Source organism: Lonchura striata, unplaced genomic scaffold, assembly GCF_046129695.1.
Source record: "Lonchura striata isolate bLonStr1 unplaced genomic scaffold, bLonStr1.mat Scaffold_186, whole genome shotgun sequence".
Taxonomy (NCBI): Eukaryota; Metazoa; Chordata; class Aves; order Passeriformes; family Estrildidae; genus Lonchura; species Lonchura striata.
The window spans coordinates 33669-176140 of NW_027461119.1; the positions used below are offsets into that span (position 1 = coordinate 33669).

Below are 142472 nucleotides of genomic sequence, written 5' to 3' on the forward strand. Positions count from 1 at the left end.
AGATCTGTTCATCCTTCATTCTCTTCTTACAGTCTCTTTTAAAGTGCCCTTTCTGTTTACAGTAAAAGCACTCAGGGCTGCTTACCTGTTTGTTTATGCCTTTCTTCTGAGAGGGGTTAGGTTTTCCCTGGGGCTGTTGTGTTTGTGCCAGCTTTCCGGGATTTTGTATCTGCTCCTGTTTTTGCACTTCCCTTATTGGGCCACCAGTATCCTTGCCTGTGCTTTTTATTTTTCATCATTCCTTCTTATGTAAACCTTCTGTGTCTCCCTTAACAATTCTTGGAGGCTTTTCTCTTGACAAGTTTCTATTTTTTCTAGCTTTTTCCATATGTCCTCCCATGATTTAGCAACAAATTGTGTTTTAAACAGAATAGCCCCTGACAGGTGAATTAGGGTCGGTATCCGAATACATTTGGAGGCTCTTTCTCGGCCTCTCCAGCCATTTGGTGGGTATTTCATCCCTCCCCTGGCATTCCCCCAATGCTTTACTAATGTTCTGTCCCTTTGGTACCGTCCCCCAAATTCCCTGTATTACCATGTTCCTTAGCCCTATCATTTTAGACTGATCCTTCTCTGCCTGGGTGTTCTATGATGGACTCTGTTCAGGCTTTCTCTCGTGCCACTCCCTCCTTGGGGATTCCTGTGTTCTCAATCATTTATTGCAGCCTGCCGTATCATGTCCTGTTCCTCGGCGTTGAATAACGACCTTAGAATGGTGCAGATGTCATCATATGAATAGATGATGTTCCCCAAAAATTCATCCAGCCTCTCTGCCACCCCTAGAGGATTATCCATTAATTTCTGCATTTCCTTGCTGAAAGCTCTTACATCTCCCATATTGATCGGCACATTTACGTACCCAATGACTCCGGGAGCAGTTGGTACTTCCCTTAGAGGGTAAAGACTGGGTCTGTCCCCTTCCTCCTCACTATCATCATGGTTTTCTCTCCGTGTCTTGCACCGTGTTCTGCTAGCTGGAGGATAAGCAGTTTTCCCAGGGGGAGGTGTGTGCCCGGGATCGTCTGCCTGTTGTGGTGCAGGTGGGGCTGGGAGGGACCTGATGGGTCCGGCAGCAGCGGAGCCGAGGGCTGTGTGTTACACGGCGGTGCCTGTGCCTGTGCAGGCTGAGGCGGGTGCCCCGCTGGTGCAGGCACAGGGGCCTGAGCCTGGGGAGGAGAATTCAGGTACAGGGGTGGAAGATTGTCCAAGGGCTCTGTCTTGGTTTGGAAAGGCAGGAGTCTGTGAAGGAAGGCAAAAGCCTCTTGTGAAATGGAAAAGGTAAACTCCCTCTCTCCGAATTACCACAATTTCAAAAAAAGCTCTTAGGTAAAGATATGGGAATGGGAATAGCAGTTCCTTATTAGGAGAAAAACTAAATAAAAATAATAACAATAAAAATGTAATTAGTACAAACAAAACTAGTGATAGAGTAGGAAACCTAACACCCTGAGGAGTTAGGGTGTTGGCAGTAGTCTAGATAAATGGTGGCTGTTTTTCCTGGAGTGGCAGATGAAATGCTGCTGGATTGGCGATCTCTAGAAGGGTGGAGTTTTCTTTGGAGGTCTGGTAGTAGTTGGGCTTGGTCTTCCTCTGGGAATCCAGCAGAGAAATGAGCTGCTTTTCTGGGAATCCAGCTAATAGCTGCTCAGTGTCCCAAAAAGTGCTGATTTTATGCAGGTAGGAATGATTGGCTCCTCCCTCTGGGTGGAGTATCTCACCATGGGATGATGTAACTTTAGCGGTCATGCAGTGAGTCATTCAATGGTCCATGAACCGAAGATATCTCCCCAGAGGGAGACTTTGTTCTTGGAAGAGATAAGAAAACTGCCCAACCTCCGACAGACGGCAGATAGAATACCTGCTTATCTTACAAGCCAGGACAATTATTTCGGAAAGTTATTCTCATAGTGTAATCTTGTCTCTGAAACTGCAGGGAAAAAAAATTTCCAACAATATCTTTAGTGCTAGAGAGTCAAGGCATTCCTTGGTTCTGGCAAAGATGTGCAACAGAAATCATTTCATTCACACATAGGCTGGCTGTGCAGAGAAAATTATCCCATGACATGTGAGTTTTACTAGATTTTCCTAAATTTATACAGTCTGAACCAATCTAAATCCATTGGTTTAATGTTCATTGCTTCCAAGTTGTGTAGTTTTTAGTATTTGGTTTCCTACTGGACCCAGATTTCTTTGCCTCTGATGTTAATTAGGTTCGAACTCCTGGATTTCCTTCTCAGCCTTTTGCAGACCAGGTGCCTCTAACTCTGCCGGGGGCAGTGTCTGGGTTAGGTGCTGGTTGCTGTTTGCTGCTGGGGTTGATGTTTTGTGGGTATCTTTTGGGGTATTCCCAGTGGGTTGAGATGTTAAACTCATCTCCACTGAGTGGTGTAACAGCCCTTAACAAAACCTTTAAAATTTCTTTCCCCAAGGCAAAGGCAAACCAAGCCTGAGTAGAGAAATAATTTTTTTTTTTAATGAAACTTGCTACATTTTCCACCAACCCAGCTAATGCAGTGTGAGTGTAACTGAGTGGAATTGTCCCGGTGTCTCCCCAGCAGCTGTGGCAGTGCAGGCCCAGCGAGCACTGAAGCTGCAGCAGTGGCAGCAAGGGCTGGCCCCGGTGGCTGGAGCTGCCCAGGGAGGGTGGCCAGGCCGAGGATTTCAGCAGAGGAGGTGTGGGCAGGCCCAGGGCCTTGCCCCGCTGTGGAGCCCTGGCTGCTGCTGCGCTGCCTTCAGTGCAGGCTCAGGGGGGCCTCCCATCCTCCTGCTGCAGGCGGGAAGTGCAAATCTCCGGGGCTGCAGAGACCTGGAGCCCAGGCTGAGGGGTCCACCCGTGTTCAGCTGTGCTGGCGGCTGTTTCTGGCCTCGGGGCCCCTTGGCATGGGCCACGCCACTTGGCCACCAGTGGTGCTGCTTTGCACTCCTTAGGCAGAGCCCATGTCCTGCTTGGATGTTGGTGTTATAAATGAAAATTTGTCCATCCAAATAAAAATGAAAAATGAAAATTTTATTTAGAGTCAAATTCTCTCTGAGCCAGCCACAAGGAGAAGGACAGTGCTGAGCCTGGGGTCGGCACTGGGTGTGTGATAGGAAGGACGCCATTTGGCAGAGGTTCCCCTACCCTAGGCACACACACACCCTCCTGGACCCTGCAGTTCTTACAGGAAATTTTCTGCCCAAGGCTGGGATTTCAGCCATCTGCCTTTTCTTTCTATTCAAAGTCCCACATATTCATAAAGTTCTTTTCTCTGAGTCAAGGTTGAACAATCCAAGTCCAGGTGTGGATGATCCTCGATCCTCTGATGGAGTTATGGAGCCGTGGCTTTCAGATGTATCAGCCCGGAGGAGTTCAGCAATCCCAATCTAGGGTTGTTACCAGGATGATCAGTGCCCAGGCATTCCAGTATCGCCCTTCTGAGCAGCCCATCTCCCCATCTTCAGGCGAGCCACATGTGTTAAATTGTAAATGAGGCTTTGTCCAAGAAAGCTGGTATTGGTGTAACCAATATGTGGGGGGGGCAGTTCTCAGTGCTGGCGTGTGTGCTTTGCAATAACAAAATATTATACGTGTCAAATCATATTTCCCTTAACCAAATACAACAATATTACATTGGTGCAAATTATAACAAACATACATATCATTGGGAGCAGCAAAGTGCCAGCTCTGTGCCAGCCCAGCTTGCTGGGGAAGAGATTGCACCAGAGACAGGATTCTGGCCACAGACTGCTTTAAATGTGCATCCCTTATCTCCACCCTGCACTAGGTGGAGAATTCCCAGGGTAAGGAATTCCCAAGATCAGTTCCATGGGAGATTGAATTGAATATCTGCCCTGGGTCTGGCTCTTCTTCTTGCCCAAGCCAATGGCAAAAGCCGTACCCATGGCATCCTGGTTTGTATCCCCAGCTTCCAAAGGTGTTTCCTTAGTTCCCTATTCATTCTTTCTACCCAACCTGAGCTGTGGGGGTGCCAGGGGTTATGGAGGTCCCATTGTATTCCTAAAGCTGAAATAACCCCCTGAAGGATTTTTCCTGTAAAATGAGTTCTACTGTCTGATTCTATTTCTTCCACAATCCCTTTTATTGGAATTATTTCTTTTAGAAATACCTTAATAAGTGATCCAGTGGTTGCTGAAGAAGTCAGAATTGCTTTTGCCCCCTTTTAGCTGACATGGTCTTACCAGAAGCTATTGAAGCCTTCCTGCTCAGGGCATTTCAGTGCCAGGCTCTTACAAGCACACACAGCTCTGTGGGTTTGTCCTGCGCTTTGTCTAATTCCCCTTCCTTCCTGTGAAAAACACCATTCACTTTTGTTAAAATTTTAGAACTTTATTAGTAAGAAAATAGTCATAAAAATTAGGACAATAAGAGACAATAAATGTAAACAATTATGGAGTCTGGTTGCCTGGCACTCCACCAAATAGCACACCTTGCTTATAAAGGACTACCCCTTAAAAGCAATAGCCTATTGCATATTCATATATCTCATACATGATTCAAACATTCCTTTCAAACCAGGGTGTTTCTGCTTAATTTTAGATTCCCCCCCATATTGTAAATCAGCCTTCTTGGTTCCTGGAAGTCTGAGCTTTTCTGGAAAGGAGGCAATGATTCTTTTCTGGGGTTCCAATTGTCTGTTGCTGTGATCTCTATCCAGCATCAATAATGCAAAGAATTTCTTTATTATCTTTTCCATTCCTTGAGCTAGTTACAAAAAGTATCTTATGTCACATAGTTTCTATTTTAATCTCATGCTATAGGCTAAAAACTGTATGTAGCACACTACTTAAAAGAGATTAATACAGCACTACTTAAAAGAGATTACTAGAGCATAACTTTCCAACATACCACATATAGGATTCATTTTAATATTTGCAATGAGCCAATCATATAATATGCATTTTTCATTCTTCCCTCCCTTGGAATAGGGTGTTGCTTCTAGACAACACTTGTGCTGGTTGCTTCAAAGTACTTTGAAGAGGCTCCATATCTAATTTTCCCCATTTCCCTGAGGCTGCCCACACTTGTGGGTTCACTTCAGCATAGGCCTTGCCAGACATATGACACAAAGGTACAACAGAAGTAGCCTCTGTGTCAGCTTTTATAATGTTAATTTGCATTCCCAGTTTAGTGATCAAATCCCTTCCCTGTAAACTATAGTCACAATTAGGAGCAAGTAAAAATTCATGCATTTCAAACCCTTTCCCACATATGCTAGAAGTGGTTGAATAAAGCCACTCCTCTTTCCTACTTCTCCCCTGAATACTCAAAGACATTTTTAGCAGTTGTCCCGCTTAGGTGTAAGATTCAGAGTGGATGGAGAGGCCCCTGTGTCCATCAGGAGAGGCCTCCTCTGGATGCAGACCCAGCCTGAATGTTCTCCAGGGCTCCAGTGTGGTGGGACCCCGGTGGGATGGGAGCTTAGAGAGCCCTGACAATCCATGTCCATGCAGGGGTGGACTTGCTCCTGCTGAGGGTGCTGCTGTCTGTGCTTGCAGTGTCCTTGTGGGCTGCAGCTGGAGCCCTGACTCCTTCCCAGGGGCTGTTTGGGTGGGCTCTGCCCTGGCCAGGAGGGCAATGCCTCTGCCAGGTGCTTGTGGCCGACCCCGTCATCCCCTGGGTGCTGGGGCCCCCTTGGGCCCTGGGGTTGATCCCTCAGGGGCTGTGGGAACTCTGCCGTGGCCTTTGCCTTCAGCTTGGCCTTTTGCTCATCCCTTCTTGCCTTCAGCTGCTGTGCCCTTGTGCCCAAGTGCTGCAGGGCTTCTTCTGCCACTCCTGCAGCCCCGGTCACTGCCTGTGGGTGCTCATCCTCTGAGAGCTGCTGAGCTTGCTGCCAAACCTTTCCTCTCTGCAGGGACCCAAACCAAATCCTGAACAGCAAATCCTGATCCTTCATGTGCACTCTGCATTTCCCAGCTGTTCCTTTGTGTTCCCCGTTGTGCTCAGGGTCCCTGCCCAGCCCGTGTGGCAGAGCCGGTGCCTGTCCTGCCGCAGTGTCCAAAGGCGGCCCCCCCGGCGGGCAGGGCCGGCAGCTCCCCGGGGCCGGGCAGCGGCCGGGGCGTCCCGCAGCCTCCTGGGGGCCGGGGGCCACTGCCGGCCCTGCCCGGGGCTGGTGGGGTCAGGCAGCGCCCGGCGCTGAGCCCCGGCTGCCCCACAGCCCCGGCCCGGCCCCGCAGCTCCCCACAGGCCCCAGCCCGTGCTCCCGGTGCCGCACCTCTGCGCCCGGTGCTGCCGCTGCCACCGCAGAGAAACCCCTGCCATCCTGACCTCCTGCTTTTCCTCTCCTGGAAACCGGGGATGGAAAGGATCTGGATCAGCTGGCAAATGTGAGGATAAGACCCTGTTGAAAAACATTTCAGTCCTCTGTATTTTTCTCTTTTTCCTCTTTGCCATCATCCTTTTTCTTACCACATAGATTCCTCCTGCTGCTTCTTACCTGAACCATATTGCTGCACACTCCTCTTCACCTGATCCCTTCCCAGCACACCAACCCCATCCATCCCCTGTTGTCCAAATCCCTTCTCCCCTTCCCTTATTGCCCCCCTGGGTGTCCATGTCCTTAATTACCTCTGGGGAAATATGCAAACTACCTCAACATTCTCCCAGGGGACCCTTCAGAGACATTTTGGGATCATCATCCCTTTGGCCAGGACACTCCCTGGCTTTCCCTTTTCTCCCCTCCATGGATGCCCTGCCATGTTCACTCCCCAAAGATCCCAGGGCACTCACTGATGAGATTTTCAGTGCTCTCTCCCTGCTGACTCTTCACAGACCCCCTGATGTGTCACTCGTCTGTCTCCTGGTCACTCCCGGGTCCCCAATCAATCTCTGGTGCCGCCCGCCAGCCAAGGGAGCCGATCACCCAAAGTGGGTGAGGCACCTTCAGCTGCACTCCCTGCCCGCCGCCCCAGAGGGTGGAAGAAATTCGGGATGAGCCCCAGGGTGTGCGGGAAAATTGACATCACCAGACGATTCTGTCCACAAACCAGAGAGAGGAGTCCTGTAAAATAATTTCATTACTAATAAAAGGGAGAGGCCATGGGACATTCCCCATCGGCTCTCTCTAAGTATTAGAGGACAGAGCCTCCTTTTCATCCTAATTTTCCCGGCTGCATCTCCCTTTCCCTTTCTGTGTTGGCTGAAGTACTTGAGAGGTACAGACATCCCAATCCGCCTACTATATACCCCCATTAATATGCACCCCACTATTGTACAGCAGATGATATTCATGGATCTGTTAAGGTTTTGTTGTTCTTCTGGAAGTTCATGAATTGAGCAGGACCTTAGCTGAGCAGCAGTGTCTGTCATCAATTAATAAAATTTTCTGAAACTGATGGCTTCTCCTGTCACTTCCTTATGTACAGGTCCCTGGCCCTATCTCCGAGCAGATTCACAGCATCTGTTTGTAAAGACACTTTCCTGTGGTTCCTTCCATGGGGTCCCCCGTTTGTGGGACATCCCCCCTGGAGCAGGGTGTCCCCTCTGTGCTGCAGCCCCAGGGCTCGGGCAGAGCTCAGCCAATCAGAGCCCGCGGCGCTGATGACTCACCAGTTGCCAGGCAGACTCGCAGCTCCCCGCGTTCCCACCTGGACCCACCTGCGCCCCCCCTCGGCCCCATGGCCCCGCGAGGGGAATTTGGGGAGGTGGGAGTGGGGCAGCGCCAAGGCCGGGCCCCCCCGCGCTGTCCTGGCGGGAGCGGCTGCAGTGGGGACCGAGTGCGGGCGGGAGCGGCCGAGAGCCCAGCGCTGCCCCAGCCCGACCTGCCCCAGCTCCATCCCTGCCCCTGCGCTGGGATGCTGTGGGGCTGGGGGGAAGAGGGAGCCGGCAGTGGGTGCTGGGCCTGGGGGCAGGAGGAGAAGGGAAGGAGAAGCAGGCTTGAGGAACAAAATGGTCAAACGATGTAGGTGGCAGGAGAGGGTGGGATTGTGCAAGAGAAGGAAGAATAGTAAGAGGAGGAGGAGTGTGAGGAAGAGTAGAGACACAGGAGGAAGAGGAGGAGGAGCAGAAAGAGGAAGGACCACAAGGTTCCACCCCTCCCTGTGTCTGCAGCCTCACCCCAGCCCCAGGAGTGCTGCTCCCCCCACATGCAGCAGGTGACTGTGGAGGGGGATCCGCGATTTTCACGGGGTGAATCTTGGTGTTTATGAGCTTTCTTGGGCTAAATGTTGGTGCTTTGGTTTTATGTGGCAGCTGAATCTTTATGTTTTGGAGAAGGAGGTTTTTGCATAGTTGTGACGTTTGGGGAGTTTTTGATCTGTGTCTTGAAGTTTGTGGGATTTTTGGGCTGAATCTTGGTGTTTTGGAGGTTCTTACAGACACAAGATTCCCAATGACTTCCTGAGATGAACTTGGGCAAGGAGGAACCTCCAGTCCAAGGTGCTCTCCTCTTGTTTTTTCCCCAAACCAGGATTTGTCATTGCCAGGGCTTGGCTGGATGGAGGAGGAGGAAAAGCCCCGGAGATGCTGCAGGAGGAGGAGCTGCAAACCCAGCCCAGGGAGCTGCAGGGAGGAAAGAGCCCCCCTGAGCCAGGAAGGTGGGCGGAGATCCAGGCGGAGCTCGGAGCTGGTGGAGAAGCCTCATGGCAGGGAGAAGCCCCACAAGTGCTTGGAATGTGGGAAGGGTTTCAGGTGGAACTACCAAATGATCCAGCACCAGAGGATCCACACTGGGGAGAAGCCCTACGAGTGTGGGGAGTGTGGGAAGAGGTTTCGGACCAGCTCCCATCTCCTCAGACATGAGAAGAGTCACACAGAGGAGAGGCCCTTCCTCTGCCCCGACTGCGGGAAGGGCTTCAAGCACAACTCCCACCTCATCAGGCACCAGCGCATCCACACCGGGGAGAGGCCCTACGAGTGTGGGAAGTGTGGGAAGGGCTTCAAAGACAGGTCTGGCCTGATCCAGCACCAGGTGATCCACGCTGCGCAACGGCCCTATGAGTGCTTGGAATGTGGGAAGAGCTTTGGTTTGAGCTCACACCTGAGAATACACCAGCGCATCCACACTGGGGAACGGCCCTACGAGTGTCCCCAGTGTGGGAAGAGGTTTCGGACCAGCTCCAGTGTCCTCCTACATGAACGGATTCACACAGAGGAGAGGCCTTTCCGCTGCCCCGACTGCGGGAAGGGCTTCAAGCACAACTCCGACCTCACCGTGCACCGGCGCATCCACACCGGGGAGAGGCCCTACGAGTGTGGGAAGTGTGGGAAGGGCTTTGTACAGAGCTCAGCCTTGACCAAACACCAACGAAGGCACCACTAAGGGAAGCCCTGTGAGTGCCCCAAGTGAGGGAAGAGCTTGGAGTGAGGGAAGAGAGTGAGGGAAGAACTTGGTGCGCTGCTACAGCTCCATCCCCCATGGGAGGATCCGGGCTGGATGATCCCCAGTGACCCCTGTTGGGCAGAGCCCTGGTGCCCCCGTATGGGGAATAAAACAGAGAGAAAAGCAATGGAGCTGATAAAGGGGCCCGATATCTGAGGCCTGACTGAGCAGAAACTGTGGGAGACACAGACACAGTTTCAGTCTCCCTGGGCAAGAAGAGGGGACAGTGGGAGGTGGCAGGGGTGTGACAGAGGGGATGAGGGGGTGACAAAGGGACAGAGGACACAGCAGAGCCCTCCAGGGAGGGGACAAAGGGGACCCTGGGAGGGCACTGGGGCCACCGTAGGAGACCACAAATGCCTCCAGGTCCCTGACACCTCCCCTGTCCCCTCCCCAGGTGTCCCCTTACCAGCTGGTGTCACTGGTGAATCTGGTGGCCACCCTGGGTGAGGTGGCAGCCACCGTGACCAGGTTACAGAGGGACAAGCAGCAGCTCATGTCCCCAGAGTCCCTGCACGTGAACCTGAGGAACTTTACCTGGAGTCTCGGTGAGACCCTGGAGCAGGGCGGTGTCACCTCCCTGGGCCACCGTGGTGTCTCCTCTCTGGGCCAGGCCCTGGCCGTGCTTGGGGCCACCCCAGGGGCCACCTGGGCCGATGTGAGAGCTGCGGGCTGGGCCTGGCAGGAGTTGGTGGTCAGGCTCGAGGACAGCCGGGCCCTGCTGGCCTGGGATGCCACCGAGCTCCGCGACGCCCGCTGGGACGCGGCCATCGCTGCCATCCGGGCCGGGGACCTGCAGAACGTGGCCACCCGCAGGAGGACAGCTGGGAGCAGCCTGGTGGCCACAGCCCAGCAGCTGAAGGTGGCCCTGGGCAGGGAAAAGAGGGCCTTGGCAGGGCCACCCACAAGGCCCAGGTGGCTGCGGCCACCAACGAGGCCATGGGAGAGGCCATGGTGGCCAGCAGCCAAGCTATGGTGGCCACCAGAAGGGGACATTGGGCACAGGTGGCCCTGGGGCCGCTGGAGCGCTTGGTGGAAGAGTGTGAAGGAGGCAGGTGGTTCCCCGAGGAGCTGCAGCGCCGGCTCGGGGACATCGAGGCCATCCTGGAGGGGACAAAGAAGGCGTCCCCCGATGTCCCTGAGGCCTTGGTGGCTGAAGTGGCCGAGTTTGAGCAGCTGTGGGATGCCAGTGCCTGCCTGGGCAAGGATCACCTGCTGGGGACACTTGGGGACATCCACGACCTCCTCTTGAGTCCCTGTGGTGGCTCCAGTGGCCCCGGTGGCCCCAGCAGGCGTGCCCTGGCCCAGCGGTGCCAAAAAGCCGTGGAGGATCTCCCCAGGCTGCTGCAGCGATGGCACCGCTCTGATGCCATCAGGGACAGTGACATCCTGGTGGACAGCGCTGGCGTCACCAGTCCCCTCCTCGCGCGGGATTTGAGACCAATTCGGAGAATTTTCTGGGAATTTTCATGGGCATTGTCCCACATGCTGATGGGAGTTTCTGGGATGACGTTACCAGCCGCACCTGGGGCCATTGTGAGAGCACTCAGAAGGCTTTTGCATTCCCCTGCTGCCTTTTGCATTTTTCTGCTTTTTCTATTGGGTTTGGCACTTCTCTATTGCCTTTTGCAGGTTCCTATTGACTCCCAGCATTTTGCTGAGGTGCTCATACTGATATTGATTATTGATAATTCCTTGCAGCTGCTCGTTGGCACAATAAAATCTCAGAGTTTGCATGGACAAGTCCAAGGCAGTGTGAGCTTTCTGCCAGGATTTGGGAATCCTTTACGAATCCAATTCTCACATCCCTGGGCCCCCCCGGTCCCGGCGCTGTTCCCGGGGGTCCCGCAGCTCTGGGGGGTCAAAGGGGAGGGGGCGGAACCCCCGTGATGGGTGGGGGGCACAAAGGGGGGTCCGGGCCCGGTGCTCGGGGGGGTCGGGGGCACTGAAGGGGTGCGGGTGCGGTTTTTGGGGGGTCCCGGTGCTCGGTGAGGGGGGTCAGTGCTCAGCAGCGGGGGCTGTCCAAGGACCCCCCCGGCCCCCCAAATCCCAGCGGGGTGTGAAAAACAAAGTTCACTAAGGGATTACTAAACAAAGTTTAATCAGGGATAAAAAAGGGTTTTGGGGCTGGCCAAAGAACTCCCCCTCAACTTAACCCTTCGTTCTCCGGATCCGGTTCCACTGCAGGGCCACGAACACACTCCTGAGTTTTGACATTATTCAAACACTCCCGGGAGGTTTGGGTGTCCCAGGAACTCGTGTTTGGGTCTCACCTCTGACTTGTCTGCAGGACATTCTGTAGATTAAGTCAATGTTTTTGATTTCTTCTCATGGTTCCACCCTGTTGTTTCAGGCCCCCTGATAAATTCATAAATTCTTCTGAGCTTTGTGTCACTGGTATCACCTGGTGAGGCTGGTCCACAGATGTGGGAAACAACTGAATTGTTTTACACCTGAGTCAGTCACACAAAAGCATTTTAACATTGCATAGTCTCTATTTCAATGTTTATTATTGATCTGTTTAATATTTATCTATTTTTAATATATTAAGGCATATGATACAATATCTGTTTATTACTCTAGCAGTAAATTTGTTATACGCTGCACACATAAACAGATCGATTTTATTGTACCAGCGAGCAGCTGCAAGGAATTATCAGTAATCAATATCAATATCAAGTACCACAGCAAAATCCTCGTGCTCAATAACAACGTGCAGAAGGCAATACAGAATTTCAAAAGCTGATTATTCTATTGTCATTTATAACCCGGCTCTGCTGCAAGGCACCGAGGGGCTCATTCAGCCCCTGGCCCACCGCCACCCCCATCAGTGTCCCCAGAGCGTCCTCAGAATGTCCCCAAGTGTCCCCAGTGACGTCACCCCAGGAATTCCCATCAGCATTTGGGACAATTGCAATGAAAATTCCCCGAATTCGTCTCAAATCCAGTGTGGTTTGGGGAGGGGGGAGAAGTGACAGCAGCGATGTCCCTGATGATGTCACCGTCCCCGACGACGTCACAGCGGTGACATCGCTGTCCCTGCAGCAGCCTCGGGATGTCCTCTGTGAAAAATGCATATTTTATGGTTGGCTTTTGCAAGTATTATATTGAATAGGGTTTGTATTATGTTACATTGATTAGTAGTGCTGTATTAACATTTTAATGGCAGGGTAAATGCAGATTTGTGGTTAAAACGGAGCTTTTGTGGTTAAAATAGAAACTCTGTGCGTGGGAAGAAAGGAATGAGGTACTTGCACCGGGACGGCAGCCGCAGGACACCGAAATCTTCCAGAGAAAAAGAATTTACAGCTTATTGTAAATGCAGGCGAGCCAGGGGGAAGAAATGACGATGCCTGACTCCAGCTCAGAAGGATGAATGGTTTCTTTATTAGAACTATACTAATATACATTAATATACTGTTTAAAGGAGACACTAAAACTACTAACCTGCTTTTTCTATTAATATATTGTTTAAAGGAGATACTAAAACTACAAACTGCTTTTTCTAACTCCCAAATCTAACTCCTCACAACTCGTGACCCTCTCTGAGATTCCAGCCCCAGGTGGGTTGGATTGGCCCCAGGCTCAAACGATCCTCACCAGAACCCAACCCAGCAACAATTTGGGTAACAAATCGTTAAACAATTCTCCAAACACGTTCCACATACTAAAACAAGGAGCAGAAACAGAAATTGATTTCTCTTTCGTTTCCCTCTGTGCTCCTCTGTGGAAAATGCTGGGAGGCAGAGCAATGTGCTGCCACAAGGGCTCCCTGATTAAAGGAAATTCACTCTCCGTGCCCCGCTCAGCCCTGCGGGCGCCGCGGGATTGAGAAGAGGCTGCCACTGCTCCGGGCTCTGTGGCTGGACAGGATTGATGCATCATGCATGAGATCGATGAATATGCAACAGGCTGCTGCTTTTAGGTTATTCCTTGTTCAAGGCGTGGTTTTGGCAGCTCAGTGCCCGAACCATCCGGACGTCCGTAATCCCTCGCTTTTTATTGTCTTGTCACTGTCCTGACCTCATTGTCCACATTGTTATTGCTCTGATTTAATTGCTGGTTTTTTACTAACTGTTTTATTACTAATAAACCTTTACAATTTTAAAAACCAACTGACTGGTGTTTTCCACAGTGCCCAAAAACATCCAGATGTCCAAAATTCTTCACTTTTTATTGTCTTGTCATCGTCCTGACCCTCATTGTCCAGATTCTTATTGCTCCGATTTCATAGCTATTTTTATAACTATTTTGTTACTAATTAACTTTTTGAATTTGTAAATTTTTAAATTTCAAAAACCAGCGAGTGGTGCTTTTCACAGTGCCCAAGAACTCCTGGATGTCCAAAATTCATTTTTTATAATCTTGTGGTGTTCTCATCCTCATTGTCCACATTTTTATTACTCTGATTTTATTTACTTTTTTTTTTTACTCACTATTTTATTACTAATAAACTTTTAAAATTTAAAAAACAACTGATTGTTATTTTCCACAGTGCCCAAAAACTCCTGGATGTCTGAAATTCTTAATTTTTTATTGTCTCATGGTGCCTGACCCTCGCTATCTACATTTTATTACTCTGATTTTATTTTTAAATTTTATTTTATTTTATTTATTATTATTTTATTTTTATTTTTATATGTCTTAATAATTGTTTTATTACTAAGAAACTTTTAAAATTTCAGAAACAACTGGTCAGTGTTTTCACAGTGCCCAAAAGCTCCTGGATGTCCAAAATTCTTCATTTTTTATCATCTCGTGGTGCTTTGACCCTCATTGTCCAAATTTTTATTACTCCTATTTATTGCTATTTTTATAACTATTCTATTACTAATTAACTTGTTTGAATCAGTAATTTTTAAAATATTTTAAAGAACCAGAACTGGCATTTTTCACGGTGCCCAAAAACATCCGGGCATCCAAAATGATTTTCTTTTTATCACCTTGTGGTGGCCTAAATGTCATTGTCCAGATTTTGATAACTCTGATTTTATTTTGCATTTTAATTTTATTATTTTTATTATTTTAATTTTTTATTTTATATTTTTAATAACTATTTTATTATTAATAAACTTTTAACATTTCAAGAACAACTGATCGGTGTTTTCACAGTGCCCAAGAACTCCTGGGTGTCCAAAATTCTTCATTTTTTATCATCTTGTGGTGTCCTGACCCTCATTGTCCACGTTTTTATTGCTCCGATTTTATCACTATTATAATTATTATTTCATTACTAATTAACTTGTTTAGTTATTTATTACTAACTAACTTGTGTAATAATTAGTTTATTATTAATTAACTTGTGTAATTAGTGATTAGTTTGTGATTTTACAGACCCGCGATCAGCACTTTCAGAGCTCGCCGCGAGCAGGAAACGTTACACGGGAACGAGCTTTGGATCGATTCCTGTGTGATACTGATCAATAATCAATAATCAGTAACTAATGCTGGATCGATTCCTGTGGCATTGCTCAATAATCAATAATTAATAACTAATACTGGAACTATTAATTTGTGATATTGATTAATTAATAATAAATAATTGACATTGGATTGATTCCTTTGTAGCATTGATTAATAATAAATAATAATGAAGAGTGGATAAAAGTTTCTGTAATATCGAGTGATTAATAATAATTACTAATATCTAATAACATAGATTGATTCCTTTGTGATATTGATTAATAATTTATAATTTATATTGGATTATTTTATTTTTAACATTGATTAACATTATTGGATTTGTTACTTTGTAATATTAATAATAATAATATTGGATCGATTTCCTTGTAATATTGATTAATAATAAATAACTAATAACATAGGATTAATTTATGTGTAATATTGATTCTTAATAATCAGTAATTAATAATTAATATTGGATAGACTTATCTGTAATATTGATTAATTAATCCTTAATAATTAATAATAGATCAACTTATTTTTAGTGTTGATTAATTAATAATCAATAGTTGATATTGGGTCTATTTCTTTGCAATGCTGGTAATAATAAAGAATTAGTAATTACTACTGAATTTATTTCTCTGCAATATTGATTAATTAATAATCAATAGTTGATATCGGACAAATTTATTTGTAATGGTTAATAATTAATAATTATCAATAATCAATAATCAATAAATAATATTGGATTGATTTCTTTGTAATATTGTGAAAAATGCCGATTGAATGATGCACTGCTATTGATTATTGATAACTCCCTGCTATTGATTATTGATAACACCCTGCTATTGATTATTGATAACTCACTGCTATTGATTATTGATAATCTGCTATTGATTATTGATAACTCACTGCTATTATTGATAATCTGCTATTATTGATAACTCCCTGCTATTGATAATTGATAACTCCCTGCTATTGATCACTGATAACTCCCTGCTATTGATTATTGATAATCTGCTATTGATTATTGACAACTCACTGCTATTGATTATGGATAATCTGCTATTGATTTTTTATAACTCACTGCTATTGATTATTGATAATCTGCTATTGATTATTGATAACTCACTATTGATTATTGATAACTCCCTACTATTGATCATTGCTAACTCTCTGCTATTGATTAGGATGTGTGGAGATGAAGGAACAATGGGAAAGGAAATCTCCTTTTTTTTCCTTTTTCCCCCCATTTTTTTATCCTTTTTTTGCCCCTCTCCCGTGACAAAAGCGAAGATTTGATGAAAAATCGATAAAATGGGAAACGGAACTTTTTAAAAATTGCTTTTTAAAAAAAATCCAGTGAACAATTGGAGCTGGGTAATTGGTTCTCTAATGACTTTAAATTCGTGCTTTGGGTTTTTTAATCAATGCTTTAAAAAAGAACCTTAAAATCCAAACTGGAACAAACTCCCCAAGTGTCACCAACCCCACTGGTGTCCCCAATGTCCCCAAATGTTCCCAAATGTCTCCAAACCTCCCCAGATGTCCCCAGATGTCCCCAAACCTCCCCAGATGCCCCCAAATGTCCACCAGGCCCATCCCCACCTTGTCCTCCACGCTGGGCATGGTGGCACCTGTGGGGACATTGGGGACACGTCACCGACACCCCTGGGTGGCACCGGCACCCCTGGGTGGCACCGAGCCCATCCTGGTGGCACCGGCCACCCCCCGCTGTCCCCAGCTCTGCTCCTGATGTCCCTTAGGAGATCCCAGTCCTGTCCCCAGTGTCCCAAACCCCATCCCCGGTGTCCCCAACCCCGTCCCAGCTGTCCCCAGCCGTATCCCAACTGTCCCCAACCCCATTCCTGATGTCCCCAACCCTGTCCCCAGTGTCCCCAGGCATCTCTGCTGTCCCAAGACCCTCCAAACCCTATTCCCGATGTCCCCAGCTGTCCCCAACCCCACTCTTGATGTCCCCAACTCCGTCCTGGTGTCCCCAACTCTATCCTCAATGTCCCAAACCCCGTCCCAGGTGTCCCCAGCTCCAGTCCTGGTGTCCCCAGACCATCCACACCCCATCCCTGATGTCCCCAGGTGTCCCCAACCCCATCCCTGATGTTCTCAAGTGTCCCAAACTCCGTTCCTGATGTCCCCAGCTGTGGCCAAACCCTGGCCCTGATGTCCCCGGGTTTCCCAAACTCCATCCCTGATGTCCCAAGGTGTCCTCAAACCCCATCCCTGATGTCCCCATGTGTCCCTCACCCGCCACCACCACAGTGACCCGGTGTGGCACGTCCCAGCCGGGCCCCAGGGTGGTCACCAAGGTGTCTCTCTCGGTGTCCCCCTCAGTGTCCCCCAAGCGTGGCCTGGGGTGTCCGTGGGCGCGGTGCTCCCAGCGGATCTCCACGTCCAGCAGGAAGAAGCCGACGGCGTCGCAGTGCAGCTCGGCCAGGAGCCCCGGGGACAGCCGGGATGGCAGCAGGGACAGCCGGGGAGGGGCTGGGACACGGGACAGTGAGCTGGGGATACTGGGAGGGACTGGGAGGGACTGGGACATACTGGGAGGGACTGGGACATACTGGGAGCCCCGGCCCCGCCCATTCCCGGCACTGACCAATCACGTGCAGCCGCAGCACCTGCTGCACCTGCCCGCGGGGCGCGCTCACGGAGCAGACGAAGGCGCCGTTGTCTGACACCGAGAGCGGCGGCAGCTGCAGCGACACCTCCCTGGCGCCCCCCGGCGGCTGGGAGGACCGAGGAAACGTTCAGCCTCAATGGTGCCCCCTAGCAGCTGGGAGGACCGTGGCCGTTCTGTGCCCAAAAACCCCCAGAACCCCCCCAAAAAAAAACACCGAAAATGCTCCCAAAACCCACAAAAATCACCCGCTAAAACCTCCCAGAAACACACAAAAAAAGCCCCCAGAAATCACCCACAAAACTCCCCAAAAAAAACCCAAAAAATGCCCCCAAAACCCCCAAAAATCACCCACCGAACCCCCCCCGGACCTCCCAAAAAACCCCAAAAAATGCTCCCAAAACCTTCCAAAAAAACAATGCCCACAGCGCCCCCTAGCGGCCAGGAGGATCGAGGCTGTCACGTGCCACTGGGGCCCCCTGGTGGCCGGGAGGACTAAAACCACCCACTGCCAGTGGCACCCCCTAGCGGCTGGGAGGGGCAAAGCAATTCCATGCCTGCAGCGCCCCCTGGTGGCCGGGAGGACCAAGGCTGTCCATTGGCGCCTCCCAGTGGCCAGGAGGACTGAGGCCACCCACTCCCACCAGCGCCCCCTGGCGGCCAGGAGGACCCGACACCCCCTGCTCGGTGGCGCCCCCCGCTGTCCCCGCAGGGCTCCGCAGCCCCTCCCCTCCCCTCACCTGCGCGGTGCCGGGGGGGCTCCCCTGGCCCCCCAGGAACAGCAGCACCCCCGGCGCGGCCTCGGTGCGGCGGGCGGCGGCCGAGTCGAAGGCCAGCAGGCGCCGCGTGGCGCCATGGCGGTGCCGCAGCCACTGCAGCGTGAAGGGCTCGGCCAGGGGCGCGAAGGCGCAGTGCAGCCGCCCCGGCGCCCCCAGCAGTGCCCGCGTCTGCGGCGTCCGCGTGGACACTAACAGGGACACTGAGGAGTGGGACAGGGCGTCAGGGGTGTGGGGACATCGGGGACAACAGGGGGACATTTGGGATGTGGGGACATCAGGGATGTGGGGGGACACTGGGGACATCAGGGACAATGGGGATGTGGGGGGACATCAAGGATGTGGGAACATCAGGGACATCAGGGATGTGGGGACAATGGAGAGAAACTGGGGGCATGGGGACAGTGCAGGGGCATAGGAGACATTGGGGGACATGGGGACAATATGGGGACATTGGAGACATTGAGATATTTGGGCCAATGGGGAGGGGACACTGGGGACATCAGAGACATCAGGGATAATGGGTGGACACTGAGGACATGGGGACAATGCAGGAGCATAAGGGACAATAGGGGGACATCAGGGATGTGGGGACATTTGGGGGGACATCAGGGATAACGGGTGGACATTGGGGACATCAGAGACATCGGGGACATTGGGAACATCGGGACAGTAGGGGGACACTGGGGACAATGGGGACAATGGGGATGTGGGGTGTCCTGGCTTGTAAGATAAGCATGTATTCTATTTGCCATCTGTTGGAGGTTGGGCAGTTTTCTTATCTCTTCCAAGAACAATGTCTCCCTCTGGGGAGATATCTTCTGTTCATGGACCATTCAATGACTCACTGCATGACCAGTAAAGTTACATCATCCCATTGTGAGATGCTCCACCCAGAGGGAGGAGCCAAGCATTCCTACCTGCATAAAATCAGCATTTTTGAGACACTGGCAGCCACTTTGCTGGATTCCCAGAGAAGCAGCTTCTTCTCTGCTGGATTCCCAGAGGAAGACCAGGCCCAACTACTACCAGACCTTCAGAGAAAACTCCACCCTTCTAGAGATCACCACTTCAGCAGCATTTCATCAGCCACTCCAGGAGGAGCAGCCACCATTTAACTGGACTATTACCAACACCCTGACTCCTCAGGGTGTCAGGTTTCTGACTCCATCACTAGTTTTGTTTGTACTAACTGCATTTTTTTAAATTTCGGTTTTTTCCTAGTAAAGAACTGTTATTCCCATTCCCATATCTTTGCTTGACAGCCTTTTAATTTTGAAATTGTGGTAATTCGGAGGGAGGGGGGTTTACATTTTCCATTTCACAGGAGGGTCTTGCCTTCCTACACAGACTCCTGTCTTTTCAAACCAAGACATTGCATCAGCCCGTTCAGGGAAAATGGCTAAAGATGTCTCTAGAACTTCACTGCTGCTTTTGTAACTCTGGGTATACCACCTGAAGTAAAGGCAATGGCCCAGCTTATACTTCCTGCTGAGTTGCTACCTTTTTTGCCTTTGGGGAACTATGCACAAAACAGGTATTCCTCATTCCTCAAAAGGCCAATCTGTCACTGAACATGGCTCCCTCAAGCGTCTCCTGGTACAATAGAAAGGGGGGGGCAGAGAGGACAACCCTTCTGAGAGACTGCAGAAAGCCTTTTACGTGTTCAACTTCTTGAAATGATCTTTGATGGACCCCAACCCCTGATTGTTTGACATTTTAATTGTAATTCACAATTGCAACAAAAGGAAAAATCCCTTGCCTTAGTGAAGGATCCAGGATCTGGTAAGATACTGGGGCTTTATCCTTAGGTCACCTGATGTCACCTGGTGTCACCACTGAGTCAGGAACAAGAGTCAGGCGACACATAAAATCTAACTCTCTCCAGGAGACTAATACTAATTTTATTAGGAACCCATTTCTTTTTATACACTGCTCCAACACCGGTAGACCTGACTGGTCCTTTAATCAACACACCTCACATGATTGGCTAATTAAGGAAACACCCTTTAGTAAACATAAGAAAACAACTGTTCAAAACACCAGCTGCAAGATTGCTTTAATTCTTTCTCTCAGCCTTCTCAAAACTCCCCAGAACAATTCCTAGGAAAGTTTACCTGTCTTTCTCTCTGACCAGGCTGGGGTAGAGGTTTTGCTTGCATGTCCACAGAGAATGGTTCCAAGTGGATTCCAGCAAACAATGTGAAGGCGTTTTGAGATTCTTTGACTGCATCACTTGAAGATTCACCTTGAACATCAACATTGGAGGAGAACCCTTGTGAACAGGACCTCGCCACCACATCAGCACCTGTTTAACCTCTAACAGACTTATGCCCTTGGGGAAATGGTTATGATTACCCAGTGGTATCAGGGCTTACAGGGCTAGATCAGCTTCTGGGGGATTGGAGACTTGGTGGATGGATAAGAAATTTAGTTAAAATAGGCTTATATGTATTAGGACTATATTTTGTATTGTTATGCTTATTCCTTGTATTTTATATTGTGTGAAAAAATTAATAGACAAATCACTTAAGAATATATTTTTGTTTGAACAGATAGGGGGAGGTATGGGGAATAAAACAGAGAGTACAGTGGAATTGATAAAGGGGCCTGATATCTTCTTCTTCTTCTGCCTGATTGAGCAGAAACCATGGCAGAGACAGACACAGATAAAGTCTCCCTGGGCAAGAAGTGACCAACAAACATATTGGGAGACATAGTGATAAAATAATGTTACCAGGTGATGTGATGTCACAAAGAAGTGTAACTAATGGGAAATTGTTACCAAAAACAGAGCCCTATATAAGCACCATACAAGTGAAACTCTATATAAACACCTGATACACTCAATAAAATTGGCTTCTGATCCCAACTCAGATGCCCCCGACTCTCCATCATTGATAACCCCTGGTCTGGGTGATCCCTGTTGGGTGGGGGGAAGGTGTTGGAGAGATTTCTTTCCCTTCTCCTGCTGTGATTCGGATGGTAATAAATTCCCTCCCTGTGCCCGGGCTGGGACTGTTTTGCCAGTGCTGGTGCTCGGGGCGGGATCTCTCCCGATCCTTTTCCTACTCCCGCCTTCCCTCAGCCAATCAGAGACAGCGCGGCTGATGACTCACCAGTTGCTGGGCAGACCCGCAGCGACCCGCGGTCCCGGCCGGACCCCGCCCGCCACGGCCCAAATCCTCCCAAATCCTCCCCGAATCCTCCCAAATCCTCCCAAATCCTCCCCGAATCCTCCCAAATCCTCCCAAATCCTCCCAAATCCTCCCCGAATCCTCCCAAATCCTCCCCAATCCTCCCAAATCCTCCCCAAATCCTCCCAAATCCTCCCCGAATCCTCCCAAATCCTCCCAAATCCTCCCCGAATCCTCCCCAAATCCTCCCCAAATCCTCCCGAATCCTCCCGAATCCTCCCAAATCCTCCCGAATCCTCCCGAATCCTCCCCGAATCCTCCCAAATCCTCCCCAAATCCTCCCCAAATCCTCCCAAACCCTCCCAAATCCTCCCAAATCCTCCCCAAATCCTCCCCAAATCCTCCCCAAATCCTCCCAAACCCTCCCCAAATCCTCCCCGAATCCTCCCGAATCCTCCCCGAATCCTCCCAAATCCTCCCAAATCCTCCCAAATCCTCCCCGAATTCTCCCGAATCCTCCCTGCCCCATCTCAGGGGGTCCTGTGCAAGGCCACGGGGAGCGGCTGCGGCCGCCGCTGGCTCAGGAGCTCTGTGGGCAGGAAAGGGGGTGACACTGGGACTGGGGGTGCTCGCAGGGCTTCCCTTAATGGTGCCTCCTTCGGTGTTGGGTCAAGCGAGAGCTTCTGGAGAATCTCTCCCCACACACAGGACACTCACCGGGCCTCTCCCCGGTGTGGATGTGCCTGTGGGTGACGAGGCTGGAGCTGTGCTTGAAGCCCTTCCCGCACTCAGGGCAGCAGAAGGGCCTCTCCTGTGTGTGAATCCACTGATGCACTGAAGCATGGACAGACGGCTCCTCAACTAATTAAAGCTGGAAAGAAGGGTATTTTATTGCAGTGCTGGACACATGTGGAATCATTTCCAAGTACATGTGCAAGGAGTTGCAGACTCCTGCTTTCTATTTATACAGAAAAGGTTTTACATATCCAAGCTGTTTCTAAGGACACATAATACATAATCATTACCTGCCCGCTTCGTATTATAATCAGCTGAATATCCATTACGGCTGTGCAATCGTGTTTCCTTAACTGGGTCTTTGGGATTTTGAAATAAGGGAGTGGGTGTAAGGGAGGAAGAAAGCTGTCTTCCTCAAGGTAAACTCTTCACCCATGGCCAGTTTGCAGGACTTTTTGATCTGCTGGTCACGGTAGCCTCTCCTAACTGCTGATTATTCTTAAGGCAAGATATTTCTATGGTCTCTGCTCCTTCACAATTCCTACATCTATCCCTGTCACTCCTAGCTTTACTTTTCTAATATATTTGCTACTCTTTAACTAAGGCATGTGATTTTTGCTAGCAACTTAGCTTCTTAACTAATTTTAAAATCTTAACTAAAATATGTAATCTTCTACTATCTCAGTTATATTCCCAGCTGTCCCCTTGACTCATCCACAGTTTTCAATTATCCTAAATACTTTTCCAGCTGACCCCTTGGCTCATTATGACGAGATTGGAGCTTCTCAGAAACCACTTCCTACACTTGGGACACTCATAGGGCCTCTCCCTGGTGTGAATCTTGTGGTGCTGATGAACTTGGAGATCCACCCAAAGCCCTTCCCACACTCCCCACACTTGTAGGGCTGATTGATTCCCCATCTGGATCACCTGGTGCCAGATCAGGTCTGATCTCCGGAGCTCCAGCTGAAGCCCTTCTCACATTCCAAGTGCTTGTGGAGCTTCTGCCCACCATGAGTCATCTCCACCATCTCTGAGTGCCAAATGGATCTCTGGCTGCCTTCTAGGCACAGAGGGGCTCTTACCTCCTCACAACTCCCAGGGCTGGGTTTGCAGCCCCTCCTTGTGTGGGATCTCCAGGGCTTTTCCTCCCCATTGGGTTCCCATGCTGTGGAGCTGCTCAAAACAGCCTCAAAACAGAGGTTCTGAGCAGCGATTTGTCCTCCCAGGTCTCTGTCTGCAGCTCAGTGCCTGGGGTAAGGAAAGAAAAGAAGAGGAAGGGATGTGGAAGGAAGAAGGATAGAATGAGAAGAGAAAGGAGGGTGGACAAGGAGAGGATGGGATTTGCCTCCATGCCAGAGGGAAGGGGAAGGAGATCCCACCAATTCATCCCTGGCAGGACAGCGTTGGCAGCAGTGCTGTCCTGCAGCCAGGGGCAATGTTGGGCTGATAGGTGGAGCAGAGGAGAGGGGGAAAGGGGCAGTGACTTCCTCCTCACCTGCCTCAGTGTTCCATGCTATCTTCCTTTTCCTCACAGCCTCCACCAGCTCCACCTGCACAAAGGTTGGGATGGACAAATCCTGGCTTGGGAAAAACAAAGGGTGAGCACCTTGGTCCTGCTGCCCAAGTCCAGCTCAAGAAGTCACCACCCTGTTCACAGTTGGATGGGCCCAGACTCTGCTCATCTCCAGAGTCTCCCACTCCTCCAGGCTGCTGGGATCCCCCAGCTCCAGGATTGGCCATTGCTGCTCTCCCCACTCCGATGCCAATTGGAACCCCAAAACCAATGTCCCCCCCAAACTGTTACCACTGCCCCAGCCGGTACAGAGATCGCTACAGGAACCCTTCACAAGTCTCCAAAGGGGCATCTGCGTCTCACCTTTGAGGCAATGCAAGATCCAAATATCCCTTTCCCTGCAAAAAAAAACCTCCCAGAGGTCCCCCAATGAATTTGGGGTGAGCTCCCCCTCCCCACTTACCTGCAGGATCTGGGGGAGTAAATGCTGCCATGACCAGGGGAGCTGCAGACTCAGCAGAAGGGCAGACAAACCATGTGGATCTGCTGCGGTTCCTCCTCATCCTCCTCCTGTTCCTGTTCCTTCTTTTCCCTAACCTCCTCCTCATCTCTCTCTCCTCTTCCTATTGCTCCTCTCATTGACCACCCCAGATCCCCCTTTCCTACCCACCTCTCCCCCATGGCTGCAGCACCAGCGTTTGGGTAGAGGGAACCTCCCATGAGCCCCCCAGGTATGGGCAGGGGGCTTGGGGACCCACCCAGTGCAGATCCATTCCCCCCTCCCAGAGCCTCACGGAAATCACTCCAGGGATCAAGAGATGGGGACACTAAGGGATCCCCATGGAACCACCCATTTTTGACCCCATCCCCACCCTTCCCTCCCCACTCCCATTGTTCCCCCAACCCAAAGACCCCTCCCAACTCAATCTGAGGGTCCCATTCCTCTCCTGGTCAGAATCCTCTTTTCCCCTGCTCTCCCACCCCTTCCCCATTGTGCCTCCAGCTCTACCTCTCACCCCGGGCTTGGATTTGGGGATCCAGGCCCCTCCTGTTCAGTTTGAGGATCACATCCCCCCTTTCCCTCAATTCAGGCAGCTCCTGGCAGCTTTTTCCTGGGAGGAATCCCTGAGTTTTGGGACTTTTAGGATGTAGCTTAGGAGGAGGACAGCTCTGTTGGGCTTTCCCCTCCCTGTTGTGGCCCCTCAGCTGTCCCAAACACCCTGGGGGTGTTGGGATTTCCCTCCTAGGGACAAGGACGTTCATCCCCTTCCAGGAGCCCAATGCCCAGCTGGGGCTCCAGGTCAGGGGTCCTTGAGCAGCTGCCCCAGAACCTCCACCAGGGTCTCCCAGCGCAGCCGGAGCTGCTCGGCCTGGGCTCCCCAAAGGCCTCAGCAAGGTCCAAGTCCTGCCCAGGAACCCTCAACTCCCTCAAACCCAGCATCCCCCTCATCCCCTGCAAGTTCCTCCCATGGCACCAGCCATGGCCATGTCCCCACTTGTCACTGGCCATGTCCCACCATGTCCTCACCCATGGCTGTCTCCCCACCATGTTTCCATCCCTGTCACTGTCCCCCATGTCTCCATCCATGCCTGTGTCTCCCCATGTCCCTAGGGATGGCCCTGTCCCCCTCCATGTCCATTCGTGCCCATGTCACTCTCCATGTCTAATGCTTTTTCTCTTTTTGAGCCTGGTCTTATAAGCTCTCAGAGATAAGCATTATACCCTTGATAGCTCAGCTACCTCAGGTGGCATAAAACAAGCAGGATGGCTCATGTGACAGTGTTGGGAATAAAAAGTTTTAATAAAAGGCAAAAATAAAAAAGCTTTTTACAGAGAAAAGCCAAGTCAGGGCAAGAGGTTCTTGCTCTTGCTAAAACACTTCACAAAAGCAATTAACTTCTTTTGTTCTCTTCTTTTCTAGGGAATTGCTTAGGTGGGACTTTTTGGCTCCTGTCCAATTAGCTACCCTTAGGTTTGAGGTGAAGTCCCCAAGGTCCTATGAGGTGTCTTTCAACCAAATTGAGGAGAGAAACACCTGGCCTTTTGTCCTTTTTAAGGGAACAAAAGGTTAACTTGTCTACTCTGTCAACAGAGGGCACATTCTTACACGTGTCCCACCATGTCTGTGTCCTACCATGACCACATCCACTAACTTAGTTCAATGTCTATTTTTACTTCAATATTGGATATTTTAAAGGGATAAAGAGAAATGAAAACAAAATCAAGGCCAAAAGAAAAAGACTTCCATGTCCATGCTGGCTGAGGATCCACGTGCTTGGGTGGAGGGAAGAACCTTTTTGGTGGAGTTTCTAACCCACTGTCTCCAAAATCTTGGTCTTTTCCCCAGTTTTTCCACCATCTGGCTGCAGAAGACACCCTTGGGCAATAGGAAATCAAAATCGTGGAATCCCTGAAGTTGGAAAAGACCTTGTCCTGGTTCAGAGCAAATTTGGGAGAGAACCTCCAAAGGGATTCCTCTGGAAAGCAGATTCAATTGGCTCCTCCCCCAGCCAGTTTGGGAAAAGTATCTCCTTGGAGAACAGTGGAAAAAACTGTTTTTTAAAGAATAAAACCTAAACAATATTAAACAATAAAACCTCTTGCTGCTCTAAAAGAGAGACAAACTCAGGAAGTCCCTCCGTGGGTTGTAGCTCAGCTCACTCAGTCTCTTATCAGTCCCTCCGGTGCTGGAAATGCCACAGTCCAGGCCTGGCCCGCTGGGCCACAGGTGTGAGCTGCCGGTGCTCTTCTGGGTGTTCAGGCCAGAGCAGGTTTAAACAGGTCCAAAGAAAAGGGAAAAACAGCCACAGTCCAGGGAACTTCTCTGCCACAGCTAGCTAAAACTAATTAACAGTAAAGGAGAGATCTGTACCTCTGTCTGTCCATCTGCAGACAACCCGGCCCAGGAGCAGGAATGTGGAGGAGTGAGTGCAGTTTCTGAAAACAAACTCTGCCCTTCTCTCCCTCCTTTGCTCTCGGAACAAGTCTTAAAGGTGCAAAAATTATAACTCACTATAAACAGAACAGACAACTGGAGATACAAGCATCATATAGTCAACCTAGGACATACCTCCAAGACCATTCAGTATTCCTTGATGCCACCAGAAGATAGGATTGAATGCAAAAGATTTTATGGAGTTGGAAGTCATTAAATCTGCTCTCCCCAAGGAATTCCCATTGTTGGTCTGTGCCCCAGTGGATGTTCCTGCCACTGGGTTTATCTAGGTGCCCACAGGGAACGAGGAAGATGTGGAGCCTCCCAGCCAAGAGTCTTCCCAACACAGATGACCAGGCCCATAGATCACCAAGACTGCCCAATGAAGGTCACTGAGGATCATCTAATGTGGATCCTCCCATAGGGAATGAGCTGGGAGGAGCATAAGAAGCTCTTCCCACCCTTGGGGAACTCACAGGGCTTCCCCCCTTAGTGGCGCCTCCTTTGGTGTTTGATCAAGGCTGATCTCTGTGAGAAGCTCTTCCCACACTTCCCACACTCGTAGGGCCTCTCCCCGGTGTGGATGCGCCGGTGCACAGTGAGATTGGAGTTGTGCTTGAAGCCCTTCCCGCAGTCGGGGCAGCGGTAGGGCCTCTCCTCGGTGTGACTCCGCTGATGTACGAGGAGACTGGAGCTGATCTGAAACCTCTTCCCACACTGGGAACACTCGTAGGGCTTCTCCCCGCTGTGGATGCGCTGGTGCTTTCTCAGGTCTGAGTGCCACCCATAGCTCTTCCCACATTCCAAGCAGGTGTAGGGCCGTTCCCCAGTGTGGATCACCTGGTGCCGAATCAGGGCTGAGCTTTCTCTGAAACTCTTCCCACATTCCCCACACTTGTAGGGCTTTTCCCCAGTATGGATCTTTTTGTGTTCCGTAAGCTGGGAGTTGAGGCTGAAACTCATCCCACACACCCCACACTCGTAGGGCTTTTCTCCAGTGTGGATCCTCTCGTGTCTCCTCAGGCCAGAGCTCTGCCTGAAGCTCTTCCCACATTCCCCACACTCATAGGGTTTTTCCCCAGTGTGGATCCTCTGGTGTTGCATCAGGTAGCCCTTCTGGCTGAAGCTCATCCCACATTTCCCACACTCAAAGGGCTTTTCCCCAGTGTGGATTACCGAGTGCTGCATCAGGCTGCTCCTCTGGCTGAAGCTCTTCCCACATTCCCCACACTCAAAGGGCTTTTCCCCAGTGTGGATCCTCTGATGTTGGATCAGAATGGAGTTCTGGCTGAAGCTCCTCCCACACTCCCCACACTCAAAGGGCCTCTCCCCAGTGTGGATCCTCTGGTGCTCGATCAGGTGGGAGCTCCGGCTGAAACCCTTCCCACATTCCAAGCACTTGTGGGGCTTCTCCCTGCCACGAGGCTTCTCCACCAGCTCTGAGCTCTGGCTGGATCTCTGCCCACCTTCCTGGCTCAGGGGGGCTCTTTCCTCCCTGCAGCTCCCTGGGCTGGGTTTGCTGCCACTCCTTGTGCGGGATCTCCAGGGCTTTTCCTCCTCCTCCATTTCCTCCATTTTCATTCCTCCCCGGGAATGAAAAATCCTGGTCTGGGGGAAAAAAAAAAGAACAGAGCATCTTGGACTGGGAGTTCCTCCTGTCCCCACTTCATCTCACAAAGTCATTGGGCATCATGTGTCTATAAGAAGCTCCAAAACACCAAGGTTCAGCATAAAAATCCTCCAAACTTTAAGACACAGATGAAAACCTCCCCAAACATCAAGATTCAGCAAAAAATTCCTCCAAAACAAAAAGATTCAGCCCCTAAAAAAAAATAAATCACCAACATTTAACCCAATAAAGCTGAGGAATGCCATGATTCACCCCTGTGAAAATCGTGGAACCCCTCAACAGTCACCTGCTGCATGTGGGGTGGCAATGCTCCTGGGGCTGAGGGGAGGCTATAGATGCAAAGAGGAATGGAACCTCGTGGTGGTCCTTGTTTCTGCTCCTCCTCCTCCTGTGTCCCTATTCTTCCTCACACTCCTCTTCCTCCTCCTATTCCTCCTTCTCCTGCACAATCCCACCCTTTCCTGCCACTTGCATCCTTTGACCATTTTGTTCCTCAAGCCTGCTTCTCCTTCCCTTCTCCTCCTGCCCCCAGGCCCAGCACCCACTGCCGGCTGCCTCTTCCCCCCAGCCCCACCGCATCCCAGCGCAGGGGCAGGGATGGAGCTGGGGCAGGTCGGGCTGGGGCAGCGCTGGGCTCTCGGCCGCTCCCGCCCGCACTCGGTCCCCACTGCAGCCGCTCCCGCCAGGACAGCGCGGGGGGGCCCGGCCTTGGCGCTGCCCCACTCCCACCTCCCCAAATTCCCCTCGCGGGGCCATGGGGCCGAGGGGGGGCGCAGGTGGGTCCAGGTGGGGAACGCGGGGAGCTGCGAGTCTGCCTGGCAACTGGTGAGTCATCAGCGCCGCGGGCTCTGATTGGCTGAGCTCTGCCCGAGCCCTGGGGCTGCATCACAGAGGGGACACCCTGCTCCAGGGGGGATGTCCCACAAACGGGGGACCCCATGGACGGAACCACAGGAAAGTGTCTTTACAAACAAATGCTCTGAATCTGCTCAGAGATAGGGCCAGGGACCTGTTCATAAGGAAGTGACAGCAGACACAATCTGTCTCAGAAAATGTTATTAACTGATGACACAGACTGCTCCTCAGCCAAGGTCCTGCTCAGAAGTTCCAGAAGAAAAACAAAGACTTAACAGAGCCATGAATATCATTTGCTATATAAAAACAGGGAGCATATTATGGGAGTATGTAGTAGGTGGATTGGGAATTCTGTACCTCTCAAGTACTTCAGTCAATGCGGAAAGGGAGAGGAAGATGTGGCCAGGAGAATTAGGATGAAAAGGAGGCTGTGTCCTCCAACACTGTCCGGGGTGGCGGGCAGGGAGTGCAGCTGAAGGTGCCTCACCCACTTTGGGTGATCGGATCCCTTGGCTGGCGGCAGCACCGGGGATTGACTGGGGACCCGGGAGTGACCAGGAGACAGACGAGTGACACATCAGGGGGGTCTGTGAAGAGTCAGCAGGGAGAGAGCACTGAAAATCTCATCAGTGAGTGCCCTGGGATCCTCGGGGAGTGAACATGGCAGGGCACCCATGGAGGGGAGAAAAGGGAAAGGCAGGGAGGGGGCCTGGCCAAAGGGATGATGATCCCAAAATGTCTCTGAAGGGTCCCTTGGGAGAATGTTGAGGTAGTTTGCACATTCCCCCAGAGGTAATTAAGGACATGGACACCCAGGGAGGAAATAAGGGAAATTGAGAAGGCATTTGGAAAACAAGGGAATGGAGGGTGTTGGTGTGCTGGGAAGGGATCAGGTGAAGGGGAGTGTGCAGCAATATCATTACAGCAAGAGGCAGCAGGAGGAATCTATGTGGTAATAAAAAGGATGACGGAAAAGAGGAGAAGGAGAAAAATACTCAGGATTGGGATGATTTTCAGCAGGGTCTTATTCTCGAAATTTGCCAGCTGATCCAGATCCTTCCATTCCCGGTTTCCCAGACAGGAAAAGCAGGAGGTCAGGATGCCAGGGGTTTCTCTGCGGTGGCAGCGGCAGCACCGGGCGCAGAGGTGCGGCACCGGGAGCACGGGCTGGGGCCTGTGGGGAGCTGCGGGGCCGGGCCGGGGCTGTGGGGCAGCCGGGGCTCAGCGCCGGGCGCTGCCTGACCCCACCAGCCCCGGGCAGGGCCGGCAGTGGCCCCCGGCCCCCAGGAGGCTGCGGGACGCCCCGGCCGCTGCCCGGCCCCGGGGAGCTGCCGGCCCTGCCCGCCGGGGGGGCCGCCTTTGGACACTGCGGCAGGACAGGCACCGGCTCTGCCACACGGGCTGGGCAGGGACCCTGAGCACAGGGGGGAACACAAAGGAACAGCTGGGAAATGCAGAGTGCACATGAAGGATCAGGATTTGCTGTTCAGGATTTGGTTTGGGTCCCTGCAGAAAGGAAAGGTTTGGCAGCAAGCTCAGCAGCTCTCAGAGGATGAGCACCCACAGGCAGTGACCGGGGCTGCAGGAGTGGCACAAGAAGGCCCTGCAGCACTTGGGCACAAAGGCACAGCAGCTGAAGGCAAGAAGGGATGAGCAAAAGGCCAAGCTGAAGGCAAAGGCCACGGCAGAGTTCCCACAGCCCCTGAGGGATCAACCCCAGGGCCCAAGGGGGCCCCAGCACCCAGGGCATGACGGGGTCGGCCACAAGCACCTGGCAGAGGCATTGCCCTCCTGGCCAGGGCAGAGCCCACCCAAACAGCCCCTGGGAAGGAGTCAGGGCTCCAGCTGCAGCCCACAAGGACACTGCAAGCACAGACAGCAGCACCCTCAGCAGGAGCAAGTCCACCCCTGCATGGACATGGATTGGCAGGGCTCTCTGAGCTCCCATCCCACCAGGGACCCACCACACTGGAGCCCTGGAGAACATTCAGGCTGGGTCTGCATCCAGAGGAGGCCTCTCCTGATGGACACAGGGGCCTCTCCATCCACTCTGAATCTTACACCTAAACGGGACAACTGCTAAAAATGTCTTTGAGTATTCAGGGGAGAAGTAGGAAAGAGGAGTGGCTTTATTCAACCACTTCTAGCATATGTGGGAAAGGGTTTGAAATGCAAGAATTTTTACTTGCTCCTAATTGTGACTATAGTTTACAGGGAAAGGATTTGATCGCTAAACTGGGAATGCAAATTAACATTATAAAAGCTGACACAGAGGCTACTTCTGTTGTACCTTTGTGTCATATGTCTGGCAAGGCCTATGCTGAAGTGAACCCACAAGTGTGGGCAGCCTCAGGGAAATGGGGAAAATTAGATATGGAGCCTCTTCAAAGTACTTTGAAGCAACCAGCACAAGTGTTGTCTAGAAGCAACACCCTATTCCAAGGGAGGGAAGAATGAAAAATGCATATTATATGATTGGCTCATTGCAAATATTAAAATGAATCCTATATGTGTTATGTTGGAAAGTTATGCTCTAGTAATCTCTTTTAAGTAGTGCTGTATTAATCTCTTTTAAGTAGTGTGCTACATACAGTTTTTAGCCTATAGCATGAGATTAAAATAGAAACTATGTGACATAAGATACTTTTTGTAACTAGCTCAAGGAATGGAAAAGATAATAAAGAAATTCTTTGCATTATTGATGCTGGATAGAGATCACAGCAACAGACAATTGGAACCCCAGAAAAGAATCATTGCCTCCTTTCCAGAAAAGCTCAGACTTCCAGGAACCAAGAAGGCTGATGTACAACATGGGGGGGAATCTAAAATTAAGCAGAAACACCCTGGTTTGAAAGAAATGTTTGAATCATGTATGAGATATATGAATATGCAATAGGCCATTGCTTTTAAGGGGTAATCCTTCATAAGCAAGGTGTGCTATTTGGTGAAGTGCCAGGCAACCAGACTCCATAATTGTTTACATTTATTGTCTCTTATTGTCCTAATTTTTATGACTATTTTCTTACTAATAAAGTTCTAAAATTTTAACAAAAGTGAATGGTGTTTTTCACAGGAAGGAAGGGGAATTAGACATAGTGCAGGACAAACCCACAGAGCTGTGTGTGCTTGTAAGAGCCTGGCACTGAAATGTCCTGAGCAGGAAGGCTTCAATAGCTTCTGGTAACACCATGTCAGCTAAAAGGGGGCAAAATCAATTCTGACTTCTTCAGCAACCACTGGATCACTTATTAAGGTATTTCTAAAAGAAATAATTCCAATAAAATGGATGGTGGAAGCAATAGAATCAGACAGTAGAACTCATTTTACAGGAAAAATCCTTCAGGGGGTTATTTCAGCTTTAGAAATACAGTGGGACCTCCAGAATCCCTGGCACCCCCACAGCTCAGGCTGGGTAGAAAGAATGAATAGGGAACTAAGGAAACACCTTTGGAAGCTGGGGATAAAAACCAGGATGCCATGGGTACGGCTTTTGCCATTGGCTTGGACAAGAAGAAGAGCCAGACCCAGGGCAGATATTCAATTCAATCTCCCATGGAATTGATCTTGGGAATTCCTTACCCTGGGAATTCTCCACCTAGTGCAGGGTGGAGATAAGGGATGCACATTTAAAGCAGTCTGTGGCCAGAATCCTGTCTCTGGTGCAATCTCTCCCCCAGGAAGCTGGGCTGGCACAGAGCCTGCCTTGGCACTTTGCTGTTGCCAACATCCAAGCAGGACATGGGCTCTGCCTAAGGAGTGCAAAGCAGCACCACTGGTGGCCAAGTGGCGTGGCCCATGCCAAGGGGCCTCGAGGCCAGAAACAGCTGCCAGCACAGCTGAACACGGGGGGACCCCTCAGCCTGGGCTCCAGGTCTCTGCAGCCCCGGAGATTTGCACTTCCCGCCTGCAGCAGGAGGATGGGAGGCCCCCCTGAGCCTGCACTGAAGGCAGCGCAGCAGCAGCCAGGGCTCCACAGCGGGGCAAGGCCCTGGGCCTGCCCACACCTCCTCTGCTGAAATCCTCGGCCTGGCCACCCTCCCTGGGCAGCTCCAGCCACCGGGGCCAGCCCTTGCTGCCACTGCTGCAGCTTCAGTGCTCGCTGGGCCTGCACTGCCACAGCTACTGGGGACACACCGGGACAATTCCACTCTGGCTCTCACTCACACTCACATACTGCCCTGCCTGCCACTGCATCCATGGAAAATAGACCAGCTCACAGACTTGAACATTGTTAACCTTTGATTTCTCTACTCAGGCTTGCTTTGCCTTGGCCTTAGGAAAAGAAATGTTAAAGGTTTTCTTAAGGGATGTTACACCACTCAGTGGAGATGAGTTTAACATCTCAACACACTGGGAATGGCCCAAAAGATACCCACAAAGATAACGACCAGCAGCAAAACATCAACCCCAGCAGCAAACAGCAACCAACACCTACCCCAGACACTGCCCCCGGCAGGGCTGCAGACACCTGGTCTGCAAAAGGCTGAGAAGGAAATCCAGCACTTCCCACCTCATTAACAGCACAAGCAAAGAAATCCGGGTCCAAGAGGAAACCAAATACTAAAAACTGCACAAGTTGAAACTACAGAACATTAAACCAGTGGATTTAGATTGCTTCAGACTACACAAGTTTGGGAAAAATCGAGTAAAACCCACATGTAATGGAACTATTTTCTTGGCACACCCGGGTTATGTGAGAATGGAATGATTTTTGTTGCACATCCTGGCCAGAATCAAGGAATGCCTTGACTCTAACACTAAAAAGATTAGTGAAGTTTTTCTTTTTCCTGAAGTTTCAGTGCAAAGTTTAGAGCATTAGAGTATTTTTTTATTACTCATACTTCTATATAGCTGGTTAGGTTTGGGTAAAGGATGTGAGAATGAGTTTTCCTTCCGAGGGGAATTAGAAAAAACTGAATTATCTTGGGATTTTTTCTCTATGTTTTTGCGTAGCTGTAAAAGATAGAAAAATTTTGATCTGGGTTTTTCGAAGTTCACCTTTAGGATGCATCACTAGAAGAGATTTAAAGGTGAACCCTTAATGTTTAAACAGGTAGCCTGGACAGGAGCTTTAGAAATGCAAATTAACACTGCTGGGGCAAAGTGGGGACAATGTACCTGGCTCCCCAGCACACCAGGGGTTAAAGGAATGCTGCTTCTCCTCTTCTGTGCTGCAGCAACTCTCATCTTTTTACCATGCTCCACACCTTGGCAGTGCAGTTCATCCAGTAGCTGAGCCAGGGGATGCAGGTGGCAGCCAGACCTCCTGATCCACAAACGGCTAGAAAAAGGACAGGGAATGAGGGCACCGAGAATAATCCCAAAACCAAAGAGGACCCGGGAAGGACAAAACAGAGTCAAGGAGTGAATCTGCCTGGAGATAGGGCCGGGCACCTGTAGATAAGGGGAGAAACCATCAGTTCCAATAAATGTTACAAATTGACCCAGACAGCTGCTCAAAGTCCCGCTACATTCCCGAACTTCGAGGAGAAGAACAAAGACTTAACAGAGCCATGAATATCGGCTGTTATACAAAAGGAGGGTGCACATTAACGAGGACAGGCAGCAGGCGCCTCGGGAAGTCGGAACCTTCCAAGGAACTCAGCCGGTGGGCAAAGGCAGAGGGAGATGCGGCCGGGAAAATGAGGATAAAAAGGAGGCTGCGGGCTACAGCCACGGCAGAGAGCGCACGGCAAATGCCCCACGGCCTCTGCCCCTGCTCGGCAATAAAGTCACTTTGACAGGACTCCTCGCTCTCCGCCGGGCACACGAACCTCCGGCGACGGGAATTTCCCCGCCCGCTCCCGGCCGCGGGGCAGCCCCTCTGTCCTACCCACAGCAGCCGGGCCGAGCCAGCGCTGCTCCGGCAGCGGCTCCTGCCCGGCCCCGGCGGGAAGGAGACCGCGGGCAGCCGCTCCCGCAGCGCCCTCAGCCCGGGGCCGGCACGGGCCGGACACGGCACCGGCGAGCCGCCGGAGCCCCCTGCCGCCCCCTCCGCCCGCAGCCAGCCCCGAGCCCCCGCAGAGCCCAGCGCGGCTCCCACCTGCGCCGGGGCCGCCTCCGAGCTCCGCCGCCGCCTCCTCACCGCGCTCCGGCCGCTGCCGCCGCTGCCGGGCCCGCACAGCCGCTCGGCCAATGGCGGCGCTGCGCGGCCACGGCCGCCCTCAGCCCGCCGCCGGGGCCGCGCCGCGCCCCGCTCCCACCAATCAGCGCGCCGCAACCGCGACTGACGGCACCGGCGGCCAATGGCAGCGAGCTCGGGGCGGGCTCTGCGCACGGCCCCGCCTCGCCCCGCGCTCTCGGCGCCCCCGGGCTGCGTGAGGGGAAAGCCGGAGATGAGGAACAGCCCCGGCACGGGCCCAGCCCGAGCCGGGATTGAGCTGCCCGCACAAACAAACTTCTCCGCGCCTCCCGCCACGGCTTTCCCGGCCCTGCGCCTCCCGTGCCTCCGCCTCTGCGGGAAGCCCAGGAGCCTCACTTCTCCTGCCCCTCGTTATGCATCAGAGCTTCGCTTTGATTTCCCCCGAAAAGGGAAACCTGCCCGAAGCCCTGTGGGTGGGTGGGGCAGGGGAGAGATTTCTGGCAGAAAACTCCAAAGACTGGGAGCAGGAGCAGGAGAAGTCAGTGCAGAGCCTTAAATGCAGCTTTCCCCACGCCTCCCTGCTCCCAGCTGCACCTCCTCCCCCGGCAGGGCAGGAGACAGGGAATGGGGCCATGCTCAGCTCATCCCCCGGGGCTTCTCCCTCTGCTCAGGGACAGGAGTCGTTCCCTGCTGCACCCTGCGCTCTCTCCCGGCCGAGACTTCTCCAGGAACTTCTCGGAGCGGAGTCCATCCCCTGGGCACAGCCCCCTCCGAGTGCTGCAGCGTGGGTCACTGTGCCACGGGCTCAGTCCTGCCAGGACAGGCTGCTCCAGCGGGGCCCCTCTGCCCGCGGGCTCACAGCCTCCTCTCAGGCATCGCCGAGCTCCAGCCCGGCTCCTCCAGGGGCTGCAGGGGATCTCTGCATCCCCATGGACCTGCAGGGGATCTCTGCATCCCCAGGGACCTGCAGGGGGATCTCTGCATCCCCATGGACCTGCAGGGGATCTCTGCCTCCCCATGGATCTGCAGGGGATCTCTGCCTCCCCATGGACCTGCAGGGGGATCTCTGCAGCCCCATTGTAATATATGTTATGGCACAATTCGTGATTTTGTAAAATATACATCAAGTCAGTTGTGCTTGTAGAAAAAGATTCTTAAAGTTTTAAATGACCAGTGGCTGCAGCCGGGGCTGGAGAAACCACAGTTGGCAGAGAAAGAAAGACCTAATTTACAAATGAAAAACGGTGTCTCTGTGCAGAGATGGGCCCTTTCCGGGAACAATCCAGGAGACACCCAACCTATAACCCCTGGTCTGCCAGAGAGCCTGGAAACCAGGCACACGGGCATCCCGCCCTTGCAGCTGCTGAGGAGGCTGCTGGGCTGTGCTTCAGCAGAGGAGATGGAATGTGGCTTAACACTCTGCCCTTCTCTAAAAACGGAGAATGGGTCAGGAGGTTTGGGCTCTGAGCACACAGCAGCCTGGCCCAGGCACAGGCCGTGGTGGGACAGGGGCACAGGAGCCTTCTGTGACTGACCGTGGCTCTCTGGTTTCTCTCTGCAGGCTGCCAGCTCCTCATGCCATGGAAACGGCCCCACTCGGCCTGCCAGTCTGGGAGGGCTGGAGGGCTGTGGGTACTCATTTGCTGTCAAAAATAAATTGTGTTTTTTTGTCATTGTCATTGTCATCATCAGAACATTTCTTTCATCCTTTTCCAAGTTTTTGGCCCCTCCAGGGTAATATTTTTGTGTCCTTCCTCAGACAGTTGATGGCATTTGGATGGTGGGGGTAAGCAATGTGAAAAGTTCAACAACAGCTCCAGTTGCCAACTGCAGCAGCCCCTTCAGGAGCCCTGAGCTACCAGCGAGGTCCACGTGTGCCTTGCAAAAGGGAGTGGTTTGCAGCGATGGGGTTGGTGCCCTGCTGCAAAAGCTGGGAGCAGATCAGAAGTGGCAAAATGCCATTTTGGCTCAACCCCCACCCAGGTTCTTTATCTTTTCCCTCTGCTCGGTGATAGGCAGACAGGGCTGGATCCAGCGAGGTTCAAGTTCTGGGTTCTCCCTGGCATCAAAGGGATCAACTAAACTCTTGTATGCAGTGACTGCAATAGGGCTACTGAAGGAAAAAAGGGAATGTCATGAGATGGGGAATCCTTCTTGTCTCCTCTGTCTCCCCAGGAGCCCCTTGGAAAGGGAAATACCCACTGGGTTTATCTGACTCCTTCCCAGCCAGCCCTTCCCTCGCTCCCGGGTCTCATTTGCTCCGCAGGATTCACCAGCTCGCTCAGCTCAGAGGAGCTCTCAGAGGAGAAAACGCTGCCTGGCGTGGGGCTGCCTGATCCCTGTCTCACCTTGATTCCATTTGCCCCCTCCCTGCCCCATCCAAGAGACCGAAGGATCCCCCACAGCCCCACGGTCCTGCAGCAGATCCCGGCACGTTCCCTGCTCCGCTCCTTGGTGCCCTGGGAGGCTCCAGAGCCCTCCCTGTGTGCGGGACAGCGGCTGCAGCACCGCTGCGCCCGCGGGCGAGCAGCGCCCAGGAGCAGCTGCGCCAGCTCCGAGCCTGAAGGGAATCCTCAGCGCACACAAATGACAGCTGGCACTTCAGGGGCTGGCAGGAGAAGCTCAACCCATCTGCTCGCTGCCCTTCCCAGCCATGGCCACGCTGGTGCAATTGGAAGAGTCGCCCCTGCCCAGGAAGCTCTCAGGTCAAAGAGAGGAGCAAAAGCCACGGGTTTCAGAGGTGTTAGCTGCCACTGCCTCTGGTTTTCCTTCCAATTCCTAAGGGGTTTTGACTGGTTTTACCATTTCAACACTTTCTGTGTAGAATGCTTATTTTATGATTGGCTTTTCACAAATGTTACCATGAATATTATATGTGTAATGTTAGAAAGTTATGCTGTATTCATTCTCTTAAGTAGTGTGTTAAATAGAGTTTTAGGTAACAACATAATATTAAAATAGAAACTCTGCGATGTAGGATTTTTTTACTTGCCCAAGCAAGAGATGAGATAATCAATAAACTCTTCACACAGGGATGGCGGTGACTTGGGGCACATAAAGAGTTACAACCTCCTTATCAGAAAAGACAAACATTCTTCCATCTTGTCTCCATCTTTATGGAAGCACCAGGATTAAGGGAAAGAAGTTGACAAAATCCAGAAAAGTTCCTAATTTGCAAGTAATTTATGCATCATGTATGAGATACATGAATATGCAATAGGCTATTGCTTTTAAGGTTATTCCTTTGTTCACAAGGCATGCTTGTCCTGGCTTAAGTGTCTGAGAGCATCTGGACATCTATAATTTTTTGCTTTTTATTGTCTTGTAATTGTCCTAACTCTAAATTTGATTACTCTAATTGTGTTACTATTTTTATAACCATTTTATTATTATTAAACGTTTAAAAATTTAAAAACCAAGTGATTAGCGTTTTTCACAACGTTCCAGGCTCCCGGGGACCCCCTTATCGGTCTGTCCGACCCCGCAGGCTGCAGAGGGTCCCCCCGCTCCGGTGCTGCCCTTCTCCGCTCCCCAGCCCCGCCCCGCCGGTACCGGGCGATCCCCGGTGGCTCCGGGCTGACGATGCAGCGCCTGCCCCGGGCAGCCCAACCCCACCGCGGGAGGGTCCCACGCATCCCCGGCCCAGCGCCGGGGCTCTGCCGGCAGCCAGCACCGGGACCCCAAAATTCTGCTGTCCCGGGGCCACCGAGCGGGCACCCGGCCCTTGGCCCTGTTATAGATACATATTATAATATTGGCTTTTTGCAAATATTCCATTGGATTTTATATGTGTGGTGTTACAATAACTTTGTTATATAGTTTTTATTTCTCTTGTTCATTGATTACGCTCAGACATAGTAGTGCCATAGCTGATAGAAGCATGCTTGTGTTAAAATTCCTGCTTGGATGGGATAACATCCAGTGAGCACAGGATGAGGACACCTGTACAGATCTGCCAACCATCAGCACTCACCGTCTGAAGGCAGTGTGGGCCGGGGCCAAAACTGAAGATGATGATAAAAAAGGACCAAAACCACAACCAAGGAATACACATGCCCTAAAAAGGTGGAACCGAGGAGGAGCCATGCTGAACAGTTCTTGGAATATGTAAACTAGCTTGGGAAAAAGTTTACTATGCATAAGGGACTATGAATATGCAACAGGCTGGTGTAAGGGAAAAGGTATTCAAGGGGTATCTCCGGAGATAACCGTGTGCTCTTGGCTCAGTGCCGAGATGCACCCGGCCCTAACAACCTTTGCTCTATGGCCCTTGTCTCCTCTTGCCCTGTATTAAACTTTTTAAATGTTCCCAGGGCAGTGAAGGTGTTTTTCCCAGTCCCGAGCAGAGAGCTCTGCCCGGCGGCTCCCGGGAAAGGCGGCGGCGCTCGGCAGCGGCCCCGGCCCGCCCGGCCCGCGGGAATTCCCCGCAGCGGGACAAAATCCTGTCCCGAAGGAGCGCTCGGAACGCCGCCTGCGGCTCCTCCGCGCCCCGCAGGTGCCGCAGCTGCCCCGCTGCGGCAGGCGCGGCTCTGGAGCAGGGAGGCTCTGCGGGACCCCCGGGCTGTGCCCCTCCCGGGCCGTGCCCCGGGGCTGATGCTCGGCCCGGGCTCTCTCGCTGTCCCGGCTCCCGCAGGCTCCCGGCGGGAGCGGCACCGCCCGCCCGGCGCCGCAGGGCCGAGCCCTGCCCAGCAAAGGCTCCGTGTCCACGGCCGGGCCCTGCCGGGGCTGCGGCTGCTGCCCGGCCCGGCACAACCCGCAGCGCCCGGCGCGGCTCCCTCCAGCCGGGCACTGCGGCTCCAACCAGGCGGAATATTCAGCGCACGGAATCTCTGTCAGCGCTGCTCACATTGCAAAACCAGCTGCTGCCGAGGCAATCCCAGCTCCCACTGAAGCCTTCCACCCAAAATGCTGCCTTCAGCTCGGACACACCGGTAAGAAACCCAAGAGCAAACTGAAAGCTGATTAGAGAATCTTGCACAATCACACCCAAGAACATTTTGTTATAAAATCACAAATATTAACAGAAGCTGAGAAAGTCAACAATGTTAGAAAACAAGCTTCCAACAATGGGACTCGAAGAGCTAAGAGCATGTGTTTGAATGGAATAAGCCCTCTCTGACATGTGAGCAATGCCATGGAATTTCTCAAACCAGGGAAATAGGGAGGCCTGGCAGCAGCAGCTTCACACACAGCAATGACAGAGAACAGGGCAGGGCAAGAGGCTGACAAAACTCTAACCGCTACTTGCAATGAAGTACCTTTGTTTCCAGTTCTAATCTAGCCACTATTAATATAGAGTCCAAACGACTAAAAATACTAGTAATAATAATAACAACTGTACCATTAATAGCAAAAAATTGAGAGAATAGAAATAATAAGAATTAATAGTGGTAATAAAAACCCTACCATACTTATACCAGGTTTGCATGGCCAGGTTTTGGTAAGGCAGGGGATCTAGGAGCAGCTTCTGTGAGAGCAGCTGTTCCTCCATGTCCCACAGAGTCAATTCCAGCTGGCTCCAGGACAGACTGGCTGCTGGACAAGGCTGGCCCAGTTAGAAATGGTGGTAACACCTTTGAAATAAGAGATTTAAGGAAATGGGTGATCCTGGAATTGTGGCTGTGAGCAGGGAGGAACAGGGTGAGGACCTGTGAGGGGAACAGCTCTGCACACCCCCAGGGCAGGGCAGGGCAGGAGGGGCAGGAGCTGCTCCAGCTGCTGGAGCTGATTGCCCTGAGATTCCCTGGTCAGTCCCTGGGGAGGCAGCTGGGCCCTGCAGCCCATGGAGGGCACGGAGGGCAGAGATGCACCTGCAGCGCCTGGAGGAGCCCGTGCTGGAACAGGGGGATGCCTGAGCGGAGGCTGTGACCCCATGAGAAACCTGTGCTGGAGCAGGGACCTGGCAGGGACCTGCAAACCCCTGGAGAGGAGCCCACGCTGGAGCAGGGCCCTGCCAGGACTTGTGAGCCCATGGAGGAGCGAGCCACGCTGCAGCAGCTTGTGGAGAACTGCTGTCCGTGGGATGAACTCACCGTGGAGAAGTTCATGGAGAAGTGTCTCCAGGAGGGACCCCTGGCACAGCAGGGGAATGACTCCTCTCCCCGAGCAGCAGGAGAAACAACCGGGGATGAACTGACCAGAGCCCCCATTCCCTGTCTCCCTGCACCCACTGCGGGGGGAGGTAGAGATGGGAAGGAGGGAGGAAAGGGCAGAAGGTGTTTTTAAAGCTTTGTTTTACTTCTCACTATCCTGCCCTGATCCAGATAGCAAAAATTCCATTAATATCTCCAATTTTGAAAATGGTTTGCCCATGATGGCATTTGCTGAGTGATCTGTCGCAGTCCTTAGCTCAACCCATGAAGCCTTCATTCTGTTTTCTCCCTCCTGTCCATCTCTGGAGGGGAGTGAGAGAGCAGCTTTGGTGGGTGCCTGACATCCAGCCAGGGTGAACAGACAACACTTCCTTTCCTTCATTCATTCTTTCTTTCCAGAGGTCACTGTGAAGGGGTTGAGTGGGGCTTTGACAGAGGGAGTGAAGGTGGTGGGGAGTGGTGGGGACAGAAGCCACAGGGACGAGGGACAGGCATCAGAGGGGCCTGGGCAGCTGGCAGGGGGCACGGCCTGTTCCCTGGCCCAGCAGCAGGGGACAGGGGGCACGGCCTGTCCCCCTGGCCCAGCAGCAGGGGACAGGGGGCACGGCCTGTCCCCCTGGCCCAGCAGCAGCCCCGTGCCCTGCCCAAGGCGCTCCCAGCAGGGGCTGGGCCCCAGAGGCAGGGGGAGACCCCAGTCCCAGGGCAGCGTTTCTGACCCGTCCCCTGTCCAGCCCAGCCTGCCCCATGTGTGCAGTGACCGCTGGCACGGGCTGCCCTGGACACTGTGACCTGCTGGGGACACTGAGAGCTGCCTCGCTGTGACACTGCCCTTGGGATTGCACAGGCACCAAACAAACCGCAGCCAGCACCGCCCCTTGTCATGTCCCAGGCACCGGAGAGCATCAGAGCCAGCCCCGCTCCTGGTGATGTCCCAGGCACCAGGGCACATCCCAGCCCCACTCCTGGTGATGTCCCAGGCACCAGAGCACATCCCAGCCCCGCTCCTGGTGATGTCCCAGGCACCAGAGCACATCCCAGCCCCGCTCCTGATGATGTCCCAGGCACCAGGGCACATCCCAGCCCTGTTCCTGGTGATAGATTTCAGGGGCACAAAAACAGTTGCAGACTTCCCATACTTTAGGGATCCATTAAGCACAGGAAAACGGCAAAGATTCATTTGTCACGTATGCATGGGAAAGGCAGAAAGGTCAGAACGAGGAAGACTTATTTTGCTTCTTCATTTTGGAGACCCCTCCCCAAAATGGACCCCCAACTCATTTCAGGGAACAGAACTACACATGCTTAATTGCCTTTTTGCCAATTAGCACATGAAGCGGAGCAGAGGAAGTGACAGGGATATGAATATGCATTCATATTTGTGTATTCAAGACTTCTGCAAATAAAAAAGCTTTGTAATACCTGTGATTTTTGCAGTGTGCATTAGGGAATTATCCCATGTACTGCCCGGCTGTCTCAATAAACATACACTTTCTAACTTTAAACCCTTAGAGAGTTTTTGTCCATCTCAGTTGGATATAGATATTAAATTGATACTCATATTTCAGTAAATCATTGTCTTAAAGATGTCCTAGTATGTGTATTAACATGTCTTTTCTTAATATTCTAATTAATTATTCTTGCATTGTTTCAAGATAAACTGGTATGATTCAAAGAATATCCACTGAGGTACACATAGAACATCGATTTATCATAAGCAAATTGCAGTTGCAAAGTTTTTTCACTGAAATTCTGCCACTTGTCATCATTTTAAAAGTCAGCTATTAAAGTCAACAACAAAATTTCTAACTTTGAACAAAGGGAAAAAAGTATATGGTTTGCACTAGAAAAAATAGAAATACAGAAAATGTCTCCTAACCAAGTTCCTTGCCCTGATCAAAACATCTCCCAATCAAGTTCTTCACCCTGAACCTGGCTGGTAAAGAAAAATATTATCAGTAAACGTGGATGAAATTTTGCATAAGTTAATAGTATTCAAAATCCATGTTCTAATCCTATTATTATTTCTTAGACAACGAAAAAAGGGGAAAGGGGTTGGATTGAGGGTACACCCTCCTCCCCTCTGAGTCTGTTCTCATGTTTTACAATAAATCCTACAACAGTACAATACAGCTGCCTAAAATATGGACACTGGAAACCACAGACAGCATTACAAATGATCACCTGCCTCATGGACAGTTCATATAAGGACTTGATTTGTTTACAAATTATTTCTCATGTTTACAAACAGTTTTTCTGTTTACAGATTGTTTTCTGGGAGTTCAGTTTTTCCCCAAGGGATCAAGTGCTTAAAGGTTGTTTTTTAAAATTGGGTTTTTCTCTAAGGGTTAAATGGGCTCAGGGTTAAATAGCTTTCTGCTTTTAGAGATAAGTTCAATTTTTAACCAAGAAGCATTATGCCTGTGGCCTGAGTTCTCCCCTAACAGTTTCTGGAGGGGAATGCTGCAGCTCCAGTGCAAATTAGATGCACGCTGTCCTCTGTCAGCATGTTGGCAAAGGGCCCTTGCAGATGGGTGACAGAGAACAATACACAGAATTTTATAAAGAAAAGAAGGGTGAGGTGTTACCATGATTGACAGGGGTCTTGACCAATCAAATATCTCCCAAAACTGCAGGCACCTCACGGGCCAGAACCTGAAGGGGCATGGAGCTCAAACCAATGAGAGCTTCCAGGCCTGGTCTTTCAAATGCCCTGTGTAAGGGGGGGCTTGGGAAATAAAATCTCTCTGTTGCCCCATGAACTCGGGAGGAGCAGTCTTTGTCTCCTGTGCCCTCGCTGCCCCACGAGACCAAAGAGATGTTCACCAGGGCCCTCCCTGTTTGTGGCTGTCCATTGCCCAGCTGAGCAGGCAGCCAGTTGTGTTTGCAGGGAGCTGCCACAGGCAGACACACAGCAGCTGGAGATTTGAATAGCAGGGCTTGGGCCAATTCTTCTTCTTTCAGAGTGCAAGAAAGACACAAAAGCACAAGGAAACATGACAGTGTTTTGGTGGAGTCTCTTTGTCCTGTGAAGTTCAGTAGCTGTTGGTGTTTCTGTGCTGCTGCTAATCCCTTCCATGAAAAAATCATCCCAGGAAGGAGCAACAACATCTGACACTCACCAAGTGTTGCCACCAGTTGCTCCAGGTGCTGCTCCCAACAGCCCCTGTAGGACGGAGCACAGCCCCCAGTGCACACCAGCTTTGGCTGCCCTCTGGCAGAGAAGCCCTTTTGGGGCACAGATTTCTGGGCAGGAGACGGGCACCGCTGCTGCCAGGGCTCGGGGGAACTCTGCTTGGGCGGGGACTGTGCCTCACCTGCTGCTGTCAGCGCTGCCCGGGCCCCAGGGCTCAGAGCAGCATTCCTGCCCTGGCCCACACGTTCCCGGTCTGTGTCCCACGGCCGTGCTCAGGATGGCCACCATGTGGGACGTGTCCCGAGGAGGCTGTGCCAGCTTCTGTGGAGGCCCCGTGCCCTTCCCGCCGCGGCTGCGTCGGCAGCTGCGGGGGCTCCTGCTGCTCTGAGCCCGCAGAGCAGGGCAGCGTTTGCTGATGGGCTGAGCCCTTCCTAAAGATCCTGTTGGGCTGTCTGACACACCTGGGGCAAGGCATTCCTTCCACCCTGGGCCACTCTGGGGGGCTGGGGGTGGCCCCAGGGCAGGTGGCAGTGCGTGCAAGGGCCCTTGGTGACACGGTGCAGCATGGTCACCGTGGAATGGAACGGGGCAGGGATTCCAAGGGCCCTTGGTGACACGGTGCAGCATGGTCACCGTGGAATGGAACGGGGCAGGGATTCCAAGGGCCCTTGGTGACACGCTCTGGCAGAGGTGTTGGCAGTTACAAGTTACAGTTACACTCCACAGTGCTCGGTGCACACGACGAGAGAGGACGCGAGAGAGCGGTGCTGTGAGGAGCCCTCGCACAGCTACTTGTTCCTTGCTGACCCAGAGCTTTCCCAAGGTATTATTCCTGCAGGTGAGCTCGTGGCCAGACCAGAGCACTTGGTGACCCCTGGCCTTCCCGAGGCATCTCTTCTGCAGCTGCCCTCGAGGGCAGACCGTGGCATTTGCTTTTCACTGCCCTTGACAGGAGTCTCCTGTCCTTGTGGCTGGAGCCCCCAGGACCAGAGTGCAGGACTTGCTGTCCTGTAGCCTTGCCAAGACTTCACTCTTGCAGGTGCCCTCAAGGCACGACTGCAGCACTTGCTGACTCGGACCTTTTCCTTTTCACCTTCTGCAAGCAGCCATGAATCCAGGCAGTGTCGTAGAGCACAGACCTGCGAGCGTGCCCAAGCTGGCCTGGGGGAAGGAGGAGAAAGAAGGCCCTGGAGCTGCCCCAGCACAGCAGCCTGAAGAAGTGAAGCAGTTCCAGCCACGGCAGAAGGGTGAGTGGAAGAGCTGGGCCACAGGGCTGGTACCTGCAGCCAGCTTGGCCCCATGCCATGCCATGCCATGCCATGCCATGCCATGCCATGCCATGCCATGCCATGCCATTTCCTGGGGCCATGCCCATGGACAGGTTGGAATAGGGGCCGGGCAGACACCCCACAGCCGTGCTCCGTGCCCTGGGCTGTCGCGGGGCTGTCCCTGCCTGGGCAGCGCAGGGCTGGGCTGTGTTCTCCGGCCTCTCCCGCAGCCCCTCAGCTCAGGCTGCGCTCGCTCTTTGCCAGGTGCAGCCGTGCAGCGCACACGAGAGCAGGAACGCACCCGTGGCCGCTTCCGCAGAACAGCGCAGGTACCTGCAGCCATCCCCACCTGGGCTGGGCCTGCTGGCACTGCTCAGCCCAGCACTGTGCTCGGAGCACTCCATGCAGCATCCCGGGCTTCTTGCCCTTCTGCTGCAGATGGTTTGCAAATTCATGAAGAGGATTCGGGAGGAAGAGAGCAGCGCCATGGGCACCGTGCTCAGAGTGTACTCTCCCATCTTCAAAACCAAGACCAGCGCTGCCCTGCTGGATATGCTTGTGGAGGAGGGTCCTTCCAGCCCAAAGCAAGTAAGCAGCCTGTGGCCTGGCTTTTCTTCTCCCAGCAATTGCTTGGCCTCCCAAGCCACACCTGCTGCTCCCTGGGAGCCTTTGAGGCCATGGCAGTGTGGTGGCAAGGGAAGTACTTCTCTGGGGCAGCTGGGCACATTCCTTCCTCCAGCAGCTTTCCAAGTCTCCCCTTCCTTCTCCAGGTGCCCGCCATGGTGAGGTTCATCCACCAGTGGCTCGTGGCCAATGAGTTTCCTGAGTACAATCTGTACAGGCCCCTTCTGGATCTGACAGAGGCACAGCCCTCTGACGTGGTGATGGCTCTCCTGCGTGTGGCCCCATTGTGTGACAGGTACGGGGCCCACCTGCCCAGAGGGCTCAGGGCTCAGCAGCCCTTCCCCCTGCACAGCCTGTGCCAGGTGTCTGACACAGAGAATTCCAGGGCCCTCTGGCTGCTCCCTTTGCCAACCCTGGCCCCTGTCAGACCCCCAGCGTGCTGTCATGCTTTCCCCCTGCCCCTCAGGGGCCAGTCCCCACAGGGCTGGGCTGCCTGCGTGCTGCCAGTGAGGGGCAGTGGGCAGAGGCAGGGCTGGCAGAGCACCTCAGCTCCCCGCTGCCGCCCAGGCCACGCTGCTGTGTCCCAGACTCCTCTGAGACAGAGTTCTGACCCCGCAGAGCTGCTCTGGCAATGTGGAAGAGCATCATGTGCTCACTCAGGACTGCAGAGCCGGCCATGCTCGTGCTCCTCGATGTGCTGGGGAGCTGGCCAGAGCACAGCACGTGCACCTCCGATGGGGACCACACGGCTGTCCTTGCCCTGGCTGTGAGTTTCTGCCTTTGCTGGCCCCAAGGTCACCTTTCCAGCAGCTCTCCATCCTCCCTCCCCCACGGCGTCTCCCTGCCTCAGGCGCTGGGCTGAAACCTGGCCTCGGGGCAGCTCCAGGGCCACCAGGCCCGGTGCTCCCCCTGCGTCTCTCCGGGCATCTCCCTCCCGTGCTCGGGCCCTGCCACACGGACACCTCGGCACTGAGCGCTGTCTCGGGCTGCTCTGTCCTTTGCAGGCAACCGTGGTGATGTGGAAGATCCTCCAGCTGCCCTGTGTGCCACATATAGTCACCGTGTATTTCCCTGGCCTCTTTGTGCATCTGCTCTTCCAAGTGCTCTTCAGCACTCTGGATGTGCCAGAGGAGGTCCATACCTTCTGGAAGGGATGCCAGCAGCAACATGGCCTTGCCACCAGCCCCAGCAGGTGCTCCATGCCAGTCCTCCTATCCCTACCACGTGCCCAGGGCAGGGCCCAGTGCTCCCAGCGTGACCTGGGCTTTGCTCTGTGCACAGCTTTGCAGAGCAGACCCTCAAGGCCCTGCTCTGCCAACTTCACTATGAGGATGTGGTGGTGGCCATGGAAGACAAGCGTGGCTGGGACACACTGCTCTATGCTGACACCCACCACTGTGCTGTGGGCGTGCTGGCCAGGTGAGACCCCCTGCTCCCCAGCTGTCCCCAGCATGTGTGCCCTGTGCCCGAGGTGCCCCACACAGTCCCCGTGGCCGTGGGCCAGAAGGCCTTGTCACCAAGGGACGGCCAAGGAGGCTGCAAAAGGCTGGGAGAGGAGCGTGCCCAAGAGCAGCAACCTCCCAGAGGGCTCAGCTGCCCCTTGCAGGGTGGTGGAGAAAGGCCAGAGCTCTGTGAGGCAGTCCTGGGAGAGGTTTGCCCTTGCTGGCTCAGGGCTTTGACTCGTGTTTCCTCCTGCCAGAGAAATGCACCGCGCATCCGAAGCCGCGTGTTCCGGGATTGCGTTCCACCTGCTCGGGCTGCTCAGCAAGGACACGCCGTGCCGGGATTTGGCCACCCTGGCGTTCCTTGTGGAGGTGAGCCTGAAGGCCGGTGCTGCCTCGCTGAGCTGCCTCCCGGCTCTCTGCCCTCTCTTGGCCGCAGTGCCTGGGACGGAGCCCGCGCCCTGTGCTGCTGCCTGGGCCCGGCCCTGGGCAGTTCTGGGCTCCCGCCGGCCGCTCCCCCGTCACCGGCCTGTGCCTTTCAGATCCTGGAGCACCTGAACGTGAGTGAGTGCCGGGACAGCGTCCTGCAGTTCCTGTCCAAGCACCTGCAGGGCGAGTGCAGGGGGAGGCGTCGCTTGGCACTCCGAGGCCTCGTGGCGCTCGGCACCACCAGTGTCTCGGTGAGAAGAGCGCAGGGGCTGGAGCCGTGCTGCCAGCGTGGGGCTGGGGAAGGCAGTCCCTGGGGCTTGGCTGGCCTTGGGGCACTGGGGCAGCTGCTGTCAGCTCTCCTGCCTCCTGCTGCAGCTGCCCCAGGGCTTTGGCACAGGCCTTTGGCCCCTGGGCCCTGTGCCAGCAGGATGGTTTCACACACTTGTGTTCCACAAGTAGATGGCCATAAGGATGTGGAGCATGCATGAGAGGCTCATGGAACTCCTGAAGGAAGATGACAGCACCATGCTCAGGATGACCACGGTTCTCCTCAGGGGTTTGTTCCTGTGCAATGGTGCCCCAGTAACCAGCGCCCTCGCCCTGCAGCTGGCTGAGGCGCTCCTGCCACTCTTTGACAACGTAAGGCTCTGCGCCTCCAGACACGGCCAGCGGGTGCTGCCCCCACACTTTGTGCCCTGTGCACTCACAGGCTGTGCCCAGGTGGGCCTGAAGCAGCTGACGCTGAGGCCTTTCTTCCTCCCATCCATACAGGAGGACAGCGAGGTGCAGTTGTGCTCCATGTTTATCTTCAAGGAGATGCTGGATGTTTTTCCAGAAGAGGAAAAAAAGGTCCTCAAGGCACACGTGTGCCAGAGCCTGGTGCCACTCTTCTTCCACTGCCACGATGAGGACCAGAGAGTGGCAGAGGTGAGGACTCGGCAGCTGCCGCTGGCCCCTGGCAGGGGCTGGGCTGGCCCTGCCCTGGCGCCTCGCAGGCTGCAGCTCCTGCTGGCCTTGGCACAGGGACGGGGTCCTGCGCCCTGGGCTGTGGGGCCATCTCCGCGTCTCTGCTGCTCTCCAGGCTTCTCAGGAAACGCTGCTCTGTGTGGCCGAGTTCCTGAAGAGGAGGGATCTTGTACAGCTGGTGCAGAACCAGAAGCTGTGGCAGTTCCCTGAGTGCCTGGTAAGGAGGGCCGGGAAGCCGCAGCCCCAGCCTGGAGCAGCCCCTGAGCGCGGTGCTCGGTGTGCGGGCTGGCAGCTGTGCCCCTGCCTGCTGCTGCAGCCCGAGGCCGTGCGGGCTCTGCTCCAGGCTCCTGCGGCCCCAGCCGGGTGCCCATGGAGCCCCAGCCCGGGGGGCTGCGGGGCCAACCCTTCCCTCCTGTCGCTCTCTCCAGCTGGCAGAGGACAGCAGCAGCATGGCCGAGCACCTGCGCCGGGCCCTGCCCTACCTGCAGAGCCCACAGGAGCCCCTGCGAGAGGCGGCCGTCAGGTTCATGGGTGAGCCACGAGCCGGGCCAGGAGGGCGTGTGGGCACAGGGCTGGCGGCGCCGCTGGCAGGGAGCTGTGCCCTGGGCCTGACAGGCTCTGTGTTCCCAGGGACGGCCGGGCGGCACCTGAGGGGGAGGAAGGAAGAGCTCCAGCTCCTCTCTGAGGGTGAGTGAGGGCAGCGGGCTGCCAGCGGGGGCTGCCGGGGGAGCTGCGAGCCCTGCCCCGGCTGTGGAGGGCTCTGCTCCCTGTGCGGACCAGGGCTGGCGTGGGCAGAGCACACAGAGCTTTCAGGGCACCTGGGGGATTCGTGGCCAGCAGCTTCGGGCTGATCCGGCTGGTCCCTGCTCCCTGCTGGCCATGGCCAGAGCCGGCTGGGATGGCCCTGGCACAGAGTCCCCTCGGGTCCCCTCAGATGTGGGAACTGACCATGGCTCTGTTCCTCTCTCTTTCAGCCCTTGAAGGCACAGCCAATGACATCAGTGACACCGTCGGAAGCCTGGCAGTTCAAACATCGTACATTCTCCAGGAAGCAGAGAGAGCTCCATATTCTACCTTTGACAACCTGCGTGATCGGCTCTGCAGGGCATGGGGGAGACGGCCTCGTCTGTCGGGGCTCGGCTGGCTGCGCTGCTGGAGCTCTGCAGAGAGCTGATTCCAGAGGCTCTGTCTGCAGGGCCACCCAAGCCAGCAGGACTGTTTTATTTCTTTAACATTGTTCTTTTCTTCTTTTGTTTTTCTTTAGCATGTTAATATAGGATGTGTTATAATAGACAGACTCCCAGGATCTTTCTTTTGCTGCCCAGGCTCTGCAGGGCCTAGGGGAAGAGGGAGAAAAGGGTTCCTGGGCTCAGCAAGCTGCCCAGGCTTGCAGGGTTGCAGGGAAAATGGCCAGAAGCCCCTTGGCCTTTGGTGGTTCTGCTGAAGCCTTTGTGCTGCCCACAGAGCAGATGGGCAGGGGCTGGAGCTGTGGGGATCTCTGTGAGAGCGGTGCCTGGAGATGGCCACAAGCCCTGTCCCAGGCAGGAAGCACCATCCGTGTCCTCCTGCCCGCGTGTTCCTGGCTGGATTGCTGAGGGCTCCCAGGTGCCTCTTGGTGGGGCTCCTCTGGAGCTCCTGTGGGGCTGCGGCGCTGCTGCCGGGCAGGTTGGCCGGGCTGGGGAGACCCTGAGGGGATGGGGCCACGAAGGGATGAGGGGCTGTGGAAGCCCTGACAGGACAAGGCAGTTGGAAGGCACGGGGAGCACGTGTGAGGGAGTGGGTAACGTTTGCTCAGGGAGGAATGTGGGTTGGAGCCAAAGAGACCACTCACCCCGATGTTCGTGTGGCAAACAGAGCACGTTTATTCTCAAGCCCTTCTTTCTAAAGGGCCTTTGAAAACCCAGTCTGGATGATTTCACTGCTCTGATCTCTGTGCCCCTTCAGATTCTGGCCTGGGCAATGCCTGCAGCCTTGGGAGAGATGTGATGGGCCCGGCCCCTGTCAGTCAAAGCAGGGCTGGTACATTCACCCCGTACAAGCCAGCCTGCACGGTGACACGGCAACAGAGTGCGAGGCACAGCTCCGGGAGCTCCCCGGGAACCTCAGCTCTGGGACCACTGTCTGCCCCAAGCTTCAGGGGCTGCAGTGGGAGCCTGGCTGGGCTCTGCCCTGGGGCCATCCTGCAGGGACAGCTGCAAACAGGGAGCATTCCCTGCCACAAAGAGCCAAGGCAGGGCTGCAGGGCAGCTGCTCCAGCCCCGACTGCACTGCTGAGTGCTGTGCTCTGGGGCTGGGGCTCCCCGCACAGGAGACTGCACTGGTGTGCCAGAGGAGACAGAGAAGCTGCAGCTTCAGCCTAACTGAGGTGGGTGCATGGGTTGGGAAGAGTGGGGAGGCTCAAGGGGATTCACAGAGCTCATCCTGCTGCAAGGATGAGGAAAAGGGAGCGGGAACTCAGCAGTGAGGAGAGCTGGGGGCTGGAGAGCAGCTCTGAATGACACTAAAATCCCACCGGACCTCTGAGACATTGCTGCTCCTCAGCCAGTGACAGGATGAGTCCCTAAGCCTGGGGCTTGGCCTTCCTCATGGCGAGGGGCACCAAGGAAGGGAACAGTGTGATGGAGACTGAAATAGGCTGGGAAGTCACTGGGGAAAAAGAAGGAGCAACTGGGAAGTAAAAGGCAGGTGGGGGAGAGAACAGTTCAGAGAAGGGCTGAGGTACTGCTTGAGCAAGCTGCCAAAAGTCATTTGGGGTCATCCCAGATTGATTTCATTTCAGAAGTTATTGAACAAGTTTATTTTTTGGGTGGCTGCATGTTTTCTTGAGCTGTATTGCTAAAATGCTCAAGCCAGTCTGTGCTGCAGGTCACCCCATTTCTCCTTTGGCTGATTGCAGCCCCGTGCTGAGCTCCAGCAGGGCCCTGGCAGAGCCCAGAGCAGCCTCAGCAGCCACAGAGCCCGGCTGCAAGGAGAGAAACCAGAAAGCCCCGTCAGCTGAAGGCTCCTGTCCCCTTGTCCCAGCCGCCCGCGGTGCCCAGGCCATGCTGGCCGTGCCAGAGCTGTGCCCAGAGCTGCCCATCACTGCTGCCTTTGGGAGCAGAGCAGGAGGGCAGGACATGTGCCCAGCCTGCAGCCAGCCACGGCACCTCCAGCCCTCAGCAGCTGCCCAGAGCAGGACGCTCCTGTGCTCGCTGCCATCTCCCCAGAGCTCTGATCCCACCATCCCCAGCAGACAGGACCCACCTCACGCCATCCCCCGCTGGAAGAAAAGCTGCTCCCAAACGATGCCCTCAGCCTTCTCCAAGGACACGGCCCATCCACGCCACAGCTGCTCCCAAGCACGTCCTGATCCAGACTAGGCCCCACCTGGAACACTTCCTCTAGAAAAACAAATATCAAATTATGGAAAATAGGTTACAGACAAAAAGGGGAACAAGAAAAAAGGTCAAAGATCTTACCTCTGTCAGGGCCTTAAGGAAGGCCCAACCCCTGCATGCCAGGGAAAAACCCACCATGGGTGAGGGAATCCCAGGCTTTCTCCCTTCCCCTGCACGGCCCCCATGGTGATCCCAAAGCAAACAAGGGCAGTAGAGCAGCCCAAGCCCTCCTTTGCCTGCAAAGGAAATCAGCCCCTGCACAGGGTCTGGAGTCCCATCTCTGCTCCCACCATGGGGGTTTGTTTGTGTCGGGCTGGCTGCCCCAGCCCAGCCCCAGCCCGGGGCACGGTGGGTGCTGGGGGCTGTTGGCAGGGCCAGGAGCCCACTCCCATTTCGTACCCACCCCAGCCCATGCCCCCAGCCCTGCCAAAAGCAGCCTGGCAGCCGACTGAAGGATCAGCTGCATCTGCCCCAGCAAAGGGGGAACCTTTGGTTCCCAGCCAGGCTGTGCAATGCCCAAATCTGGGAGCATCCCCCTGCGTGTGGACTCATCTGCAAACTCCCTGTGGAACCTGGCTTTGGAGAAGGTGTCAGAATCAAAGTCCACCATCTCCAGCCTGCCAGAAACCAGGTGGAGCAAGAGGTTGTCATCCTTGACATCATCTTCACTGTCCCCAGCAGGAGCAGCCCCACCTGGTACAGCTTCTCCAGGGGCTTTTTCTCCTTCCCTGGGCCAGACCAGGCTGTCATGGCTCTGCCCAGGGCCACAGCCATCCATGAACCATGGCAGGCAAAACCAGGGGGATGGTGGGCCCCAGTGCTTGCCATACCAGGTCTCCAGCTCAGCTCCAGCCCAAGAGCTGCGTGTTCCCTTCTGCTGACTCCTGCTCAGAGCTACAGGCAGAACAAAACCTGTCTGGTTGGCTTTGCCACTGAGTGCCAAGAGATGTGTGGAGCTGTTACCTGCCAGGCTCCTGGATCCAACTGTGCACATGGATCTCTCCCACCTTCTAGGGCAGAGGAACACCCTGCACCCAAGGATCACGGAAAAGCTCTTCTAAGGATGGCCTGTCCAAGGGCTGCATGGACAAACACCTCTTAATGACATCCTGGCACTCTGGGGAGAGAAACCAGCAATCACCAGTCATTTGGAGAAATTGCCCCCCAACTCCCAGGCCATGCTGGGTGTGCCCAGAGCTGGGCCTAAACTTCCCCATGGATTCTCTCTTTGGAGGAGAGCAGGAGAGCAGGACATGTGCCACCTCCTCAGCAGCTGCCAGAGCAGGACGCCCATGAGCTGCTGCTGTCTCCCAGCCCTGGCTTTGCCCCTCTGCCCAGAGATGAGGATCCACCTTGAGAGAGCCATCCTGGGAACAAGATCTGCCCCCAGATATCTCCTGGCCCCTCCTGAACGGGAGCTTCCCCATGACCAGGTGGTGCAGCAGAAGGTCCAGGGAGCAGATCGTCACTGCTTCGCCGTGGTAGCGTTGCTGGTGGATCCACTCTGGTGGGCTGTAGGACAGGGTTCCTGTGGAACACAGACACAGTTCATCAGGGGGATGCTGCAGCCTCCAGCACCTGGCGGAGCAGCCCCCGCGCCTCCTCCTCCGGCAGGAACCCCCGCTCCGCCAGGAAACCCGACAGGTCCTGGCACCGCTCCGGATGCTCCAGCACCAGCACAAAGCTGTCGGGGAGCTGAAGCCACTCCAGGAGCTGAATGACACCAGCACAGCCAGAGGAGACCTTGTCCAGCAGCGCGATCTCCAGGGCTGCGCTGGTGCCGTGGGGCTGCGGGAGGAGCACGATGCCGTCAGTGGGGCTGATGCCGTGCCGGGGGTCGGGAACCCCTCGGCCAGCCCGGGATGCTCTGCGCCCTGCGCTGGCCCCACGCCCGCTCTCCCTCCAGGCATCCTGGCAGCTCCCACCCTGCCGGGCCCCGGCTCAGCCCCGCCCGGCACGGCCCGGCTTCTGCCGCTGGCCCGGCTCATCACCAGCTCGCCCCGGCGCCGGACGCGGTTCCCTGGCACCCTTTTGATGGCCACCTGCGAGCCGAGGGCAGCAGCGGGCTGAGCTCGCCGCCTGCCCCGCACAGCCCCATCCTTCTCCTCCTTCTCCTTCTCTCCCTCCTCCTCCTCCTTCCCCTCCTCCGTGCCCGCCGCCGGCCCCGCCGCTCCCCGGGCGCCGTCCGAGAGCCGCGTGGCCGCGCAGCCGCCGCCGCAGCCGCCGCTGCCCAGCAGCGAACCCGCCGGGGCCGCTCCTGCCGGGCCTCCTGCGCCTTCCCTGCGGGCGGGACGCGGCTGTCAGCGCTCGGCCCGGGCCAGGAGCGGCCCCGAGCGCCGCCCGAGCGCCCCGGGCCGGCCATGCCCCGGCGTTCTCCCCCGGCATCTCAGATTCGCCATGAAATGGGAACCCTGAGCTTGTGGAAGTGCCTGAAAGATGCCCTGTTCCTCTGCAGGGACACTCGGGCTGAGACAGGAGCCGGAGCCCTCTCTGGGGAAGCCTCCTCCGAGCTGGAATTTGTGCCGTGCTGGGAGAGGAGGAGGGGAGAAGGCTGGCGCTGTGTGGCAGGAGCAGGAGGTTTGGGCCGCAGGACATTCCGTCTGCACCGCTGCCCCGCAATGGGGAGGAACGCTGTGGGGAAGACTGGGGGACACTGGAGCGGGATATGGATGGAACTGGGGGGACTGGGAGGGCCTGGGAATGAACTCAGGTGTATTGGGAGGGACTGGGCTGTACTGGGAGGGACTGGAGGGGCACTGGGGCTGTACTGGGCTGTGCTGGGGATGAACTGGGCTGTACTGGGAGGGACTGGAGGGGTTGAATGGCTGTTCCCGCCCGCACTGGCTCCCATTGGCCGAGGCTCCTGCCTATCACGATTCCAACCAATCAGCGTCAGGGATCATTGCTTTGGGGGCGGGGCCTGGGCTGTGCGCCATCTTGTCATCTGCCTACAACTCCCGTCATGCTCTGCGGCCCCATAGAGCCCCATTAAAGCCGGGACTACAACGCCCGTCATGCCCCGCGCTCCACAGAACCCCGGTACCGCCCCCATCTGTCCCATCAGTGTCCCCCTGACCCTCCGGGACCCCCAAGTGCTCCTCAGCGCCCATTAGGGACCCCAAAATTTTACTGGCAAAGTACAAAAGAACAAGAAACTTTGGAAAAGCGTTTAATACAAATCCAATCCAACTTAAATCACTTGTCATAGTAGTAACTTCATTCCCTCAGCCCATTTAGCCTGGAAAGCCCTAAACACTGAAGTTGTTCAGGTACCCAAAACTGTTCCATATAAAGAGCATTAGAAGAAGAGGAAAGAGAGAGAGAGAGACAGGAAGAGAGAAGCTCCACAGAAAGACACACATGTGGCTCCCAGCTCCTGGGGTTCCAGTGTGGGTGAGACACAAACCCCAGGAGAAGGCAGAGTCCATACCAGGGGCTGACCTTGTGCTCCTTGGTTTTAAGCCCCTGGGCCTTCGTGGGCCTCCCCCCAGCTGGGACTTCTGATATCTCAGGTGTTCAGAGCTGGGTGAGCGCTGTCCCATCTGTGTGACTGATTGACAGCTCAGCCCAAGGTGTCTGGAGACATTGATCTCATCCAGCCTCTGACAGCGACCACGGTGACACTGCGGAACCTCATGGAGCATCATGGAGCCATGGGTCAGTTGGGACAAGGCAGGTCCAAGGACACCGTGGTGACTCTGGGGAACCTCATGGGACCATGGGTCAGTTGTGACACTGTCGGGACCTCGTGGAATCAGAGGGGACCATTGGGAAGCTCCCATGGATCCAAGGGCCCAGGGTGACACTGTGGAGCCCAGAGTGTCACGAGGAGCCATTGTGACAGTGTGTCCCCATGGAACCAAGGGAACATGGGACAGGCTGATGCCTTAAGTTTTAGCTTCCATATTTTCCCGATTCTGTGCTGTATCAGTCTGTAACTCTGAACTTCATGTAGAGTGTCAGCAAGTTCTCTTACAGTGAAGTCAGACAAAACAATCCTTTTCCTGCCTGAGATCCAAGGACACCACTGCAGCTTCAGGCCCAAAAAGTGAAAACAACAGCGAATTGAGGAGATCAGACTGGGAGGGTGGGGCTGCATAACCTGAAGGTATAATTGGACAATTAACCCCAATATGGAAATGAACCAAACCTTACAGAAGTGTGTAAACACGTGACCTGGCGTCCATCCTGGATGTACCCTCAGCCAGGCCCTTGTACTGCCCAGGTGAATCCTTTGAAGGCCTTTTTAATAAATCCCCACTTTACTCCTGTAACACTGTCCAGCCTCTGCTCTAGGTGGCCTCTCAAGGCATCAAGGCCTGGCTGGCTGGGCCACCTGGGGGCCACCTGACAGGTCCAGCTGACCTTGGCATGTCCAGGGCTGCTGCTCATCTGCCCCTGGAGCACTGGGGCTTGGTGCTCTCCTTCCTGTGGAAAGAACTGTCCTTCGCCTCCAGGTGGCGATGGCCAAAATCTGGATTCCTCTTCTTAGTTTGCTTCTATGCAAAGATTGTTCCCAGATGAAATCTGCCAGGACAGACAGACCTGGCTGGCTTGGCCACCCAGGGGCCACCTCTCATCTTCCTGTGAAACACTGGGACCCTGTGCTTTTCTTTCTTATGGGAAAAAAGCACCTTTCACATCCAGGCACCCATGGCCAAAGTTGGGAATCCGCCTCCAGGATTCCCTATATCCATGGATTTCTCCCAGGTGAAAGCTTCCAGGAGAGAAAAGTCTGGCTGGCCTTGGTCTCCAAAGAGATGATTTTTATCTGCCTTTGAAACACTGGGGCTTTGTGCTTTCCTTTCTGATGAAAAGAACTCTTCTTCCTGCCCAGGTGCCCATGGCCAGAACTGAGATTCCACCTTCAAAATTCTGAATATCCAAGGATTTCCCCCAGATGAAAGGTGCCAGGAGAGACAGGTCTGGCTCTCTTGGCCTATGGTGACCACCTCTCATCTCCTTCCAAAACACCTGGGTTCCACGCTTTTCTTTCCTATGGGAAAAACCATCCATCTTGACCAGATGCCCATGGCCAAAGTTTGGAATCCTCCTCCAGAATTCCCTAGGTCCAAGGAATTTTCAGTGACAAAGCTGCCAGGACAAACAGGTCTGGCTGGCCCGGCCTCCCAGGAGCCTTCTCTCTCTGCTTCTGCCCCTGCAACACGGGGGCTCTGGGCTTTCCTTCCTATGGAAAAGAACCATCCTTCTTAACAATGCAGAAATGGCCGAAATTGGGGTTCCACCTCCCAAATTCCCTATATGCAAGGGTTGCTTTCAGAGAAAAGAATACCACAACAGAGAGGTCTGGCTGCCCTTGGCCTCTGATGGTCACCTTTCATCTGCCCCTGAAACACCGGTGTTCCATCCTTGCCTTCCTATGGAAAAGAACCGTCCTTCTCCTCCAGGCAGCCAAGTCTGAAACTGGCATTCCACCTCTAAAATTCCCTATATCCAAGGACAAAATCTGCCAGCACCATCTGATCTGGCTACCCTTGGCCTCTGGTGGCTGTGGCTCATCTGCCCCTGCAGCACTGGGGCTGGGTTGTTCCCTTCCTGTGGAGACCATGGTGGCACGGTGAGGACCTGGTGGAACCATGGAGTCCATTGTGACACTTTGGGGCCATGGTGACACTGCGGGGCTCCATGGAACTCAGAGACCACCATGACTCTGTGGGGCCTTGTGGAACCATGGAGACCATTCCGACCCTTCAGGGCCTGGTGTCACCAAGGGGGATTGTGACACCTCAGGGCCTCCTGGAAACAAGGGACCATTGGGACACTGTGGGGCTCCATGGAATGAGGGGAACAGGGAACAGGTCTGGCTGGCTTGGCCTCCCAGGGACCACCTGACAGGTCTGGCTGATCTTGGAATGTCAAGGGCTGCTTCTCATCTGCCCATGAACCACTGGGGCTTCCTGCTTTCCTTGCTGTGGAAAAGAACTGTCCCTCTTTTTCGACACCCATGGACAAAATTGGTACTTCCCCTAAAAAATTTCCTGTATGCAAGGGTATCTGCCAGAAAAAAACCTGCCAGCTCTGGCTGGCCTTGGCCTCTGATGGTCGCATCTCAGTTGCCTCAGAAGCACTGGGGCTCTGTGCCTTCCTTCCTGCAGAAAAGAACTGTCCCTCTTGTCCCGGGGCCATGGCAGGAACTGGAATTTGGCTGCCAAAATTCCATCTATCCTAGGATTGCTCCCAGACAAAAGCTGCCAGGACAGACAGTTCTGCCTGACCTTGGCCTCTGGTGATATTAGCAGAAGGTTTTCCTTTGCAAACACCTTGGAGAGGGCCCAGAGATCTCCCGAGCTGGGTTTTGCAGGCCTCAAGAACATAACCCATGTATGGAGGCTGATGTGCCTGGGCTCAGCTGTGAAGAGACTGAGGACAGATCAGGAGTGGCCTGGCAGGGCTTGAAAGGTGGATTCGGAAATGGTGGAGCTTTTCTCCATAGTGGGAATCAGGCAGGGAAAGAAATTATGCCACAAATGCAGCTGGGGAAGTCCAGACTGGACACAGGAGGAGAAAGGAATTTCCCTCCCAGGGCAGGGCTGTGGTGCAGCACGTCCCCAGCAGGAGCCTGGAGCAGCCCAAGGTTTTGTGTGGCCAGGCAGGGGCAGCAGGAGGCAGAGCTGCCAGCAAAGGAAGGGCCAGCCGGGGCAGCCGGGGGTGACGACAGCCTGCAGGGACAGAGGCGCAGGGCAGGGACACCGTGGGACAGCCTGGGCTGCAGAGGGCTCAGGGATGTGCAGCAGCTGCAAGGCCCTGACAGAGCCAACCTGTGCAGCCCTTTGGCCATGGCTGCTGGCCCTGGGCCTGAGGCCACCAGGGGACAAGTGACCCTTGCAGCCCTGGGGCCTCAGTGCCTCCTTGTCCCTGCTCAGCAGCCTGGCAGGGGCCGCCCCATGGTCCTGCCCTTGGCACTGCACATACCCACGTGCCAGTGCCCATCCCGGGAAGAGCCCTGAGCAATGAGGGAGGGACAGGATCTGCCTTGCCAGGGGCTGGGGCTCAGGCCTGGGCCCTTTGCATTCCTGAAACACATCCAGGTTTGCTCAGCACCAGAGACACCTTCCCCTTGCTTGTCCCCAGCTCTCATCACTGCCTCCAGTGTTCTGCTCTGACTGGAACCTGGGGACACTTTCTCAGTGTCCCTAACAGTGATCTCTTCAAAGTACAAGAAACTTCAATGTTTCAATATAACTGAGATCCTGAGAGGTTTGTGACATCTCTGAGGGGGATGTGACATCACAGAGCTGGCTGTGATGTCCCAGAGTAGGGTGTGAGGCCATCGAGCAGACTCTGCCATCATCGAGGGTGGCTCTGTGGCATCAGAGAGTGTTGTAACATCATAGAGCAGGCTGTGACATCACAGAAGAGACTGTGACTTCACACAGTGACTTTGTGACATCATAGTCTTCTGTGATATCAGAGCACTGCTGTATGGCATCACAGGGTGACATCATAGAGTTGGCTCTGTGACATCACAGGGGCTGTGTGACATCACAGGGGCTGTGTGAGGTCACTGGGGAGGTCACTCTGCCCCATTCCCCTCCCAGTTCCCCCAGAGAAGTCCAACGCTGCTCGTGCACAGCGGGGTCCCCTGTCCCCCCGAGTCCCCCCGCCCCCGGTGCCGCAGCCTCCCCCAGAGGATGTTCCACGAGATCGACCCCAGAGCCTGACACGGGGATGGGGGCTGGAGCCATGGGGGGTGGGACAGGGGGACAGGGACCCCCCAGCAGCGTCCCCGTGTCCCCCAGGGCCAGAGCCTGGGCCAGGGCTCCTTCACCCTGTGACCAACGAGGGCTTGAGAGCGCTGAAAAAATCCCCAGCAAAAACCAGATTTAATATTAAAGTGACAGCAGCACAAAGTTCCTTGGCAAGAGTCACTCTGCTCCTGACTGGACACTTCAGGCACAGCAAGGAAACAAAGCAACAACGAAACCAAACAAAATCCAGGCAATCAAACCAGAAATGAATCGAGAACTGTCACTGTGTGTGTGTGTGTGTGTGTGTGACAAAAGGGCAGTGAGGGCAAGGATAAAAGGAATATGGCCTAAAAGCTTAACAGAGTTCAAACTTAACAGGACTTACACCTTAACCTTAAATGATAGCTTCACAGTCACAATTTAGCAAAAGAAAAGAGCTTAACAGTATTTAACCTAACTTATAACCTACAACGTAGCAATTTAACAGAGGAATAACATTTAAAAATATTTAACTCAGCTTATAACTTATATAAAACATAACAACTTAGCAAAAGGACAACTCTTAGAAGCATTTCACTTAGACCTTGTGATTTAACCTCACCTACAGGCCTGACTGGCTCAGCTATCCAAGGCACTCAGAGCATTTCTGCCACATTTGCCCAGCACAGGCACTCCTGTGTGCACAGAGACACAGAGAGTCAGTGCAAGGCACCTGTGAGAAATTCCCCTGAGCAAAGGGAAATGCTCCATGAGGATGCTTTGGCATCTCCCCAGCAGGGAAGGGTTGAGCCTGGAGGAGTGGGGGGATCGCCCAGGCTCCCTTGTTGTTGGGGATCCCCAGTGCAGCAAACGGGAGAGTTCCCGGCTCGGAGAGGCCCCACTCAGAGGGAGTCGCTGGCCCAGGAGAGCTCCAAGGGCTCCTTTTGGAGCGCTGTTTGTAGGGCCCCAAGAGAGGGGCTGCAGTCCCAGCCATGTTTCATCCTGGCCGCACTTGGCATCAGCAGCTTTCTTTGGTAGGCTGAGAACAGGGATGTTGTGCCACCGAGGGAACACAAACAGTTCCCAGGGCTGCTCCTAAAGCAGCCAGGAGCTGTCTGGGCAGCAGCAGTGCCTGGAGCAGAGCGTGTTTGTGCTGAGCTCCAGAGGAGCTGAGCCCAGGGGCTGCTGGCCAAGGCCGAGGCCAGCGAGCATTTCTCAGCTGGCAGGGTGGCCTGAGAAGGGGAGGGGGGAATGCACCAGCACAGGAACCGTGGAACCAAGGGACCATTGTGACACTGTGGGGCACCATGGAGCCAAGGGACCATTGTGACACTGTGGGGCCTGTGAGACCAAGGGACAATTATGACACTGTGGGGCACCATGGAACCAAGGGGCCATTGTGACACTCTAGGGAATGTCGGGATCATTGTGACACTGAGAGGCCCCATCAAACCAAGGGTCCATTGTGACACCACTGGGCCTCATGGAACTGTGGAGATTATTATGACACTTTGGGGTATCATGGAACCAAGGGGCCATTGTGACATGGTGAGACCCCAGGGAGCCAAAGGTCCATTGTGACACTGGAAGGCCTCATGGAGACACCATTAAGAGACTTCACAGCCTCATGGAACCAAGGGGCCGTTGTGACACTGTGGAGCACCATGGAACCAAGGAGACCATTGTGACACTGAGGCAACTCATGGGATCATGGAGACCATTGGGACACTATGAGGCCCCATGGAATAAGCAAAGCATTGTGACACTGTGATGCCTCATGGCACCAGTGAGACCATTGTGACCCTGGGGGTCCCCACAGAACCAAGAGGACCATTGTGACACTGTGGGGCCTCGTGAAACCAAGAGGCCTTTGTGGCACTGCAGGGCTGCAGGGAACCAAAGGTCCATTGTGACACTGCAGGACCTCGTGTCATCAGTGTTCCATTGTGACCCTGTGGAGCCAAAGGAGACCATTGTGACACTGCAAACCCCCAGGGTCCACAGGTCCATTGTGACATTGTGGGCCTCATGGAACAGAGGAGTCCCGTGACATTGTGGGGCCTCAAGGAACCATGGAGACCATTGTGACACTTGAGGGTCCCATGGAACCAAGGGAACACGGAACAGATCTAGCTGGTTTGGCCTCCAGGGGCTGCCTAAAAGGTGATCTTGGCATTTTGAAGGTCTCTTCTCATCTGCTATTGAAGCACTGGGGCTCGGGGCTTTCCTTCCAATGGAGAAGAACTGCCCTTCTCCTCCAGGCATCCATGGCCAGAATTCAGATTTCATCTCTATTTTCTTATATCCAGGGATTGTTACTATGGGAATATTGCCAGGAAAAAACAGGCTGGCAGTCATTTCATAAGGGTCACTGCTTACCTGTCCACGAAAGACTGGGGAAGGCTCCATGCTTTCCCTCCTATGGGGAAGAACTGTCCTGCTTCTCCAGGTGCCCATGGGCAAAATTTGGATTCTGTCTCCAAAATTCCCTATATCCAAAGGCTGCCCCCAGACAAAATCTGCTATTGCTGCCAAGTCTGGCTGGCCTTAGCCTAATGAGGCTCTCACCTGACTTCCTATGCACTGGGGCTCTATGCTTTCCTTCCTATGGAAAAGAACTGTCCCTCTCCTGCAGGTGGTCATGGCCAGAATTGGAATTTCACCTCCAAGTGCAGATTGTGACAGACTGGAGGAGATTGTTGGCTGGAAAAATTTCATGTGTGAGGAGGAAGGGACAGGTCCAGCCTTGCCCTGCCCTGGAACCCCAGCCCTGCCCTGCCCTGGAACCCCAATCCTCCCAGAGCCTCTATCCCAGCCCAGCAGTGTCTGCCAGTCCCTGGCACAGCACAGGCAATGCTGCACAGCCACCTCTGGAGCCCCAGCCCAGCTCCTGAGTGACCAAATGACCCCAAGTCCCACCTGGGGGAAGGCCCAGGAACACCAAGCGGTATTTAAGGCTGACCACAAGGCAAGCACATGTCTTCACCCTACCTCCTTTTGGAATTTCCATCTGAACATTGCTGGAATCCAGGAGTTGGTAGCTGTGTGTGTGCTTCTCTGTATCTTTTTTGTCTTTCTCTGTCTATCTTGTTCTATTTCAGTCCTCTTGCAGATGTTGATTAACTTAGAATTGAACAGGCTTAGAGATTGTGAAGTTGAAAGAGCCAAGTTAATGCATTGAAAACTATCTTTTGTACACTGAATATAATTTTAAAACTTTTGCCAAAGTTTCTCTGATTTCCTAAAGTTGCCAGTAAAGGCTGCTTTGGTGTTTGTTTTGAGCTCCTGAGAAAATCTTGATAGTATTGCTCCAGTGCATCCAACTCAGAGGACACAAATTATTGTCACTCCATTTAAATGTCTCCTTGAGAGAGTTTTTTAGTGGATGGGGGTCAGGGCTTGTGTGTCCTGCTTGGCACAGCCCAGGCAGGGCTTTCACAGCCCCATCCCACACTCCATTTCCCAGCTGGAGCTGCTGGTGCCTCTGAGTTCTGCTGCCCCAGCCCCAGGGATGCTCTCCTTGTCTGCCCATTCCCCCAGGGTCTCTGGGCAGGGATGGCCTCAGTGGGGGCTGCTGACATCCTCAGCAACTTGGAGGCTGCTGCTGAATTTTCCTGCTCCAGAGGCTTCTTCAGCCTTCAGCTCTTCAGTTCAGGAATTCAGTGCCCCAGGGCTCATTAACATTCAGAACACCTTAACAAGACAAGCCTCTGGGAATAATTTGATTTAAGTTTTCAAATCCTTTGTGGTTGGTTAGGCGGATTCCATTAGTGTAGTTGAAATAAATGACTTTTATTTACACAGGGAGTGAGAAACCATTTTTTAGGTCCCATTTTGATTTTTTAGTTAATACATTGTTATATGCAATCTCTAGCTGACACTGAATCCAAGTACCTCCTCATGCAGTTTGAATAGATACGAAAATCAAGACACTTTATGGCTGACAATCCATAAGACTGTCCATACCCCCACCCCACCATTTCCCCCATCCCAGCCCTGGCACTCAGAGCAGCCTTGTGCAAATCTGAGCTCCCTCCAGCCCAGGCTGCACCTGCAGGTTTCAGCTCCTGGGCTCCAACTCCCACCTGCTTTCTTTGGAGAAGGAGTTGCCCCAGACACAGAGGGATGTTCATTTCTTGCCAGCCAACAAAGCCAAGGGAAGGCACAACTCCATCCAATGCAAAAGTCATTCCTCTGCTGGCTATTAAATCCACTGTGCACAGCAGACAGTCTCAGAAAAATGGAAAACACCTTCTGTGCCCAGCACAGATCCCAAGATCCCCCCAAACCCTCCCTGCCCCGATTCTGCCCAGATTTGCTCTTTGCACACAGGAGTCACAGGCTGAAGTCAGGAGCTCCCTCCATGGCCAGAGGGAGGAAAAGAGGGAAAGTGGATGAAGAGCTCTCCTGTGCAGAGCTAAGGTCCAAGTGCAGCCCCTGCAGTGGGAACCACAACTCATCAGGTTTGTGTCCTTTGGGCTCAGGGATGGTGACACTCAGAGGCACAGAAAGGTTTCTTGCCAACAAACAGGAGTTGAACATTGGAACAGTTTAATAACCATCACAGCTCTTCCCTCAGCTCTCTGTGATATCCCAGCTGCATCTGACATGTCCCCCACACCAAAGTGATTTCTGTAGATAAACAGTTTTATACAAAGACATAAGAAAAGGCAATTATGTGATAGATAGAAATCTAAGTAAGTGGTTGACTAATGTGAAATTTATTTCAACTTCAGAAAGATTGGGCAACTCCCTAAATCTCAAATCATGAAACCAGTCAGTTGAGAGGCTCTTGAATGACCAGAGAGCACCTAGAGGAGGAAATTTGGGAGCAAAAGGAAGAACATAGATCCAGCTGGTCAAGTGAAGAGATGTTGTTAGACATGGCAATTTCAACAGGAGAGCTGGAAACCCCTGAAGGAAGAGGGAGATGATGTAATAAACAGAATATTAGGGACACAAGAAGATGGAAGATCAGTATTTCTTGTCCTTTTCTCATCAGTACCCTCCCAGGAAATCCATGTTCCTGGAGAGAAAACTTTTGTGTTTCTTAAATGACACAGATAATAAAACTGTCCTTCTATAAAGTGAAATGTACGAGTAATAACACCTGTGCTCCTTTCCAGGCAGACATCAGCTGTGTGCCCATGAACAGGCAGTGACACTTGTGCCCAGCTGCTGCGCTCTCGCCCCGGTTCCCTTTTCCTCCTCCCCGGCTAGCTCTCAGTCTGGGGCGAGAGTGGGCGATGGAGGCACCCTCCGCCGCTCCCAGCTGGGGTTTGGAGAGTGCCTTTGTGGGTTCCGGGCAGCGCTAGCACGCCTCGCGGTGGTAAATGAAGAGCGGATCTTGCTGGGGGCTAAGTCCGAGTTTATTGTAGCCCAACGGGGCCAAATATCCTAGAACGATGCCAGCCAACAGGAACAAGCACAAGGTGCTTGCACTGGCTTATAAACTGTAAGGGAGGGGTATCCAACGACCAATGGGGATAGGGATAGGGGGTGGCTCCGGGATGGGGGGATATGGTGGGGTCCAATGGGGGAAGGATATGGGGGGAGTCCCAGGTCCTCGCCCAATCACCCGGTGCCTTGAGTAGAAGCTTCTGGATGGATGGGAAGGGGCACCGAGTGATAGACAAGGCACCCGGTGGGGGGGGGGGTAAAATGCCTCTTTCAGGGTGATGGATAGATACTGGGAAGGCGGGAAGGGAGGACAAGGCGGGAAAACTGGGGATAAACCAAGTTGCACACGGAAGGAATAAACCAATACATAATACAGGGATAATAAAACATACAAATAATGCAACTCCACATCTCCTCCTTTTTTTGTTTAAAAAGAAAGGGGAAATGGGCAAAAACGCAACTCCACACCCTGAGGTGCCGAGTTGGGATTGGATCTCTCAGAGAGGAGCTGAGGGAGAGCAGAGCACCTTGCAAGCTGCAGGTCCCTGCCAGCCCCGCAGGGCTCCTGTGCCATCAACATCTGCTCTGCTCCAGTCTGGAACAGGGCCCAGCACGGTGCCGGGACCATCAGAGAGCTGAGGTGTGTGCTGGAATTCCATGCTCTACCCATGGCACAGCATCCCTGCATTTCCCTGCTCCAGCCTTGGTCTCCAGCACAGCCATGGAGGCTCTTTGGGCTCCTGAGTGTTCCTGCAGCCCCAAGGGCAGCTGAGCTCTGCCTTGGGCACAGGCAGCCCTGGCCAGCGCAGGCCATGCTCAGCAATTCCTTGTCTGTGCCCGGCCTTGCTGCCAGCCCCGGCAGCGGCTGCGTGGCCCCTCTGTGGCCCTGTGCTGGCCCAGCCATGGTGCCACAGCCCCTGTGCAGCCCAGCCCAGGACAGGAGCATTGCGGCTGGGAACGGCCCCTGTGCCGTGGGGCCCTGGGCAGCCTTGGGGCTCTGTGCCCCATGGCCTCCCTGCTGGGCAGCCTCTGCCAGCTCCTGCAGAGCCCGTGGCACCTGTGGGGCTGCACAGACAGCCCTGCCCGGGCTCTGCCGGCCTCTGGGCCAGCAGAGAGGCGGCCAGGGCTGGCCATGGCCGGGAACAGGCCCTGAGCCCCGCAGGAGGATGGAGCTGGGCCACAGCCAAACTCAGCCCAGGGCAGAGCTGGGCTCAGCAGCCAGGGCTGCCCAGGGCTGGCACAGACAGAGGCTGGCGCTGACAAATGTCCTGGGCCCCTCCCTGCTCTGTCCGTGCCCCAAGGGCACAGAGCAGCCTCCTCTCTCGGGCTCTTGCCTGTTTTCAATGCCTGCCCAGGCGCTGCCCTGCCCCACAAGGCCTGGGCTGAGTCCTGCCCCTGCCCGCTCAGCCAGGCTGAGATGGACACTGATGGTTTCTGTGCCAGGCTCTCCCAGCCCAGCCCAGCTCCCTGCCAGCTCTGCCAGCTGCCCTGAGCTCTGGGCAGCACCAAGGGCCTCTCCCCAGCACAGCCCAGCCGGCTCTGGCCCCACAGCTCTGCTCAGGCCAGGCTGCTCTGGGCACTGCCCCACGGCCTCAGCCCCTGCCAAGGGCACAGCAGCAGCTGCAGCTCAGCCAGGACTCAGCCCCACCATGGGGGAAGGGGCTTGGCCAAGGCCAAAGGAGCTCCCTGGCTGCCCTGCTCCCCTCTGCCTGAGGTGCTGAGAGCTCTGCAGCCCCTCCTGCCATCCCATCTGCCCAGGCCAGCACAAGAGCCCCGGCCCTGGGGCCCTCCAGAGCTGCTCCAGCTCCAGGCCCAGGGCCCATCCCAGAGCTGGGGCAGCCACAAAGCTGTGCCCATTTCTGCTCATTGCTGCTCTGATGTGGATGCATCCCCAGCCACTTGGAGGTTGCTGATGAATTTTACTGCTCCAGTGGCCTCTTCTTTCTTGAGCTCTTCAGTTCAGGAATTCAGTGAGAAAAGCCCATAAACATTTGTTCAAAATGCACACACACAGAAAAAAAGCTGCTGGGAATATATTAAGTTGTCAATACTTCTGTGGTTAATGAAAGAGATTTCAGAAGTGTATTCAAAGCGAATATACTGTATTGAAAACATTGCAGAGAGAACAGTTTTGTCCTGTTTTCTTTTCCTGTTTTTCCTGTTTATGGAATGATATCAGCAATGTCCAATTGATATTGAACCCCAGCATCTTCTAATGCAGTCTGAACAGATAGGAACATCAAGACACTTCATGGCTGACAATCAATCAGACTTTGTCCACACCAATTCCCCACCACTTCCCTCATACTACCCCTGGCACTCAAGAGTCTTTTCTTCTCAGAAAGGGTGAGTGGGCACTGGAATGGGCAGGCCAGGGGAGAAGTGGCAGAGTCACTGTCCCTCTCCAGTGGCACTCAGTGGCATGGTCTGGGTGACAAGGCGGTATTAGGGCATTGGCTGGACTTGATGATCCCAAAGGTCTTTTCCAGCCTTTTTGATTCTGTCATTCTGTGATGATTGGGACACTCTGGGGCCATTGTGACCCTGCAGGGCCTCGTGGAACTAAGAGGACCATGGTGACACTGTGCAGCCCCATAGAACCAGGGCTCCATTGGGTGCTCTGGGGCCCAATGGAACCAGGGAGTCCCCGTGACACTGGGTCCTGGTGGAACCACAGAGGCCATGGTGACACTGCAGGGCCTCGTGTGACCGAGGGGTTTCACCACTGTGACACTGCCAAACCAAGGAGAGCATTGGGAGAATCCAGGGCCCAGGGGAACCAAGGGGCCCTTCTGACACTGCGGGGCCTCATGGAACCAAGGGGACATTGTGACACTGCAGGACCTTGTGTAACCAAGGGGTCACTGTGACACTCTGGGGCCTCAGGGAATCTGGAAGGCCCTTGTGACACTGTGTGGGCTCATGAAAACAAGGAGTCCATTGTGACACTGAGGGGACTTGTGGAAACACAGAGAGCATTGTGACAGTGTGGGACCTCATGTGACCATGGGACCTTTGTGACACCCTGGGGCCCCATGGGACCAAGGGGCCACTGGGAAACTGCGGCACCAATGAGAACATTGTGACACTGTGAACCCCATGGAACCAAGGAGTCCATTGTCACATTTTGGGGCCCATGGAACCAAGGACATTTTTGCTGATGACACCAAGCTGGATGTGAGTGTTGATCTGCTGGAGGGTGGGAGGGCTCTGCACAGGGCCCTGGACAGGCTGGATCCAGGGCCCAAACCCAACAAGGTCAGGTTTAACAAGTCCAAGTGCCGGGTCCTGCACTTTGGCCACAACAACCCCTGCAGTGCTACAGGCTGGGGAGAGAAGGGCTGGACAGAAGCCAGGCAGAAAGGGACCTGCAGGGACTGATGGACAGCAGGCTGGACATGAGCCAGCAGTGAGGCCAGGTGGCCAAGAAGGCCAATGGCTCCTGGCCTCGGTCAGGAATGGTGTGGCCAGCAGGACCAGAGCTGCTGTGCCAGCACTGATCTGCCCCAGCTCTGCACACAGACATTGCTGCTGCAGCTCCAGAGAAAGCAACAAAAGGGCATCTCTGCAGAAAACTCTGCTTGAGATCCTTTAGTTTCTTGAAAGCTACTGAAAGCGCAGCCCCTCATTGACAGAGTCTGTGGCCACAGGGAAGGTGGAGAGAAACAAAATGAGAAATGGCACAAACCATGACATTTCTTTGTGAACAATATTTAAAAAACAAAACAATGAAAAATAATGTGCAAAATGAAACCAACAAGAAGTATCTAAGATTACTTTTATTACAAGTGATTTGCAGAAATTTGCTAGCAGTTTAATGTTTCTGAAAGCATCCAGTCATCAGTCTCCTCACTGCAGCCTTGATCTCCTGGTTCCTCAGGCTGTACATGAGGGGGTTCAGTGCTGGAGGCACCACCGAGTACAGAGCTGACAGGGCCAGATCCAGGCATGGGGAGGACATGGAGGGGGGCTTCAGGTAGGCAAACATTACAGTGCTGACAAACAGGGAGACCACAGCCAGGTGAGGGAGGCAGGTAGAAAAGGCTTTGTGCTGTCCCTGCTCAGAGGGGATCCTCAGCACAGCCCTGAAGATCTGCACATAGGAGGAAACAATGAACACAAAACAACCAAATGCCAAACACACACTAACAGCAATGAGCCCAAGTTCCCTGAGATGATATTTGGAGCAGGAGAGCTTGAGGATCTGTGGGATTTCACAGAAGAACTGGCCCAGGGCATTGCCATGGCACAGGGGCAGGGAAAATGTATTGGCTGTGTGCAGCAGAGCATTGAGAAAGGCACTGGCCCAGGCAGCTGCTGCCATGTGGGCACAAGCTCTGCTGCCCAGGAGGGTCCCGTAGTGCAGGGGTTTGCAGATGGACACGTAGCGGTCATAGCACATGATGGTCAGGAGGGAATACTCTGTTCCAAGGAAGAAGATAATCAGAAAAACCTGTGCAGCACATCCTGAGTAGGAGATGTTTCTGGTGTCCCAGAGGGAATTGTGCATGGCTTTGGGGACAGTGGTGCAGATGGAGCCCAGGTCGCTGAGGGCCAGGTTGAGCAGGAAGAAGAACATGGGTGTGTGCAGGTGGTGGCCGCAGGCTACGGCGCTGATGATGAGGCCGTTGCCCAGGAGGGCAGCCAGGGAGATGCCCAGGAAGAGGCAGAAGTGCAGGAGCTGCAGCTGCCGCGTGTCTGCCAGTGCCAGCAGGAGGAAGTGGCTGCTGGAGCTGCTGTTGGACATTTGCTGTGGCTGCACATGGGCACCTGTTCATGGAGAAAGGACAGGGACAAGTCAGGAGAGGCTGCTTGGAGCCAAACCTGGGCCATTCGCTGCAGGCTGTCCTGCTGGGACTCACCCATCCTTGTTCCTGCTCTGGGAAACCTTCACCCAGGTCCCTGCCTGAGCTCCAGTTGTGCTGGCTGAGTGTGCCAGGAGCAGCCAGGGCTGTGCATGGGGCCTCTCAAGGAGCCATCCCTGCCCTGCTGCCCTGGGTTTGTGGCCATGTGGCAGAGGGACAAGGCTGGATATTCAGGATTTGTCAGGGGAATCACTCCTGATGCAGAAAGGCTTGGTACCATCTGCACTTACACTTCTAAGAGAAATTGATGGCAGGGGTTGGATTTAGGATTTGATTTCCTACCCACTCACCATTCCTGTCTCTTTGAGGTCAGAAATCCCCAGCATTCCTGCTGCACTCAGAGTTTGCCACTGAGAGATGTGAGAGGCAAAGGATTCCCTGTGCCTGAGGGAAGCTGAGGGGCTGGATGGGTTTGTTCCCCCAGCACTGCTCTGTTCAGCCCCCTCTGCTTCCCTGAGCATCTCCCTGGGCCTGGACATCCCCTCCTGAGAGGTGCCTTGTCCCTGGCAGCGCTCACTGAGCCCATCCCACCTTGTGTGCCCTCGGTCCGGCCCTACAGAAACCTGCCTGTGTGCAGGGCCCTGGCTGGGGCAGGCTCTGTGTGCAGCTGGGCAAGGGCAGCTCAGGAGAGCCCTGCTGGGCCCTGCAGAGGTGATGCTGCTGCTGCCCAGGGCTGAGGAGTGGCTGAAGGCCCTTTGGGAGGCTCCCAGCAGAGACACTGACCAGCCAAAGTCACAGTTCTGGAGTCTCTGTAAATGTTCAAACATGACTTTGATGATCCTGTGTGTCCATTTCAACTCAGAATGTTCTGTGACTCTGAGATTACAATTCCTGTTCTGCTTCTTTCATCCCTCTGTTGTCTATAATCAAAAGAGAAACAAAAGAATCCTTGCAACAGAGTTAGAACAGTAAAGTTTATTGGAAGCTTCCAGGTGTCCCAGTGGGAATGGGTCACACCCAGCCCCTGGTTTCAGCAATTTGTTAAGGTTTGATTATTTAGGATATTTAACAGGAACATTGAATGGGAGATTCAATACCCAGTTACACACCCCTGGCTCAACCCACTGGAATAAGTCCAGGGCCTTCTTTTTCCCAGTTTTTCTTATCACTGCTCACATTCAAAACCCAAAATACTCACCTTGTGGGTTCTTTCTCTGATAAAAATATTATATAGCACTTTAAAAATGTATTTAGACAGGTTATTGTTCTAAAATCTAAGAGAAGGTAAGGAAAGGTACTAGAGTTAATTAAGGATCGTAAAGACATTAAATATATAATAGTAGTTAAATAGAGTTATTTAAGAGTTTAATAGAGTAAGATAAGGATTATAATTTTATAACTAAGTAACAGTAATTTACAGAACTATGAATATATGAAAAATATATGAAAAGCAAAAACGTTTTTGTCATCACCTCAACTTTCCCATCCTTTTCCAAGCAGGAAATTGAAAACACTCTCAGGACAGCTCCTGACCTTTACAGCAATCCCAGGCTTACCTTCTTTGGGAAGTGTCCTCCGGAGCTGTGCCCAGGCTGGTCTGGAGCTGGGAGCAGCCCTGCCCCAGCCAGCCCCTCTCAGCAGCAGCACCTGCCCTGCTCAGGGTGGCTCCTTCCCCCCACAGCTCCTGGCCAGCGCTGGGAGCAGCTCCAGGGCCGGCTGAGAGCTGTCCCTGGCAGGCAGCAGAGTCCCTGGCCCAGCACAGCGCCCTGGGCTGCAGGACCCTGCTCTGCAGGACAGCCCTGGGCACCCCTGGCTGCTCTGCACAGGAGATGAGCAGAGAATGCACTCACGGGGTCTGTGGGCATTGGGATGTTCCAGCTTTAGGAGATCTCTCCAGGAGCTGCAGCTGCATTGTCCTGCAGCCAGAGGTTCCTGTGCCAAGGGCTGGCAGTGATTCTGCCCCAGGCACTTCTCAGCCCCTTCCCAGCCCTGACTGATTGAAGCTCTCTGTGCCTCTGTGCTGTGCCCGGGCTGGCTGCAGGCAGTGCCCCAGCCCTGCTGGGCTGGCAGAAGAGCTGCTCAGCAAGAGAAATGTGCTTTTGAAGCTCTCCTTGGTTACCAGGATCACCCTCTGTGCCAGGAGCCCAGCCCAGCTCAGCAGCACAGACACAGCACAAGGACTTTAATGACCCTCTGGGGCTTTGTGCTCAGGCTCTGAACATCAGGCCCTGAGAGGGAGCTGCAGAAACCTCTCCAGAACTCCAAGTCAGAATCCAACTCCAAAGTTTCTTGGACGTTTAATGGGTCCCACTGAGGGACACGACTGAGAAAGTGTCCCCAGGCCCCAGGCAGAGCAGAGAACTGGAGGCACTGATGGCAGGAGGGGACAAAGAGAAGCCAAGTCTTGGTGCCCTGGGGCACAGCAGGGTCTGTGCCACCAAGGGCTGTGAGGAGACACCTTGTCCTGAGGCCCTGGGGCCTCCTGGCACAGCCCCAGCCAGGCTGGGCACTGTCAGCCCCTGCTCCTGCCCTCAGCATCCCCCCCTAGCCCACATCCCAGTGGCCTCAAGGATCTACTGGAAGGAGTCCCTGGGGAGCCTTGGTCAGGAATAGCCCTGGGGGCTCCTTCATGCTCCCAGGGACTGCAGGTTTTTCAAAGGACTTTGGCTTTTGCTTTTGCCTTGGAGTCTCTGAGAGCCTTGTGCAATCATGGCCTCCAATTATCTGCTTTAATTAGTCCCTGGAGAGGCTTTGTCAGTAACAACACTCAGTGGGGCCCATTAATGCTTCAAGGTACTTTAGTTATTTTAAGGCACTTGGTGTTTCCCTTTTTATACAGACTCTGTGAGAGGTTTGTGCAATCATGGCCCCAATTATCTGCTTTAATGAGTCCCTTGAGAGCTTTGTACTGACACTTAGTGGGGCTCATGAATACTTTGAGGTTCTTAACTTTTGCAAGGTACTTTGGATTTTCCTTTCCACATTGAGAATTCTTTGTGCCATTTTCAGTCTCTGAGAGGTTTTTGTGCCATCCTGGCCTCCAGTTCTCTCCTCCAAGTACTCCATGAAGAGCCTGTGGTATAGATGGACCTTTGTGGTTCCCATTAATGCTTTAGACTCCAACCACTTTGGGGTTTTCCTCTGACTTTGACTCCGGGAAAGGTTTGTGCAATCTCCTCTCAGGCCCTGAGGTTCCAGGTCTCAGCTCCAAATGCAGCACAGGACCCATTACGATCAAGCAAGTCCTGAAAAGCCATGGCTTTACCTTGATTTCCTTCTACTCTAATACAATTCATCAGGAAGTTTTCTGTAGTGGTTTTGGCTTGCCAATTTGAGATTTCTCAGCCAATGCATCAATTAGTGTGGTGAGTTCAGTTTTGGCTAATTACCAGTGCACTCACTAGAATATACTTACTCATTTACTGCTGTGAGATAGGAGTAGGAGAAAAGCAAATGCGCTGAAAACTTTAAAAGGGTATAAAGAAAAGTTTTTTAACAGTAACTAAAAGAAAGAGTAGTAAGAATCATATAAAAACTTTCACAAAACTTCCTCACTCCATACAACATTTTCTTTCTTATTGACAATATATGGACACAACACCTAAAATTTTCCATCAGTTTACCACCTCTAAAATAGTCTTTCTTCACTTCACTTAGGGAGAGGAGTATCTCTTTCTTGCTATGGGGACTCCTCCATAAGAAAACAGTTCTCTTGGAGCTCTCAATTTCCACGAATAGCAGCCACTTGGAAAAATGAAATTGTGAAATCCCTGCCATTTTTTCACAGCTCTTCCCACAACTGTGATTATGGGCCATGTCAACTTATGGGGTATTAGCTTAAAGATGAGCTGTTTAAGACCAAATATTTTCTTCTTCTATTTCTGAAATCATCTTCATCTCTGGGAACAGAGGTCTCCTTCTCTTCCTGAGGACACAGGGTTTCATCACTCTGCTGCATTTCATTGTTCAAACTTCTCATGAGATCACAGCTACTGCAAAATTTGCTCAATTTAGCATGGAGGATTTGCTGAACAAGTTATCTCCCCATACTTTTGAATGCCTTAGAGGGAAAAAGAGAGTCTGATGTATCAATGACATCCTTCTCCACAGCTTTACCAGAGGATTTCAGCCCCAAGATCAAGGCATCTCCTCATCTCTCCCACCTGGGACTCAACTTTCTCTTCCCTGCCCTCGGTGTGTTCGTGTTGCTCCTCTGTGTGCCTGCCCTGTGTCCTTTTCTCTCACTGGAGGTAGGATGGGCAGCACTGGCAGAGTCAATATCTGCCCTAGGCCTACAGATGGTTCCGTGAGCCTGGCCGGGCTCATTGGCCAATTCTAATTTTGGCCGTGGTTCCTGGACATGAAGACCAGTTCTTTTCCATAGCAAAGAAGGAACAGAGCGCCATTGTTTTAGGGGCAGACAAGAGGTGACCACCAGATGCAAAGACCAGCCAGTGATGCCAGATTCTTTTTGAAGAGATACCCTTACAGATAGGAAAATTTTTAGGGGGGGTACCAATTTTGGCAATGGACATCTGAAATAACAGACTTTTTTTCCATACAGAGGAGTGTTCCAGAAGCTGATGAAAGGCAGCCCTTGACATCCCAAGATCAGCCAGACCTGTCAGGTGGCCCCTGGGAGGCCAAGCCAGACAGACCTGTTCCATGTTCCCTCGCTTCCATGGGGCCCCACAGTGTCCCAATAGTCCCTTGCTTCCAGGAGGCCCTGAGGTATCACAATGCCCCCTTGGTGACACCAGGCCCTGAAGGGTCAGAATGGTCTCCATGGTTCCATCAGGCCCCACAGAGTCATAATGGTCTCTGGTCCATGAAGCCCCACGGTGTCACCATGGCCCCTTGGTTCCATGGGCTCCAGTGGTGCCACAATGATCCCCTTGGTTCCATGAGGTGCCCACAGTGTCACAGTGATCTCCATGGGAAGGAAAGAACCGAGCCCCAGTGTGGCAGAGGCAGCCACCAGAGGCCAAGGCCAGCCAGGCTTGATGGTACTGGCAGATTTTGGCTGGGACCAACCCTTGGATATAGGGAATTTTAGAAGTGGAATCCCAGTTTCAGATATGGACATCTGGAGAAGTACAGGTTTTTCCATAGGAAGGAAAGCACAAGGCCCCTGTGTTTCAATGGCAGAAGAAGAAAGAGGTGGCTCCTGGGAGGCTGAGACAGCCAGACCTGTTCTTCCTGGCAGTTTTTGTCATGGAGGAATCCTTGCATACACAGAATTTGGGAGGAGGAATCTCAATTTTGACCATGGACACCTTGAGAAGAAGGACAAATCTTTTCATTGGAAGGAAAGCACCAAGCCCCAGGGTTTCAAAAGCTGATGAGAGGCAGCTCCCAAGAGGCCAAGGGCAGGCAGCCAGACCTGTCTGTCCTGGCAGCTTTCACTTGGGAGCAATCCTTGGATGTACAGAGTTTTGGAGGAGGAATCCCGATTTTGGCCGTAGGGCCAATGGAGGAGAAGGAGAGTTCTCTCCCATAGGAAGGAAAGCCCAGAGCTCCAGTGCCTCAGGGCAGGTGAGAAGCATCCCTGGACATGCCAAGGTGGTCAGGTGGTCCCCAGGAGGCCCAGCCAGCCAGACCTGGTCCGTGTTCCCTTGGTTTGGTGGTGATGCCTTGAGAGGCTGCCTAGAACAGAGCTAGGCAGTGTTAAAGGAATAAAGCAGGTATTTATTAAAAGGCCTTCAAGGGATGCACCCTGGGCAGTACAAGAGCCTGGCCCTGGCTCCATCCTAGATGGAGCCCAGGTCATGAGTTTTCACTGGGGCAAACAGGGGGATTTGGTCTGGCAGGATGTGTAAAACAATCTCCTGTAATATCTACTTGTTCTTACACAGAGCACTTGGCTGCAGGGACACAGTCCCATCGCTCCTGCCCAGGTTTCAGGATTCAAACACTGCTGTCCTTCCCAGGAGCTGTTCCTTCAGCTGCCTAGGGAGGAGGGCCTTTTGGCCTCTGGACCCACACTCTGCCCCCATTATTAGCACTGCTGGATCCAAACCATTTATCTCCACCAACAGCAGTGATTTGAAGTGGATCTCCTTTTTTTCCAATTGTTCTAAACACTGACAATATCAATAATTGTGCTACTTTGTCATGGGTTTGAATAATCCAATCTTGTTCACTATTTAACCGAATTACTTCAATTTCTCCTTGGGAATCTGCATCAGTTCCTCCTCCCATGACAGGAGCACTTTGCAAGGCGAAGCTCCAGTGAGCAGTTACCAAACCAAAGTGTCCTGGAGGAATCTGGATTCCTGTTCCTGCATTGTTAACTGTCATCTGCTTCTGATTTATCCTGACTAATTCCAGTGCATGAAGGTCCAGCCCTGCAGCCTCTGGGCTGGGCCTGCCAGGGCCATCACACCCAGAACAATTTCCCAGGCAGTCCCAGTCTCACTGCCCAGGGCTGTATTTGCACACTGGGAGCAGCCGTGCACAGTCAGGGGGTTTCCATTTCCCCAGGGGCCATTGTTAAGGGCATGGAGCACATCTGGGAGATGGGTTCTCCATGGGGACAGGTTCTCAGGTCTCATTCTTTAACTGCTCTTTGAACAACCCCTTCTCCACCTCCTCCGCCTCGTCCTCCTCCTCCTCCTTCTCCTTCTCCTCCTCCTCCTCTTCCTCCTCCTCCTACTGGTCTTCCTTATCCTCCTCGTCCTCATCCTCATCCTCATCCTCATCCTCGTCCTCCTCGTCCTCCTCCTCTTCCTCCTCCTCCTCCTCGTCCTCATCCTCCTTGTCCTCCTTGTCATCCTAATCCTCCCCCTCCTCCTCCTCCTCCTTGTCCTGCTCATCCTTATCCTCCTCCTCCTCATCGTCCTCCTCCTCATCCTCATTTTCCTCCTTCTCCTCCTCCTCATCTTCCTCCTCCTCCTCCTGGTCCTCCCCATCTTGCTCGTCCTCATCCTCCTTGTCCTTCTCATCCTGGTCCTCCTCCTTTTTTTATTCTCCTCCTTGTCCTCCTCCTCCTCCTGTTCATCTTCCTTCTCCTCATCCTCCTTTGTCCTCCTCATCTGCATCCTTTTTCTCATCCTCATCCTCCTCCTCCTCGTCCTCCTTGTCCTCCTCTTCCTCCTCCTTCTCCTCCTCCTCCTCGTTCTCCTACTCCTCATCATTCTCCTCATCATCCTCCTTGTTCTCGTTCTCTCTTCTTCCTCCTATTCCTCCTCCTCATCTTCCACCTCCTCTTGATCCTCCTCCGCCTCCTCCTCCACTTCCTTGTCCGCCTCATCCTTGTCCTCCTCCTCCTCTGAATGTGGTTCTCAGTATTCAATTAGTCTAGGATTCCAGGAACCTGGAACTCTGGGGTTCCATGGCTCTGTGACCCCATGGATGAATTCAGAACTGTCTCCAAGGCCACGAGGGAACGTTGGTGCCAGCGGGAGGGGCTGCAGTGCAGGGGCAACAACAGCTGAGAGGCGACTGCAGCTGCTGCTGCTGCTGCTGCTGCTGCTGCTGCTGCTGCTTGTGGGGGTGCTGTTGGCAGGGGCAGGGCCCTGGTGTGGCTGAGCATTGCCATCTCAGCCTGTGAGCTCCTGGGAGCTCAGGACAGGGCCAGGACTGACCCAGGTTGGCACTGCACTTGAGGACGGACACAGAGAATGGAAAGTGCCCATGGAGTGGTTCCGAGCAGCTCTGTGGGAAGGATGAGGGAGGGAGGATTAATCCCCTGCCAAGGCTGCCAAGGGAAGGCTTTGGGAGGGAAAGCAAGCCTGGACCTGACACTAAGTCCTTCAAGGGCCCAGTTGCCCATGCTGAGCAGGATTTAATCAGGCTTTGTCTCAAGGCAGTGGCAGGGTCAGAAGTGGTGGGAGCAGCTGGAAAGCAGGGCCGTGTATTCCCTCCCCCCAGCCCATTTGGGAACATCTGGGAAAGGTCTCCATTGTCTGCCTGCAGCCAGCTTGGGGGGCCCTTCCTCTCCTCCTCCTGCTTGGGGGACTGGGCTTGGTTTCTTCTGCCATCTGCAATGCTGAGCTTCTCTCTCCTCAAACCCAGATGCTCAGGATTGTGTCCCTGTGTCTTGCACCTTCCTCCTCTTCCTCCTCACCACGTGCTCATGGAGCCTCTTTGGGCAGCTGGACTGGAACTGGCAGCAGCAGGTGAGCCCTGAGGAGCACCTCTGGCCTCCAGCCTTTCTGCAGGGCTGGCCAGAGCCTTCCTGCCAGGGGTGAGCCTCTTTCCTGTCTCCTCCCGAGGCAATATAGTCTGGATCTTGGCTCTGTCCTCCTTTCTTTCTCTTTCAGGGAAGGATCAGCCATGGCTGAAGGAATCTCCCGTAGGTACCTGGTGTTGATGGCCATTGTCAGAATCAACCAGCCCTCTGGAAAGAATGGGATTTCTCCTGAGGATGACAAAGGAATTGTCCAGAGGATGAAGGAGCAGGAGGTAATCTTTTGGCAGCACCAGCTGCACTTGGAGGAGGAAATTGCAGACCTGGAAGCCAGTCAGGAGTGTCTGTCATGGCCTCTGTGGGAACTGGAGGAAAGATCAAATGGCACACATGGACGGTGGTTTGCTTGGCTGTCCCTGCCACATTCATGATCTGGAGGCAGCGTAGGAATGGAGCCAGAGGGGAGCACAGAGAATAAAAGACTGACCTGGGGCTTCTGGGGAAAGCCTGGAAAGGATTGGCCTTCCTGACAAAGCCCTTGTGCTGCTCAGGGCCATTTGCATCTCCATGGGCAGAACTGGAGGATATCTTCCAGCATTTGTGGATAGATTTGTTGAATTACCTCTGTGCAAACAAAGGGGAACTGAAGAGGATTCTTTCAAAGTGTGACTCCTCCCTATTCCATCAGCAATAGTCTCACAGGATTTATGGGTCAGGAACATGTACAACACATGGCAGGGAAGCTGGGCAAGCAGTGAGTGCTGTACCACCACGGCCACAACGGTGCAAGAGCCAGAGCCAAACAGGCTGAGGCAGCCAGGCCAATCCCATCTTTCCAGGGCTCTGGGCTGAACACACAGCTTCAATAACGTCAGGTGCTTCCCCACAGAGCCTTTTGCAGAGCTCTGGGTTAGGACTGACAGCTTTCCTCTTTATTTCATATCAGAAAGGGAAACTTTTCTCTGTTTTGCCCATCTAATCTATGCAGATGTGATGGGAGGCCATTTCTCTGTTTGTGTAGGTGTTGAACCTGAGAAAGACAGTCTGTAGTGTCAGCTGGATACCTGAGGGCTGTCACATAAGCAGTAAGGGTGAGCTGTCAATTTAAATCATGATAAGGAATGTAGTATATTCCAGTCCTTCTTAACATTAAAATTCAGTGCCACCTGTGGCTCCAGTGGGATGTGGATCAGGCATGTGTCTTTACCAAAAATGTAATGGTTATTATAATACTTTTCAATTGGGATTGGTCCAAAAGCAGGAGGGTCTTGGTGCGAAATTAGTATCCAGCCTAATCATTACAACTAATTATGAATTTTATTGAATAAATGCACATGCACAAATGTGCCAGCAGCTAGTCTCTGTGATGAGTAGGTTTGAGGCATTTTTTCATTTAGTCTGTAGTGTGAACTTCAGTGCCTGCAGACTTACATATTTAATTTCTCTCTTGGTCACCACTTGATGATTATCATCACTAGAATTAAATTCCTAGTGTAGTGAGGAGGTGGGAAATAGATAAGAAAGTCTGTTGGGTTTGCATGGCCAGGTTTTGGTAGGTGAAGTAATGGTTTCTGTAAGAAGCTGTTGGAAGCTCCCCCATGCCCACAGAGCAAATGCCAGCCGGCTCCAGGAGAGGCCCACTGGCCTGGGCCGGGCCTGTCAGGGATGTGCTGATGCCTCTGTTACTGCTGTGAATATGTAAACTCACTGAAGAAGGGAAAAGCAAGTGCAGCAAAGGAATTGTGTCCAGAAAGGAGCGAGGATGTGTGAGAGGAGCAGCCCTGCAGACAGCCAGGTCCCTGCAGGAGGGGCAGGAGGTGCTCCAGGCACGGGGATGCTGAGATTGCCCTGCAGCCCTGGGGCAGCCCTGGGGAGGCAGCTGAGCCCTGAGCACAGGGAGGGCACGGGGATGCTGAGATTGCCCTGCAGCCCTGCAGGAGCACATGCCCCAGCAGGAGGATGCCTGAGAGGAGGCTGTGAGCCCGTGGGAGGCCTGTGCTGGAACAGATTGCTGGCAGGGACCTGCAGACCTGTGGAGAGAGGAGCCCACCCCAGAGGAGGTTTCCTGGTTGGATGTGTGATCCTGGGAGGACCCGAGCTGGAGCAGGCTGTCCTTGAAGGACTGCGCTCTGTGGAAGAGTGATCCCCGTTGGAACAGTTTGGGAAGAACTTGTCAGGAAAATTAATCCACAAACACCAGAGGTTTATGTCATTGTCACAGGCCCCCAGCTGGGTAATAATTAGTATTGACCCCAGGATTCACAGAAGGCTGATCAACCTCTTCATTATATTATATATCATTATTAAGAAACCCATTGCTTTTTTATACAGTTATAATACACCTGGACCTAATTGGTCCACCAATCCAAACACCACCACCATTGGCTAATTAAAAAAACACCCTTTGGTAAACAAATCTCCATAACCCATTCCACATGTTCACAACAGCAGGTGCAGCAAGTGAAGATAAGAATTGTTTCTCATTCTTTTTTCTGATCTTCTCACAGCCTGCCCCCAGGACAATGCCTGGGAAAGTTGTTTCTCTCTGTGGCCAGAGAGCTGCCTGCCACAGGTTTATGTCCTAAACAGAGACAGAGGATCCTTTTATTTTATTCAAATAAAGGGAGAGGCCATGGGGCATTCCCTTGAGGTCTTTCCAATTTTTGGAGGATGCAGCCTCCTTTTTACCCTAATTTCCCTTCTGTCGTCCCACACTGGATGAGGCACTTAAGCGGTACAGACTTCCTGATATTCCTGATACCAAAGATTCCCCTCTAATGTATGACCCTCACTTTTAGATTTTAATTTTCATGGAATCTATGTTTTTTCCCCATCATTTCTTTCATCTTTCAATATCCATGGCCTGGGCATCTCTAGGGGCCCGGGTTGACCAACGGCTCTGCCTTTGCTCACTGCCCCTCTCCAGCCGCAGCCAGGCAGCCCAGCCCTGTGGGGACAGGCCCCTGTGGGGCAGCAAGGGAGAATGGCAGCAGGCTTGGGGCTGACGTGCCAGGGCTGGCAGAGGGAGCAGCCAGAGGGCCCTGGGACTCTCTGTGGGTCAGACACCTGGCACAGGCTGTGCAGGGCGATGGGTTGGGGTGAGCCCTGAGCCCTCTGGGCAGGTGGGCCCCGTACCTGTCACAGGATGGGGCCACACGCAGGAGTGTCATTACTGCGTCATTTGGCTGCGCTTCTGTGAGATACAGCAGGGCGTTGTCCAGCCTGTGCTCTGCAGAATCATTGGCCATGAGCCACTGGTGGATGTACCTGACCATGGCAGGCACCTGGAGAAGGGACAGGGAGACTTGGAAAGCTGCCAGAGGGAGCAGTGTTCCCAGGGTCCCCAGAGAAGTGCTTCCCTTCCCACCACAATGTGATGGCCTCAAAGGCTCACAGGGCCCAGCACTGTGGCTTGGGAAGCCATGTGACTCATGGGGGAATTGAAGCCTGGCCACAGCTGCCTACTTGCTCTGCTCTGGAAACACCCCTCTGCACAAGCAAATCCAGCAGGGTGGCACTGGTCTCATGTCCCAGGAGCTCTGAGTAGGCTCTGAGCCCAGGGCCCATGGCGCTGCTCTCTTCCTGCCGAATTCTCTTGATGAATTTGCAAATGAGCTGTAGGAGAAGGGCAAGAAGCCACGGAGTGCTGCAGGCGTGCTGCTGGGCTGAGCGGTGCCAGCAGGCCCAGCCCAGGTGGGGATGGCTGCAGGTACCTGCGCTGTTCTGCGGAAGCGGCCACGGGTGCGTTCCTGCTCTTGTGTGCACTGCACGGCTGCACCTGGCAAAGAGCGAGCACAGCCCGAGCTGAGGGGCTGCGGGAGAGGCCGGAGAACACAGCCCAGCCCTGCGCTGCCCAGGCAGGACAGCCCCGCAACGGCCCAGGGCATGGAGCACGGCTGTGGGGTGTCTGCCCGGCCCCTATTCCATCCTGTCCATGGGCACGGCCCCAGGGGATGGGATGGGATGGGATGGGATGGGATGGGATGGGATGGGATGGGATGGGATGGGATGGGATGGGATGGGGTGGGGTGGGATGGGGCCATGCTGGCTGAAGGCACCAGCCCTGCGGCCTGGCTCTGCCACTCACCCTCCTGTGCTGGATGGAACAGCACCACCTCTTCAGTCTCTTGTGGCTGAGGCAGCTCCAGGGCTGCCTTCTTCCTCCTCCATCCAGGTCAGCTTGGGCACTCTCAGGGCTCCCTGCCCCATGTCACTGACCGGATTTCTGGCTACCCTCAGGAGAGATAACTTGGAAAACTCTGGGGTATCAAGTTCCATGCTCTGCCCTCGAGGGCACCTGCAGAATTGAAGCCTCAGAAGGCCACAGGTCAACGAGTCCTGTGGTCTGGCCTCGAGGTCAGCTGCAGGAACAATGTCTCAGAAAAGCTCCGCGTAGGGCAGGAACGAGCGCGCTGTGCGGGGGCTCCTCAGAGCACCGCTCTGTCCCGTCCTGTCCCTTTGCCTGCTCCGAGCACTGTGGCATGCTCTTGCCACTTCCAGCTCCTATGTCAGCACGTGTCACAAAGGGCCCTTGGACACCCAGCTCCATTCCATGCTGCACCATGTCAGCAAGGGCCCTTGGAAACCCAGCTCCATTCCATGCCGCATGTGTCACAAAGGGCCCTTGGAAACACTGCCACCTGCCCTGGGGCCACACCCTGCCCACCCAAAGTGGTCCAGGTTGGAAGGAATCCCTGGTCTCAAGTGTCTGAGACAGCCCAACAGGATCTTTAGGAACGGCTCAGACCATCAGCAAATGCTGCCCTGCTCTGCGGGCTCAGGGCAGCAGAAGGAGCCCCCAGGGCTGCCGACGCAGCCACGCTGGGAAGGGCACAGGGCCTTCCACAGAAGCTGGCACAGACTCCTCAGGACACGTCCTGGCTCGTGGCCATCCCAAACCCGCGAGTGTGACACGGACAAGGAACTGTGGGCCAGGGCAAGAATGCTGCTCTGAGCCCTGGGGCCCGGGGAGCGCTGGCACCAGCAGGTGAGGCAGTCCCTGCCCAAGCAGACCTGCCACCCCCCGAGCCCTGGCAGGGCTGGTGCCGTCTCCTGCCCCAGAGACCTGTGCCCCCGGGGGCTTCTGTGCCAGAGGGAGCCAAAGCCCAGGGGCACTGGGGGCTGTGCTCCTGCCTGCAGGGGCTGTTGGCAGGAACACCTGGAGCAACTGCTGGCAACAATGAGTAGATGGCAAAATGGTTACCCCTGCCCCGGTGTAGAGATCTAAGTGGCCAATAGAGTACAGCTCTCCCCTCTTGTTCCCTGCAGCAGAATCAGGACCATGAACAGAAACAGTCACAGATATTCTTTCTGCACCCCATTAGCAAAGCTGTGCCAAACCACAGATGCTGCCTTCAAATGGACCCAAATTCCAACCTAGACCTCTCACCTCCCAGACAACTCCTTCCCCAACACACCTCCAACACCAACACCCTGCAAACACCGCACAGAAGCCCTCAACATCCCGCCAGGACCCCCAGCTGTCCCTGTCCCTGTCCCTGTCCCTGTCCCTGTCCCTGTCCCTGTCCTTGTCCCTGTCCCTTTCCCACCTTCCCACAGATGCCCTGGTTCCCTGCACGTGCCGTGGGATGGCACTCAGGAGGATCTGCTCCAAGGCCTTCCCCGGCAGCAGGCTCAGGCTGCCAGGCCTATGGATCCTGGATCATCCTTCCCACCGAGCCTTCCATTGGCATGGCTCTTCCATTGGCACATCTGCGCTCAGCTGGGACTACTCCGCTCACCCAGGGCTCCTGGTAAAGGATGGAGAGCAGCCTGGCAAGCTCTTTCTCCAGCTCCCTCTGTGCTCTTGGGGAAGGTAGAACCTTCCACAGGAAAGCAACTGCTACCACAAGGAGTGGGTGGCATCAGGCAGCTCTGGCGAAGCCCCTCAGGAATGCTGTATCCTGAGGGAACACTGTTGGCCTTGACCTGTTGGCACCTGCAAAAGCTTCAAATCAGCTGCCTCAGCTCCCAGGGCCTCTCTTGGCCAGAATCCTGACGTGGATGCAGGACGGCTGCCAGGCACTGCTGGGACCCAGCGGGACAGGACCGGCTGTCTCGTGTCCACACAGCAGCCCTGACACAGCCAGGGCCATCCCGAGAGCAGACAGACGCTCACGGGCCAGCAGAGAGGAGCAAGGAGCCCTGGGCTCCTCTCAGGGTACCTCAGCTGGGCTCGCTCCACAACACGCCCCCATTGGAAGGCCTGCTGATGCCCAGCTGCCAGAAATGCCTCCCTTGTGCTCTCCAAGATGCACAGGGAGAGCCAGTGAGCAGGACACTTGGGAGGCAAACCTTCCAAGCCTTTGCTAAGGCCAGGCACACACCAAGATCAGCCAAGACTCTCCACCACTCTGCCTGGCCCACCCAGCCCAGCTCTGTGCTGGCCCTGGGCCACAGCAGCTCCCAGCAAGCAGGAGGCAAATGCATCTTGCCAAGAGTTCAAACACAGCAGACAGGGAAGATGTGAAAAGTGTGTGCGTAAAGGGCTGTTAATTCACAGGTCCCACAGAGAGCTTTGGGGCTCACAGATGGACAGAGATGGTTCTGCTCACCCCTCTGTCCAAAGGGGGGGAACACACGCTGCTGCAGGTGCTTTGGTTGGTTCCTGCAGGTCCAGGTGAATGCCAAACCAGCTCTTCACAGGCTTCTCCCTTGCCCTGCCCCTCTGCCAAGTGCAGCGGGCCTCAAGGACTGAAAGGAGCACAGAGAGCCAAAGGGGGACACTCGCACCTGCCTCACTGGGAGCTCCCTGGGAAGCACTTTCCTTGAGAAGCAAGCCCCTGTTCTCCAAAGGCATTTCCCCAAATGTGCAGCTTTTCTGGCCAACACCAACACACCCTTAAAAAATGCTGGCAAGGCTGAAGGCCTTCATGTCCTTTCAGGACAGGCACTCCAGCTGTAGCTCCTATTCCCCCAAGTGTGTTTCCAGGTGGAGGTTCAGAGGTACAGCCCCAGGCCCTCTACAAACACAAGCTGCCCACTGCCTCTTCACCTGCCTCAACTCCAGCCTGTGGTCACGGCAGCAAAACTAGGCTGTTCCTGGCCAGAGCCCAGAGCCCTGCTCCCGCAGGATGCTCTTGTCAGCACCTTCCAGGACTCTCCGCTGTGCACGCAGCGCTTTTCATGCCCACTCCCAACCGGCTGTGGAAGGCAGAGCACAACCTGGCTGGCTCTGCCACCAGCACACCCCAAACACAGGCAGAGGAAGAAGCAGCAGGGGCTGTTTTGTGGCCATGCCCAAGAGAGACTGGAAGGTGCCCTCCCTCTGCTCTCACTTGGTTGGCTTTCTGACTGGCTCTGAGCCTGGGGCTCCTGGAGCCGGCTGGCATTTGCTCTGTGCACATGGGGGAGCTTCCAACAGCGTCTAACAGAAACCATTACTTCATCTACCAAAACCTGGCCATGCAAACCCAACAGACTTTCTTATCTATTTCCCACCTCCTCACTACACTAGGAATTTAATTCTAGTGATGATAATCATCAAGTGGTGACCAAGAGAGAAATTAAATATGTAAGTCTGCAGACACTGAAGTTCACACTACAGACTAAATGAAAAAATGCCTCAAACCTACTCATCACAGAGACTAACTGCTGGCACATTTGTACATGTGCATTTATTCAATAAAACTCATTAATTAGTTGCAATGATTAGGCTGAATACTAATTTCGCACCAAGACCCTCCTGCTTTTGGACCCAATCCCAATTGAAAAGTATTATAATAACCATTACATTTTTGGTAAAGACACATGCCTGATCTACATCCCACTGGAGCCACAGGTGGCACTGAATTTTAATGTTAAGGATTGGAACATACTACATTCCTGATCATGATTTAAATTGACAGCTCACACTTACTGCTTATGTGTCAGCCCTCAGATATCCATCTGACACTACAGACTGTCTTTCTCAGGTACAACACCTACACAAACAGAGAGATGGCCTCCCATCACATCTGCATAGGTAAGATGGGCAAAATGAGAGAAAAATTTCCCTTTCTAGTATGAAATAAAGAGGAAAGCTGTCAGTCCTAACCCAGAGCTCTGCAGAAGGCTCTGTGGGGAGCGCACCTGACGTTATTGAAGCTGTGTGTTCAGCCCAGAGCCCTGGAAAGATGGGGTTGGCCTGGGTGCCTCAGCCTGTTTGGCGCTGGCTCTTGCACCGTTCTGGCCCTGCTGGTACAGCACTCACTGCTTGCCCAGCTTCCCTGCCATGTGTTGTACATGTTCCTGACCCATAAATCCTGTGAGACTATTGCTGATGGAATAGGGAGGAGTCACACTTTGAAAGAACCCTCTCCAGTTCCCCTTTGTTTGAACAGATGTACAACCTCGGCCATGCCTGGGAAGTGTTTCCTCACAGCCCGCAGTGCACCTTCCAATCCCTGGAAGTCTGAAGGGAGCACTAGGAATTCCAACATCCACTAATGCAGACAAGGAGTGAAATCCTTTCTTACCTGAAATGGGTAGGAAAATACATTGATACCGTGAAGAAAGTAGCATTCCTTCCCAAAATGCTATGGGTTTGAGATTCAATGTTCAGTTTAGAAAGGTTTTGTCCCCATCACTGAAGTCCAGACATCATCACTAAACACGCTGAGGCCCTTTTCTCAGCTTCTCTGCTCCACCCTTCTTGCCAGCACTGGATGGCAGTGTCAGACTCCACTTGACACAAACTCCTCTGTGTGCTCCCCTCCTGCTGAAGGAAAGCTCCTGCCAAACTGTTCCTTCCCTGCTTTCCAGCCACAATGTCCACAGCCTCCTTCTGAAACATCCTCCCCTAAATGTCTGTCCCTTCAGAGGAGCACACACCCCTGGCTGTGCTTTGCACACAGGGTCTCTGTTTCTGTGGTGTTTGCATTTCAGCCTGTAAGGGGAGCACAGGGTGCAAGGAGAATGCCAGAGGCTAAAGATAACAGGAAGTCATCTGGTTGCAAACAAACAATTCTGAAAAGTTTATTCCTTTGCTTAAATCTATCTTATTAATGGAAGCCTAGTATTTATAACAATGAATACAGAGAGTATTTCTAATATCAATACAGAAACTATTTCTAACAATCAATACAGAGTATAACAGCCAATACAGAGATGATAGCAATCAAAAGAGAGTATTTCTAACAATCAGTACAGAGTATTTCTAACAATATAGGGTATATCTAACAATCAATACAGAGAGTATTTCTAACAATCAATAGAAAGAGTATTTCTAACAATCAATACAAAGATTATAGCAATCAATACAGAATATTTAACAATCAATATACAGAAATAAGGATATTCTTAACCTAAGGAACTTAAAGAATTTCAAGCAGCAAGATTTTCTTACAGGAATAAAGTAATTTAAGAGGAAATTCAACAAATCTATCCACAAATGCTGGAAGATATCCTCCAGTTCTGCCCATGGAGATGCAAATGGCCCTGAGCAGTACAAGGGCTTTGTCAGGAAGGCCACTCCTTTCCAGGCTTTCCCCAGGAGCCCCAGGTCAATATCTTCTTCTCTGTGCTCCCCTCTGGCTCCATTCCTACGCTGCCTCCAGATCATGAATGTGGCAGGGACAGCCAAGCAAACCACCGTCCATGTGTGCCATTTGATCTTTCTTCCAGTTCCCACAGAGGCCATGCCAGACACTCCTGTCTGGCTTCCAAGTCTGCAGTTTCCTCCTCCAAGTGCAGCTGGTGCTTCTGAGGGATCACTTCCCGCTCCTTCATCCTCTGGACAATTCCTTTGTCATCCTCAGGAGAAATCCCATTCTTTCCAGAGGGCTGGTTGATTCTGACAATGGCCATCAGCACCAGGTACCTATGGAAGATTCCTTCAGGCATGGCTGATCCTTCCCTGAAAGAGAAAGAAAGGAGGACAGAGCCAAGATCCAGACTATATTGCCTCGGGAGGAGACAGGAAAGAGGCTCACCCCTGGCAGGAAGGCTCTGGCCAGCCCTGCAGAAAGGCTGGAGGCCAGAGGTGCTCCTCAGGGCTCGCCTGCTGCTGCCAGTTCCAGTCCAGCTGCCCAAAGAGGCTCCATGAGCACGTGGTGAGGAGGAAGAGGAGGAAGGTGTGAGACACAGGGACACAAATCTGAGCAGCCAGGTTTGAGGAGAGAGAAGCTCAGCATTGCAGATAGCAGAAGAAACCAAGCCCAGTCCCCCAAGCAGGAAGAGGAGAGGAAGGGCCCCCCAAGCTGGCTGCAGGCAGACAATGGAGACCTTTCCCAGATGTTCCCAAACGGGCTGGGGGGAGGGAATACACGGCCCTGCTTTCCAGCTGCTCCCACCACTTCTGACCCTTCCACTGTCATGAGTGAAAGCCCAATGAAATCCTGCTCAGCGTGGGCAACTGGGCCCTTGAAGGGCTTCGTGCAGGTCAAGGCTTCCTTTCCCTCCCAAAGCCTTTCCCTTGGCAGACTTGGGAAGGGGATTAATCCTCCCTCCTTCCTCCTTCCCACAGACCTGCACAGAACCACTCCATGGGCACTTTCTGTTCCCTGTGTCCATCCTCAAGTGCAGTGCCAACCTGGGTCAGTCCTGGCCCTGTCCTGAGCTCCCAGGAGCTCACAGGCTGAGATGGCAACGCTCAGCCACACCAGGGCCCTGCCCCAGCCAGCAGCACCCCCACAAGCAGCAGCAGCAGCAGCAGCAGCAGCAGCAGCAGCAGCAGCTGCAGTCACCTCTCAGCTGTTGGTGCCCCTGCACTGCAGCCACTCCTGCTGGCACCAACATTCCCTTGTGGCCTTGGAGACAGTTCTCAATCCATCCATGGGGTCACAGAGCCATGGAATCCCAGAGTTCCAGGTTCCTGGAATCCTAGAGTCATTGAATCCTGAGAACCACACTCAGAGGAGGAGGAGGAGGAGGAAGAGGAGGATGAGACAAGGAGGACGAAGAGGAGGTGGAAGATGAGGAGGAGGAATAGGAGGAGGAAGAGAGAGAACGAGGACAAGGAGGATGATTATGATGAGGAGAAGAATGAGGAGGAGGAGGAGAAGAAGGAAGAGGATGAGCACAAGGACGAGGAGAAGGAGGATGAGGAGGAGAAGGAAAATGAACAGGGGGAGGAGGAGGACAAGGAGGAGAATAAAGAAAAGGAGGAGGAGGACAAAGATGAGGAGGACCAGGAGGAAAAGGACGAGGAAGATGAGGACGAGCAGGATGCGGAGGAGGAGGAGGAGGAAGAGGAAGATGAGGAGGAGGAGGAGAATGAGGATGAGGAGGAGGACGATGAGGAGGAGGATAAGGATGAGGAGGATAAGAAGGAGGAGGATGACGAGGATGAAGAAAAAGACAAGGAGGAGGAGGACCAGGAGGACAAGGAGGACAAGGAGCACAAGGAGGACAAGGAGGACAAGGAGGACAAGGAGGACAAGGAGGACAAGGAGGAGGAGGATGAGGAAGTCGAGGAGGAGGAATAGGAGGAGGAAGAGGATGAGAATGAGGATGTGGAGGAGGATGATGAGGAGAAGGAGGATGAGGATGATCAGGACAAGGAGGAGGAGAAGGAGGGGGAGGACTAGGATGACAAGGAGGACAAGGAGGACGAGGAAGAGGAGGAGGAGGAGGAGTAGGAGGACAAGTAAATGGAGGAGGAGGACGAGGAGGAGGAACAGGACAAGGAGGACGAGGAAGACCAGTAGGAGGAGGAGGAGGAGGGGAGGAGGAGGAGGAGGAGGATGAGGACGAGGACGAGGACGAGGATGAGGACAAGGATGGGGATGAGAAGTAGGAAGATGAGGAGGATGAGGAGGAGGATGAGGAGGAGGAGGTGGAGGAGGGATTGTTCAAAGAGCAGTTAAAGAATGAAGAGATGGGAACCTGTCCCCATGGAGAACCCATCTCCCAGATGTGCTCCATGCCCTTAACAATGGCCCCTGGGAAATGGAAACCCCCTGGCTGTGCACGGCTGCTCCCAATGTGCAAATACAGCCCTGGGCAGTGAGACTGGGACTGCCTGGGAAATTGTTCTGGGTATGATGGCCCTGGCAGGGCCAGCCCAGAGGCTGCAGGGCTGGACCTTCATGCACTGGAATTAGTCAGGATAAATCAGAAGCAAAGGAGAGTTAACAATAGAGGAACAGGAATCCAGATTCCTCCAGGACACTTTGGTTTGGTAACTGCTCACTGGAGCTTGGCCTTGCAAAGTGCTCATGTCATGGGAGGAGGAACTGATTATCAAGGGAAAATTAAAGTAATTTAGTTAAACAATAGTGAACAAGATTGGATTATTCAAACCCAAGTCAGGGTAGCACAATTACTGACATTGTCAGTGTTTAAAACAATTTGGAAAAAAGGAGATCCACTTCAAATCACTGCTGTTGGTGGAGATAAAGGGTTTGGATCCAGCAGTGCTAATAATGGAGCCAGAGTGTGGGTCCAGAGGCCAAAAGGCCTCCCAAGGCAGCTGAAGGAACAGCTCCTGGGAAGGACAGCAGTGTTTGAATCCTGAAACCTGGGCAGGAGCGATGGGAATGTGTCCCTGCAGCCAAATGCTCTGTGTGAGAACAAGTAGATATTACAGGAGATTGTTTTACACATCCTGCCAGACCAAATCCCCCTCTTTGCCCCAGTTAAAACTCCTGACCTGGGCTCCATCTAGGATGGAGCCAGGGCCAGGCTCTTGTACTGCCCAGGGTGCATCCCTTGAAGGCCTTTTAATAAATACCTGCTTTATTCCTTTAACACTGCCTAGCTCTGTTCTAGGCAGCCTCTCAAGGCATCACCACCAAACCAAGGGAACACGGACCAGGTCTGGCTGGCTGGGCCTCCTGGGGACTACCTGACCACCTTGGCATGTCGAGGGCTGCTTCTCACCTGCCCTGAAGCACTGGGGCTCTGGGCTTTCCTTCCCATTGTTAGGAAAATAAGGCCTTTTTGTTCATATAGAGTCTCTCATATTCACAGAATAGAGTTTTAATTAGAGCTTTTACTTGTCTGAACATGTTCTCATCTTGTCAGGCATTTCAGTGTCTATCTCATGCATTCCAGTGACTATCTTTCAAGGTCGACTTCGTTACGAACTTTTTAGGGAGTTAGAACTGTTTTGAAAAAGCTGCTGCTAGGCACCCAAACACCTAAGCAAATAGATATGTTTCAAGGATAGTTCCGTTACAGACTTGGCAAAACATGTAAACGTGCCTCGAGATAACATTTCTTGTTTTTGAGGGAATTTCCAGGTCGCAGAGACAACCTTAAAGAAGACCACTGGCGCCATCAAGAGGCAGAGAACAACCACCTAACAACAGGGTGCGCCTGCGCAGAAGAGACACTGGAGCGTCACCAGAGCGTCACACACCCGGAAGAGACAACCCAATAAGTGGGGGGGAAACGGAGAGCTAGGCGCGGTAGTTGGAACGACTGCCGCCCAGCGCGCGCTGGTTTGCTTTCGCTTTCTGCTATTAATAAATCCTTTTAATTGGATTTGACAGCCTATTGTGCTCGTTTATAACAATTTGGTGCCGTGACTCAGATCGGGATCTGGGGAACCTCTCTCTGAGAGGGGCGCCACGATTCCGCTCCCTTGAGCGGACTCAGACCGGGGTTTTTACCCTCATCCCGACCGACGAACCTAAAAGCCTAGAGAGCGAAAGCAAAGAAAGGGAAGCGGGCCCAGGGTACCCCGTAATTTTTGTGCACAAAAGTCCGGACGAAGGCGCAGGACGCGTGAGTATAAAGGGGATCCGTTCGGGCGGGGTTCGGGATCCCGGAGTACGGCGAGTGTGTGTGTGTGTGAGAGGAGGACTGGCAGCCGGATTCTCCAAGCGAGTGTGGACCCTCAGTAGTGCGTTTTCCAGAGCCCGCGAGGGCCTGGGCCACGAACCAGGGGAAGCGATTGTGCTGTCGTGAGTGACTGAAGGTACTCCGGAGGACATGGGGCAGGGGATAAGCAAGGATAAATCCCCCTCCCCGGCGGGGGTAAAACTTCCCCCAATTCCTAAGGAGAGTCCCTTAGGGTTTATGCTAACAAATTGGGAGCACTTTCCAGGGGCACCTGGGAAGGATAAGGCAAAGATGATACACTATTGCATAGAAGTAAGGGGACGACAAGAGATTTCTAAAGGAGTGTTTTGGCCCATCTTTGGGTCCTCAGAGGACTGGGTAAAGCAACTGTTGAATGGTTGGGTACACGCTAAACAACCTTCTAACCTTGAGGAGAGTGCCTATGCCCAAGTCTGGATAGAAAAGCCGGAGGTGCTCGTGTTTAAACTCTCGGAGGCTTCAGGGGGAAAGAAAAAGAAGGGGCGAGCGGAAGAAGTAATCATTGCACCCCCGCCCTACATTCCCCCTGCACCAAATGCACCCCCTCCTCCTCCACAATCGGATGAGGAAGAATCAGACTCAGACTCTGATCAACCCTCAGGCTCGCGTGGTCCTCTTACCCGAAGTAAGACGCAGGGCAAACTATTTCCCTTAAGGGAAATGCCGATGGGGGGACCACAGCCGGGGATTGGATTTATTTCGGTGCCTTTAAGTTCGGGGGATGTTAGAGACTTTAAGAAGGAGATGGGAAATTTGCTAGAAGACCCCTTGGGCGTGGCAGAGCGGGTGGATCAATTTCTAGGTCCTAATATATACACCTGGGAGGAATTACAAGCTATACTTAACATTTTATTCACGGCCGAGGAAAAGAACATGATAAGAGTTGCTGGAATGCGAGCCTGGGATGCCCTACCCGCGCATGCCCAGCAGCCAGCCGACACCAAATGGCCTCTCCAGAATCCTAATTGGAATAACCAGGATGAGGCCCATAGAGCTAACATGCGGGACTTTCGGACCATATTAATTGATGGCATAAGAGAGTCCGTTCCTAGGGGCCAGAATATAAATAAAGCATTTAACGACCGACAAAAGAAGGATGAAACCCCCACTGAATGGTTAGAGAGGTTAAGGAAAAGTTTCCAGCTGTACTCGGGATTAGACCCGAATAACCCAATGGGACAGGCAATTCTCAAAGTCCAGTTTGTCTCTAAATCTTGGGATGATATCAGGAGGAAGATACAGAAAATGGATGATTGGCAGGACAGGGATTTAGCAGAATTATTGCGAGAGGCGCAGAAGGTTTATGTCCGCAGAGAGGATGAAAGTCAGAAGAGACAGGTGAAAATGATGGTTGCTGCAGTGAGGGAAAGCAGGCGAGTAGAGGAAGAACAAAAGAGAGTTACTCGGAAGGGGGGGGTGACAAGGGAAAGGTAGGAGAGAGGGTATGCTATTATTGCGGTAAGAAGGGACATTTCAAGAGGGAATGCAGGAGGAGGCTAAGGGACGAGGAAGAGTTCAAAATCGAATAGGGGAGTCAGGGGCTCTATTTTATGGGGACCAAGAAACATCAGAAAGAGCCCTTGATAAAATTGAAGGTGGGTCCCCAAGGCCAGGAAATAGATTTCCTGGTCGATACAGGGGCAGAAAGATCTACTATTCAATTTCTGCCTCAGGGCTGTAATTTGTCAAAACAGACAGCCACGGTAATAGGGGCTAAGGGGGAACCTTTTGAAGTACAAATTATTAAAGGGGTGGTGGTGGAATCGGGAACTAAAGTGGGGTTGGGTGACTTCCTATTAGTTCCTGAAGCGGATTACAATTTGTTAGGGAGAGACTTGATTGTTGAATTGGGAGTTCAAATTGAGGTGGTAGAGAAGGAATTAAAGATCAGACTTTGTTCCCTCCGTTTAGAAGATGAAGAGAAAATAAACCCCGAAGTGTGGTATAATCCAGGGACTGTGGGCAAATTAAATATAACCCCATTTACAGTGAAAATCAGAAATCCTGAAATCCCGGTAAGAATAAAACAGTATCCAATTTCACTAGAAGGGAGGAGAGGGTTAAAACCTGAGGTTGAAAGGCTGTTAAACCAAGGACTGCTAGAGCCTTGTATGTCGCCTTTTAACACCCCTATACTCCCGGTAAAAAAGGCAGACGGATCCTATCGGCTGGTGCACGACCTTAGGGAAATTAATAAGCGAACCGTGGCCCGATTCCCAGTAGTGGCAAATCCCTATACTCTTTTAAGCAAACTGGGACCTGAAAATGAGTGGTATAGTGTAATAGACCTGAAGGATGCCTTTTGGGCCTGCCCTCTGGACGAATCCAGTCGAGATTATTTTGCCTTTGAATGGGAAGATCCTGACACGGGGAGGCGACAGCAACTCAGGTGGGCGGTACTTCCACAAGGCTTTACGGAATCACCTAATTTATTCGGGCAAGCCCTGGAACAAATTTTGCAAGACTATAAAACAGACCCAGAGGTAAAGCTAGTTCAGTATGTGGATGATTTGTTAATAGCAGGTAAAGAAGAAGACAAAGTCCGGAAGGAAAGTATTAAACTATTGAATTTCCTGGGACTAAAAGGATTAAAAGTCTCTAAAGCAAAACTACAATTTGTAGAAGAAGAAGTTAGGTACCTGGGACATTATTTGAAAAAGGGAGAAAAGAGAATTGATCCAGATAGAGTACAAGCAATCCTATCTCTGCCCCTACCGCAAAGTAAACGGCAAATTCGTCAGGTATTAGGACTTACAGGATATTGTAGGCAGTGGATTGAGAACTATAGTGGGAAGGCAAGATTTTTGTATCAAAAACTTACCCAAGACGGGCACCTCAAGTGGACAGAGGAGGAAAAATCTAAATTCCAAGAATTAAAAGAAACTCTGGTCCATGCTCCAGTCCTAAGCCTCCCAGATTTAAAGAGGCCCTTCTTTTTATTTGTTAATATCACAGATGGAGTAACTTATGGAGTACTTACCCAGGACTGGGCGGGGAAAAAGAAACCTATTGCATATCTGTCTAAAATCTTAGACCCTGTAAGCAGGGGATGGCCGGGCTGTTTACAAATAATTGCAGGCTGTGCGGAGTTAGTAGAAGAAGCAAGGAAGATCACCTTTAATGCCACTCTGAAGGTATTAACTCCACATAACATACGGAGTGTAATGCAACAAAAAGCAGACAAATGGATCTCCGACGCCAGGCTCCTAAAATATGAGGGGATTCTATTAGAAACCCCTAATTTCACTTTAGAAACCACCTCATTACAAAATCCAGCCTCCTTCCTCTTCGGAGAGCCCGAAACTGAATCACTGATACATGACTGTGTAATTACTATAGAAGAACAAACCAAAATTAGACCTGACCTGGAGGAAGAAGAATTAGAGACTGGAGAAAAATTGTTTGTTGATGGATCATCCAGAGTAGTTGAGGGGCAAAGGAGATCAGGATATGCCATAGTGGGGGGGGCTGATTTAAAAGTAATCGAATCTGGACCCCTAGACAAAACATGGTCAGCCCAAGCCTGCGAGATATACGCTATCCTAAGAGCCTTGGAACTATTAAAAGGAAAAGAGGGGACCATCTATACAGATTCTAAATATGGATACGGGGTGGTGCACACTTTTGGAAAATTATGGGAAGAGAGAGGCCTCGTAAATTCACAGGGAAAGGACTTAATCCATCAGAAACTAATAATAGCCCTCCTGAGGGCCTTGAGAGGCCCTACTAGGATAGCAGTGGTCCATTTAAAAGGGCATCAACGGGGAATGGATTACCGGAGTAGGGGTAACAATGCGGCAGACTATGAGGCAAAGAAAGCTGCAATTATCAAGACATTAACCTTAAGTGAGGGAATTAGGAAGGACCTTGTAGATACCCCAAAGAACCCTGGGTCTACTACCCAGGATAAGCTTATATTTACAATAGAAGAACAGGAGAAGCTTACAAAATTGGGAATAAAAGAGGAATCAGGGAAATGGCTGTTAAAGGATGGGAGGGAGGTTTTACCTAGGGCCATAGCCCAGCGGATGCTCAGTAAATTACACCAGAGAACACACTGGGGCGCTCAAGGACTGGTGGATCACTTTGCCACCCATTATATGACAGTGGGCCTACATGACTTAGCGAAAGGGATTACTAGAAGCTGTCCAACCTGTCTACGAGTAAACAGAAGAAACCTAAGGAAGCTACCCCTGGGTGGGAGGCCAGTGGCAAAGAGGCCCTTTTCAAATTTACAAGTAGACTTTACTGAGCTCCCCAAGATAGGGAGACTAAAATATCTTCTGGTTATAGTGGACCATTTAACACATTACGTAGAAGCAATCCCCACTGCCAGAGAAACAGCTCGGACAGTAACAAAAGCCTTGCTGGAAGAAATAATACCTAGATATGGGGTCCCAGAAACGATAGACTCTGATAAAGGCCCCCATTTCACTTCAAAAATAACACAGATGCTAGCAGAAGCTCTGGGCACAAAATGGGAACAACATACTCCCTGGCATCCACAGAGTTCGGGAAGGGTAGAAAGAATGAATGGGGAAATTAAGAAACAACTCACCAAATTAACACTAGAAACTAAATTATCCTGGATAAAATGTTTGCCGTTGGCATTATTAAATGTTCGAACTCAGCCACGAGCTGATGTAGGACTATCCCCATTTGAAATGCTATATGGGATGCCCTATTCCCTAGAAAAAGTTCAAACCAATCCTAATATTACTGATCAAAGTATTAATAAATACTTAACCATTTTAATGAAATATAAAAAACAGTTATGGGAAAAAGGGATGTGGGCCCAAAGACCACCCCTAGATCTTGTGTTACACCAGGTACAACCCGGCGACTGGGTCCTCATCCGGAGCTGGAAGGAAGATTCGATCACCCCAAAGTGGGACGGACCATACCTGGTTTTAATCACCACTGACTCCGCAGTCCGTACAGCAGAGAAGGGATGGACTCATGCTAGCAGAATAAAGGGGCCAGTGGATCCAACTCAATTTCATACAGCTTCCAAAGAAGCGAGCTGGAAAATTGACGGGAAGCCGGGGGATTTAAAGCTAACAGTAAAGAGAACTTACAAATAATTTTCATGAGCTCTATCAGCTCTAAAGACATTTGGGTTGGAGATAACTGGGAACTGCAAGTACAACTAGTTGGAGAAACAAAACCTCCAGGATACTGTAAACGTCTAGAGGATTCAGCCCAGCAGCCCTTCTATCGGTTCATCCGACTTGAAAAAGAACAGAGACCTTGGGAAGGGGAGGGCCACGCTGAACATCATAGTATTAGAGTAAGGTGTAGTTGGTTAGATTGTCGTTGTTACCCTTTTGCCTGTTTTTCCTGCAAAATCTGTAAAGGATTGTGGTGGGCTCACTGCAGAAAGGGGAGAGCTCCAAAAAGTGTATGTCAACACTGCTGGCTGGAGCAGCGCAAATTGACATCTGAAGTACTAAATTACAAGGTTGCCACTCGGGAATTGACTAAAGGATCCCCTGAGTGGTGGGAGGTTTTCGTAAAGGGAATAAACCCTGAATTCCACTGTTACCATTCCAACGAGCCCCTGGGTCCGTTTCTCACGGATATAGTCCAGGTTAAGTGTCGCAAATTAGTTAAAAAACTCAGGTGCGACACTCCACAGTTGAATACAAAAAATTGGATCTCCCGGAGATCAAAGTGGGAGAGAGGGAACGATCCCACCCCTGAAGAATATCTCTGCTGTCGGGAAGATGGCTTGCCCTGTAACTTGTAGCAACCAAGTTGACAGGCGAGACAGAGAGGTAGATAGTGGGGATGAGGGGCCCTCCCAAACCTTGAAAGAGAACGTAAATCATCATGAGTATGAGAATGGTGACAACGGAATGGGGGAAAATGGGAATGTAAAACTGAGCATGATAAGTAACATCCTCCCCTGCAGTGCGTATCACTCAATCCTATGGGTTTTTATGTTTGTATGGTTTCCCCTTCAGAGTGCTACAGCTAATTCACATGAACCCTTTAAATGGACCTTAAGCAGATGGGAGGATCACGATACCCGTCATATTTTACAAACAATAACGGGACCTGGAGCACCGAGCTTCAAAGTTGGAATCTGTGATTTAACTCGGAATTTAAAATGCGGGCGACTGTTAAACTTAACAAGCTTCTATATGTGCCCCGCTTCAAACCCAGGGAAGCAATACTGTAATTACCCCAAACATTATTACTGTGCCTATTGGGGCTGTGAAACAATAGCATCAGCGTGGGCTCCGGGTGGGGGATTAGACAAATATTTAAAGGTAGGACATGGACCAGTAGGATGTAAACGACCACGAGAGTGGCCTTGGACTGGGAAAAACTTACTTGGGAACTGCACCTTTCTTTACCTAAATGTCACTCAACCAAGCGATTCTGGGTGGTTAATAGGCAAAACATGGGGGGTTAGGCATTGGATAGAAGGACATGATCCGGGAAATCTGATTCAAATAAAAAAAGAAGTAGCGCCGCACGACCCTAGCCCTATAGGCCCAAACCCAGTAATAAGCAATGACTTAAAAGAAAGTAATAAAGCCAGAGATAATGTTATAGACAAAGGTAATCAAGAACCTCAGTTATTAGTGCAGAAGTATACAACTTTATGGAAAATCATGCAAGCTACTTTTGGGGTTCTAAATCATACCCATCCTAACCTAACTAAAGGATGTTGGCTTTGCTATATGATAAATCCACCCTTTTATGAAGCTATTGGGATTACATCCGAAGCAAGGGAAATAAATGGTACAAATCCAAAGGAGTGTCTCTGGAAAAAAGAAGGAGATAATGTTCCAGGCATTACCTTGTCCCAAGTTAGTGGGCAAGGAAGATGCGTAGGAAAAGTTCCTGCAGATATGCGACACCTCTGCAACACAACAATGAGCATTAGCAGAACAGACAAGCCTTTTGATTGGCTTATGTCAGCAGTCAATACTAAATGGGTATGTCAACAACTTGGAGTTACACCCTGCCTATCAGTAAAAGCCTTTAATAATTCAGACTTCTGCATTCAAGTTCTAATAATCCCCAGAATCGTATACCACCCAAAAGAATACGTGTTAGAACATCAACAAACCCCTGAACACTACTTGGTTAAGAGAGAACCACTTACAGCACTAACGGTAGCAATCTTACTCAGCATAGGAGGAGCGGGAGTCGGAACAGGGGTCGCTTCCCTAGTAAGTCAAACCCAAGGTATGAAAGCTCTGCGCACATCTGTAGATGAAGATCTAAGTAGAATAGATAAAGCCATAAGTGAACTAGTTAAATCAGTAAAATCCCTTTCTGAGGTAGTCCTCCAAAACCGAAGGGGATTAGATTTGTTGTTCTTACAGCAAGGGGGACTATGTGTTGCTTTACAAGAAGAATGTTGCGCTTATGTAGATCACACAGGTATTGTAAAAGACACGATGGCTGAGTTACGCAAACAAATAGAACAACGAAAAAGAGAAAGAGAATCCCAGCAAAGTTGGTATGAATCCTGGTTTACATATTCTCCCTGGCTGACCACTCTATTATCCACCCTTGCGGGACCAGTAATTTTACTAATTCTAATACTTACTTTTGGACCATGTATTCTTAGCAAACTTATTACCCTAGTGAAAAATAGGTTAGAAGCTGCACATTTAATGATAGTAAAGCCAAAGTATGAGCCACTTAGCGAAGTAGAGACTGAAGAGTATTTAGAGTTAAGCAAGAGAGAATTAGAACGCTTTAATGAACAAAAAGGAGGTTAAAATAAAAAGGGGGGATATTGTTAGGAAAATAAGGCCTTTTTGTTCATATAGAGTCTCTCATATTCACAGAATAGAGTTTTAATTAGAGCTTTTACTTGTCTGAACATGTTCTCATCTTGTCAGGCATTCCAGTGTCTATCTCATGCATTCCAGTGACTATCTTTCAAGGTCGACTTCGTTACGAACTTTTTAGGGAGTTAGAACTGTTTTGAAAAAGCTGCTGCTAGGCACCCAAACACCTAAGCAAATAGATATGTTTCAAGGATAGTTCCGTTACAGACTTGGCAAAACATGTAAACGTGCCTCGAGATAACATTTCTTGTTTTTGAGGGAATTTCCAGGTCGCAGAGACAACCTTAAAGAAGACCACTGGCGCCATCAAGAGGCAGAGAACAACCACCTAACAACAGGGTGCGCCTGCGCAGAAGAGACACTGGAGCGTCACCAGAGCGTCACACACCCGGAAGAGACAACCCAATAAGTGGGGGGGAAACGGAGAGCTAGGCGCGGTAGTTGGAACGACTGCCGCCCAGCGCGCGCTGGTTTGCTTTCGCTTTCTGCTATTAATAAATCCTTTTAATTGGATTTGACAGCCTATTGTGCTCGTTTATAACACCATGGTAGAGAACTCTCCTTCTCCTCCATGGGCCATGGCCAAAACTGGGATTCCTCCTCCAAAACTCTGTACATCCAAGGATAGCTCCCAAGTAAAAGCTGCCAGGACAGACAGGTCTGAGTGCCCTTGGCCTCTTGGGAGCTGCCTCTCATCAGCTTTTGAAACCCTGGGGCTTGGTGCTTTCCTTCCAATGAAAAGATTTGTCCTTCTTCTCAAGGTGTCCGTGGTCAAAATTGAGATTCCTCCTCCCAAATTCTGTGTATGCAAGGATTCTTCCATGACAAAAGCTGCCAGGAAGAACAGGTCTAGCTGTCTCAGCCTCCCAGGAGCCACCTCTTTCTTCTTCTGCCATTGAAACACAGGGGCTTTGTGCTTTCCTTCCTATGGAAAAACCTGTACTTCTCCAGGTGTCCATATCTGAAACTGGGATCCCACGTCTAAAATTCCCTACATCCAAGGGTTGCTCCCAGCCAAAATCTGCCAGTACCATCAAGCCTGGCTGGCCTTGGCCTCTGGTGGCTGCCCCTGCCACACTGGGGCTCGGTTCTTTCCTTCCCATGGAGATGACTGTGACACTGTGGGCACCTCATGGAACCAAGGGGATCATTGTGGCACCACTGGAGCCCATGGAACCAAGGGGCCATAGTGACACCGTGGGGCTCCATGGACCCAGAGACCATTATGACTCTGTGGGGCCTGATGGAACCATGGAGACCATTCTGACCCTTCAGGGCCTGGTGTCACCAAGGGGGCATTGTGACACCTCAGGGCCTCCTGGAGGCAAGGGACCATTGGAACACTGTGGGGCCACATGGAACCGAGGGAACATGGAACAGGTCTGGCTGGCTTGGCCTTCCAGTGGCCACCTGACAGGTCTGGCTGATGCTGGGATGTCAAGGGCTGCCCCTCATCAGCTCCTGGAGCAATGGGTCTCCTTTGTTTCCTTTGTATGGAAAAAAACCATCCGTCTTTTCAGATGCCCATTGCCAAAACTGACACTCTGCCTAAAATCTTTCCTATATTCAAGGGTATCTCTAAGAACATACCTGGAAGCTCTGGCTGGCCTTTGCCACTTGTGGTCACTTCTCATTTGCCCCAAAAGCAGTGGGGCTCTGTTCCTTCATTCCTATAGAAAAGAACTGGTCTTCATGTCCAGGGACCATGGCCAAAATTAGAATTGGCCACCAAGCCCAGCCAGGCTCACAGAACCATCTGCAACCCCAGGCAGATATTGACTCTGCCAGTGCTGCCATCCTCCTTCCAGTGAGAGAAAAGGACACAGGGCAGGAACACAGAGGAGCAACATGAAGACACTGAGGGCAGGGAAGAGGAAGTTAAGTCCCAGATGGGAGGGATGAGGAGATGCCTTGATCTTGGAGCTGAAATCCTCTGCTAAAGCTCTGGAGAAGGATGTCATGGATACATCAGACTATCTTTTTCCCTATAATGCATTGAAAAGTATGGGGAGATGACTTGTTTCAGCAAAGGCCTCCGTGCTAAAGTAAGCAAATGTTGAAGTAGCTGTGATCCCATGAGAAGTTTGAGCAGAGAAGGAGAGCAGAGTGATGAGACCCTGTGCCCTCAGGGAGAGAAGATCTCTGTTCCCAGAGATGATGATTTCAGAAAGAGATGAAGAGAACCTTTGCTCTTAAACAGCTCATGTTTAAACTAATACCCCATAAGCTGACATGACCCATAAACACAACTGTGGGAAAAGCTGTAAAAAAATGGGAGGGACTTCATGACTGCAGATTTTTCCAGTCAGCTGTTATTCACGGAAATGAAAAGCCATGACATAACTGTTTTCTTGTGGAGAAGTCTTCATAACATTAACAAGAAGAACTTCTCTCCTTAAGTGAAGTGAAGAAAGACTATTTTAGAGGTGGCAAACCAACTGAAAATTTTGGGTTTTGTCTCTTTACATTGTCAGGTTGTATGGAGAGAGGAAGTGTTCTGAAAGTTTTGTTGTAATTCTTATTACTCTTTCTTTAGTTATTATTAATACAATTTTATTTATACCCTTTTAATATTTTTTTGACTACTTTGCCTTTCTCCTAATCCTATGTCACAGCAGGAAATGGATAAGTGTATTCTACTGAGTGCACTGGTAATTAGCCAACACTGAACCCACCACACTATTGAAGCATTGGCCGAGAAATCTCAAAATGATGAACCAAAATCTGCCGCGCTCCCCCCCCCCAATCTGCCCTGGCTAGCTGTCCGATGGGGCGAGAGGGGCAAATGAAGCACCCCCCTCTGGACCCTGCGGGGCTTTGGAGAGTGCTCCGTGGGTTGTCCAAGTGCTGCTAGACCCCGCGGCGGTGAGAGAAAGAGAGGCTCCTGGTAGGGTTATATCCAAGATTTATTGCAGCCCAACCAAGGCTAACAACATCCGAATGATCCTGCTGCCAAGAGCAGCTGACAGGTGCTTGTAGCGCCTTATAACCGGAGAGGGAGGGGAACCGGCTGACCAATGGGGATGGGGTAAGGAGTGGCTCTGGTGTGGGGTGATGTGCATAGGATCCAATGAGGGGCAGACGTAGGTGGGGCCCCCGGCCCCTGTCCAATCACCCGGCACCCAGGGTAGAAGCTTCTAGGTGTCTGGGAGGGGATGCCAAGTGACGGACGGGGCGCCCGGGAGGGGATAAGGGAGTGGCTAGGCACTTTAGGGGAGGATTGGCACATGAGGTAGGGCGGGGAAACTGGGGAAAAACAAAGTAGAACATGGGGGTAAATACGAACAAACCATTACATAATAAAACTTATAATAACACAACTCCACAAAAATCACTACAGAAACTTAATGACAAACTGCACGAGAGCAGGGAGAAATTGAGGCAGACCCGTGGTTTGTCAGGACTTGCTTGCTTCTAATGAGCCCCGTGGTGCATTTGGAGCTGAAACCTGGAACCTCAGGGCCTGAGAGGAGATTGCACAAACTTTTCCCAGAGTCAAAGTCAGAAGAAAACCCCAAAGTGGTTGGGGTCTAAATCATTAATGGGAACCACAAAGGTTCATCTATACCACAGGCTCTTCATGGAGTCCTTGGAGGAGAGAACTGGAGGCCAGGATGGCACAAAAACCTCTCAGAGACTCAAAATAGCACAAAGAACTGTCAATGTGAAAAGGAAAATCCAAAGTACCTTACAAAAGCTAAGAATCTCAAAGTATTAATGAGCCCTACTGAGTGCCTGTACAAAACTCTCAAGGGACTCATTAAAGCAAATAATAAGGGCCATGATTGCACAAACCTCTCACAGAGTCTGTATAAAAAGGGAAACACCAAGTACCTTAAAAGAACTGAAGTACCTTGAAGCATTAATGGGCCCCACTGAGTGTTGTTCCTGACAAAGCCTCTCCAGGGACTAATTAAAGCAGAATATTGGAGGCCATGATTGCAGAAAGCTCTCAGAGACTCCAAGGAAAAAGAAAAAGCCAAAGTCCTTTGAAAAACTTGCAGTCCCTGGGAGCATGAAGGAGCCCCCAGGGCCATTCCTGACCAAGGCTCCCCAGGGACTCCTTCCAGCAGATCCTTGAGGCCACTGGGATGTGGGCATTGGGGGGATGCTGAGAGCAGGAGCAGGGGCTGACAGTGCCCAGCCTGGCTGGGGCTGTGCCAGGAGGCCCCAGGGCCTCAGGACAAGGTGTCTCCTCACAGCCCTTGGTGGCACAGACCCTGCTGTGCCCCAGGGCACCAAGACTCGGCTTCTCTTTGTCCCCACCTGGCATCAGTGCCTCCAGTTCTCTGCTCTGCCTGGGGCCTGGGGACACTTTCTCAGTCGTGTCCCTCAGTGGGACCCATTAAAAGTCCAAGAAACTTTGGAGTTGGATTCTGACTTGGAGTTCTGCAGAGGTTTCTGCAGCTCCCTCCCAGGGCCTGATGTTCAGGGCCTGAGCACAAAGCCCCAGAGGGTCATTAAAGTCCTTGTGCTGTGTCTGTGCTGCTGAGCTGGGCCGGGCTCCTGGCACAGAGGGTGATGCTGGTAACCAAGCAGAGCTTCAAAAGCACATTTCTCTTGCTGAGCAGCTCTTCTCCCAGCCCAGCAGGGCTGGGGCACTGCCTGCAGCCAGCCCGGGCACAGCACAGAGGCACAGAGAGCTTCAATCAGTCAGGGCTGGGAAGGGGCTGAGAAGTGCCTGGAGCAGAATCACTGCCAGCCCTTGGCACAGGAACCTCTGGCTGCAGGACAATGCAGCTGCAGCTCCTGGAGAGATCTCCTAAAGCTGGAACATGCCAATGCCCACAGACCCTGTGAGTGCGTTCTCTGCTCATCTCCTGTGCAGAGCAGCCAGGGGTGCCCAGGGCTGTCCTGCAGAGCAGGGTCCTGCAGCCCAGGGCGCTGTGCTGGGCCAGGGACTCTGCTGCCTGCCAGGGACAGCTCTCAGCCGGCCCTGGAGCTGCTCCCAGCGCTGGCCAGGAGCTGTGGGGGGAAGGAGCCACCCTGAGCAGGGCAGGTGCTGCTGCTGAGAGGGGCTGGCTGGGGCAGGGCTGCTCCCAGCTCCAGACCAGCCTGGGCACAGCTCTGGAGGACACTTCCCAAAGAAGGTAAGCCTGGGATTGCTGTAAAGATCAGGAGCTTTCCTGAGAGGGTTTTCAATTTCCTGCTTGTAGAAGGATGGGAAAGACAAGGTTGCTGAGAGAAAGATTTTTGCTATTTATACATTTTTCATATAGCCATAGCTATGTAAAAAACTATTATATACTTTTAAAATTATAATCCTAATTTTATTCTATTAAATTCTTAATTAACTCTATTAAGCTTGTATTATATACTTCTATCACTATAATCCTTAATTAACTCTAGTACATTTCCTAACCTTTCTCTTAGAATTTAGGACAATAAGCTGACTATCTAAATACATTCCTGAAATACTGTATAGTCTTATTATCAAGAAGCAGTCCTGAAAGAAGAACATTTTGCATTTTGACCGGAATGTGAGCAGTCATAACAAAAATTGGGGCAATGAAGCCCTTGGACCTACTCCAATGGGTTGACCTATTGTGGGCTACTGGAGCAACGAAATCTTCTCCTGGATTCCCCTGTTAAATATCCTAATTAATCAAACGCAATAAATTGTTGAAATCAGTGGCTGGGTGTGCCCCATCCACACTGGAAGCTTACAATAAAGGTCTGTTTTTTAACTTACTGTTCTAACACTTTTGCAAGGAGGTTTTTTTCTCTTTTGATTACAGACGCAAGTGGATGAGAGAAGCAGAACAGGAATTGTAATCCCAGAATTAAAGAATATTCTGAGGTGAAAGGGACACCCAGGATCATTAAAGGAATGTTTGAAAATTTACAGAGACTCCAGAACTGTGACTTTGGCTGGTCAGTCTCAAGGCATGTCTCAGGAGGGGATGTTCAGGCCCAGGGAGATGCTCAGGGAAGCAGAGGGGGCTGAACAGAGCAGTGCTGGGGGAACAAGCCCATCCAGCCCCTCACCTTCCCTCAGCCACATGGAATCCTTTGCCTCTCACATCTCTCAGTGGCAAACTCTGAGTGCAGCAGGAATGCTGGGGAGTTCTGACCTCAGAGAGCCAGAAATGGTGAGTGGGTAGGAAAACAATTCCTAAAACCAACTCCTGCCATCCTTTAGACCTGGAAGTGGAGATGGTACCAAGACTTTCTGCATTTAGAAGTGATTCCCCTGACAAATCCTGAATTTCCAGCCTTGTCCCTCTGCCACATGGCCACAAACCCATGACAGCGGGGCAGGGATGGCTCCTTGAGAGTTCCCACACTTAGCTGGGTGAAGGTTTTCCCAGAGCAGGAACCAGGGCCATTCCCTGCAGCAGGACAGGCTGCAGGGGATGGCCCAGGTTTGTCTCCAAGCAGCCTCTCCTGACTTGTCCCTGTCCTTTCTCCATGAACAGGTGCCCATGTGCAGCCACAGCAAATGTCCAACAGCAGCTCCAGCAGCCACTTCCTCCTGCTGGCACTGGCAGACACGCGGCAGCTGCAGCTCCTGCACTTCTGCCTCTTCCTGGGCATCTCCCTGGCTGCCCTCCTGGGCAACGGCCTCATCATCAGCGCCGTAGCCTGCGGCCACCACCTGCACACGCCCATGTTCTTCTTCCTGCTCAACCTGGCCCTCAGTGACCTGGGCTCCATCTTAACCACTGTCCCCAAAGCCATGCACAATTCCCTCTGGGACACCAGGAACATCTCCTACACAGGATGTGCTGCTCAGGTTTTTCTGGTTTTCTTCTTCCTTGGAGCAGGGTATTTCCTGCTGACCATCATGTGCTACGACCGCTATGTGTCCATCTGCAAACCCCCGCACTACGGGACCCTCCTGGGCAGCAGAGCTTGTGCCCACATGGCAGCAGCTGCCTGGGCCAGTGCCTTTCTCAATGCTCTGCTGCACACAGCCAATACGTTTTCCCTGCCCCTGTGCCATGGCAATAGCCTGGGCCAGTTCTTCTGTGAAATCCCACAGATCCTCAGGCTCTCCTGCTCCAAATCTTATCTCAAAGAACTTGGGCTTCTTGCTGTTAGTTCCTGTTTCCTATTTGGATGTTTTGTGTTCATTGTTTTCTCCTATGTGCAGATCTTCAGGGCTGTGCTGAGGATCCCCTCTGAGCAGGGACGGCACAAAGCTTTTTCCACCTGCCTCCCTCACCTGGCCGTGGTCTCTCTTTTCCTCAGTACTGGCATATTTGCTCACCTGAAGCCCCCCTCCATCTCCTCCCCATCCCTGAATCTGGCTCTGTCAGTTCTGTACTCAGTGGTGCCTCCAGCCCTGAACCCCCTCATCTACAGCCTGAGGAACCAGGAGCTCAAGGCTGCATTGAGGAGACTGATGACTGAATGGTTTTAGAAACATTAAACTGCTAGCCAGTTTCTGCAATTCAATCCTAATAAATGTCTTTTTTGATACTTCTTGTTGGTTTCATTTGCTGTTTTTTTTTTTAATTTACTTTTTTCATATTTTCAACAATAAATGTCATTTTTTGTGCCATTTCTCATTTTGCCTCTCTACACATTCCCTGTGTTCATAGACTCTGTAAATGAGGGGCTGCACTCATGGTGACTTTAAAGGAACTAAAGGATCTCCCAGCAGAGTTTTCTGCAGAGATGCCCTTTTGTTGCCTTCTCTGGAGCTGCAGCAGCAATGTCTGTGTGCAGAGCTGGGGCAGATCAGGGCTGGCACAGCAGCTGTGCCCAGGAGCAGCAGCACTTGGTGCTGCCAGTGCTGCTCCCGTGGCCCTGCCCCGCTGCCCTGGTGGCCCTGGTGTTGCTGCAGGGCCTGAGTGCTCTCGGACCCGGGCACAGTCCTGGGGGTGGCAGTGCCAGGGCTGCAGCAGGGACAGGCCATGGGCACTGCTGGGGCAGCGCTGACGCCTCAGGCCAGGGCCTGGGGGCTCCAGGCTCCTTGCCCAGGCTCTCTCAAGAACATGGCCAGGCCAATGCTCAGCACAGAAAACCCCCGTGAGCAGCCCCAGGCTGGCCGTGGGCAGGCTGGGGGCAAACAGCACGGCTGGTACTCTGCAAGGGCCCTGGGGGAGACGGGAAGGAGCAGCAGAGCAGGGGCTGATCCATCCCCAGTGCGCTGCACAGCCCAGGGCAGAGTCCCAGAGCATCCTCATGGAGCTGCCAACAACATCCCCCCTCTGCAGCCCTGGCCTCTCCCTCAGCTCACAGAGGTGCCGCATCCTTGCAGGCACAGACACGACAGCACTGGCTCAGCAGCCCCTGTTTGCATTGCACACAGCAGGCGGGAGCACCCCCATGCTGGTGCTGTGGGGACATGGACCTGAGGCAGCACAAATGCCATCAGCCCCTGGGGCCAGGAAGGGCTGGGGGACACCAGGGAAACCACTCAGCTTTGTCCTGGCCTCTGCAGTCAGCCAGAAAGTTTGTTCCCATCAGCTGAGAGTTTCCTGTCCCACTGCAGACACTGCTGCTCAGAGCCAGGGCTGCCTGGCAGCCACCTCCAAACTGCCCTGAGCATTTCCTTAGTTTCCCCTTTGCTTTCTTTCCTCTTCCTTCTACAAATTTCTTCCTCTTTCCCAACCCTGTTCCCTCCCGTGCACACAGCCCATCCCTGTTTGCCCTTTCCTCTCTGGCCCCACTCCCCATTGCAGTTCCTGAGTCAGCACCATGGGAACGTCCCCTGGGGAGCAGGATCATCCCACAAGTGCTGCAGGAATTGTCTGCAGACTCCTGCAGTGCCTGGTGCTGCTCCCTTGCCAGAGGCACCCCAGGCCAGGGGGGCACATCTGGGCTGCTGTGTCTGGCTGTGGGGCTCCCTGGTCTGGGCAGTGAGGAGGAGCTGCAGAGGCTCTGCAGGACTGACAGGATGGGCTTTGGGGCTGTGAGGAGAAGCTGAGGGACCTGGGCTGCTGGCGCTTCTGAAGAGGAGGCCCAGGGTTCCTCCTGCAACTGCTCCAAGGGTGGTTTCAGTGAATGACAGAATCCTCAAGGTTGGAAAAGTCCTTGGATAACATCAAGTTTAAGCTCTGCCCTGACCCCACTTTCTCTCCCGTGAGCGTCCTCTTCTCCAGGATCAACAACCCCAGCTCACTCATCTGCTTCTCAAAGGACTTTCTCCCCAGAAACCTCCCCAGGCTTGTTGCCCTTCTCTGGACACGCACCAGCCCCTCCATATCCTTCCTAAATTTGGGAGCCCAGAACTGCACATAGCACTCAAGGTGCTGCCCAACCAGTGCCCAGCACAGGGGAAGAATCACTGCCCTGCTCCTGCTGGCCACACCATTCCTGATCCAGGCCAGGAGCCATTTGCCTTCTTGGCCACCTGGGCACTCTGCTGGCTCATGTCCAGCCTGCTGTCCATCAGTCCCTGCAGGTCCCTTTCTGCCTGGCTGCTGTCCAGCCCCTCTGTCCCCAGCCTGTAGCGCTGCAGGGGTTGTTGTGGCCAAAGTGCAGGACCCGGCACTTGGACTTGTTAAACCTCACCTTGCTGGATTTGGGCCCTGGATCCAGCCGTCCAGGGCCCTGTGCAGAGCCCTCCTACCCTCCAGCAGATCCACACTCCCAGACAACTTGGTGTCACCATGGTTCCATGCAGATCCAGAGTGACCCAATGGTCTCCATGATTCCATGAGGCCTCCCAGTGTCACAATGTCCCTTTGGTTCCATGGGACCCCTTGGTGTCACAAAGTCCCTTGGATCCTTGGGCCCTGCAGTGTCACAATGTCACCGTGGTCCCCCAAGGCCGTGCAATGTCACAGTGGATCCTTGGTTTCATGATGTCTGGCAGGGTAGCAATGCTCTCCTTGGTCCCACAGTGTCACAATGGCCTCTTGGTCCCAAGGGCCACCATGGTGTCAAACATGTTTCCTTCATTCCAGGAGTCCCTGATGCGCAGCACTGGCCCCTTGGTTCCATGGGGTCCTGCAGTGTCACCATGGCCCCATTATAACACGAGGTCCTGCTCTGTCACAAATCTCTGCATGGTTCCACAGGCCCTGCAGGGTCACAGTGGCCTCTGTGGTCCCACCAGGACCCAGACTGTCACAATGCACTCCTTGCTTCCATTCAGCCCCACAGTGTCACAATGACCCCTTGGCTCTGTGGTGCCATGTCGTACACAGTGTCACCGTAGTCCTCTCAGTGCCACCAGGCCCCGCAGTGTCACAATGGCCCTTTGCTTCCCCTGGGCCGTGCAGTGTCACAATCATCAGAGAATCAACCAGGCTGGAAAAGGCCTTGGAGAGCATCGAGTCCAACCTGGGACCCAAGACCACCTTGTCACCCAGACCATGGCACTGAGTGCCACATCCAGTCTTTTCTGAAACACTTCCAGGGACGGTGACTCACCCACCTCCCTGGGCAGCCCATTCCAATGCCCAGTCACCCTTTGTGTGAAGAATATTTCCTGATGTCCAGCATAAACATCCCCTGGTGCAGCTGAAGGCTGTGTCCTCTTGCCGTGTCCCTGTTCCCTGGGAAAAGACCCTGAGTCCCACCTGGCTGCAGCCTCCTGTCAGGGAGTTGTAGAGAGTGATGAGGTTTCACCTGAGTCTCCTCTTCTCCAGGATCAACAACCCCAGCTCCCTCAGTCGCTCTGACAGGACTTGTGCTCCAGACCCCTCCCCAGCCTTTTTGCCCTTCTGTGGACACAGTCCAGCCCCAACATGTCCTTCCTTGTGGATTTCTCTCTCTTGTGGTTCCTGAAGGTCAGGGTGACCCCAAGAGAGGTCCAAGAGTCTTTGCTTCCCTAGCCCGAACGCAGTTAAATGAGGAGTCTTGGAATGCTTTTAGTTGTTTTTTTCAAGTTGTTTATTTCTTCTTATCTGTATATTCTTTCTCTGAACTGCTGTGGTCTGCCTAGTACAGAAGCCATATCAGTCTGGCCTGGATCCTGGGCAGTTCCCACATTATATACTCAAAACGATGTGTGTATGTTTACAATTTCTTCACCAATTCCCATCACCTATCTTAGACAGTGGATCTCTACCTTAAACCAATAGAAAAGTGCCACTATCACACCAAGACATGGAGGACAAGAAGAACAAGAAGGTTAGGACACGACAAAATCCCTCCATGTTGTCCCCTGAACCCCATTCTAAAGATCCCAAAATTCTATTTTTCCATCCTGTGTTAGTTCAAATATCACACAACTAAAACTCTTGTGATTTGTAATTCATCATCCAGAGTTGACAGCTTTCCACAGGCTTAAATTGAAGCCACAGATGTTTTTTGACTTCTTGCCAGGGTCTCCAAGATCCCTGCCAGGGTCTCAAGACAGCCAGGACAACCAGAGGGATGTCCTGGACTCTGACACTCCCTAAATTGGGGACCCCAGAATTGGACAAAGCACTCGAGGTGCTACCCAAGCAGTGTTTGGGTATTTTGAACAAATATTTATGAGCATTTCTCACTGAATTCCTGAACTGAAGAGCTCAAGAAAGAAAAGGCCTCTGGAGTAGGAAAATTCATCAGCAACCTCCAAGTGGTTGAGGATCCATCCCCATCAGAGCAGCAATGAGCAGAAATGGGCACAGCTTTGTGGCTGCCCCAGCTCTGGGATGGGCCCTGGGCCTGGAGCAGGAGCAGCTCTGGAGGGCCCCAGGGCTGGGGCTCTTGTGCTGGCCTGGGCAGATGGGATGGCAGGAGGGGCTGCAGAGCTCTCAGCACCTCAGGCAGAGGGGAGCAGGGCAGCCAGGGAGCTCCTTTGGCCTTGGCCAAGCCCCTTCCCCCATGGTGGGGCTGAGTCCTGGCTGAGCTGCAGCTGCTGCTGTGCCCTTGGCAGGGGCTGAGGCCGTGGGGCAGTGCCCAGAGCAGCCTGGGCTGAGCAGAGCTGTGGGGCCAGAGCCGGCTGGGCTGTGCTGGGGAGAGGCCCTTGGTGCTGCCCAGAGCTCAGGGCAGCTGGCAGAGCTGGCAGGGAGCTGGGCTGGGCTGGGAGAGCCTGGCACAGGAACCATCAGTGTCCATCTCAGCCCGGCTGAGCGGGCAGGGGCAGGACACAGCCCAGGCCTTGTGGGGCAGGGCAGCGCCTGGGCAGGCATTGAAAACAGGCAAGAGCCCGAGAGAGGAGGCTGCTCTGTGCCCTGGGGGCACGGACAGAGCAGGGAGGGGCCCAGGACATTTGTCAGCGCCAGCCTCTGTCTGTGCCAGCCCTGGGCAGCCCTGGCTGCTGAGCCCAGCTCTGCCCTGGGCTGAGTTTGGCTGTGGCCCAGCTCCATCCTCCTGCGGGGCTCAGGGCCTGTTCCCGGCCATGGCCAGCCCTGGCCGCCTCTCTGCTGGCCCAGAGGCCGGCAGAGCCCAGGCAAGACTGTCTGTGCAGCCCCACAGGTGCCACGGTGTGGGAACTCAAAATATTTCTCAAACATTTTTAGAGGTTCCAGGCCGTGGTCAGACGCAGTCTGGACCCCAGCAGGCAGCTGGATTTAGCTGTGATTTCGAGTTTGAACCATGGAATGAATTACCAACTTTGAAGGTGGAACAAGCAGTCACAAAGTGCTAGATAGTATAGTAAATGTAGTCACAAAGTAGAGGGAAATATTTTTTGGTAGTGTACAGGGGGGTTTTAGTGCATGTACAGGGGGGTTTTTACTTTGTACATGGGGGTCAGAAGTTCTAAGATGGAGGAAAGTGGGCTGAACCCATCCTTCTTCTTTCTTCTTCCTTACCTCCATGTTCTTGGTGATGTTGGCACTCACAGATTGGTTTAGAATAGAAAAACATTTGGTAACGTAGGTAATAGGTATTGGGGAATAATTGTAAACATGTTATACGTAATATATATTATAAAAGATAGCAGCAGCCCTGGGCGGGGAGAGAGGAGAAGAAGACACCGGACAGTCAGGGTGTCAGGAGTGTGTGCGTCTCTGCCTGGGCCACTGACCAAAGGGCCGCAGCCCGAGAACCTAATCTGTTAGATAATTAGCAATAAAACATCTTGAGACCGAACAAGAAGAGACTGCGGAGTTTTCCTTTGGGAACACGGGTTGGAGGAGAAGCTCTACCACCACACGAGAACCCCAGCCAAACCCGGGGTTCTCACAACTGGCGTCCCTGTGGGTGGGCACCAGCAAGAAGACCAAAAAGAAACATCAAACAACCTCCAACCTGCATCAGCGGAGAAGAGAAAAAAATAAAAAAAAAAGAGAGAAGAGCAGAGCACACACACTCGCAGCAAATTCCAAGAAGAGAGGGAGCAGACAGCTCGAGATAAGAACCTGACCTTCACTGAAACAAGTCGTCTCGGGGACTTTCCAGGGAGGAGACGACCCAGAAGCGCGCCTGGGATCTCTCACCTGTGACCTGCTGGACGGTGATCAGTGCCATCTCCGGACTGACCTCGAGCCGACACAGCTTTTGGTGAGAACGGTCAAAATTAAGAACATGGGGGGGGAATTCTCCCAAGAGGAAAAAGAAATAGTATCTGCTTTCCAGGGCATCATCTCTGCCCATCTGGTAGAGATTGCTCAAAAGGAGTTGAAAGATTTATTATTATGGGTGCGGTGTAACTTCCCACACTCAGATCCAGATTTATTGTATGAGCCAAATTTTTGGCAGGAAATTAATAAACAATTATATTATCAGGCTATAAAAAATAATAAGCTTGCTGCAAAACTTTTATCTTCAGCAAGAACAGTTTTAGAGTCACTCTCACAATACGGCAGCTCAAGCCAGGCAGCTACGGCTCCTGGTGACAAACGGGGTGGGGGGGACAGTCCAGCCAGCAGCTCGGGACAGCCCCTCTCAACACAGACACAGGACAGGCAGGATTGCTTCCTGTGGAACATCAGGGAGATGATACCCCATCGCGTCCCGTGTCCCCGGGCTCTCACTGTTCCTCAGTTTCCCAAGAGTCCCTAAGCTCCTTCGATGCAGAAATTCCCCAGATGGAGGCGGGCGAGCCAGGCACAGCCGCGACCCTCAGTGGGAGGAAGGCATTGCCCGAGTCCAAACCCACGGTGGGGGGGGGGGGGGCAGCGGCGGCGGCAGCTCCGGTGGGGGAAGGTGCAAACGTGAGTGCAGAGCAGGGGGAGGAGGGAGAGGAAAGCGCCTCCACATCTGCGCAGGCTGGGAGTTCAAAACAGCCCGCGCAGAAAGCGAGGCCGGGGAGAGCGGCGGAGGCGGGACGGATCGGGGCGAAAGCGGGGGGTGCGAGTGCGACGGTGGTACGCTCGGAGCGCCCGGGGACGCGTTCAATGTCGAGAATCCGTGAGGCCGCAGAAGCGGCCGCCCAAAGGGCGTGGGAACTTGGCTCCCTGACCACGGCAGCCAGGGCTGCTGAGAAAGCGGCAGAGGGACAGCGGGAGGCGTTCCTCGCTGCAGCTCAGGCGGCGGGCATGCGCGCGAAGGTCGAGCAAAACCTGACAGCCACGGGTGGAGGGGATTTCTCACATTTCGAACGCGCGGGACGGGCACACAGGGGCAGAGCCGGCGCGTGCAGGCTGTGGGTGCTGGCATGGAGCCAGGAGACGGGCAAAGTGAGACGGAGACATCAGGGCCGAAATGGGAACAGGAGGGTGGTTGCGTCAGCCTTGGGGGGGACGGCAGTGGCTCTGATTCCGAGGTGGTGCGGGGCGGAGCGAGGCCAAAGCATAGCCGGGGTCGGAGCAGGAGCCTTCACTCCCCTGAGATGACGCAGGCAGGGATGGGGCGTGGCCAGGAGGTAAACATTCCTCAGGGCACCGTTCCATCACAGTTCCCATGGCAACAGACAGCCCAAGCCCACGGCCAATCCCTGTCTGCTTCTGACATGACCAAATTAGAACAGTTGTTACAACAAGAGTCAGTTTCATCAACTGCAGGGATTGCAAACGTGAATCAGTTGTTAGGAGAAATGCTCAAAGGTTTATCGGGAATTAGTGCGGGATTTGCAAATGTAAATCAGTTGACAGAAGAGGTGTTAAAATGTTTGTCAGAAGTGCAGATTGAAGAGCAGAGTGCGGTTCTGACCTCAGCTGGTCAGGCGGCAGCGCCATCTAGCGGCGGAACCACAACATTGCAACAGGCGGCACAGAACTTGTCGAGGCACTGCGCCACCGAGTGGTGGGACTGTGACATTGCAGGACTTTTTTCCAGTTTCTTATAAGAAAAACTCCAGGGTGAAAAAGGTCACATCTGCACGGCAGCAGGAACCTCCACTGACACCGGAACAGTGCGGGACTCAGGACACTTCTGCTGAGGCCCAGCAACGGGAGGAAACGATACGCATCACCGCTTTGGAGGGTGTCCCAGCTTGGACAATTCCAAAATCAAGGTCTGCCAAACTTTCGGGGCAGGGAGAGTCAATTTTAATATCAAAGGGGGTTGTTGAATTTCTTTTATGATATTTAAGCACAGCCTTGGAGTCACAGCCAGAACTGTTGGTTCATCTTCCAAAAATTTTCCAAATAATGCAAGGCAGTCGTATGTTCTCCTCCACAGCAGATGCTTCACTTTTCTCCAGAGGCTTCCAGCCTTCATCTTCGCAGATGCTGCAGACACCGTTAGTATCGGTGAGTGCTGCTGCACCAGAATTGCAGCCACAACAGATGACTCCACTCTACAGGCAAGTACCCACTGAATTTACAGCTTTGCAGAGCGCAAAAGTGGACTGGCAGGACATTCGAGCAGAGTTGGAGAAAGAGAAAGGTTTATTGCAGGGCTCGGGAAACATAATAATGCCGGTGAGCTATGACACTCAGGGCCAAGACCCGAGATGGGAACGTCTGGACCGTGGAGCAATCAAAGATTTAGCTAAGGCCATTAGGGACAATGGGTTGTCATCACCATATTTCAAGCAGATGTTAAAAAGCATTTTTGGCATGTATGATTTAACACCATACGATCCTAAATATCTTGCAACATCAGTTCTTACAGACACCCAAGCTCTTGTGTGGCAGAAGGTGTGGAGGAGATCCCTGGAGGAGCTGAGAGCCAGATACCAGGGCGGGCCAAATGCAAACCTCACCATGGTGCAGCTTGCTGGTGATCCTCCTGAGGACGATCCAACTCAACAGGCGGTGAGGCTCCTGTGTCACGTGCTCAGCGACATCAAAGAGGCAGCATGGAGGGCAATTCTTCAGATTGCTCCAGCGGGGGTCCAGGACAACATCTGCACCGAGATCAAACAGGGTCCTTTGGAGCCGTTTTCTTCATTTGTGGATCGTCTTTCTCAGGCGGTGGAGCGGCAGGTGACTGAGGAGGGAGCGAAACCACACCTGGTCAAAAGCCTCGTGTTCTCCAATGCCAATCCGGAGTGCAGATGGATCATCAGAATGATGCCGCACCAGGCCACCTTGGCAGACATGATTGAGGCGTGCAGCAAGGTGGGGACATCACAACATGTTGCTTCCATCATGGAGGAACACTTGGGGGATCAAATTGAAAAACGTGTTAGGGAAGCTCTTGCAAATTATACAAAGGGCAACTCCAATGCAGAGAGACAGTGCTTTGGGTGTGGGGCACAAGGACATATTAAAAGGAACTGCCCACAACTTGCAAAGCCCAACAAACCACCAGACCTTTGCCCTCGATGCAGGAGAGGGAAACATCTCACAAGTGAGTGTCACTCACAGACAGATATGGATGGGAAACTTCTTCCTATTCCGGGAAACGGGAAAAAGCGCGAATCAACGCTAGCGCTCTCAGACACAAATCTTGGCAGTGACACAGAACCAGCAGGAACAATCCTCGGGGAGCAACAAACAGAACCCCTCAGCAGAGCAATCTCCAAAATCCTCAGCGACCCAGACTTGGTACCACCCAGATTCCAATGCATCTTGGCAACCTCCAAGTTGACGTGTCTTTTGGACAATAGCCATGCAGTGATACCTACAGGTGTCACAGGGACTTCTTGGAAAAGGCAGGACTTTTTAATAATGGCCAGGGACAGGAGCAGTATCCTTGGACTTGTTGTTTATCCATCTTTGATTTCAGCAAACCGTAATGAGGAGTTGATGGTCACGGCAAAAGCCTTGCGACCACCTCTGACAATTCCACAAAACACACCTATTGCTCGAGCCATGGCTTTGCCATCTCATCCAGAAAGGCAAGCCATGCCGGTGTTCAACAAACGTGACTCTTTTCCTGGTGATCAAGCAGAGGTGCTTGCATCTTGGGTGAAACATTTGAGCCGGGATCGGCCCATTGTTACTTGTCACTTGACTTGTAACAAGAAGACAATTGCTATTACAGGGATGCTTGACACAGGAGCGGATGTTACAGTTATTTCATACATTTTTTGGCCTCGGGAATGGGACTTGGTTGTACCTTTGGGTTCTCTCACAGGCATAGGGGGGAGTTCCCTGTGCATGCAGAGTGAGAACGCAATTGTTGTCACAGGCCCAGGAAAAAAGACAGCAGTTATCCGTCCTTTCATCATGCAAAAGCCCATCACAGTATGGGGAAGGGACCTTTTGGCACAATGGGGACTGAAATTAGAATTGGATTTTTAACAGGGGTCACTGTGGCACTCGCCACTTTGAAACTGACCTGGAAAACAAATGATCCTGTTTGGGTGGATCAGTGGCCCCTGGAGAGGAAAAAATTGAGTGCATTGAAAAAGTTGGTCCAAGAACAGCTGCAGAAGGGACACATCAAACCAACAAACAGCCCATGGAATTCCCCAGTGTTTGTCATTCACAAGAAAACTTCAGGGTCTTGGAGACTGCTTTATGATCTCAGGAAAATCAACGAGGTCATCAGGACATGGGGCCACTGCAGCTTGGGCTTCCATCTCTCTCGATGATCCAGAGGGACTGGTCGCTTGTGATCATTGATCTCAAGGACTGTTTTTTCAGCATTCCACTTCATCCAGATGATGCTTCACGCTTTGCATTTTCTGTCCCAAGCATCAACAGAGAAGAACCTTTGCAGAGATACCACTGGACGGTTCTTCCTCAGGGACTCAAAAATTCTCCAAGCATTTGCCAATGGTACGTGGCCCAAGCTTTGCATCCAGCACGAGAAAAACATCCAAAACCAAAAATTATCCATTATATGGATGATTTTCTCATTGCAGCACCAACAAAACAGGAAGAGCAAGAGGTTCATGACTGTGTGATTGTGCAGGTGCAAAAATCAGGACTGGAAATTAGTACACCAAAAATACAGGAAATTGCACCTTGGAAATACCTGGGATGGAAGATCACAAAACAAACAATAAGGCCACAGAAACTGAAAGTCAACACAAAGGTCACCAATCTCCAGGACTTGCAACAGCTTTTGGGGGAGATAACTGGATGAGACCGATCCTGGGAATCACCAATGATGACATCTCGTCGTTGCTCGACCTTTTGAGAGGGGACAATAACATCAAATCTCCCAGAACTCTGACGCCTGAAGCAAAAAGAGACCTTGAAAAGATCACAGACATGATTCAGCAGAGACAAGCACATCACTTTGTAGAATCATTGCCTTTTCATTTAGCAGTGTTGGGGGAAACAGCACAGTTATATGGGTTGATTTTTCAATGGGATTTGTCTCAAATGGACCCTCTTTTGTTGATAGAATGGGTTTTCTTAGCTTACAGGCCCTCAAAAACAATTCTCACAGATCTAGAAATGGTAGCACAGATTATTATTAAGGCGAGAACCAGGTTGCTGACAATGTCAGGCAGAGATTTCTCAGTTATTCATGTTCCTTTGAAAAAAGTGTATTTTGAATGGGCGATGCAGAAATCACAGGATTTTGCAATTGCTTTGTTAGGTTATCCGGGAATTTGTACAGTTCATTTTCCAGCTCACAGGATGCTGAATGCGAAAGTAAGTTTCAGGAAAAAGCCAAAAATAAGCCAGGAACCAGTGGATGGGGTGACAGTATTCACTGATGGTTCGGGAAAAACTCACAAATCAGTAGTTACATGGCAAAATTCAAAAACAGGGGAGTGGAAATCAGACATAAAAATGGTACAGGGTTCACCACAAATTGTGGAATTGGCAGCAGTGGCCAGGGTTTTTCAATTGTTTCAGGAACCTCTCAATCTGGTCACAGATTCAGCATATGTTGCAAATGTGGTCAAACGGTTAGAGGGATCACTTTTGAAACACACTGACAATGAAATTTTATATTCATATTTGTCATGCATGAGGACAATTCTGGAAAATAGAGAACATGAATATTTTGTTACACATATCAGGGCACACTCATCACTCCCAGGGTTCTTAGCAGAGGGAAATGCTCAAGCAGACAGACTTACAATGACCATATCTCAGACATTGCCAGATATTTTTGAGCAGGCAAAATTGAGCCATGCATTTTTCCATCAGAATGCACAGTCATTGATGGAATCCTTTTGCCTCTCCAAAAGTCAGGCGAGGGAGATCATCAATGCTTGTCCAGACTGTCAGCTTGTGCAGCCTCCTGCGTCTACAGGAGCTGTCAATCCAAGGGGATTGCAGAGTCTTCAGCTCTGGCAAGCTGATGTCACAAAATACCCATCTTTTGGGAGGCTCAAAAATATCCATGTCTCAGCTGACACATTTTCAGGGGCGATTTTTGCATCATTACATACAGGGGAAACCGCAGGACATGCCTGCAGACACTTTTTACAAGCATTTGCATCACTCGGGATGCCACAAGAAATAAAAACAGATAATGGTCCAACTTATACAGGCAAGGTGCTTGACAAATTTCTGAAAAAATGGGGAGTGAAGCACATTTTTGGTATTCCTTATTCTCCCTCAGGTCAAGCAATCATTGAAAGAACACATCACACCCTGAAATCCCTTTTGGATAAACAGAAAAGGGGAGAGGCAGGCTCAACACCTTATATGCAGCTGAACAAAGCTCTGTATGTATTGAATTTTTTAAATGGTTCTTTCTCAGAGCCCACACCACCAATTGTCAGGCATTTTACAAACAGTGCACAAGCAAAGTAAAGGGAAAATCCTTTGGTTTTGATCAGAAATCCAGAATCAGGACAAATTGAAGGTCCATTTACATTAATAACTTGGGGCAAGGGTTTCGCTTGTGTTTCCACAGAGCGAGGACCGAAGTGGGTGTCGGCGAGGCACGTGAAACCTTTTCGGGTGCAGACGCAGGTGGACGCGGACCCGAGAAGCAAAGAAGAGAGCACGCAGACGGAGGCAGACAAGGACGCTGCAGACGTCTCGTCGGACAACGATTGATTATTCAGAGACTTGGGGTTTTTTCAGGGAAATTAAGTGTCATTTGAACATTGCTGCATTGAGGGGTTTTTCACAGAGGTTGGGGACATGGACATGGAGTTTAGACAGGCAGTGTTCATGTGTCTCATTCTCTTGTCTGTTGCTTTGGACAATGAGACAGACTTTCCCATGAAACAACTGAGGGAAAATGTGTGGGAAACTTTGGCAAAGGCAGCGGGTCTGGACAGTATTTGTCTGACTCATTCAAAGCCAGGGAAACCATTTTCAACATGTTTGGTAGGTGTGCCAGTGAAGGAGTGGCCAATTCCAAAAAATATCCCTCCAAAGGTTTTGAAAACCTTTTCGGATCCTGTGGAAGGGTGGTATGTTTGGACACAATACCTTCCTGTGGCTCACCTGGAACCCCCAGAGTTAGACATTTTTGGGTCAACAAAAATGAAATACTGTATCAAATTTAATCCAGTGGGAGTGGCAAAGACAGATAATCATACAATAGATGTCACTTCGAATCAGTCTTTTTATAAAAATGCATCATCCTGGTGCAATTACACCAAGGTGACAAGCAAAGCATCCCTTCAACACCCAGTCACTTTACCAAAGGGAGTGTTTTTGATTTGCGGGGACAGAGTTTGGCCTGCTATCCCTGCAAAAATCAAGGGCGGTCCATGCAGCATTGGGGAGCTCTCATTGATAATGCCTGATTTGAAAACTTTAAAGGAACAGACACGCAGGGGAAAAAAGATCCCTTGATCAATATAGTCCGAATTGTGATGATGATGTTTATACCTGGGACAAGGCTCAGAGAATTGCAGTTGCAATTTTCTCGCCCCAAACAGCATCGGGGGTGGCCTTGACACAATTGGACCACATAGCTTGCTGGTTGAGCAAACACAGTCGTGCCATTTCGTCTGCACTGAGTGACATGTTAACAGACATCAGCAGTGCAAGACAGGCAGTGCTTCAAAACCGGGCAGCAATTGATTATTTGCTGCTGTCACATGGGCACGGATGTGAAGAATTTGAGGGGATGTGCTGCATGAATTTGTCCGATCATTCAAAATCCATTCATGAAAATATAAAACAAATAGAAAGTAGTATCACCAAGTTGAAAAAAGTAACAGGGTCCTGGTGGGATGATTTCTTTAACCTTTTTGATCTCTCACCAGTGTGGAAAGAAATTTTGAAAATAATATCTTACATTCTTATAGGGCTTGTAGTTCTTCTGCTTGTCATGCCATGCATTTTCATGTGTATTCGAAGGGCCTTGAACAAAGTGGCAAAGCAGGTGTTTTTGGTTCAAACAGGGAGGGGAGATGTGGGAACTCAAAATGTCTCTCAGACATTTTTAGAGGTTCCAGGCCGTGGTCAGACGCAGTCTGGACCCGGCAGGCAGCTAGATTCAGCTGTGATTTCGAGTTTGAACCATGGAATGAATTACCAACTTTGAAGGTGGAGCAAGCAGTCACAAAATGCTAGATAGTATAGTAAATGCAGTCACAAAGTAGAGGGAAAAATTTTTTGGTAGTGTACAGGGGTGTTTTAGTGCATGTACAGGGGGGTTTTTACTTTGTACATGGGGGGTCAGAAGTTCTAAGATGGAGGAAAGTGGGCTGAACCCATCCTTCTTCTTTCTTCTTCCTTACCTCCATGTTCTTGGTGATGTTGGCACTCACAGATTGGTTTAGAATAGAAAAACACTTGGTAACGTAGGTAATAGGTATTGGGGAATAATTGTAAACATGTTATATGTAATATATCTTATAAAAGATACCAGCAGCCCTGAGCGGAGAGAGAGAAGAAGAAGACACCAGACAGTCAGGGTGTCAGGAGTGTGTGCCTCTCTGCCTGGGCCGCTGACCAAAGGGCCGCAGCCCGAGAACCTAATCTGTTAGATAACTAGCAATAAATCGTCTTGAGACCGAGCAAGAAGAGGCTGCGGAGTTTTTCTTTGGGAACACGGGTTGGAGGAGAAGCTTTACCACCACACGAGACCCCAAACCAAACCGGGGGTTCTCACACGTGGGTCCCACTGAGGGACAGGACTGAGAAAGTGTCCCCAGGTTCCCGTCAGAGCAGAACACTGGAGGCAGAGATGACAGCAAGGGACAAGCAAGGGAAAGGTGTCTCTGGTGCGGAGCAAACCTGGATGTGTTTCAGGAATGCAAAGGGCCCAGGCCTGAGCCCCAGCCCCTGGCAAGGCAGATCCTGTCCCTCCCTCATTGCTCAGGGCTCTTCCCGGGATGGGCACTGGCATGTGGGGATGTGCAGTGCCAAGGGCAGGACCATGGGGCGGCCCCTGCCAGGCTGCTGAGCAGGGACAAGGAGGCACTGAGGCCCCAGGGCTGCAAGGGTCACTTGTCCCCTCGTGGCCTCAGGCCCAGGGCCAGCAGCCATGGCCAAAGGGCTGCACAGGTTGGCTCTGTCAGGGCCTTGCAGCTGCTGCACATCCCTGAGCCCTCTGCAGCCCAGGCTGTCCCACGGTGTCCCTGCCCTGCGCCTCTGTCCCTGCAGGCTGTCATCACCCCCGGCTGCCCCACCTCGCTGGCCCTTCCTTTGCTGGCAGCTCTGCCTCCTGCTGCCCCTGCCTGGACACACAAAGCCTTGGGCTGCTCCAGGCTCCTGCTGGGGACGTGCTGCACCACAGCCCTGCCCTGGGAGGGAAATTCCTTTCTCCTCCTGTGTCCAGTCTGGATTTCCCCAGCTGCATTTGTGGCATAATTTCTCTCCCTGCCTGATTCCCACTATGGAGAAAAGCTCCACCATTTCCACATCCACCCTTCAAGCCCTGCCAGGCCACTCCTGATCTGTCCTCAGTCTCTTCACAGCTGAGCCCAGGCACATCAGCCTCCATACATGGGTTATGTTCCTGAGGCCTGCAAAACCCAGCTCGGGAGATCTCTCGGCCCTCTCCAAGGTGTTTGCAAAGGAAAACCTTCTGCTCATATCACCAGAGGCCAAGGCCAGGCAGAACTTTCTGTCCTGGCAGCTTTTGTCTGGGAGCAATCCTAGGATAGATGGAATTTTGGCGGCCACATTCCAGTTCCTGCCATGGCCCCTGGACAAGAGGGTCAGTTCTTTTCTGCAGGAAGGAAGGCACAGAGCCCCAGTGCTTCTGAGGCAACTGAGATGTGACCATCAGAGGCCAAGGCCAGCCAGAGCTGGCAGGTTTTTTTCTGGCAGATACCCTTGCATACAGGAAATTTTTGAGGGGAAATACCAATTTTGTCCATGGGTGTCTGAAAAGAGGGACAGTTCTTTTCCATAGCAAGGAAAGCACGGTGCCCCAGTGGTTCATGGGCAGATGAGAAGCAGCCCTTGACATTCCAAGATCAGCCAGATCTGTCAGGTGGTCCCTGGGAGGCCAAGCCTGCCAGACCTGTTCCCTGTTCCCCTCATTCCATGGAGCTTGGTCCCTTGTTTCCCGAAGGCCCTGAGGTGTCACAATGCCCCCTTGGTGACACCAGGCCCTGAAGGGTCGGAATGGTCTCCATGGTTAAACAAGGCCCCACAGATTCATGGTGGTCTCTGGGTTCCATGGAGCCCCACGGTGTCACCGTGGCCCCAAAGTTTCACAATGGACTCCATGGTTCCACCAGGTCCTCATCATGCCACCATGTTCCGCACAGGAAGGGAACAACCCAGCCCCAGTGCTGCAGGGGCAGATGAGCTACAGCCACCAGAGGCCAAAGGCAGCCAGATCAGATGGTGCTGGCAGATTTTGTTCTTGGATATAGGGAATTTTAGAGGTGGAATGCCAGTTTCAGACCTGCTGCCTGGAGGAGAAGGACAGTTCTTTTCCATAGGAAGACAAGCACAGAACACCGGTGTTTCAGGGACAGATGAAAGGTGACCATCAGAGGCCAAGGGCAGCCAGACCTCTCTGTTCTGGTATTTTTTTGTCTGAAAGCAACCCTTGGATATAGGGAATTTGGGAGGTGGAACCCCAGTTTCAGCCATTTCTGCATTGTTAAGAAGGATGGTTCTTCTCCATAGGAAGGAAAGCACTGAGCCCCACTGTTGCAGGGGCAGAAGCAGAGAGAGAAGGCTCCTGGGAGGCCGGGCCAGCCAGACCTGTTTTTCCTAGCAGCTTTTGTCTCTGAGAAATCCTTGGACCTAGGGAATTCTGGAGGAGGATTCCAAACTTTGGCCATGGGCATCTGGTCGAGATGGATGGTTTTTCCCATAGGAAAGAGAAGCGTGGAGCCCAGGTGTTTTGGAAGGAGATGAGAGGTGGTCACCATAGGCCAAGAGAGCCAGACCTGTCTCTCCTGGCACCTTTCATCTGGGGGAAATCCTTGGATATTCAGAATTTTGAAGGCGGAATCTCAGTTCTGGCCATGGGCACCTGGGCAGGAAGAAGAGTTCTTTTCATCATAAAGGAAGGCACAAAGCCCCAGTGTTTCAAAGGCAGATAAAAATCAGCTCTTTGGAGACCAAGGCCAGCCAGACTTGTCTCTCCTGGAAGCTTTCACCTGGGAGAAATCCCTGGATATAGGGAATCCTGGAGGCGGATTCCCAACTTTGGCCATGGGTGCCTGGATGTGAAAGGTGCTTTTTTCCCATAAGAAAGAAAAGCACAGCGTCCCAGTGTTTCACAGGAAGATGAGAGGTGGCCCCTGGGTGCCCAAGCCAGCCAGGTCTGTCTGTCCTGGCAGATTTCATCTGGGAACAATCTTTGCATAGAAGCAAACTAAGAAGAGGAATCCAAATTTTGGCCATGGGCACCTGGAAGAGAAGGACAGTTCTTTCCACAGGAAGGAGAGCACCGAGCCCCAGTGCTCCAGGGGCAGATGAGCAGCAGCCCTGGACATGCCAAGGTCAGCTGGACCTGTCAGGTGGCCCCCAGGTGGCCCAGCCAGCCAGGCCTTGATGCCTTGAGAGGCCACCTAGAGCAGAGGCTGGACAGTGTTACAGGAATAAAGAGGGGATTTATTAAAAAGGCCTTCAAAGGATTCACCTGGGCAGTACAAGGGCATGGCTGAGGGTACATCCAGGACGGACTCCAGGTCACACGTTTACACACTTTTGTAAGATTTGGTTCATTTCCATATTGGGGTTAATTGTCCAATTATACCTTCAGATTATGCAACCCCACCCTCCCAGTCTGCTCTCCTCGATTCGCTGGTGTTTTCACTTTTTGGGCCTGAAGCTGCAGCGGTGTCTTTGGTTCTCAGGCAGGAAAAGGATTGTTTTGTCTGACTACACTGTAAGAGAACTTGCTGACACTCTGCATGAAGTTCAGAGTTACAGACTGATACAGCACAGAATTGGGAAAATATGGAAGCTAAAACTTAAGGCATCAGCCTGTCCCATGTTCCCTTGCTTCCATGGGGACCCACAGTGTCACAATGGCTCCTCGTGACACTCTGGGCTCCACAGTGTCACCCTGGGCCCTTGGATCCATGGGAGCTTCCCAATGGTCTGCTCTGATTCCATGAGGTCCCCACAGTGACACAACTGACCCATGGCTCCATGAGGTTCCCCAGTGTCACCAGGGTGTCCTTGGACCTGCCTTGTCACAACTGACCCATGGCTCCATGAGGTTCCCCAGTGTCACCAGGGTGTCCTTGGACCTGCCTTGTCACAACTGACCCATGGCTCCATGAGGCTCTATGAGGTTCCCCAGTGTCACCATGGTCGCTGTCAGAGGCTGGATGAGATCAATGTCCCGAGACACCTTGGGCTGAGCTGGCAATCAGTCACTCTGCTGGGACAGCGCTAACCCAGCTCTGAACACCTGAGATATCAGAAGTCCCAGCTGGGGGGAGGCCCACGAAGGCCCAGGGGCTTAAAACCAAGGAGCACAAGGTCAGCCCCTGGTATGGACTCTGCCTTCTCCTGGGGTTTGTGTCTCACCCACACTGGAGCCCCGGGAGCTGGGAGCCACATGTGTGTCTTTCTGTGGAGCTTCTGTCTTCCTGTCTCTCTCTCTCTTTCCTCTCCTTCTAATGCTCTTTATATGGAACATTTTTGGGTACCTGAACAACTTCAGTGTTTAGGTGTTTCCAGGCTAAATGGGCTGAGGGAATGAAGTTACAGCTGTGACAAATGATTTAAATTGGATTGGATTTGTATTAAACACTTTTCCAAAGTTCCTTGTTCTTTTGTACTTTGCCATAAAATTTTGGGGGTCCCGAATGAGCGCTAAGGGCACTTGGGGGTCCCGGAGGGTCTGGGGGACACTGATGGGACAGATGGGGGCGGTACCGGGGTTCTGTGGAGCGCGGGGCATGACGGGTGTTGTAGTCCTGGCTTTAATGGGGCTCTATGGGGCCGCAGAGCATGACGGGAGTTGTAGGCAAAAGAAAAGATGGCGCAGACCTCAGCCCCCGCCCCCAAAGCCATGATCCCTGGCGCTGATTGGTTGGAGCTGTGATGGGCGGGAGCCTCGGCCAATGGGAGGCAGTGCGGGTGGGAACAGCCATTCAACCCCTCCAGTCCCTCCCAGCACAGCCCAGTTCATCCCCAGTACAGCCCAGTACAGCCCCAGTGCCCCTCCAGTCCCTCCCAGCACAGCCCAGTTCATCCCCAGTACAGCCCAGTACAACCCCAGTTCCCCTCCAGTCCCTCCCAGTACAGCCCAGTCCCTCCCAATACACCTGAGTTCATTCCCAGGCCCTCCCAGTTCCCCCCAGTGTCATCCATATCCCGCTCCAGTGTCCCCCAGCCTTCCCCACAGCGTTCCCGCCCCTTGCGGGGCAGTGGCACAGACGGAATGTCCTGTGGCCCAAACCTCCTGCTCCTGCCACACAGCACCCAGCCTTCTCCCCCTCCTCCTCCTCTCCCAGCACGGCACAAATTCCAGCTCGGAGGAGGCTTCCCCAGAGAGGGCTCCAGCTCCTGTCTCAGCCCGAGTGTCCCTGCAGAGGAACAGGGCATCTTTCAGGCACTTCCACAAGCTCAGGGTTCCCATTTCATGGGGAATCTGGGATGAAAATGGCCTTTTTCAGAAAGACAAATGCAGAGGAGATGGATTAGAAATTATTTGGGAAAAGTGACCCTTCTTCCAGACAAAGTTCACCAAGTCATTGCCTGCATTTCTCCTTTTCAGATTCTTACAGTCATCTCCTGAGAAGTTCAGATTGTTCTGGTGCTTTTCATGAACTGATTGAACTCTTGATATATATCAGTGCATGAGATGTGGAAGCTTCTAAAATGAACACAGAAACAAACTCCCTCTGTCAGCCCGTTTTCATCTTCTACATCACTTTCAAGCTGTCCATGGGGATGTTGGAATGATTATCACACAGCTCCCCATTTCTGGCTGCAGGCTCTGGAGATTCTTTCTCTGCATTCAGTCAGGCTTGCATTCCCTGACAATTCCTGGTAGCCCATCATGGTTTCTTAGGGTAGAACAATAACAGTGAAAATTTCACCAATGGCCCAACTGCCCAGCCCACAAGGAAAAGAAAGAACAAATTGTAAAGTTCTTCAACTATTTGTCCCGCATTTCTGCAAGAGTCGAGCTGCACACACGGCGTGGAAAGCCAAGAGAAGCTGCAGCTGGTGGCACATCTTGTGACAGAAGCTGCTCAAAGCTTCCTCGTCCTCCAGCAAAGGTTCTTGGAAACAGCAAACAAGACTGTGGAGAAGATTCTAGGAAAACTGAAACAGCTTTTAAGAAATGAAATTAAAATGGAAAGAAACAATCCAAGATGTTTTTCTATGTTTACTTTTAGGCTATCCTTTTCTATCTTTCACTATTTCTCCTTTCCACTAATTGCAAGTGGATCTCACTTTTATGATCCACGACGTGGCAAGTTTTAGACAGTGTAAAATACCATGAGCTACACACAGTTTGCCTTCCCCTGTTTTGGTTTGTTTTTTGGTTTTTTTTTTTTGGAGATCAGTGCTGGGGTCTAAGTGCAGTTCTTGGGTCAGGCACAAATTCAGCATTGAGGGAATGCGCTCCCATAGTGTTCAACCCTCAGCAGGGACAACACACAGCAGTGACCGTGGGGATTCCTGTGCCCCTGAGCAGGAGTTCAGGCTCTGGGTCTGGGCTGGACACGGCAAAGTTCCCGTGTTTGCACAGGCACAGGGGCTGCCCCGGGGAGCGCGGGGCTGGGCGCAGGGGCGAGCGGGCAGTGGACACACGGACACGGGGACACACGGACACGGGGACACACGGACACGGGGACACATGGGACACAGGGACACACGGACACGGGGACACACGGACTCGGGGACACACGGACATGGGGATGCACAGACATGGGGACGCATGGACACGGGGACACATGGACATGGGACACATGGACACTGGGACACATGGACACTGGGAGACATGGACACGGGGACACACAGACACGGGGACACACGGACACATGGACACGGGGACTTAAGGACACGGGAACACATGGACATGGAGCTTCAGCTGCAGCGGCAGCAGTGGCAGCGAAAGCGGCGAAAGCAGCGAAAGCATCCGGCACTGGGGCGAGCTGGTGATGAGCCGGGCCAGCGGCAGAAGCCGGGCCGTGCCGGGCGGGGCTGAGCCGCGGCCCGGCAGCGTGGGAGCTGCCAGGACGCCTGGAGGGAGAGCGGGCGTGGGGCCAGCGCAGGGCGCAGAGCATCCCGGGCTGGCCGAGGGGTTCCCGACCCCCGGCACGGCATCAGCCCCACTGACGGCATCGTGCTCCTCCCACAGCCCCACGGCACCAGCGCAGCCCTGGAGATCACGCTGCTGGACAAGGTCTCCTCTGGCTGTGCTGGTGTCATTCAGCTCCTGGATTGGCTTCAGCTCCCCGACAGCTTTGTGCTGGTGCTGGAGCATCCGGAGCGGTGCCAGGACCTGTCGGGTTTCCTGGCGGAGCGGGGGTTCCTGCCGGAGGCGGAGGCACGGGGGCTGCTCTGCCAGGTGCTGGAGGCTGCAGCATCCCCCTGATGAACTGTGTCTGTGTTCCACAGGAACCCTGTCCTACAGCCCACCAGAGGGGATCCACCAGCAAGGCTACCACGGCGAGGCAGTGACGATCTGGTCCCTGGGCCTCCTGCTGCACCACCTGGTCATAGGGAAGCACCCGTTCAGGAGGGGCCAGGAGATCTCTGGGGGCAGATCTTGTTCCCAGGACGGCTCTCTCAAGCTGGATCCTCATCTCTGGCCTCGGGAGCAATACCAGTGCTGGGAGACAGCAGCAGCTCTTGGGCATTCTGCTCTGGCAGCTGCTGAGGAGGTGGCACATGTCCTGCTCTCCTGCTCTCCTCTAAACAGAAAATCCATGGGGAAGTTTAGGCCCAGCTCTGGGCACACCCAGCATGGCCTGGCACAGGAACAGGGGGCAACTTCTCCAGCTGACTGGTGATGGGTGGTTTCTCTCCCCAGAGTGCCAGGATGTCATTAAGGGGTGTTTGTCCATACAGCACTTGGACAGGCCATCCTTAGAAGAGATTTTCCGTGATCCTTGGGCTGTTCTGTGGTACTCTGCCCTAGAAGATGGGAGAGATCCACATACACATTTGGATCCAGGGGCCTGGTAGGTAACAGCTCCACACATCTCTTGGCACTCAGTGGCAAAGCCAATCAGACAGGTTTTGTCCTGCCTGTAGCTCTGAGTAGGGGCCTGCAGAAGGGAACACACAGCTCATGGGCTGGAGCTCTGAGCTGGAGACCTGATGTGGCAAGCACTGGGGGCCACCATCACCCTGGTTTTGCTTGCCATGGTTCATGGATGGCTGGGGCCCTGGGGCAGAGCCCTGACAGCCTGATCTGGCCCAGGGAAGAAGGAGCCCCTGGAGAAGCTGTCCCAGGTGGGGCTGCTGCTGCTGGGGAAAGCGAGGATGACGTCAAGGATGACAACCTCTTGCTCCACCTGGTCTCTGGCAGGCTGAAGATAGTGGACTTTGATTCTGACACCTTCTCCAAAGCCAGGTTCCACAGGGAATTTGCAGATGAGTCCACACGCAGGGGGATGCTCCCAGATTTCGGCATTGCACAGCCTGGCCAGGAACCAAAGGTTCCCCCTTTGCTGGGGCGGATGCAGCTGATCCTTCAGTCGGCTGCCAGGCTGCTTTTGGAAGGGCTGGGGACATGGGCTGGGGTGGGTACAAAATAGGAGTGGGCTCCTGGCCCTGCCAACAGCCCCCAGCACCCACCGTGCCTCGGGCTGGGGCTGGGCTGGGGCACCCAGCCCCACACAAACAAACCCCCATGGTGGGAGCAGAGGTGGGACTCCAGATCCTGTGCAGGGGCTGCTTTCCTTTGCAGGCAAAGGAGGGCTTGGGCTGCTCCACTGCCCTTGTTTGCTTTGGGATCACCATGGGGGCAGTGCAGGGGAAGGGAGAAAGCCTGGGATTCACTCACCCATGGTGGGTTTTTCCCTGGCATGCAGGGGTTGGGCCTTCCTTAAAACCCTGACAGAGATAAGATCTTTCACCTTTTTTCTTGTTTCCCTTTTTTGTCTGTAATCTATTTTCAATAATTTGATGTTTGTTTTTCTAAAGGAAGTGTTCCAGCTGGAGATCCAGTCTGGATCAGGAAGTGCTTGGGAGCAGCTGCGGCGTGGATGGGCCGTGCCCTTGGAGAAGGCTGAGGGCATCGTTTGGGAGCAGCTTTTCTTGCAGCGGGGGCTGGCGTGAGGTGGGTCCTGTCTGCTGGGGATGGTGGGATCAGAGCTCTGGGGAGATGGCAGCGAGCACAGGAGCGTCCTGCTCTGGGCAGCTGCTGAGGGCTGGGGGTGCCGTGGCTGGCTGCAGGCTGGGCACATGTCTTGCCCTCCTGCTCTGCTCCCAAAGGCAGCAGTGATGGGCAGCTCTGGGCACAGCTCTGGCACGGCCAGCATGGCCTGGGCACCGCGGATGGCTGGGACAAGGGGACAGGAGCCTTCAGCTGACGGGGCTTTCTGGTTTCTCTCCTTGCAGCCGGGCTCTGTGGGTGCTGAGGCTGCTCTGGGCTCTGCCAGGGCCCTGCTGGAGCTCAGCACCGGGCTGCAATCAGCCAAAGGAGAAATGGGGTGACCTGCAGCACAGACTGGCTTGAGCATTTCAGCAACACAGCTCAAGTTTTCAGAGTGTACACCTCCAAGGGAAAACATGCCACCACCCAAAAAATAAACTTGTTCAATAACTTCTGAAATTGAATCAACCTGGGATGACCCCAAATGATTTTTGCAGCTTGCTCAAACAGCAGCTCAGCCCTTCTCTGAACTGTTCTCTCCCCCACCTGCCTTTTACTCCCCAACTGCTCCCTCTTTTCCCCCAGAGAGTTCCCAGCCCATTCCAGTCTCCATCACACTGTTGCCTTCCTTGGTGCCCCTCACCATGAGGAAGGCCGAGCCCCAGGCTTAGGGACTCATCCTGTCACTGGCTGAGGAGCAGCAATGTCTCAGAGGTCTGGTGGGATTTTAGTGTCATTCAGAGCTTCTCTCCAGCCCCCAGCTCTCCTCACTGCTGAGTTCCTGCTCCCTTTTCCTCATCCTTGCAGCAGGATGAGCTCTGTGAATCCCCTTGAGCCTCCCCACTCTTCCCAGCCCACACACCCACCTCAGCTAGGCTGAAGCTGCAGCTTCTCTGTCCCCTCTGGCACACCAGTGCAGTCCCCTGTGCGGGGAGCCCCAGCCCCAGAGCACAGCACTCAGCAGTGCAGTCGGGGCTGGAGCAGCTGCCCTACAGCCCTGCCTTGGCTCTTTGTGGCAGGGAATGCTCCCTGTTTGCAGCTGTCCCTGCAGGATGGCCCCAGGGCAGAGCCCAGCCGGGCTCCCACTGCAGCCCCTGAAGCTTGGGGCAGACAGTGGTCCCAGAGCTGAGGTTCACGGGGAGCCCCCGGAGCTGTGCCTCGCACTCTGTTGCCGTGTCACCGCGCAGGCTGGCTTGTACGGGGTGAATGTACCAGCCCTGGTTTGACTGACAGGGGCCTGGCCCATCACATCTCTCCCAAGGCTGCAGGCATTGCCCAGGCCAGAATCTGAAGGGGCACAGAGATCAGAGCAGTGAAATCATCCGGACTGGGTTTTCAAAGGCCCTTTAGAGGGAAGGGCTTGAGAATAAACGAGCTCTGTTTGCCACACGAACATCAGGGTGAGTGGTCTCTTTGGCTCCAACCCACTTTCCTCCCCGAGCCAACGTTACCCACTCCCTCACACGTACCCCCCGTGCCTTCCCACTGCCTTGTCCTGTCAGGGCTTCCGCAGCCCCTCATCCCTTCGTGGCCCCGTCCCCTCAGGGTCTCCCCAGCCCGGCCAGCCTGCCCGGCAGCAGCGCCACAGCCCCACAGGAGCTCCAGAGGAGCCCCAGCAAGAGGCACCTGGGAGCCCTCAGCAATCCAGCCAGCAACACACGGGCAGGAGGACACGGATGGCGTTTCCTGCCTGGGACAGGGCTTGTGGCCATCTCCAGGCACCGCTCTCACAGAGATCCCCACAGCTCCAGCCCCTGCCCGTCTGCTCTGTGGGCAGTGCAGAGGCTTCAGCAGAACCACCAAAGGCCAAGGGGCTTCTGGCCATTTTCCCTGCAACCCTGCAAGCCTGGGCAGCTTGCTGAGCCCAGGAACCCTTTTCTCCCTCTTCCCCTAGGCCCTGCAGAGCCTGGGCAGCAAAAGAAAGATCCTGGGAGTCTGTCTATTACAACACATCCTATATTAACATGCTAAAGAAAAACAAAAGAAGAAAAGAACAATGTTAAAGAAATAAAACATTCCTGCTGGCTCGGGTGGCCCCAGCAGACAGAGCCTCTGGAATCAGCTCTGTGCAGAGCTCCAGCAGCGCAGCCAGCCGAGCCCCGACAGACGAGGCCGTCTCCCCCATGCCCTGCAGAGCCGATCACGCAGGTTGTCAAAGGTGGAATATGGAGCTCTCTCTGTTTCCTGGAGGATGTACAGTGTCTGAACTGCCAGGCTTCCAACGGCGTCACTGATGTCATTGGTCAGGCCTTCAAGGGCTGAAAGAGAGAGGAACAGAGCCATGGTCAGTTCCCACATCTGAGGGGACCCGAGGGGACTCTGTGCCAGGGCCATCCCAGCCGGCTCTGGCCATGGCCAGCAGGGAGCAGGGACCAGCTGGATCAGCCCAAAGCTGCTGGCCACGAATCCCCCAGGTGCCCTGAAAGCTCTGTGTGCTCTGCCCATGCCGGCCGTGGTCCGCACAGGGAGCAGAGCCCTCCACAGCCGGGGCAGGGCTCGCAGCTCCCCCGGCAGCCCCCGCTGGCAGCCCGCTGCCCTTGGTCACCCTCAGAGAGGAGCTGGAGCTCTTCCTTCCTCCCCCTCAGGTGCCGCCCGGCCGTCCCTGGGAACACAGAGCCTGTCAGGCCCAGGGCACAGCTCCCTGCCAGCGGCGCCGCCAGCCCTGTGCCCACACGCCCTCCTGGCCCGGCTCGTGGCTCACCCATGAACCTGACGGCCACCTCTCGCAGGGGCTCCTGTGGGCTCTGCAGGTAGGGCAGGGCCCGGCGCAGGTGCTCGGCCACGCTGCTGCTGTCCTCTGCCAGCTGGAGAGAGCGGCAGGAGGGAAGGGTTGGCCCCGCAGCCCCCCGGGCCGGGGCTCCATGGGCACCCGGCTGGGGCCGCAGGAGCCTGGAGCCTCGGGCTGCAGCAGCGGGCAGGGGCACAGCTGCCAGCCCGCACACCGAGCACCGCGCTCAGGGGCTGCTCCAGGCTGGGGCTGCGGCTTCCCAGCCCTCCTTACCAGGATCTCAATGAACTTCCACAGTTTCTCCTTCTTTACAGATTTTTCCAGATCTCTCCTGTTCAGGAATTTGGCCACACAAAGGAGGGTTTCCTGAGAAGCCTGGAGAGCAGTAGAGACACGGAAATCGCCCTACAGCCCAGGATCAGCATCCCTGTGCCAGGGCCAGGAGGAGGATCCAGCCTACTAGGTGCCAGGGTAGGAGGCAGCCAAGCCCTCTCCCAGGGGGACAGCAGCAGCCCGCGAGTCCTCACCTCTGCCACACTCTGATTCTCATCATGGCAGTGGAAGAAGAGTGGGAGCAGGCTCTGACACACTTGTGTCATCAGGAGCTTTTTTCCTTCCTCTTCTACAGTAGACAGCAAGGTTCGAAATACAAACATGGAGATCCACTGCACATGCCTGTCATCCTGTGTAACAGGAAGGAAACAAGACCTTGGCATCAGCTGATTCTGGCCCACGTGGGCGCAGGCCTGCATCTCCACAGGGCACCAAGTGTCTGGGCAGCAGCCAGTGGCCGTGGCTGAGGGCACAGAGCCTTACGTGTTCAAAGAGTGGCAGGAGCACCTTAGCCAGCTGCAGGGTGATGGGGCTGGGTATTGGGGCATCATTATCCAGGAACAAATCACTAACTAGAACAATGGCCATCCTGACCACATCACTATCATTTTCCTGCAGGAGCTCCCCGAGGCTTTCGGTCAGGCTCCACATTCTTTTGGCCTGTGCGGAGCAAAGGTGTGTGAAAGGCCACCCTGCTGCCACAGGGCCCAGAGGCCAAAGGCCTGTCCCGCAGCACTCGGGCAGCTGAAGTGGGAGGCAGGAGAGCTGGGAGCGGCTGCCCCAGTGCCTGAAGCCCAGCCAAGTTCCAGCGACTGTGTTCCCCAGCCCCACGCTGCCTGCACGGCTTCAGCTGCTGCCCCTCCTTACCAGCGAGGGATTATCCCTGAGCAAGAGGAGGGCCCTCAGAACCTGGCGGCGCATCTCTGTGCACTCACTCAGCAAGTGCCTCGACAAGAGATCCATGATGCTGTCACTGCATGCGCCCAAGTCCAGGCAATGCAGGACCTGAAAGGCACAGGGCAGTGACAGGGGACCCGGCTGGCAGGAGCCCAGAACCGCACAGGGCGGGGACCAGGCAGCAGCACAGGGCGTGGGCACCGTCCCAGGCAGCTGCGGCTACGAGAGGGCAGAGAGCTGGGAGGCAGCGCCGGCCTTCAGACTCACCTCCACAAGGAATGCCAGGGCAGGGAAGTTCCAGTACGGCATCTCTTTGCTGAGAAACTCAAGGAGACAGCATGAGATGCTTTTGCAGAAGCAGATGGATTCATTGTGCATCTCCCTGCAAGGAGGAAAATGGCACTAAGATGTGGCAGCAGCTCTCTGGCCTCAGAGAGAAACAGACAACTTTCCCAGGCATCGCCTGAGAAAGTCTGAGAAGATCAGAGGAAAGAATGAAAAAACATTCTTATCTTAACATGGTGCATTTGGTATTGTGAACATGTGGAATATGTTACAGAGATTTGTCTACCAAATGGTGCTTTCTTAATTAACTAATGGTGATAGTGTTTAGACTAAAAACCAAATTAAATCAAACTATATCATAACTATCTATAAGAACAATGGGTTTCTTACTAAAGATTATTATTGATCAGACTGCTGCAATACATGGAGTCAGTGATAATGATTACCCGTCTGGGGGCCCGCTCCTACGACACTAAGACCCTGAGCTGGGGGGGGAAGCCCCTCCCAGGACAGACTGACGCAGTTCTTGTCTTTACCCCCCACCCTGCAGGGGGACCTGGGCCCTTTGAGATGTGGCTGCTACTGGGCACCCTCCTCTCCCAGCCTTTCCCAGTCTGCTTGGCCGTCCCTCGTGCCTCTGGCCCACAGCCACAGGGACTGAGTGGAATACCCCAGACACAGAGCAGAAATGCCGGGAGCAATGGGGAGAAGGGGGTCTCACCTGGCCAGCAGACCCACGGCATAAATGTGGGTGTCAGCACAGAGCAGCGTGTCCCAGCCACGCTTGCGCTCCATTGACAACACCACATCCTCATAGTCCATTTGGCACAGCAGGGACTTCAGGGTCCTCACTGCAAACCTGAGTGCAGAGCAAAGCCCGGGTCACGCTGGGAGCATGGGCTCCTGCCCTGGCCATGTGGCAGGGACAGAAGGACTGGGATAGAGCACCTGTTGGGGCTGGTGGCAAGGCCATGTTCTTCCTGGCATCCCTTCCAGAAGGTACCAACCGCCTCTGGCATCTCTTTGGTGCTGAAGAACACTTGGAAGAGCAGATGCACAAATAACTGCGGGAAATGCTCATCCACTATATCTGGGACACAGCGCTCCTGGAGGATCTTCCATATTACCACAGTTGCCTGCAAAGGACGAAGCCCCCCAATACAGCTCTCAGTGCCGAGGTGTTCGTGGGACAGGGCCCGAGCGTGGCAGGGAGAGGCCCAGAGAGACACAGGGGGAGCAGCGGGCCTGGTGGCCCTGCAGCTGTCCCTAGGCCAGCTTTCAGGCCCTGAGGCAGGGAGATGCAGTGGGGGAAGGAGGATGGAGAGCTGCTGGACAGGTGACCTTGGGGCCAGCAAAGGGCCACTGGCAGAAACTCACAGCCAGGACAAAGACACCCGTTTTGTCCCCATCGGAGGTGCACATGCTGTGCTCTGGCCAGCTCCCCAGCACATCCAGGAGTATCTGCTGTGCCAGCTCTGCAGTCCAGGGCGTGCACATGATGGTCTTCCACATGGCCATGGAAGCTCTGTGGGGTTAGAGATCTGTCTCAGGGGATCTCAGACACAGCACCGTGGCCTGGGCATCTCTAGGGGCCTGGGTTGACCGACGGCTCTGCCTTTGCCCACTGCCCCTCTCCAGCAGCAGCCAGGCAGCCCAGCCCTGTGGGGACAGGCCCCTGTGGGGCAGCAAGGGAGCATGGCAGCAGGCTCGGGGGCTGACGTGCCAGGGCTGGGAAAGGGAGCAGCCAGAGGGCCCTGGGACTCTCTGTTGGTCAGACACCTGGACAGGCTGTGCAGGGCGATGGGTTGGGGTGAGCCCTGAGCCCTCTGGGCAGGTGGGCCCCGTACCTGTCACAGGATGGGGCCACACGCAGGAGTGTCATTACTGCGTCATTTGGCTGCGCTTCTGTGAGATACAGCAGGGCGTTGTCCAGCCTGTGCTCTGCAGAATCATTGGCCATGAGCCACTGGTGGATGTATCTCACCATGGCGGGCACCTGGAGAAGGCACAGGGAGACTTGGAAAGCTGCCAGAGGGAGCAGTGTTCCCTGTGTCCCCAGAGAAGTGTTTCCCTCCCCACCGCAATGTGATGGCCTCAAAGGCTCACAGGACCCAGCACTGTGGCTTGGGAAACCATGTGACTCATGGGGGAATTGAAGCCTGGCCACAGCTGCCTACTTGCTCTGCTCTGGAAACACCCCTCTGCAGAAGCAAATCCAGCAGGGCGGCACTGGTCTCATGTCCCAGGAGCTCTGAGTAGGCTCTGAGCCCAGGGCCCATGGCGCTGGTCTCTTCCTGCCAAATTCTCTTGATGAATTTGCAAACGAGCTTTGGAGAAGGTCAAGAAGCCATGGAGTGCTGCAGGTGTGCTTCTGGGCTGAGCAGTGCCAGCAGGCCCAGCCCAGGTGGGGATGGCTGCAGGTACCTGCGCTGTTCTGCGGAAGCGGCCACGGGTGCGTTCCTGCTCTCGTGTGCGCTGCACGGCTGCACCTGGCAAAGAGCGAGCGCAGCCCGAGCTGAGGGGCTGCGGGAGAGGCCGGAGAACACAGCCCAGCCCTGCGCTGCCCAGGCAGGGACAGCCCCGGGATGCCCCAGGGCATGTAGCACGGGCACTGCAGGGTGTCTGCCCAGGCCCTCTTCTGTCCTGTCTATGGGCACGTCCCCAGGGGATGGGATGGGATGGGATGGGATGGGATGGGATGGGATGGGATGGGATGGGATGGGATGGGATGGGATGGGATGGGATGGGATGGGATGGGATGGGATGGGGCCAAGCTGTCTGTGTCCAAGTGGCCTGGCTCTGCCACTCACCCTTCTGCCGTGGCTGGAACTGCTTCACTTCTTCAGGCTGCTGTGCTGGGGCAGCTCCAGGGCCTTCTTTCTTTTCCTTGCCCCAGTCCACCCTGGGCACAGTTGTAGGTCTGTGCTCTACGTCACTATCTGGATTCATGGCTACTTGTAGGAGAAGGTGGCTCGGAAAAGGTCCGAGTCAGCAAGTCCTGCACTCTGGTCCTGGGGGCTTCAGCCACAAGGACAGGAGACTCCTGTCAAGGATGGTGCAAAGCAAATGCCACAGTCTGCCCTCGAAGACAGCTGCAGAAGAGATGCCTTGGGAAGGCCAGGGGTCACCAAGTGCTCTGGTCTGCCCACAAGGTCACCTGCAGGAGTAACGCCTCGGGAAAGCTCTGGGTCAGCAAGGAACGAGCGGCTGTGCGAGGGCTCCTCACAGCACTGCTCTGCCCTGTCCTGTCCCGTCGCGTGCACCGAGCACTGTGGCGTGGCCTTGTCACTGCCAACACCTCTGCCACAGCGTGTCACCAAGGGCCCTTGGATACCCTGTCCCGTTCCATTCCACGGTGACCATGCTGCACCGTGTCACCAAGGGCCCTTGGATCCCCTGTCCCGTTCCATTCCACGGTGACCATGCTGCACCGTGTCACAAAGGGCCCTTGCACGCACTGCCACCTGCCCTGGGGCCACCCCCAGCCCCCCAGAGTGGCCCAGGGTGGAAGGAATGCCTCGCCCCAGGTGTGTCAGACAGCCCAACAGGATCTTTAGGAAGGGCTCAGCCCATCAGCAAACGCTGCCCTGCTCTGCGGGCTCAGAGCAGCAGGAGCCCCCGCAGCTGCCGACGCAGCCGCGGCGGGAAGGGCACGGGGCCTCCACAGAAACTGGCACGGCCTCCTCGGGACACGTCCCACATGGTGGCCATCCTAAGCACGGCCGTGGGACACAGACCAGGAACGTGTGGACCAGGGCAGGAATGCTGCTCTGAGCCCTGGGGCCCGGGCAGCGCTGACAGCAGCAGGTGAGGCACAGTCCCCGCCCAAGCAGAGTTCCCCCGAGCCCTGGCAGCACCGGTGCCCGTCTCCTGCCCCAGAAACCTGTGCCCCAAAAGGGCTTCTCTGCCCGAGGGCAGCCAAAGCTGGTTTCTGTGAGAGCAGTGGTCCTGTAGAAAAGGTGTAGTTGGTCCAGTGGAAAACCCCAGCTGTGTCCTCTTGGAAACCTGTGGGAAGGCTGCCTCTCTGTCTAGAAATCCCAGGATATATCTAGGTTGGAATGTTTAGCTCTTCCCTCTGGGTGGAGCATCTCACCATGGGCTGATGTCATTCTTAGTAACACAGTGGGTCCTTGATAAAAGCCAGGAATGTCATAAAATGGGAAAGCTGGACGGACAGAATGCACATCCAACCAATATTATTAATGCAACGTTCTCCGCTTATTTGAGAGAAGATGGCAGTTTTTATACACATCTACATAGTTTACAATTTACAAAGGCACTCTGATTGGCAAGCTAACATTTTTTTCTTTGTCTTAAGGTGGCCGAAACCTTACACTATAAACCTCTACTACTTCACACCCAGACAGCCCAGTGCTCCCCATCACACCTTAACACAATTTCTAAATGCACCACAAACTCTTAATTTCTAACTGTGTCAGAGGCTGGAAGGCCTCACAAGGCCCAAATCTGAGGCCCAGACTCGAGTAGCTCAAATCTCATTCCAAACATAAATCATGACCTCTGTCTCTCAGAAATGCTGCAACACTTGATCCCCTGTTAAACAGAAATGGCTCTGGAGGGAGTTATCTCTGAGCCATGTGGGAAACATTGATGGGCCCATTCACAGGAGATAAGGAAAACAGTCCAGAGGCAACTGCTACACAGATGGCAATAGAAAACATCTGGCCTCTCAATCTCAGACAACAAACGAACTGTAGGTTTACTGATAAATGAAATTGGATATTGAAAGATGAAAGAAATGATGGGGAAAAAACATAGATTCCATGAAAATGAAAATCTAAAAGTGAGGGTCATGCATTAGAGGGGAATCTTTGGTATCAGGCATATCAGGAAGTCTGTACCGCTTAAGTGCCTCATCCAGTGTGGGAAGACAGAAGGGAAATTAGGGTAAAAACGAGGCTGCGTCCTCCAAAAATTGAAAAGACCTCAAGGGAATGCCCCATGGCCTCTCCCTTTATTTGAATAAAATAAAAGGACTCCTCTGTCTCTGTTTAGGACATAAACCTGTGGCAGCAGCTCTCTGGCCACAGAGAGAAACAACTTTCCCAGGCATTGTCCTGGGGGCAGGCTGTGAGAAGATCAGAGAAAAGAATGAGAAACAATTCTTATCTTCAGTTGCTGCACCTGCTGTTGTGAACATGTGGAATGGGTTATGGAGATTTGTTTACCAAAGGGTGTTTTTTTAATTAGCCAGTGGTGGTGGTGTTTGGATTAGTGGACCAACTAGGTCTAGGTGCATTATAACTGTATAAAAGCAATGGGTTTCTTAATAATGATATATAATATAATGATATATAAGATAATAAAGAGATGGACCAGCCTTCTGTGAATCCTGGGGTCAATACTAATTATTACCCAGCTGGGGGCCCGTGGCTATGACATAAACCTCTGGTGTTTGTGAATTAATTTTCCTGACAAGATCTTCCCAAACTGTTCCAACGGGGATCACTCTTCCACAGAGCGCAGTCCTTCAAGGACAGCCTGCTCCAGCTCGGGTCCCCCCAGGATCACACGTCCAACCAGGAAACCTCCTCTGGGGTGGGCTCCTCTCTCCACAGGTCTGCAGGTCCCTGCCAGCAATCTGTTCCAGCACAGGCCTCCCACGGGCTCACAGCCTCCTCTCAGGCATCCTCCTGCTGGGGCATGTGCTCCTGCAGGGCTGCAGGGCAATCTCAGCATCCCCGTGCCCTCCCTGTGCTCAGGGCTCAGCTGCCTCCCCAGGGCTGCCCCAGGGCTGCAGGGCAATCTCAGCATCCCCGTGCCTGGAGCACCTCCTGCCCCTCCTGCAGGGACCTGGCTGTCTGCAGGGCTGCTCCTCTCACACATCCTCGCTCCTTTCTGGACACAATTCCTTTGCTGCAATTGCTTTTCCCTTCTTCAGTGAGTTTACATACTCACAGCAATAACAGAGGCATCAGCACATCCCTGACGGGCCCAGCCCAGGCCAGTGGTCCTCTCCTGGAGCCAGCTGGCATTTGCTCTGTGGGCATGGGGGAGCTTCCAACAGCTTCTTACAGAAACCATTACTTTACCTACCAAAACCTGGCCATGCAAACCCAACAGAATTTCTTACCTATTTCCCACCTCCTCACTACACTAAGAATTTAATTCTAGTGACGATAATCATCAAGTGGTGACCAAGAGAGAAATTTAATATGTAAGTCTGTAGGCACTGAAGTTCGCACTGAAGACTAAATGAAAAAATGCCTCAAACCTACTCATCAGAGACTAACTGCTGGCACATTTGTACATGTGCATTTATTCAATAAAACTCATAATTAGTTGTAATGATTAGGCTGGATTCTAATTTCGCACCAAGACCCTCCTGCTTTTGGACCCAATCAAAATTGAAAGGTATTATAATAACCATTACATTTTTGGTAAAGACACATGCCTGATCCACATCCCACTGGAGCCACAGGTGGCACTGAATTTTAATGTTAAGAGGGACTGGAACATACTACATTCCTTATCATGATTTAAATTGACAGCTCACCCTTACTGCTTATGTGACAGCCCTCAGGTATCCAGCTGACACTACAGACTGTCTTTCCCAGGTTCAACACCTACACAAACAGAGAGATGGCCTCCCATCACATCTGCATAGGTAAGATGGGCAAAAGGAGAGAAAAATTTCCTTTTCTGATTCTCCAAGATTGGAGCACCAAGATGTTTCTTATTACCATCTGAGTAGGAGCTGCCTCTGGGCAGTTTTCCTTAACTCCTGTTAATGGCCCATCAATGTCTTGCCACATGGCTCAGAGACACTCTCCAGGAGACAGTTCTGTTCAACAGGTGATCAAGGACACACCTCATGACTCAGAATAACATCAGCCAATTGTGAGATGCTCCACCCAGGGGGAGGAGCTAGGCATTCCCGCCTGGATAAAACTGGGAATTTCTAGACAGAGAGGCAGCCTTTCCACAGGTTTCCAAGAAGACACAGCAACCACATCTGCCATTCCAAGAGGACTGCAGCCACTCCAATTTGGACTGCACCAGCATGCTGGCCAGAGGGGTGTTAGTTTGCATTCTGACTTTGTCAGCGGTCTTCCTTTTGTATTATTGCACGTATTTTTGGTTTTTTCTCTTTTCCCAATAAATTGTATTTCTGATTTAGAGTCTCTCACTGGTTTTGCTTTCAAACCAGAACACTGATACTAAATAAAGAGGAAAGCTGGCAGTCCTCACCCAGAGCTCTGCAGAAGGCTCTACGGGAAGAGCACCTGACATTATTAAAGCTGTGTGTTCAGCCCAGAGCCCTGGAAAGATGGGATTGGTCTGGCTGCCTCAGCCTGTTTGGCGCTGGCTCTTGCACCGTTCTGGCCGTGCTGGTACAGCACTCACTGCTTGCCCAGCTTCCCTGCCATGTGTTGTACATGTTCCTGACCCATAAATCCTGTGAGACTATTGCTAATGGAATAGGGAGGAGTCACACTTTGAAAGAACCCTCTCCAGTTCCCCTTTGTTTGAAAAGATGTACAACCTCAACCATGCCTGGGAAGAGTTTCCTCAGAGCCTGCAGTGCACCCTCCAATCCCTGGAAGTCCGAAGGGAGCACTAGGAATTCCA

General features: G+C 52.9%; 1 protein-coding gene across 1 annotated transcript; it reads right to left on the bottom strand.

The window, feature by feature from the left end:
• Window positions 1–16725: 16725 nt before the first annotated feature.
• LOC144248574 (uncharacterized) lies at window positions 16726–93116 on the bottom strand. The gene is made up of 9 exons (XM_077790667.1): window positions 93040–93116; window positions 91986–92226; window positions 26958–27928; window positions 21989–22092; window positions 20269–20382; window positions 18147–18337; window positions 17338–17467; window positions 16986–17222; window positions 16726–16730 (listed from the first exon to the last, which is right to left on the bottom strand). Exons 1-9 carry the CDS (start codon window positions 93114–93116, stop codon window positions 16726–16728), a joined length of 2070 nt encoding a protein of 689 aa, XP_077646793.1.
• Window positions 93117–142472: the final 49356 nt, after the last annotated feature.

Coding starts and splice junctions, on each gene's coding strand:
- LOC144248574 (XM_077790667.1), bottom strand. CDS start 93,116: ATGGGCCTCATCCTGGTTATTCCAATTAGGATTCTGGAGAGGCCATTT. Junction 22,093..26,957: donor TTGATCAAACACCAAAGGAG/GCGCCACTAAGG, acceptor GCATCAGTGGAT/TCACACACAGGAGAGGCCCT. Junction 20,383..21,988: donor CCACACCGGGGAGAGGCCCG/GTGAGTGTCCTG, acceptor TTGATGTTCAAG/GTGAATCTTCAAGTGATGCA.